At 44.1% G+C, this 135,568-nt stretch overlaps 3 protein-coding genes and 1 long non-coding RNA gene across 4 annotated transcripts; 3 read left to right on the top strand and 1 right to left on the bottom strand.

The window, feature by feature from the left end:
• Positions 1-1,690: 1,690 nt before the first annotated feature.
• Positions 1,691-5,746, top strand: LOC308321582. Its single transcript, XR_013964634.1, has 3 exons — positions 1,691-1,793; positions 1,923-2,015; positions 5,609-5,746. It is a non-coding gene; the product is annotated as an uncharacterized lncRNA (long non-coding RNA).
• Positions 5,747-14,058: 8,312 nt separating this feature from the next.
• Positions 14,059-98,215, top strand: muc2.1 (mucin 2.1; the record flags this gene model as incomplete). Its single annotated transcript, XM_080772087.1, has 61 exons — positions 14,059-14,131; positions 14,758-14,850; positions 29,908-30,157; positions 30,944-30,955; positions 31,370-31,484; positions 32,422-32,509; positions 33,255-33,442; positions 35,029-35,257; positions 36,970-37,095; positions 38,002-38,139; positions 38,788-38,902; positions 39,403-39,553; positions 40,866-40,979; positions 41,660-41,729; positions 42,025-42,162; positions 43,045-43,209; positions 46,814-46,908; positions 47,832-47,958; positions 49,397-49,670; positions 49,803-49,855; positions 50,618-50,721; positions 52,092-52,243; positions 54,153-54,294; positions 55,146-55,256; positions 56,738-56,923; positions 58,087-58,326; positions 60,144-60,300; positions 61,395-61,520; positions 63,647-64,319; positions 64,382-64,590; positions 65,093-65,427; positions 65,481-65,619; positions 65,963-66,157; positions 66,314-66,648; positions 66,702-66,882; positions 66,974-67,153; positions 67,979-68,352; positions 68,406-68,628; positions 69,146-69,238; positions 69,647-70,302; positions 70,356-70,578; positions 71,453-71,560; positions 73,277-73,417; positions 74,666-74,883; positions 77,726-77,900; positions 79,543-79,790; positions 80,410-80,593; positions 82,158-82,368; positions 83,259-83,434; positions 83,904-83,973; positions 84,590-84,690; positions 85,855-85,886; positions 86,626-86,812; positions 89,525-89,629; positions 89,929-89,969; positions 90,966-91,088; positions 91,601-91,702; positions 92,813-92,941; positions 95,107-95,146; positions 96,772-96,895; positions 97,975-98,215. The coding sequence occupies 61 exons, from the start codon at positions 14,059-14,061 to the stop codon at positions 98,210-98,212; spliced, it is 10,401 nt and encodes a 3,466-aa protein (XP_080628213.1). The 3' UTR covers positions 98,213-98,215.
• Positions 98,216-103,970: 5,755 nt separating this feature from the next.
• On the bottom strand, positions 103,971-111,427 carry LOC308321249 (extracellular calcium-sensing receptor-like; the record flags this gene model as incomplete). The annotated part of the gene is made up of 9 exons (XM_080772088.1): positions 103,971-104,884; positions 105,698-105,821; positions 105,910-106,137; positions 106,592-106,873; positions 108,010-108,132; positions 108,549-108,839; positions 110,270-110,356; positions 110,676-110,823; positions 111,312-111,427. 9 exons carry the CDS (start codon positions 111,425-111,427, stop codon positions 103,971-103,973), a joined length of 2,313 nt encoding a protein of 770 aa, XP_080628214.1.
• A 5,292-nt stretch (positions 111,428-116,719) lies between these two features.
• On the top strand, positions 116,720-123,707 carry LOC308321250 (extracellular calcium-sensing receptor-like; the record flags this gene model as incomplete). The annotated part of the gene is made up of 8 exons (XM_080772089.1): positions 116,720-116,835; positions 117,067-117,286; positions 117,779-117,865; positions 119,118-119,408; positions 121,135-121,416; positions 122,154-122,381; positions 122,470-122,593; positions 122,794-123,707. The coding sequence occupies 8 exons, from the start codon at positions 116,720-116,722 to the stop codon at positions 123,705-123,707; spliced, it is 2,262 nt and encodes a 753-aa protein (XP_080628215.1).
• Positions 123,708-135,568: the final 11,861 nt, after the last annotated feature.

A 135,568-nucleotide genomic window follows, 5' to 3' on the forward strand; every position in this document is an offset into this window, starting at 1 on the left:
CCTGGTCAACGTGTGTTCCGCTTGTCAAGCATGCACAGCACAGGATAGAGGGCACTGTGGCCTTAATGCCGTTCGCCCCCTGGTGGAGGAGGTGTGTAACTGTTGCTGATAAAATAGCCTAGCGCCCTAGATTTTGTTTGTTGGATTATACATAGAGGTAAATATGACACGAGGTTGCGGAATCTGTAGGCTATACTTTTTACACCTACAACAGCTAGTTTTATTTTTGAAGTCGCATTGTGGAGGCGGACAGCTCTCTGTTGCTTGATTCAAAAATCAAAATTGTATGCACGCCCGTCTCACTTCACGTTATTTCCAGGTTCAACCTAAAGTGAATACAGATCTGTTATAGTATGGAGTCAGAATAGTGTCATTACTTAAATATCCTGACTCCATATTTTTGCAGAGATGCAGTAAAGCTTATGCAAAAGTGCAGACTGAGGCTGGGGCTTAATTGTGGCTTAAACAAGAACTTGTTTTTAAAAGGGAAGCATATTATGACACAGGGCTTTGTGGGTGTGGAAAGCCAGTCTTATATGCCAGGCCTATATGCGAGGCTACAGTACCACCTGACCTTCATTGGTATAAATAAATTACCATTCTCTACCAAGAAGTTGTTGGACTGTTTGCATTTGCAGGTTACCACGTTAACGAGAGACTTTTCGGAGCTGTCAACCCACGGGTCGAAGCTGCAGAGGAAAAGGTAACACCAGAAACGGTGAAACACTTTAGTTCTAGAGTGTAGTAATTACAGCACAGAAAGACAATCACTATTCTTAAAGATGAAAGCGGTAGGAGTGGAGTCTTTTTCTGTTCTTTCTTTATTTGGCCATAGTGAGGAACACCAATTGATCTCAAGCTGAGCTGCAGTAAGGGCGCAGCTCCTGCACAATACTGGAATGTAAGATCTAGGTGAATACATCACCAGACCAGTGGAGGGCAGTAATGCGCCTCGCGGCGTCCAGACTCCACACACTGCCGGAAACCAACAAGAAGTGTGTGGTGTTGTTGCTGTTAGCTTTCAGAGGTAGTTAGCCTTTAGCTCTGTTGTTGTTGTTTTTTTTTCACCGTGGTGTGAAATAAACGTGTGTATGCTACTATGAGTGAGTGAGTGAGTGAGTGCTACTAAAATAAAACAACGTCTCATAAAGGAGGTAAAAACGTGTCAAATGGAGTCAGTACGGCGGAAGATACATCACCAGACCAGTGGAGGGCAGTAATGCGCCTCGCGGCGTCCAGACTCCACACTGCCGGAAACCAACAAGTAGTGTGTGGTGTTGTTGCTGTTAGCTTTCAGAGGTTGTTAGCCTTTAGCTCTGTTGTTGTTTTTTTTCACCGTGGTGTGAAATAAACGTGTGTATGCTACCATGAGTGAGTGAGTGAGTGCTACTACAATAAAACAACGTCTCATAAAGGAGGTAAAAACGTGTCAAATGGAGTCAGTACGGCGGAAGATAAATGAACAGCTGCCGTCGGTGGGAGAGCAGATGTGTGTTTCGGACAAACATGTGAAGTATGAAGACCTCGGTCTACTCTACACACTGCAGGTTAGTAAACTCTGAACGACAGCTTAGCATGCTAGCTGAACCGAACTACGTTGCTTCAAGTTGTTCATTATTGTTAAATATTGTGTTCAGGTTCATAAGTAAAGCGTTTTCGTCGCCAATTGCAGCAGTGACGTCACTGACGTGTGTGTGTGTGTGTGTGTGTGTGTGTGTGTGTGTGTGTGTGATTAAAACCTGGGAGCTGACCAGTACGACCACAGTCTTATACTGGCACTTCAGCGGTGTTGGGTGAGTGATGACAATCACTTCCCCACCCATATTGTTCCTGCCCGTCCGGGGAATCGAACCGGCAACCTTTCGGTTGCCACATCAAAGTCCTATATTATTAAAGTATTGTATTGTATTCCTTCATTCCAGAGCAGTGTGAGGAGTCCAGTCTGCAGGTGAAAATCAGTTCTCCAGCCACGGCTGTTTCTATTAAACAGGAACCTGAAGACCACCTGGATCTCAGTAAGTTTAAAGCACTCTCTCCTAATGTATTATAGCGATATAAAAAAGGTCTTTCTGAAATAAAGTCTTTAGCAACAGCCTGCCCTTTTCCGGATGTCCGCGCCGTTCACTGAAGTGTTTAAAAGCGCTGTTTTAAAACCCATTTTTCTCTGAATCTAGGCTGCGTCGGCACTGATCGAATATAAAGTAGACGTTCTGGTCTCATTTATGGTATTTTGCTGCATCGCGCTTACAATATTAAAGCTGCTATAAGCAATATCTTTTCAGTATTTCTCAAAATGTTGATATTGATATTCAGATTCAGAGCTCCCTGGAAGAAACAGTTTCTCTGACACATCTAGGGGCCAAATTCTATAGTCAAAGATTTTCCCGGAGGCTTTGTCATTGGTCGATTTGCCTGACTACTTCCTGATTGGTTTGTCATTTTTCTCGACCAATGACAAAGCTTCTAGGAATTTCTTTTGAATGCAGATTGTGGCCCCTAGATGTGTCACAGGGACAGATTGTGGCCCCTAGATGTGTCACAGGGACAGATTGTGGCCCCTAGATGTGTCACAGGGACAGATTGTGGCCCGTAGATGTGTCACAGGGACAGATTTTGGCCCCTAGATGTGTCACAGGGACAGATTGTGGCCCCTAGATGTGTCACAGGGACAGATTGTGGCCCGTAGATGTGTCACAGGGACAGATTGTGGCCCCTAGATGTGTCACAGGGACAGATTGTGGCCCCTAGATGTGTCACAGGGACAGATTGTGGCCCCTAGATGTGTCACAGGGACAGATTGTGGCCCCTAGATGTGTCACAGGGACAGATTGTGGCCCCTAGATGTGTCACAGGGACAGATTGTGGCCCCTAGATGTGTCACAGGGACAGATTGTGGCCCCTAGATGTGTCACAGGGACAGATTGTGGCCCCTAGATGTGTCACAGGGACAGATTGTGGGCCCCTAGATGTGTCACAGGGACAGATTGTGGGCCCCTAGATGTGTCACAGGGACAGATTTTGGGCCCCTAGATGTGTCACAGGGACAGATTGTGGGCCCCTAGATGTGTCACAGGGACAGATTGTGGGCCCCTAGATGTGTCACAGGGACAGATTGGGGCCCCTAGATGTGTCACAGGGACAGATTGTGGCCCCTATATGTGTCACAGGGACAGATTGTGGCCCCTAGATGTGTCACAGGGACAGATTGTGGGCCCCTAGATGTGTCACAGGGACAGATTGTGGCCCCTAGATGTGTCACAGGGACAGATTGTGGGCCCCTAGATGTGTCACAGGGACAGATTGTGGGCCCCTAGATGTGTCACAGGGACAGATTGTGGGCCCCTAGATGTGTCACAGGGACAGATTGTGGGCCCCTAGATGTGTCACAGGGACAGATTGTGGCCCCTAGATGTGTCACAGGGACAGATTGTGGCCCCTAGATGTGTCACAGGGACAGATTGTGGGCCCCTAGATGTGTCACAGGGACAGATTGTGGGCCCCTAGATGTGTCACAGGGACAGATTGTGGGCCCCTAGATGTGTCACAGGGACAGATTGTGGGCCCCTAGATGTGTCACAGGGACAGATTGTGGCCCCTAGATGTGTCACAGGGACAGATTGTGGCCCCTAGATGTGTCACAGGGACAGATTGTGGGCCCCTAGATGTGTCACAGGGACAGATTGTGGGCCCCTAGATGTGTCACAGGGAAAATGGGAAATACCATTTGGAAGGCAATGACACCTTGTAATGTAGGAGCACATAACTGCAAGATACATTAAATGCACATACAAACAATATTTCACACTTTTGAGGGCCGATATGACCCCTCTTATGCTTATGTCCAACTTTTGGTGTATGTAACCCAAATGTTGTCCTAACACAAACATTAAACGCCATTGACAATGAATGGCCAATTTTGAGTGTCTGTGTAAACACAAAACATTGCAAAAACATTGATTAACGCAAGAACAATGGCTTCCATAATAGCTAGCATGCTAATTTGTTAATAGAAATCCTGCCGTTTCTATTAGCTTGGATTCACCATCAATGATGTCACTGGTAGGCAGGTCTATGAACTGTCCACAGCCCTCCTGAGTGAATATAAGATATAATATAATATCATGAGAATGAGTGAGGACCAATTATATGATGATAAGTTGAAAATGGGTTAGATGGGTTAGATAAGTTGAAAATTGACGTTGAAAAACCTCTGAGTTGCTTTAAAAATCAAGGATTATAAAAGAAATCAACACAAGCATTTGATATTCCATCATCAGATTCAACTATTATTATCAACGTAGGGGAAATTTGTACATCAATCATAAGCAGTGATGTGTCTTTCTTACAGGGCTCTGTGGATTAATTTACCTAATTCCTTTGTTGCAGTTGAATTGAATAGGAGGTCCAAGCGGGCATATTTCCTTCTTTCCATTTATTGATCAGCAATCAGTTACAGGTTACAAGCATTCGTTCCATGGTTACAGCATATTGAGGCCTTCGTCCCAGGCAGAGCGCCTAGGTTCCCCTTGTCTCTCTCTGCTGTCCCTCACTCTCCGTTCTAACTGATTTTCTATCCCATCTTATACATTTCTAATCTGTGGGTGTGACCTTGTTCCTGTGTGTGTGCAGTGTGTGTGTGTGTGTGTGTGTCAGTTGACCCTTAAGACTCTGTCAATAAGTTACCACAGGTGATCTTATTTTCAGAGCATTCTTCAGTTTTAAAACCTCATCCTGTCCACTATATGCTAATATGACAGGATGTACTCACAGCTGTTGCCCGCTTTATCTTAAAGTGCCCCTAGGCTATCTTAGTGACTATCCTAAATGACCTCTTCACTCAGGCTTCCCTGCGTGTGACCTATAGGCCGAAGTGTTAGGCTATGTGAACAATTATGACATATGTAGAGAGGCATAAGCTATCAAAATATACATCAGCAGTTTACAGAAAAGGTTAATAGAGAAATAAGTAAACCAAGTCAGAGTCAAAACATCACGCATTAATTGAAATCCATTCACTACAATATGAGTGATACTGCTTCAGTAAAGTATGATTTGTCACTGTCATGCTGGACAGTGTTGGGTGCATTACTTTATATTTGGAATATATTACTTATTGCCTTAATTTTAAAGTAATGTTTTTCGTTACATATTACTGCCTGAGCAAGAGTAATAAATTCATATTGCTTTACATATTACGGTCTGAATGTGTTAACTATAGTCATAACAACCAACATGGCGACCGGAATAAGTCGTTTTTAAAGTATGTCTTCAGATATGCAACTAGACCCCTGACCTTTCCCACTTTCACTCACTCCTCTCTGCCTTCGCCCTCTCACTAACCACTGCTAAAACCTCTTTCTACCACACCAAAATCCAATCCTGTACTTCTAACCAAGGAAGCTCTTCTCCACTTTCTCCTCCCTCCTTAAACCCCCTCCCCCCACTCAACCTGCATCCCTCACTGCTGATGTTTTTGTCAACTACTTCGAGAAGAAGGTTGATGATATCAGCAGCTCCTTTCCTCCCCTCCCACATAAAGTAGCATCTGGCTCAACCAACACTAACCCCAACATACCATGCATGTCCTCCTTCTCTCCTCTTTCCCCAGACGAGGTTCTACAACTAGTGACATCCTCTAGACCTACCACCTGTCCTCTTGACCCTGTCCCGTCTCCAATCTTCCAGACCATCGCACCTGATCTGCTCCCCTTCATCACCTCCATCATCAACACCTCAGTAACCTCAGGCTGCGTCCCATCTGTCCTCAAGTCAGCCAGAGTAACACCACTCCTCAAGAAACCAACTCTTGACCCCTCAGATGTCTGAACTACAGACCGGTATCACTCCTTTCATTTATTTCTAAAACCATGGAACGTGTTGTCTCCAACCAGCTCTCTCTCGATCTCTCACAGCACAACCTGCTGGATCCCAACCAGTCCGGATTTAAGAAGGCCCACTCCACAGAAACTGCCCTGCTGGCAGTCACAGAAGCACTACATGCTGCCCAAGCTGCTTCCCACTCTGCAGTACTGATCCTCCTAGACCTATCGGCAGCATTTGACACAGTGAACCACCAGCTGCTCCTAGACACCCTAGCGGATCTAGGCATCGGTGGAACGGCACTAAAGTGGTTCTCTTCCTACCTCACCGACCGGACCTACCAGGTTTCCTGGAAAGGTCTGTTATCATCCCCCCGAACCCTCCAAACTGGGGTCCCACAGGGATCTGTACTTGGTCCCCTCCTTTTCTCACTGTACACTAAATCCCTTGGCACTATCATCTCTGCTCACAATATATCCTATCACTGCTACGCCGATGACACACAACTGTTTCTATCTTTCCCCCCCTCTGCCACTCAGGTGGAAGAGCGCATCACCGCATGCCTGGCTGACATCTCACAGTGGATGTCCTCCAACCACCTCAAACTGAACCCAGACAAGACTGAGCTTCTCTTCTTCCCAGCTAAGTCCTGCCCTATGCGGGAGCTAACTATCTCCATAGACAACGCCCTGGTAACGTCTGTCCCAACAGCCAGGAATCTTGGTGTTGTCCTGGACAGTCAGCTCTCGTTCAAAACTCACATCACAGCTGTCACTCGATCCTGTAGGTTCACACTCTATAACATACGACGAATTAGACCGTTCCTCACCCAGGAATCAGCCCAGCTCCTAATCCAGACAACAGTCTTGTCAAAACTTGACTATTGGAACTCCCTCCTTACTGGCCTACCAGCATGTGCACTTAAGCCTCTCCAGCTGATCCAAAATGCCGCAGCTCGCTTGGTCTTCAACCAGCCAAAATTCTCACATGTCTCCCCCCTGCTCCGTTCCCTCCACTGGCTCCCGGTCGCTGCCCGCACAGAATACAAAACTCTGATGCTGGCATTCAAAGCAACCAAAGGTATGGCTCCCCCATATCTTGCAAGTATGATCGAACCCTACAAACCCTCCCGCTCACTCAGATCAGCCAACGCAGGGAAGCTGGAAGTACCCTCACTAAAAACGCCGGGACAACACTCCACACATCCCAAACTCTTCTCCCTTCTGGCTCCAAAACTGTGTAATGCACTTCCCATTGCAGTCAGAACTGCAGCATCACTCCCAATCTTCCGCCGTAGTCTGAAAACCCACCTTTTCAGACTCCATCATGGCCCATAGCACTTACCCCACCCCCTTAGATAGCAATTCTGTAGACTTAGATAGCATTTGATACAGACTTATAGCATGTTATGTAGACAGCATAAGTGCATTGTATGTGCTATTGTCATAGCACGTCATAGTACATATGTATAGCTTATATGTATAGTTTCATTATAGATATTCCACTGTTGTAAGTCGCTCTGGATTAAGAGCGTCTGCTAAATGCCTAAATTGTATCTAGACCAACGCATTTGCCACAAAGTGAAACTAAGTGTTTTTTCCCCCTGCATGAGTTCTCATGTGTCTTTTTAGATCACCCTTTTGACTACAGCTTTTGCCACACACTGTACAAGAAAAGGGCTTTTCCCCCGTATGGGTCCTCATGTGTCTTTTAATCTGCTTTTGACTACTAAGGCCTTTGCCACAGACAGCACAGGAAAATGACTTTTCCCCTGTATGAGTCCTCATGTGGCTTTTTGTATCGTCTAGTCGACTGAATCCTTTGCCACAAACTTTACAGGTAAAGGGCTTTTCACCCGTATGAGTCCTCATGTGTCTTTTTAGATTGGACGATGTATTAAAGCCTTTGCCACACACTGTACACGTAAAGGGCCTTTCCCCTGTATGAGTTATCATGTGAGATTTTAAGGTACCAGTCTGACTAAAGCCTTTGCCACACACAGTACAAATGCAGGATTTTTCCCCTGTATGAATCCTCATGTGTGTATTAAGAGCACCCTTTTCACGTAATCCTTTGCCACAAATTGTACAAATAAAAGACTCTCCTGTATGAGCCCTCGTGTGTGTTTTTTTATCACACTTTTGAGCACTGCTGTTTTCACAACTGTGTCTTTTTAGATTATACATCGTAATAAAGCCTTTTGCACACACTGCACATACAAAGGGCCTTTCCCCCTTGTGCATCATTACATGTCTTTTTAGAACATACATTCGAAAAAAGCCTTTTCCACACACTGTACAGGTAAAGGGTTTTTCACCTGTATGATGAAGCTTTGCATGTCTAGTCAGACATCCCTTTTCATTAAATGTTTGGCCACACGCTGTACAACTAAAGGGCTTTTCCCCTGTGTGAGTCCTCTTGTGTGTATTTAAAGCACCCACTTGACAAAAGCCTTGGCCACAGATGTTACAAATAAAAGGCCTCATTCGAGTATTTCCATCTCGCTTTACACTAATGCGGTTTTCACAAATGTGTATTTTTAGATGACACCTTTGAATAAAGCCTTTGCCGCACAGTGTACAGGTGAAGGGTTTTTCCCCTGTATGAATCATTTCATGTCTTTTTAGAACGTACAACCGAATAAAGCCTTTGCCACACACTGTACATGTAAAGGGTTTTTCCCCTGTGTGAAGCATTGCGTGCCTTCTCAGACATCCCTTTTGATTGAACATTTTGCCACAATCTTTACATCTAAAGCTTTTCTTCCGCGTGCGACCGCTAATGGAGGTAGCCTTCAGTGACTTTAAAGCCGACTGACCTCCTTCCTTGGCCTCCTCCCGGCCATCACTGTCTTCATCGTCATATTCAGAAAAGTCTGAAGAGATCGGGAGCTGTTCGTCACTAGTTGGCCGTGATGTTCCACAGACCTCCGAGTCGGCTTGTGTTTTCATGTATCCGGTGGAGGTACCAGCGACTACAGGCTCTGTCTCTCTGTTCTCATCAGCAGGCACACTCTTTACCGCTAGTAATGTCAACGTTGAACCATCAGCATCCTCTGGTTGTTGACGCAGCTCCGTTTTGATCTGTGGAGGATCTGGTTCCTCTTGGTCCAGACTGGGTCTCCTCTCCTGCCGTTTAGCAGGAACCTCCTCTGTACATACAGCGAGGGAGTCTAGGGGAAAGGGGGGAAAATGAAATCAGAGAAAAGCACTGAATGTTTGATTTTTAAATAAAAACATGCCCTCCTTGAGGGGGTCCCGGGGGTCCCCAGCAAAATCAATAGAGCGTCAAAATCAGTTTCACTTTAGCGTTTACGTTGCTGAAAATAGCTGATCCACAATGTGACGCGTTGTGAGCTTGTAGATTTTCTATTTCCAAAGAAACTCTTGAAGACATTTTCACACATTTTGACTGAGTAAATTTAAAACAATAATCACAAATCTTGAATGGTGTTCCCTCTGTGTCACAACATATTATTTGCAGATGGGGGTCCTTCACGTCCGTGATCAAATACATAAGTATTAACTTGACTAGCCATAGAATGTCTGTGATGTAATGGCTGGATTTTCGGTGGTGGGGTGACCACCGAACTACAACATGAGGTCACTGAGCCGCGGTGAAGAGCAAACCACCGCCACTGTCCCAGCCCTTCTCTCTGTTTTGAACTCACCACCGCTCAACGTTATTTTCAGCTCAGAGCGGTGGTCACCTCACCACCGGTGCGGTGGTCATCACCTCACCACCGGTGCGGTGGTCATCACCTCACCACCGGAGCGGTGGTCACCTCACCACCGGAGCGGTGGTCACCTCACCACCGGAGCGGTGGTCACCTCACCACCGGAGCGGTGGTCATCACCTCACCACCGGAGCGGTGGTCACCTCACCACCGGAGCGGTGGTCACCTCACCACCGGAGCGGTGGTCACCTCACCACCGGAGCGGTGGTCACCTCACCACCGGTGCGGTGGTCACCTCACCACCGGTGCGGTGGTCACCTCACCACCGGAGCGGTGGTCACCTCACCACCGGAGCGGTGGTCATCACCTCACCACCGGAGCGGTGGTCATCACCTCACCACCGGTGCGGTGGTCATCACCTCACCACCGGAGCGGTGGTCACCTCACCACCGGAGCGGTGGTCACCTCACCACCGGAGCGGTGGTCACCTCACCACCGGTGCGGTGGTCACCTCACCACCGGAGTGGTGGTCACCTCACCACCGGAGCGGTGGTCACCTCACCACCGGTGCGGTGGTCACCTCACCACCGGAGCGGTGGTCATCACCTCACCACCGGAGCGGTGGTCATCACCTCACCACCGGTGCGGTGGTCATCACCTCACCACCGGAGCGGTGGTCAGCTCACCACCGGTCACCTCACCACCGGAGCGGTGGTCATCACCTCACCACCGGTGCGGTGGTCATCACCTCACCACCGGAGCGGTGGTCAGCTCACCACCGGTCACCTCACCACCGGTGCGGTGGTCTGGTCACCTCACCACCAGTCACCGGTCACCTCACCACCGGTGCAGTGGTCACCTCACCACCGGTGCGGTGGTCACCTCACTACCGGTGCGGTGGTCACCTCACCACCGGTGCGGTGGTCACCTCACCACCGGAGCGGTGGTCATCACCTCACCACCGGTGCGGTGGTCATCACCTCACCACCGGAGCGGTGGTCAGCTCACCACCGGTCACCTCACCACCGGTGCGGTGGTCTGGTCACCTCACCACCAGTCACCGGTCACCTCACCACCGGTGCAGTGGTCACCTCACCACCGGTGCGGTGGTCACCTCACTACCGGTGCGGTGGTCACCTCACCACCGGTGCGGTGGTCACCTCACCACCGGTGCGGTGGTCACCTCACCACCGGTGCGGTGGTCACCTCACCACCGGTGCGGTGGTCACCTCACCACCGGTGCGGTGGTCACCTCACCACCGGTGCGGTGGTCATCACCTCACCACCGGTGCGGTGGTCATCACCTCACCACCGGAGCGGTGGTCATCACCTCACCACCGGAGCGGTGGTCATCACCTCACCACCGGAGCGGTGGTCACCTCACCACCGGAGCGGTGGTCACCTCACCACCGGTGCGGTGGTCACCTCACCACCGGAGCGGTGGTCACCTCACCACCGGTGCGGTGGTCACCTCACCACCGGTGTGGTGGTCACCTCACCACCGGTGCGGTGGTCACCTCACCACCGGAGCGGTGGTCACCTCACCACCGGAGCGGTGGTCACCTCACCACCGGTGCGGTGGTCACCTCACAGTCAAAGATACAGTATATAGGAGATGGAAGATGGTGTACTGCAGTGACACACCATGCGTCACTGACAAGCAAACTTACAAACTACAGACTGGCAGCCAAGTAGCCTAGCATCCTACTACCCTACATGTAGGCGGGAACTGGGAAGATGGCGACCAAATAAGCCAGAATCGTACCGAACGCGTCACTACGCCCTCACCCCATAGATGAGATCTATGGCACACACACACACACACACACACACACACACACACACACACACGCACACACACACACACCTACCTGCAGCAGTGTGTAGTGTCTCCATCTCTCTCTGAAAGAGGCTGCACATGAACTGTGCGGCCGCGCTGAGGCGCTCCAACACAAACACGCTGACCCGAGAAACATCACGGCCGCTCGTGTGTTTCTCCAAAACACACAATATCTGCTCTCCCACCGACGTCATGTGTCCGTTTATCTCCAGCCGCACAGACTCCATTTGTCGCCTTTTATCTTCTTTATTGGACATTTTACCTCCGTTATGAGACATTTTAGCTGTTTTTTTATGAGACATTGGACCTCCTTTGTTGTGAGACCATCTTCGCTCAGGAGAAACCCACCTCGCGTCAACACCAGGAAGAACTACACGACCTTCTACTTCCTGGTCAACGTGTGTTCCGCTTGTCAAGCATGCACAGGCACAGCACAGGATAGAGGGCACTGTGGCCTTAATGCCGTTCGCCCCCTAGTGGAGGAAGTGTGTAACTGTTGCTGATAAAATAGCCTAGCGCCCTAGATTTTGTTTGTTGGATTATAGATAGAGGTAAATATGACACGAGGTTGCGGAATCTGTAGGCTATACTTTTTACACCTACAACAGCTAGTTTTATTTTTGAAGTCGCATTGTGGAGGCGGACAGCTCTCTGTTGCTTGATTCAAAAATCAAAATTGTAATTGCACGCCCGTCTCACTTCACGTTATTTCCAGGTTCAACCTAAAGTGAATACAGAGTGTTATAGTATGGAGTCAGAATAGTGTCATTACTTAAATATCCTGACTCCATATTTTTGCAGAGATGCAGTAAAGCTTATGCAAAAGTGCAGACTGAGGCTGGGGCTTAATTGTGGCTTAAACAAGAACTTGTTTTTAAAAGGGAAGCATATTATGACACAGGGCTTTGTGGGTGTGGAAAGCCAGTGTTATATGCCAGGCCTATATGCGAGGCTACAGTACCACCTGACCTTCATTGGTATAAATAAATTACCATTCTCTACCAAGAAGTTGTTGGACTGTTTGCATTTGCAAGTTACCACGTTAACGAGACACTTTTCGGAGCTGTCAACCCACGGGTCGAAGCTGCAGAGGAAAAGGTGATGTATATTTCTGGATGAAAACTCGGTGCCATGCGTCTCTCACAAAAGGTTCTCAGTCGGACGGAGTCATCTCAATGCTTGTAGGTATCAAGTTTTATTCGATCAAAGTTTACGCTCAGTTTACAAAGACAGGGGAACAACGGCCCCTTTTGGAGTCACACAGCTAGTCCCTTCAAATCGACGTTTGCAGTGTGAACACAAAGACACAGTAGAATTGTTACAGTTATATATGCATGACAAATGACGGCCCTTCTCATCCGAGAAGGTATGACATAAGAGGTGTCCCTACTTATTGACCAATCACAGAAGCCTAGGCGAGTCACACAAATAACTTTGCATGTCATATAACTATATAGGAATGAGACACTTTATTACATGTTACCACATGAGGATAACTCTATAATGCTCTATATTCAAATATCCTTATAGTTCAATCTTAAACAAACTGAATATGAAACTAAATAATGAATAAGACAGAAGGTATTGTTAACAATATAATTGATTGAACACACAGAACACATCTAAGGTAATTCAAAGGGGATGGACTTTTCCTGACAGCTGAGCTGAGGGCTCACCCTCTCTTGTGAGATCAGCTGTCATACCCCAGAAGGGCAGGATGTTGTCCTAATCGTGGACCCTGTTATTTCAGCTATAGTTGCAAAATCCTTGTAACCGTTTTACTCCTATTTATGACTATGTGAACTTTACCAGAATGAAGTTATTTAAGGCCTTAACCTAAGGCTCGACCAGCTGTCAAGATAGGCCCGTTTCCCGGGCACGCCGGTGAGAGCCATCCCAGGGGGTAGCCCCATCTTGACACCTTCAACCTAGGGAGATTTTATGACTAGGTGGTCTTTATTTTTAAGACACCAGCTGCAACCATTTGTAAAATTATTCATCAAAGGTAACACCAGAAACGGTGAAACACTTTAGTTCTAGAGTGTAGTAATTACAGCACAGAAAGACGACCCCTTTTCCGGTTCAGTTCTTTTCCACCGGTTGGTTCCCAATGGGAACCGGTTCAGTTCTTTTTGGTTTTCAGTCCATGAGCCAGAGCTCCAAAATTGGTGGGCAAACTATACCCTATATTAAATTGTTTATAGGATCAATACAAGTAAATTAATACATGATAACCCTTCCACAGTAGTTCCTTTTTCATATTTTTGATTTGTTTGCATATTATCCTACATAATGCCTAATTTGCATATTTAAAAATGTAAAATTTGTAATACAATAAATCATTGTCTTCGTGTAAGTACTCAATTGGGGAAGTTTAATGGTGATAACAATGTAATATAGGTATGGTTTTGCTACACTCAATTCATAATTAATGTTTCAATTTTGGAGCTCTGCTAATGGACTAAAAACCAAAAAGAACTGAACCGGTTCCCACTGGGAACCAACCGGTGGAAAAGGGGCAACAAAGACAATCACTATTCTTAAAGATGAAAGCGGTAGGAGTGAACTGGAGTCTTTTTCTGTTCTTTCTTTATTTGGCCATAGTGAGGAACACCAATTGATCTCAAGCTGAGCTGCAGTAAGGGCGCAGCTCCTGCACAATACTGGAATATAGTAAGATCTATTCTAGGTGAATACATCACCAGACCAGTGGAGGGCAGTAATGCGCCTCGCGGCGTCCAGACTGCCGGAAACCAACAAGAAGTGTGTGGTGTTGTTGCTGTTAGCTTTCAGAGGTTGTTAGCCTTTAGCTCTGTTGTTGTTGTTTTTTTTCACCGTGGTGTGAAATAAACGTGTGTATGCTACTATGAGTGAGTGAGTGAGTGCTACTACAATAAAACAACGTCTCATAAAGGAGGTAAAAACGTATCAAATGGAGTCAGTATGGCGGAAGATAAATGAACAGCTGCCGTCGGTGGGAGAGCAGATGTGTGTTTCGGACAAACATGTGAAGTATGAAGACCTCGGTCTACTCTACACACTGCAGGTTAGTAAACTCTGAACGACAGCTTAGCATGCTAGCTGAACCGAACTACGTTGCTTCAAGTTGTTCATTATTGTTAAATATTGTGTTCAGGTTCATAAGTAAAGCGTTTTCGTCGCCAATTGCAGCAGTGACGTCACTGACGTGTGTGTGTGTGTGTGTGTGTGTGTGTGTGTGTGTGTGTGTGATTAAAACCTGGGAGCTGACCAGTACGACCACAGTCTTATACTGGCACTTCAGCGGTGTTGGGTGAGTGATGACAATCACTTCCCCACCCATATTGTTCCTGCCCGTCCGGGGAATCGAACCGGCAACCTTTCGGTTGCCACATCAAAGTCCTATATTATTAAAGTATTGTATTGTATTCCTTCATTCCAGAGCAGTGTGAGGAGTCCAGTCTGCAGGTGAAAATCAGTTCTCCAGCCACGGCTGTTTCTATTAAACAGGAACCTGAAGACCACCTGGATCTCAGTAAGTTTAAAGCACTCTCTCCTAATGTATTATAGCGATTTAAAAAAGGTCTTTCTGAAATAAAGTCTTTAGCAACAGCCTGCCCTTTTCCGGATGTCCGCGCCGTTCACTGAAGTGTTTAAAAGCGCTGTTTTAAAACCCATTTTTCTCTGAATCTAGGCTGCGTCGGCACTGATCGAATATAAAGTAGACGTTCTGGTCTCATTTATGGTATTTTGCTGCATCGCGCTTACAATATTAAAGCTGCTATAAGCAATATCTTTTCAGTATTTCTCAAAATGTTGATATTGATATTCAGTTTCAGAGCTCCCTGGAAGAAACAGTTTCTCTGACACATCTAGGGGCCAAATTCTATAGTCAAAGATTTTCCCGGAGGCTTTGTCATTGGTCGATTTGCCTGACTACTTCCTGATTGGTTTGTCATTTTTCTCGACCAATGACAAAGCTTCTAGGAATTTCTTTTGAATGCAGATTGTGGCCCCTAGATGTGTCACAGGGACAGATTGTGGCCCCTAGATGTGTCACAGGGACAGATTGTGGCCCCTAGATGTGTCACAGGGACAGATTGTGGCCCCTAGATGTGTCACAGGGACAGATTGTGGCCCCTAGATGTGTCACAGGGACAGATTGTGGCCCCTAGATGTGTCACAGGGACAGATTGTGGCCCCTAGATGTGTCACAGGGACAGATTGTGGCCCCTAGATGTGTCACAGGGACAGATTGTGGCCCCTAGATGTGTCACAGGGACAGATTGTGGGCCCCTAGATGTGTCACAGGGACAGATTGTGGCCCCTAGATGTGTCACAGGGACATATTGTGGGCCCCTAGATGTGTCACAGGGACAGATTGTGGGCCCCTAGATGTGTCACAGGGACAGATTGTGGCCCCTAGATGTGTCACAGGGACAGATTGTGGCCCCTAGATGTGTCACAGGGACATATTGTGGCCCCTAGATGTGTCACAGAGACTACAATTGTTTGGGAGCGTTTTACTCATTGCTGGCTGTCACAAACAACAAAACAAAACATGTCTACTTTAACCCATTCTGACCTGAGATCAGATTCATACGAGGTTTCCACTGGACACACACTAGGTCTGATTATAACCCATTCTGACCTGAGATCAGATTCTAAAAAATGTCAGTCGTTCTTTCGATTTTTCAAAAATAGCGGACCTACAAGCTCGTAGCGCGCCACTCGGTGGCGCGCTATGAGCTTGTAGATCTTCTATTTTTCAATGGCTAAAGCATAACATGATGCTGACACCAAAATGGGTTCCCGGTCAGAATGGGTTAATGCTTCTGAAGAGAGAGAGTTATTAGCGGGACTTAGTAATGGTGGATTTCACTTCCTGATTTTGGAGGATTGTTTTTTTATTCTGAATTCTTCAAAATAAAAGCTCTCTGCATCCGGCTGGCGCTCAAGCGATAGCACCAGGAGGACTTTAGACGCAGCCGATGTTTTAATGCTACTAACCTTCTGAAGAAGACTCACTGATCTAACATTTACAAGTCATTACTTTCAAAATAATGACTATCTCTCATTCAGCTCTTCTCATTATCTTCTATGAGAGCGTTGCAATGTAAACAAACAACGGCTACACTATTTACAGCACAGAGCGCATTCAGCGCACCGTCACATTTAAAATTTGGAAAATGTGGGCAAAGAGTAATCTGTATCATTTTTTCCAGCCACTACTCTTCACTGAGGTTACTACAAGATTCAAACCTTTTAGAGTCTCTTTGTATTTTCTTCCTAGACTTTCTGCACGTCCCTGTTTGTAAAGAGGAGGCTCCACCTGAAGAGCAGAGGAGCTCCACTCTGGCCCAGGAGGAACCACAACCTCCACAGATTAAAGAGGAACAGGAGGAGCTACTTCAAGGACCAGAAGAAGCTGGTAGGTCAACGTTGACATTAATAGCAGTGAAAAGTGAAGATGATGATGTTGAAAACAGAGAGACAGAGCCTGTAGCCGGCACCTCAACGGTACACGTGAAAACACAAGCTGATGTAGAGGACTGTGGAACATCACAACCAACTAGTGGTGAGCAGCTCCTCTCTTCACACTGTTCTGAATCTGACACTGAAGACAGTGATGAGTGGGAGGAGACTAGGGGAGATCAGTCAGCTGTTCATACAGGAGAAAAGCCCTATACTTGTACAGTATGTTTTAAAGGCTGTGGTCAAACAAGTAATCTAAAAAGACACATGATGACTCATACAGGCAAAAAGCCCTTTTCTTGTACAGTTTGTGGTGAAGGCTTCATTCAGTTGGCTAATCTAAATATACACATGATGACTCATACAGGCGAAAAGCCCGTTTCTTGTACAGTTTGTGGTAAAGGCTTCATTCAGATGGATAATCTAAATATACACATGATGACTCATACAGGCGAAAAGCCCGTTTCTTGTACAGTTTGTGGTAAAGGCTTCATTCAGTTGGCTAATCTAAATATACACATGACTCATACGGGCGAAAAGCCCGTTTCTTGTACAGTTTGTGGTAAAGGCTTCATTCAGATGGATAATCTAAATATACACATGATGACTAGACTCATACAGGCGAAAAGCAGTATGTGGCAGCACAAGTCAACAAAAAACACACGAGAACTCACACAGGTGAAAAGCCCCTTTCTTGTACAGTTTGTGGTAAAGGCTTTGCTCTGATGGGTAATCTAAATACACACATGAGGACTCATACGGGCGAAAAGACGGTTTCTTAGCCACTCATTGTGAATAGCCCTTTAAGTCTGCTCAACAGTGCCACAGTAACATAGAGCCTTGGGCCCATAGAGCACCAAAGTCCTGACGTCACTCGCTCATCCCCTGGTTCTATAAAGTCCTGACGTCACTCGCTCATCCCCTGGTTCTATAAAGTCCTGACGTCACTCGCTCATCCCCTGGTTCCAAAGTCCTGACGTCACTCGCTCATCCCCTGGTTCTAAAGTCACTGACGTCACTCGCTCATCCCCTTGTTCCAAGTCACTGACGTCACTCGCTCATCCCCTGGTTCCAAAGTCACTGACGTCACTCGCTCATCCCCTGGTTCTATAAAGTCCTGACGTCACTCGCTCATCCCCTGTTTCTAAAGTCCTGACGTCACTCGCTCATCCCCTGTTTCTAAAGTCCTGACGTCACTCGCTCATCCCCTGTTTCTAAAGTCCTGATGTCACTCGCTCATCCCCTGGTTTTAAAGTCCTGACGTCACTCGCTCATCCCCCTGGTTCTATAAAGTCCTGATGTCACTCGCTCATCCCCTGGTTCTAAAGTCATGACGTCACTCGCTCATCCCCTGGTTCCAAAGTCCTGATGTCACTCGCTCATCCTTTGGTTCTAAAGTCATGACGTCACTCGCTCATCCCCTGGTTCTAAAGTCCTGACGTCACTCTCTCATCCCCTGGTTCTAAAGTCACTGACGTCACTCGCTCATCCCCCTGGTTCTAAAGTCCTGACGTCACTCGCTCATCCCCCTGGTTCTAAAGTCCTGACGTCACTCGCTCATCCCCTGGTTCCAAAGTCCTGACATCACTCACTCATCCCCCTGGTTCTAAAGTCCTGACGTCACTCGCTCATCCCCCTGGTTCTAAAGTCCTGACGTCACTCGCTCATCCCCTTGGTTCACGGAAGTAATTTCCCATGGAGAATAACATGGGCTCATCTTAAAATCGTTTCATATAAGTGTTGTGGTCCAAAAATAAACAAGCTGTCTCTGTGTTGTTGTCAGGGAGGTTGTCTCTGTATCGTTTGTGACAGTCAGTCACTCATAATATGATACAGTCTGTTGAAAATGTAACTAATTCAGCAGCGGTAACAATAGTGTTTTCTCTCAGTTAGTTGATTCTTCATATCCATGTGAGTGAAGCGGTCTGGATGATTTGTTTATTTTTAAAACGCAGCTCTTATATGAGGCGATCTAAGGTGGTCTTTACACGAGGATGGTGTTCATAGAAAACGGCGAAATAAATCGTTTGCTGTGGTCCGTTTAGACGAGAACGGTGTTTTCAGGAGGTGAAAACGCAACAAGGACCACTTCACCACTTTTCACCTATCTTCATATAATAGGTCCTCACTAATAATCATGATAAAATGGCACACTTTTCTTCTACTCAGTCTGTGTCTCAATGCGAACGCAGTGAGCACTTACTATGAGACCTAGCAGATCATGTCTGTCTGTCTGTCTGTCTGTCTGTCTGTCTGTCTGTGTGTCCGTGTGTCTGTCCCGCTATCCAAATATGGAGTGTGGTGCATCAGCAATCACTCAGCTCCATATATGGGCACAAAAGGGGCCAGGTCCACTCGGCTCCATATATGGGCACAAAAGGGGCCAGGTCCACATATACAGTAACAGCGGGACAGACACACAGACAGACAGACATGATCTGCAGGGTCTCAGCTGCGTTCGCTTCCCGCGTTTGTGCGTCTTACTGGTAGGAGGGCTGTGGGCAGTTTAGAAACCGTCTTCCAGTGACATCATCATTAGGCAGATTCTTTTTTTTTTTACAAAAATGTTTAGATTTTCTTTATCGTGAGAACGACGGCTTCCATTTTCGCATTGCAACTTTTCAGGACTAGAAAGCCTGCAGTTTCTATTAGCTTGTATTCCCCATCGATGATGTCACTGGAAGACGGTTTCTGAACTGCCCACAGCCCTCCTATGAGACACAGACCGAGTAGAAAAAGATTGAGCCATTTTTTTCATGATTATTATTGATTATTATTATATGAAGAAAACCCTTTTTGCTGTAACTTTTACAACAGCTAATACAAGCAGAGATTTGTAGCCTATATTGATGTTATTATGTTATCAAGTGTTTATTTTGTTATAGTCTATTAGTCTGTCCCTTATGTTTAAAGTGTGACATTTGGTATATAGTTTTTCATTGGCCTCAAATATTGTCTATATCAGGTGGTGCCCACACTTTTTTGAGTGGTGCAACATACGTGTGTAGTCATGAACACGAGTGGTGCAGTGCACATGCGTGAAATTGGAACGACACGAGTTTGTGACTTATTAATACCAGTAGGGGGCGCCAGAAACAGAGAGAGGGGTATTGCTGTGCCTGCTGCCTGCTAATGAGAGAGAGAGAGAGAGAGAGAGAGAGAGAGGAGTTTTTACTTGAGAGCTACTTTCACAATGACCAGCTCAAGAAGATCTACTCACCCACAAACGTATTATCCCATTGCTGAAAACGGCAGCACTGGCGTTATACATACTATAAGACAATAACACACTTGGAATGGGAAATAGAGATAGAGGAACATGGAATCCGTAGTTATTTGTATAGTGACTTTGTATTTGTATTGCATTTGTATTGTGTGTTTGATCTGAAAGGCTCTTTTAATCAATCAGTCACCTACATATCAGATACAGGTGATGGTATTCCTCAGAGGTCAGACTGGGGTCCTTGACCTGAACATGTTTGAGAACCACTGACATAGAATCATTGTCTCACAAGTTAACGCGTGAGATCTGCTATTTTCAGCATGTGTAAAACAATCATTATGACGGCATCAAGGCACCGCCGAAACTAATCCTCAGTCGACTAAATCAACTGTGGATTTAGTCGACTAAAATCTTATGATATTTAGTCAACTAAAACTAACATTCCGGGTGACTAAAATGTGACTAAAACTAAATGAAAACTATTCAAGGAGACTATGACTGAAACTAAAATAAAACAATTGCTGCCAAAAACAACATTGTTTTAATCCATTTTGGGGGCGGGAACCCCTTTTGGTGTTTTAAACATTATGTTATAATTCAGCTATTGAAAAATAGCAGATCTACAAGCTCGTAGCGCGCCACCGAGTGGCGCTCTATGAGCTTGTAGGTCTGTTTTGTTTTTTTTTAATCGTGAAAATGTGGCGCAAGTCTTTGAATATATATTCTTTCTGAGCAAATGTTTTAAACTCAAATCTTTGCTTCTGAGGGGTCCCTGAGGGGTCCTTCTGAGGGGTCCTTCTGAGGGGTCCCGGGAACAACATATTTTCAGGATGGGGGTTTGGTCGGCCAAATACATATAATTCTTGGGGTCCTTGAGATGAAATATTGAGCACCACTGAGATACAGAAACATGAGGTATTTCAGAAAACAACCTTTTTGAAGACAATTTTTCTTTTAATTTCGACGTCAGGCCTAAATGGGTTAATAGACACCGGAGAGGAAATATTGGGCAACAACTTCATTGTCTCACATGCAGTAGTACTGTACTGTGCTGTACTGTACTGTACTGTGCATATCCATATCCTCCCTGAACCAATCATATCCTCCCTATAAACCAACATGATGCGAGGCACTGCAGCTGTCTTCCCCGCGGCGAACAATAAAGTTGTATTTGACCTGTGGGAGTGGCGGCCTTTATATGCTCTGGTCAAACAACAGAGTGGCTGTTTATCCACGGAGGGGCTTTCATAAAGTGACACAACCAGGATTAACCCATTCTGGACGGTCGGGAACCCCTTCCCGGTGTTATAATGGCATCATGTTATGCTCTATAGCTATTGAAAAATAGCAGATCTACAAGCTCATAGCGCGCCACCGAGTGGCGCGCTACGAGCTTGTAGGTCTGCTATTTTTTTTGTTGAAAAATCGAAGAACGACTGACACATATAGAAACATAGGCTTTTTCAGAAAACTGTCAGGATGTAGAAGACGTTTTTTAGAATCTGATCTCAGGTCAGAATGGGTTAAACATTGCTACACATCAAGACACAATGTCTTCACATGCAGGACATATATACAGTACAGTAAAGTACAGTACAGTACGGTATACGGTATGCGTGTGTCATCTTTGTCTCGCACCATAATTGTGGGGAGATGCATGTGTGCTCAAAACTGATGGAAAATGTTGGTACATTATTTCAGTTTGAGTAAATTATGACTATAGAATTAAATTAAATCGCATTCAAAAGACTACGCAGGCTATGCCTTTGTGCCACCCACCCCCTTAGCGTTGCTTTTGCAAAGGTTTGTGCTGTAGATCTGCTATTTTCTGAACATTTGGATACGTTTTAAAACTTGAAGTGGAAAAGGAAGAAAAAAACACTGTCTTCAAATGCAGTGACCAACTTTTAACCCATTCTGACCTGAGATCAGATTCATACGAGGTTTCCACTGGACACACACTGGGTCTGATTAACCCATTCTGACCTGAGATCAGATTCTAAAAATGTCAGTCGTTCTTCGATTTTTCAAAAAATAGCAGACCTACAAGCTCGTAGCGCGCCACTCGGTGGCGCGCTACGAGCTTGTAGATCTGCTGTTTTTCAATAGCTAAAGCATAACATGATGCCAACACCATAATGGGTTCCCGTTCAGAATGGGTTAATAGGGAAACGGCAACGTATTTTCAGATGGGGGGTCCTTGACATGAAATAGTCTGGAGAACTATACTGGCAGAAAACTGTCAAGATTCAGAAGACGTTTTGTAGAATCCCATGGTCTCCGTTAACCCTGATGTAACACCCGGATATACAAGAGATTTAAATCATTTTGGGTGGGAACCCCTTTTGGTGTTGGCATCATGTTATGCTTTAGCTATTGAAAAAATAGCAGACCTACAAGCTCGTAGCGCGCCACCGAGTGGCGCGCTACGAGCTTGTAGGTCTGCTATTTTTGAAAAAAATCGAAGAACGACTGACACAGAAACGTAGCTTTTTCAGAAGACTGTCAGGATGTAGCTACATTTACTCGAGTGCTGTACAGTGTACACTGTACAGTGCTGTACAGTACTGTACAGTGCTGTACAGTGTACACCAGTGAGACGCCTGAGGGCGACAAGCGACCTCGCCCTAAAGGGCCCTATAGGGCGAGGTCGCGCGCACGCAGTGACAGCAGACTGTTGGGCGAGCGCTGGCGTTTGGCATGGGGGGGGTCAGATCAACATATGGAATGAATTATGTGCTGGCCATATATGGAGCGTGTCTTGAGTGTACAGGGTTTGATGGAACATATGGAATGTCAGAACAGGCCAGCTCCATATATGGATTTGAGGTTGGATTTAAGTTTGAGGTTTTGAAGTCATCTCTTTATCGCACTCTCTTCTGGGCCTGGACCTTTACTTCCTGCCGGGTACCGTGTGTGGAACGTTTCCCAGGTGTTCCTCTGCCTACCCTCTTTCCTCTTTCGCTGTGTCTCGTGGTGTTATTTGTGTCCTTGCTATAAAGGGTGTGGTCTATCCTGTTCCACTTTCTCCTTTTGTTGATCGTAGCTATGAAGTGTTTTTTTTCGGGGAATCAGGGGTGTTGTTGTTGGTGCTGTTTTGTCACTTAAAAATAAAGTTTCATAACTAGATCAGTATCACAACTCTATGCCAAGAGTTATGATACTGATCTAGTTATGTAAAATAAAGGAAAAACACAATATTGTGGATTGGCAAGTTTAGAACAATAGCATGATTGTTATAGATACAAAGGAAAGGGGGGGGGGGGGGCACGTCCATCAGGCTTTGGGTTTCAAAGGCTGACATTTTTTAGAATCTGATCTCAGGTCAGAATGGGTTCAACCTTACTTGCACTGCTAGGACTTTGCAGAGAAAACTATGTAAAAAAAAAAAAGTTGTATGCACATTTATAATAATTATATTAAAAAAGAAAATGGGTTCATAATTTACATCTCTGGGATATCTCTAACAATAATAAACAAAACACCTTCTAGACATTCTAATGATCACAATAATATATATATATATATATAGATAGATAGATAGATTTCTTTATTTTTGTGTCATGCACCAAAGGCGCCCAGCCCACATGGGCTTACAGGACACACCATATCATTGCATTCAATATTGCATTGTGTACAATAAACAGATATGTTTTGTTGATATTACATTTTTTTTTTTTTACACAAACAAAACATTCTGCCTTATTTCCCACGCCCTGCATAAAAAGTCTGCCAAAGCAAAAGTATCTTTCCTAAAACAAAATTCCAGTTTTTCATATAGTCCTCCAACCAGAAAAAGTCAGCACAGATGGTTGTCATTTTACAAAATAATACATGTCTTAATTCTTCATATAATGGGCAGTAAAACAAAAGATTAATTTCATTTTCAATTTCTTTTAAATCACACACTAGACAGACTCTGTCCTCCTCAGGAGTACCAATATATATATATATAGGCCTATAATTACATTGTTCCCCTTCCACCAGTGTGAGTTCCATCAGAGGAGGATGCTGTTAATCATTTACTGTTAACCCATTCTGACCTGAGATCAGATTCATACGAGGTTTCCACTGGACACACACTGGTCTATGATTAACCCATTCTGACCTGAGATCAGATTCTAAAAATGTCAGTCGTTCTTCGATTTTTCAAAAAAAATAGCAGACCTACAAGCTCGTAGCGCGCCACTCGGTGGCGCGCTATGAGCTTGTAGATCTGCTATTTTTCAATAGCTAAAGCATAGCATGATGCTGAACACCAAGATGGGTCCCCGTTCAGAATGGGTTAATCGTTCACAGCTGGTGAATGCATGAAGACGACGATGATGTCACAGAGCTGTCACTCAGCTGTCGTGTTGGCACGCACACACACAGTCATACACACACACGCACGCACGTGTGCACACACACATTTATGGTGTTTGATACATCATGTTCTGTCTCTGAGCACACACACACACACACACACACACACAGGCCTTATTAATGACGCTTTATTTGCGACTGTTGACCTTTCTACGTACGCAGCGATCAAGTTCATCTCCAGTTCATCTTTGTGTCGTCGTGTGCATTTTTAGACCAGTGTTGCTCAACCTGTGGGTCGGGACCCCCAGCTGGGGGCCCCACATGACTTTTTATTTTATTTATTTATTTATTGGGGGACAATTTAACCCTGTAAGACCCAGCGTTGCTTTTCGGTAACATCTTTATTTTAATTAATTACTTAATTATTATAATTAACTAAATGTCATCATTGATGTTCATTGCAATGCCATTGGTCATGATATTTGCATATAAATACCCCCCCCCCCCCCCCCAGAGGCTGAAATTCACACAAAATAAGAATTTCTGGACTCTGTGCAATTTTGAACTATTTTTAACCTATGACCTTTGAGTTCCCAGTTCAAATATGATTACTTTTGGGTCAGATTAAGATTATTGTTGGGTGGTCCCCAGTTCAAATACGATTATTGTTGGGTGGTCCCCAGTTCAAATATGATTATTGTTGGGTGGTCCCCAGTTAAAATTCATGGCCTGAAAATATTAGGAGCCACTGCAATAAAGGACCACTTCACCACTTTTCCACCTAATACTTTTCCTCACTAATAATCATGATAAAATGGCACAATTTTGTTTCTACTCAGTCTGTGTCTCATAGGAGGGCTGTGGGCAGTTCAGAAACCAGTCTGTGTCTCATAGGAGGGCTGTGGGCAGTTCAGAAACCAGTCTGTGTCTCATAGGAGGGCTGTGGGCCGTTCAGAAACCAGTCTGTGTCTCATAGGAGGGCTGTGGGCGGTTCAGAAACCAGTCTGTGTCTCATAGGAGGGCTGTGGGCAGTTCAGAAACCAGTCTGTGTCTCATAGGAGGGCTGTGGGCAGTTCAGAAACCAGTCTGTGTCTCATATGAGGGCTGTGGGCAGTTCAGAAACCAGTCTGTGTCTCATAGGAGGGCTGTGGGCAGTTCAGAAACCAGTCTGTGTCTCACAGGAGGGCTGTGGGCAGTTCAGAAACCAGCCTGTGTCTCATAGGAGGGCTGTGGGCCGTTCAGAAACCAGTCTGTGTCTCATAGGAGGGCTGTGGGCAGTTCAGAAACCAGCCTGTGTCTCATAGGAGGGCTGTGGGCAGTTCAGAAACCAGTCTGTGTCTCATAGGAGGGCTGTGGGCAGTTCAGAAACCAGTCTGTGTCTCATAGGAGGGCTGTGGGCAGTTCAGAAACCAGTCTGTGTCTCATAGGAGGGCTGTGGGCAGTTCAGAAACCAGTCTGTGTCTCAAAGGAGGGCTGTGGGCAGTTCAGAAACCAGTCTGTGTCTCATAGGAGGGCTGTGGGCAGTTCAGAAACCAGTCTGTGTCTCATAGGAGGGCTGTGGGCAGTTCAGAAACCAGTCTGTGTCTCATAGGAGGGCTGTGGGCGGTTCAGAAACCAGTCCACCATGTGCCATCATACATGGGGAATCCAAGCTAATAAAAAAAACCCTCAGTATTTCTAGTAAAACAAATGTAAGCCATCGTTCTCACGATAATAAAAAATCGAAATATTTCTCTAAAGAAATCTTGCTTAAAAAAATATTACAGACCACTAGTGGGGCCCCGGACCGCATGTTGGGAATCACGGATGCAACCCATGTTTGCACACACACACACACACACACACACACACACACACACCCACACACACGCACACACACACACACACGCACCCACACACACACACACACACACACACACACACACCCACACACACGCACACACGCACCCACACACACACACACACACACACACACACACACCCACACACACGCACACACACACGCACACGCACACGCACGCACGCACGCACCCACCCACGCACACACACACACACACACACACACACACACACACACACACGTGTCAATTAAGATAAGACATGAGTGCAGCGTCAGAGGCGGGGGGGGCGGGGCGCGGGGGGCGGGGCATCCCAGCGAGGTGGTCCAGTATAAGAGGCAGTGATTGGCCGTGGGGCTGCCAGTCGACTGACGGGCCAACAGACAGACAGACATGGAGTGGATCTGCTGGGTCCTAGTGGCCGCCTCTCTCACCTGGAGCACTGACGTCGTACGAGCCAGACAAGGTAGGGTCCAGTGATACTCACATCGCATGTTTACACTTTTAAAAGGGCTATTTTTGACTTTTAGCGGTCCTGGGGCAGTTATTTTTTTACTTTTAACGGTTCTGGGGCAGTTATTTTTTACTTTTAACGGTCCTGGGGCAGTTATTTTTTACTTTTAACGGTCCTGGGGCAGTTATTTTTTACTTTTAACGGTCCTGGGGCAGTTATTTTTTACTTTTAACGGTTCTGGGGCAGTTATTTTTTACTTTGAATGGTTCTGGGGCAGTTATTTTTTATTTTTAATGGTTCTGGGGCAGTTTTTATTTTTTACTTTTAACGGTTCTTGGGCAGTTATTTTTTTACTTTTAACGGTTCTTGGGCAGTTATTTTTTACTTTTAACGGTTCTTGGGCAGTTATTTTTTACTTTTAACGGTTCTGGGGCAGTTATTTTTTACTTTTAACGGTCCTGGGGCAGTTATTTTTTACTTTTAACGGTCCTGGGGCAGTTATTTTTTACTTTTAATGGTTCTGGGGCAGTTTTTTACTTTTAACGGTTCTTGGGTAGTTATTTTTTACTTTTAACGGTTCTGGGGCAGTTATTTTTTACTTTTAATGGTTCTGGGGCAGTTTTTATTTTTTACTTTTAACGGTTCTTGGGCAGTTATTTTTTACTTTTAACGGTTCTGGGGCAGTTATTTTTTACTTTTAATGGTTCTGGGGCAGTTATTTTTTACTTTTAATGGTTCTGGGGCAGTTTTTCTTTTTTACTTTTAACGGTTCTTGGGCAGTTATTTTTTACTTTTAACGGTTCTGGGGCAGTTATTTTTTACTTTTAATGGTTCTGGGGCAGTTATTTTTTACTTTTAATGGTTCTGGGGCAGTTTTTCTTTTTTACTTTAAACCAGGGGTGTCCAAAGTGTGGCCCGCGGGCCAAATGCGGCCCTGGGATAAATGTCATGCGGCCCGCAGCTTCATACCTCAATTGTATTATGAACGGCCCCGCCCAACAGTACAGTCTTTTTTATTTTTTATCCTGTGATATTGTAACCCATTTTTCACCCGTGTGTCAATTATTCAGTGGTGGAAAATAACGAAGTACAATTACTTCGTTACTGTACTTAAGTACACATTTTGAGAATTTGTACTTTTATTTACTATTTTTATTTTTCTGTATTTTTACTTTTACTTCGTTACATTTACAAGTAAAAAATCGCACTTTTAATCCGCTACATTAAAATTGGACACCTTTCGTTACTCGCTACACATTTCCACGCGAAATATGCGCAATCTCCGCATTTTCCACATAAAGTTTATAAAGTCATCGCCTCACTCATTCGTTCACATTCACACAGAAGCATGGTGGTGCGGTGCGTTGAAAAAGCTGGACAAGAAGCGCCCGTCTCTCTCTCTCTCTCTCTCTCTCTCTCTCTCTCTGGTGCGGTGAATAAATAACAGCGAGCCGTGCGTGTGTGTGTGTGTGTGCGTGTGTGTGTGTGTGTGTGTGTGTGTGTGTGTGTGTCTGACGTGCGCTGCATCTGCTGGTTATTGCAGTTCTGTTTTCGTCACATTATGTGACGAAAACAGAACTGCAATAACCAGCAGATGCAGCGCATGTGTATGGGACTCACATACACATCTTAACGTCAGGAGCGTTACACGACTCACCCATCCAGGTGATTGCAATAATAATCACTGTAGGCCTAGTCTTTACCGTGCATTGCATGTAAACGTCTGTCGAACGGGATGGTCGTTAAAGTTGATATCGGTTTCAACTTTATCCCCCAGTAATCCACATCTGTGCATAGGCATATAGCCTACTGTAGGCTTTTTTTACTCTATTTAGAAGACATTTTCAAGCTCTTGCTACTGAAATGATCGATTATTTTGATGGAGAAATCATTTACATGCATCTCAATGGGAGACAGTTTGCCCTGCAACGTGGAGTGGGTGGGGCTTAATTAGTGAAGGGCTAATTATAATGCGTGAATTCACGCAATTATAATGTCTGTTTTGCAAATTGCAATGGCTCTCCCCAATCTCCCCTAAATTACTGTGGACCCCAAACTGAAATATATTTTTGTGTGAGCTTGCTTGCACCCTGAGTTGTTTGTAATGTTTGTAATGATAATGAGTGGCCAGTTTAGTTTCTAGTGTTTATTCCAACACAAACATTAAATGCCATTGATAATGAATGAATGGCCTTTTTCTAGTGTTTATTCCAACACAAACATTAAATGCCATTGATAATGAATGGCCAGTTTCGAGACGAGTGTTGAAATAAAGCCACTTTTGGACTTCATTTCTTTGTAGGCATTTTGAAAAGCATGTTGTACTTTTTACTTGTACGTTTTACTTGTACTTTGTAATTTTTACTTTTATACTTAAGTACATTTTTACACCGGGTACTTTTTGTACTTAAGTACATTTAATTTGAGGTACTTTTATACTTTTACTTAAGTAACTTTCTTAATGGGTACTTTGTACTTTTACTTAAGTAATTTTCAAGTAGAGAATCAGTACTTCTACTTAAGTAAAATATTTTTGTACTTTTTCCACCACTGCAATTATTTAATGTGATCCTGGGCTCTACACACCCTCCACCAACCTAGTCCCTATATATGGGGGACATGGGGAGAGCAACGGACTTGAACTCATGCTTCCTTCATGCCTGAGTGTCCAAGTTGCTCCTTTACACCTGACAGGGGGGAGTTTCACTGGTTGGACGTAGTGCGTGGAAGGAACCAGTTCCTTTCCCCTCCATCAGGCGCCCCGGCTGGCTAGGGGGAGGCGTTTTTTAACCTGGGCATTTCCCAGAATATAATTTTCAAGTGTTCCTTGTTCCTTCTTCCTTGTATTATTATTTTTACGTTGCTCCTCTGGTTACATTTGGTAATGTGACATATGGCTGAAAAAAGGCTGAGAGACACCTTTTGTTCATAGCACACACCCGATAAAAGACCATTGATTTGAAATATTGATGATGAGTTCAATAGAATCATTTAAATGCGATGCACATGTATATGTGACTTTGTTATAGACTAGTCTGACGTTACATTATGTGACTTTGTTATAGACTAGTCCGACGTTACATTATGTGACTTTGTTATAGACTAGTCCGACGTTACATTATGTGACTTTGTTATAGACTAGTCCGACGCTACATTATGTGACTTTGTTATAGACTAGTCCGACGCTACATTATGTGACTTTGTTATAGACTAGTCCGACGCTACATTATGTGACTTTGTTATAGACTAGTCTGACGCTACATTATGTGACTTTGTCCCCAACGTTGTGTCAAACAGCTCCTGACCACGTGAGCCGCATCTGCAGCGCGTGGGGCCGGCAGCACTACAAGACCTTCGACGGCTCCGTCTTCCGGTTCCCGGGCCAGTGTGAATACAACCTGGTGTCCGACTGCCACGCCGACGCCTATAACCAGCGCTTCTCGCTGCACGTCAGGAGGGGGCGCTCCCGAGTCCTCTACCTGCTGGGGGCCGTCGGCGACCTCACCTTCCGCATGTCCAACGACACCGTGAGCGTCGACGGAAAGCCGTGAGTTTGTTTGGAAGAAGCCGTTTCCGGTTCGAGGCTATTCGTATAGTTATAGATGACAACGTGGTACTGCTGTATACTACCCCATACTCCACCCATTCTGACCTGAGATCAGATTCATATACGAGGTTTCCACTGGACACACACTGGGTCTGATTAACCCATTCTGACCTGAGATCAGATTCTAAAAAATGTCAGTCGTTCTTCGATTTTTCAAAAAAATTGCAGATCTACAAGTTGTAGATCTGCTATTTTTCAATAGCTAAAGCATAACATGATGATAACACCCCGGTCAGAATGGGTTAAAGGAGAATTCCATGCTAGAAGGCTTTCTTACCTTTATTTGTACCTGTTACGTCCCCGACCAAAGAGGTCCAGGTGTTATTTTGTGCAAAAGTCCAATTATTGGCTATTTCCCCTACTATAAGCCTTCAATGGGGGTTGTTTTTTTTTGTGCTAATTCGCTTATTTTCATCGAAATAAGTAGTAAAGTGTTGCCGCTTGGGATACTATTTACATTATGAAGAGAGGATATATATACAACAAATATAGATTTTTGAGCGATGGAACTAAGTGAATTAGCATAACACCCCATAGCCCCATTACATTTATTCCAATTCAATGCGATTCATTGAGGGCTTATGGTAGGGGAAATAGCCAATAAGGAGCTTTTGCACAAAATAACACCTGGACCTCTTTGGTGGCGACGTAACAACTACAAAGAAAGGTAAGAAAGCCTTTTAGTGTGGAATTCTCCTTTAATATGACATTTTGTGTCTCCTACAGCATTGACTTGCCGTACTATGACGTTTTGTGTCTCCTACAGCATTGACTTGCCGTACTATTATAACTGTTGTGTGTCTCCTACAGCATTGACTTGCCGTACTATGACGTTTTGTGTCTCCTACAGCATTGACTTGCCGTACTATGACGTTTTGTGTCTCCTACAGCATTGACTTGCCGTACTATGACGTTTTGTGTCTCCTACAGCATTGACTTGCCGTACTATGACGTTTTGTGTCTCCTACAGCATTGACTTGCCGTACTATGACGTTTTGTGTCTCCTACAGCATTGACTTGCCGTGCTATGACATTTTGTGTCTCCTACAGCATTGACTTGACGTACTATTATAACTGTGTTTTGTGGTGTTTTGTGTCTCCTACAGCATTGACTTGCCGTACTAGTATAACTGTGTTTTGTGTCTCCTACAGCGTCGACCTGCCGTACTACGAGGGAGGAGTCCAACTGGAGAGAAGTGCAGTTTACACCAAACTTCAGGCCAGAGCTGGAATCACCATCATGTGGAACGGAGACGATGCTGTCATGGTACTTAAACTTAAACCCATTCTGACCTGAGATCAGATTCTAAAAAATGTTCTTCTACATCCTGACAGTTTTCCATTCTGACCTGAGATCAGATTCTAAAAATGTCTTCTACATCCTGACAGTTCTGATTCTGACCTGAGATCAGATTCTAAAAATGTCTTCTACATCCTGACAGTTCTCATTCTGACCTGAGATCAGATTCTAAAAAATGTTCTTCTACATCCTGACAGTTTTCCATTCTGACCTGAGATCAGATTCTAAAAAATGTCTTCTACATCCTGACAGTTTTCCATTCTGACCTGAGATCAGATTCTAAAAATGTTCTTCTACATCCTGACAGTTTTCCATTCTGACCTGAGATCAGATTCTAAAAATGTTCTTCTACATCCTGACAGTTTTCATTCTGACCTGAGATCAGATTCTAAAAATGTTCTTCTACATCCTGACAGTTTTCATTCTGACCTGAGATCAGATTCTAAAAATGTTCTTCTACATCCTGACAGTTTTCATTCTGACCTGAGATCAGATTCTAAAAAATGTTCTTCTACATCCTGACAGTTTTCCATTCTGACCTGAGATCAGATTCTAAAAAATGTCTTCTACATCCTGACAGTTTACCATTCTGACCTGAGATCAGATTCTATAAAAATGTCTTCTACATCCTGACAGTTTTCATTCTGACCTGAGATCAGATTCTAAAAAATGTTCTTCTACATCCTGACAGTTTTCCATTCTGACCTGAGATCAGATTCTATAAAAATGTCTTCCATGTCAGTCGCTCTTCGATTTTTCAAAGATAGTAGACCTACAAGCTCGTAGCGCGCCACTCGGTGGCGCGCTACGAGCTTGTAGATCTGCTATTTTTCAATAGCTAAAGCATGACATAATGAACACGTTATTATAACGTATATGTAACGTGTCTGTACTGTACTTGTAGGTGGAACTGGATCCAGAGTTTGCTAACCGTACCTGTGGTCTGTGTGGAGACTTCAACGGCGTGGTCGACAATGAGTTCATTCACAAAGGTGTGTGTGTGTGTGTGTGTGTGTGTGTGTGTGTGTGTGTGTGTGTGTGTGTGCGTGTGTGCGTGTGTGTGTGTGTGTGTGTGCGTGTGTGTGTGTGTGTGTGTGTGCGTGTGCGTGTGCGTGTGTGTGTGTGTGCGTGTGCGTGCGTGCGTGCGTGCGTGCGTTAGGTGTTAGGTAGAGGATACAGCAGAGATATGTACCGTAAACACATAATACACATTGAGGTTAGATTTATGTAAATCTTGCAGACATATAGATATATTATTCATATTCCTACTGTAGACATATAGATATATTATTCATATTCCTACTGTAGACCTATATCTATATATGTTTTTGTTATTTTATTTGTTTATTTGGATTTGGATTTTATTTCTCTTCCTGGGGCTCCACACATAAAATGCATTACAATTACCTCATATTAAATACATTTTACACAAGACTGTAAGAAAAACAAAATACAACTAAATATAAAACAAGTGATTAATAACTATAACATCGCCATCCATGAATACAATTTCAGTTTGAGTGTAGCCTATACCGTTCAGTATGAAAGGCTTTAAACGGTGTTCAATGACCATCATCAAGTAAAGTGACATGAGATATTTCTTTAACTTAATTTTTTTTAAATCTGATTTACTTGTCCTATAGATATATTATTCATGTTCCTGCTGCAGATATGTAGATATATTATTCATATTCCTACTGCAGACATATAGATATATAATTCATATTCCTGCTGCAGACCGTAGGCTCCCTCCAGTAGAGTTCGGTAACAGGCAGAGGGTGCATCGCGCTGACGATGAGTGTGAAGACCCTTCTGAGGAGGAAGACGAGACGGAGGCCCTCCGTCTCGTCTCGTCGGAGACCCTCCGTCTCGAGGGTCTCCACGTGGAGACCCTCCACGTGGCCGCGGACCCCTGCCAGGAGTTTGTGAGTATCCGTGTTTGTTGTTGTTGTTGTTGTTGTTGTTGTTGTTGTTGTTTTTGGGCAGCGGATTTTGAATTATAGTTTTAGTCATTATAATAATTAAGTCTCTTGAATAGTTTTCATTTGTAGTAATTTTTAGTAAATTTTAGTCACATTTTACTAGTCACCCGGAATGTTTTAGTGTTTTACCCTAGTTTTCAGTCGACTAAATGTCATGAGATTTTAGTCGACTGAATCTACAGTTGGTTTTAGTCGAACAAAATGTGTTTTGGCGGTCTCTTGATGCCGTCGTAATGGCATTTTTTCACTTGTTGAAAATAGCCGATCTACAAGCGAGTGTAAAATGACTCATACTGGATCTCTTGTCCACTAGTCCCTTCCTGACATTTTAGTCTAGTTTTCATTTGTTGACGAAATTGTCAATACATTTAGTCTTAGTTTTAGTCATCGTAGCTTAGTTTTTATTTAGTTTCCACTTAGTTTTTTAGTCGACGAAAACAACACTGGTGACTATCCGCTTCAACCACACACTCTGAGGTTTAATATGTAGTATACAGTATTCAATCGGTGTTGTTTTGTGTTGACAGCAAATTGACAGCTATTTTAGTTTTAGTCATAGTCTCTTGTTTTAGTCACATTTACTTTAGTCACCTGGAATGTTTTAGTGTTAGTCTAGTTTTAGTCGACTAAGGTGTGTTTTGGCGGGCCTTGATGCCGTCGTAATGACTGATTTTACACTTGCTGAAAATAGATAGATCTACAAGCTCACAACGCTTTGTAAAATGACTCATACTGGATGTCTTGTCCACTAGTCCCTTCCTGACATTTTAGTTTTTTTTTAATTTTTTTTGACGAAATTGTCAATACATTTAGTCTTAGTTTTAGTCATCATAGCTTAGTTTTTATTTAGTTTCCATTTAGTTTTCGTCAGTGGAAAAGGGTAGTCGACGAAAAAACTTCGACTTAGTTTTAGTCGACGAAAACATTTCCACGTAGTTTTAGTCGATGAAAACAACACTGGTGAGTATCCGCTTCAACCACACACTCTGAGGTTTAATATGTAGTATACAGTATTCAATCAGTGTTGTTTTTGACAGCACATTTCTATTTTAGTTTTAGTCTTAGGTCTGTATTTTGCGTGTCTTAAAGGTAGAGTCAGTGATTTCACTTAATTCAAATATCACTTATTTTTTTGTTTTGTTGTGATAATCCTCTCTACTATAGAGTGTGCTGACCATATAAGGAGTTCCTCCCTGTCCCCCAGTTAACCCCTGGGGGTCAAAAAACCTTAGGTTTCGTTTTTGTTCTCTATCCTGATTGGATGAAAGCTTGTGTCCCAAGGCAAAAACTAAACCTAAGGGTTTTTGACTGAAATCACTGACACCCCCTTTAAGTACCAGCTCTTATTCCCTAACTTGAGTAAACTAAAGACCTGGAGGCGTGATCAATGCTCTTTGGCCACTCAGAATAGCCAAAGATCATTGATCACGCATTGATACACGCCTACTCTCTCTCTCTCTCTCTCTCTCTCTCTCTCTCTCTCTGTCTCTCTCTCTCTCTCTCCCTCTCTCTCTCTCTCTCTCTCTCAGCGAGGTGTGTGTGAGCGGCTGCTGTCCTCTGAGTCGTGGAGGCCTTGCAGATCGGTGCTGAGCGCCGAGCCCTACGTCCACGCGTGCGTGCAGGACATGTGTGCGTGCGCGGAGAGCAACAGCGCCGCCCGGAGGCAGGGCTGTGTGTGTGACACGCTGGGGGAGTACTCCCGCCAGTGCTCCCACGCGGGCGGACAGCCGGGCAACTGGAGGACCGACGGCTTCTGTGGTGAGTTGCGGAGTGTTGTTTTCGTCGACTGAAACTAAGACTAAATGGACAATTTCGTCAAGAAATAAAAACTAGACTAAAATGTTAGGAAGGGACTAGTGGACAAGAGAATCCAGTAAAAGTAATTTCTATTTGCTGAAAATAGCAGATCTACAAGCTCACAACGCGTCGCGCTGCGACACGTTGTGAGCTTGTAGATCGGCTATTTTCAGCAAGTGTGAAAACAGTCCTTACGACGGCATCAATGCCCCACCAAAACAGTCGACATTTAGTCGACTAACACTATCACATTCCAGGTGACTAAAATGTGACTAAAACTACAGTAACAACACTGGTGAGTTGAGGCCCGTTCATAGTCTGGATCTTCTGTGGTGAGGTGACCACCGGAGCTGAAAAAACGTTGAGGGGTGGTGAGTAAAAACAGAGAGAAGGGCTGGAGCGGTGGTTTGCTCTTCACCGCGGCTCGGTGAATTTCACCCGTGTTTATAGTGTGATGAAAATATCCCATACAACCACAATGCACACTTTTTCTTCACTGGACCATTCTCACATGTCTTAGGAATGGTGGACCAAAGGAGAAGTTCCCAACTTAATTTATCTTTCTTTAGGAATATTTCTTAAATACTATGCATGTTTTTCACCGATTTTGACATGATAGAGCCCCCCCTCCATGAAATCACCTTTTAGTTTTTTTTTGTTGTGAAAAGTCATGATGAAATATTGAAGAAGTGAGGAGTTGCCATGCCATTGCTATTGGGGCCGGGACTTTAACGCGTTAATCGAGATTAATCATATCTTAATTAACTACAGAAAAATGTATCGCGATTAACTACAGATAAATTAATCGCACCTTTTTGTTTCCCCCATAATAAAGTTGTTTTTATTTGTTTTCTCATGCCCAGCCATGTAAAGCACATTTGAGTATTCATATACACACTGAAGACACTTTATACAGGCACTTGCTGCCTATATATATCACCTGCCTATACATCACTGTTGGGATAAAAGGCATGTTTCTATGGAGTTGTGTGCACTGGAAATAATAAAAAGTCCCCCCATTCTGTGTTGCCTATAGAACTGGAGGTCTGAAAAAAACAGTAACATTACGAAGTACTATTTTTGTGATGTCACTGAGATGTACTTCATAATGTTACAGATTTTTTTCAGACCTCCAGTTCTAGGCAACACAGAATGGGGGAGGACTTTCTTATTATATCCACACAACAACTCTAAGGTATATTAATGACAGTAAAATGTTGAAAATGAGTGGAATCCAGTAGTCACTAATTCACTGGGATACCAAAAACATCTGAAAAAAAAGGTTTCTCACTGTTCTCGGGTTGAATATTGATATGCGATTAAAATGCAATTAATCGAGATTAATTAACTACAAAGCCTCTGATTAATTATATATTTTATTGTATCGAGTCCCAGCTCTAATCGCTATACTTCAGTATATTTTGATGAGAAATATTTCCTTATGGAATATTTTACATAATACACCCGAATTATACTAAATGTGTGTGTGTGTGTGTGTGTGTGTGTGTGTGTGTGTGTGTGTGTGTGTGTGTGTGTGTGTGTGTGTGTCTGTGTCTGTGTCTGTGTCTGTGTGTGTGTGTGTGTGTGTGTGTGTGTGTGTGTGTGTGTGTGTGTGTGTGTGTGTGTGTGTGTGTGTGTGTGTGCGTGCGTGCGTGCGTGTGTGCGTTTCACAGCGAGACAGTGTCCGTTCAACATGCTGTACCAGGAGAGCGGCTCGCCGTGCATGGACACGTGCACGCACTCAGACACCAGTTCACTGTGTGAGGAGCACAAGATGGATGGGTGCTTCTGTCCTGCAGGTTAGCACGCACGCACGCACACACACACACACGCACACACACACACACACACACACACATTTAACATCTTTATTTGTATTCACATTTTACAAGAACATTCTTGAACACAAACAATAGTGAATGCGCACACTTGAGAAAACTCTACAACAAGTGCTTCAGGATACAGATCACGGGTACAGAAAAGCATCTCCTTCTCCATATATGGTCGACTGCCAATTATTGCAGACACTGAACAGAATTCTGCCGATGCCTGATCAGCTCTCGGCTTATTTGGGCATGCCTGCAATCTGCAGGCCCCTCACCACTGATTTATGGACATTACCGAGGCTTCCAAATATGAACACAAGTATAGTTTACATCTGTAGCCAAGCTGTATAATAGCATCCTTAAGACGCTGGTACTTATAAGCACCTCGGTAGCCTCTTCCAGACTGTACGGTCAAAATGTACATGATGCCACTTCCAAAATGGTCTTTTTGACTTTATATGATGTTTTTGCATAGTATTGCATATTTGATTAATTTAGTACAAAGGCCTTATTCTATGCGAGCAGACCGTGTATCCTATATTGTACTTTCATGTACTTTTTTGAATAGTATTCAATCAATCAATTTCGCACGCACGCACACACACACACACGCACGCACGCACACACACACACACACACACACGCACGCACGCACGCACGCACACACACACACACACACACACACACAATGAGGGAAGAAACGTGCGCACATGGCAACACCACACAGGAAACTGCAGGGTTTTATAATGTATTATGTAATAAATAATGTTTATGAATATGAATCCATAACAGGGACAGTGTTGGACGACATCTCTCACTCCGGCTGTATCCTCCAGTCTGAATGTCAGTGTAATGTTTATGAATATGAATCCATAACAGGGACAGTGTTGGACGACATCTCTCACTCCGGCTGTATCCTCCAGTCTGAATGTCAGTGTAATGTTTATGAATATGAATCCATAACAGGGACAGTGTTGGACGACATCTCTAACTCCGGCTGTATCCCCCAGTCTGAATGTCAGTGTAATGTTTATGTTTATGAATCCATAACAGGGACAGTGATGGACGACATATCTCACTCCGGCTGTATCCTCCAGTCTGAATGTCAGTGTAATGTTTATGAATATGAATCCATAACAGGGACAGTGATGGATGACATCTCTAACTCCGGCTGTATCCCCCAGTCTGAATGTCAGTGTAATGTTTATGAATATGAATCCATAACAGGGACAGTGATGGATGACATCTCTAACTCCGGCTGTATCCCCCAGTCTGAATGTCAGTGTAATGTTTATGAATATGAATCCATAACAGGGACAGTGATGGATGACATCTCTAACTCCGGCTGTATCCCCCAGTCTGAATGTCAGTGTAATGTTTATGAATATGAATCCATAACAGGGACAGTGATGGATGACATCTCTAACTCCGGCTGTATCCCCCAGTCTGAATGTCAGTGTAATGTTTATGAATATGAATCCATAACAGGGACAGTGATGGACGACATATCTCACTCCGGCTGTATCCCCCAGTCTGAATGTCAGTGTTAATATTTATGAATATGAATCCATAACAGGGACAGTGATGGATGACATCTCTAACTCCGGCTGTATCCTCCAGTCTGAATGTCAGTGTTAATGTTTTATGTTTATTAATCTATAACAGGGACAGTGATGGATGACATCTCTAACTCCGGCTGTATCCTCCAGTCTGAATGTCAGTGCAAACACGACAAAATCTACAACCCCGGCCAGGTCTTCCAGACGGACAGAGAGCGATGGTATGGTCAACGTTACACAATAACACACATTGTGTGTAATTATTATAAATGCGTGTTGTGAGTGACTAGTCTGTTTAAACCCATTAATACCGGGAAAGCTGTGTCATTATATACTTTGGATTTTCAGAAAATAGCAGATATCTATTTTAACAATTGTAAAGTTGGTCACGTGGCCAAAAGATGTGCACCCCAGCCTTAGGAATCTGGAGGCCCGTTCAAGATCAAATATGAGGCCCCCATATATATATATATAAGTATAGAATACTTAGTCTGTTGATACAGCTGTACTGATACAAATAGTTTTGACTGTTCAATATTACTCTCAACAATTACGCAGCAACAACAATATATATATATATAAACATATGGTTCATATTTCAGTACATGATCTGAGGACAGAGATAGTAATATATATATATAAATATATGGTTCATATTTCAGTACATGCTCTGAGGGCAGATACAGTAATATAATATAATAACATAATGTTCATATTCCAGTACCTGCTCTCAGGGCAGCTGGTCCTGTAAGAGCCTCCCCAGTCCTTCCACCTGCTCCATCGAGGAAGGCTCGCATTTCACCTCCTTCGATGGGAAGACCTTCACCTTCCACGGAGACTGTTACTACACCATGGTCAGGGTGGACCCTAAGGTACAAATATCTACCATTCACTGGCCAGGATGGACCCTAAGGTACAAATATCTACCATTCACTGGTCAGGATGGACCCTAAGGTACAAATATATACCATTCACTGGTCAGGGTGGACCCTAAGGTACAAATATCTACCATTCACTGGTCAGGGTGGACCCTAAGGTACAAATATCTACCATTCGCTGGTCATTCTGCCGACACCACCAGGGACGTGCAAAGAGTGTCAGAGAGGCAGGGAGGGCACTTTTGGACAAAGAAAATAGCGAAAAACAGCAGATCTACAAGCTCTCAACGCGTCGCTCTGCGACGCGTTGAGAGCTTGTTGATCAGCTGTTTTGCTGTTTCTCTGCAAGACATTATACTCCATAAGCCATATCTCCAAAACCGGTGGGTCAAACTGAACAACCAATATGTAAATTAGAAGCTATATGATTCCCTGCTTTCATATCATGACATGAAAAAAAGGAAAATTCAACAAAAAGTGTGCAGTGAGCAGTGAGCAGTGAGCAGTGGGCAGTGAGCAGTGAGCAGTGAGCAGTGAGCAGTGAGCAGTGTGCAGTGAGCAGTGGGCAGTGAGCAGTGTGCAGTGTGCAGTGAGCAGTGAGCAGTGAGCAGTGTGCAGTGAGCAGTGTGCAGTGAGCAGTGAGCAGTGAGCAGTGGGCAGTGGGCAGTGGGCAGTGAGCAGTGAGCAGTGTGCAGTGAGCAGTGGGCAGTGTGCAGTGAGCAGTGAGCAGTGGGCAGTGTGCAGTGTGCAGTGAGCAGTGAGCAGTGTGCAGTGAGCAGTGTGCAGTGGGCAGTGTGCAGTGAGCAGTGAGCAGTGTGCAGTGGGCAGTGTGCAGTGAGCAGTGGGCAGTGGGCAGTGGGCAGTGAGCAGTGGGCAGTGGGCAGTGAGCAGTGGGCAGTGGGCAGTGGGCAGTGAGCAGCGTGCAGTGAGCAGCAGTGAGCAGTGGGCAGTGAGCAGTGAGCAGTGTATTCAGTGTATTCAGCTCGTCCTTCATCGTGTAAAAAATTATCCCACGATTTTGTAACCCAGTTTTCTTTTCACCCAGTGCCAATTATATAATGTAATCCTGGGCGCTACACTTCCTCTGCCAACCTCGGGGGGCAGCGGACTGACCTCATGCCTCCTTCTATGCATGAGGAGTCCAAGCTGCTTCTTTTCACCTGACAAGAGGGGAATTTCCCCGGCCGGACGTAGCGCGTGGAAGGGACACGTTATTCCCGACCAGTTCCTTTCCCCTCCATCAGGCGCCCCGGCTGGCCAGGGGGAGGCAGTTTCACTTCATCGTGTTCTGTGTGTGTGTTTTCAGGACTCCACCAGTCCCAGGTTCACCGTTCTGGTCCAGTTGGTTCCGTGTGTGAACTCAGAGTTTGACACGTGCCTGAAGACCGTCAGCATCCTGCTGAACAACGACAGGAACAACGTAAGCATCTTTCATCTTTCATCTGTAATAATTCACTATGATCACCAGACAGTAGCAGTCTTTGTATCTGTAATAATTCACTATGATCACCAGACAGTAGCAGTCTTTGTATCTGTAATAATTCACTATGATCACCAGACAGTAGCAGTCTTTGTATCTGTAATAATTCACTATATGATCACCAGACAGTAGCAGTCTTTCATCTGTAATAATTCACTATGATCACCAGACAGTAGCAGTCTTTGTATCTGTAATAATTCACTATGATCACCAGACAGTAGCAGTCTTTGTATCTGTAATAATTCACTATATGATCACCAGACAGTAGCAGTCTTTGTATCTGTAATAATTCACTATGATCACCAGACAGTAGCAGTCTTTGTATCTGTAATAATTCACTATGATCACCAGACAGTAGCAGGATATGTGACTCTCTTTTGTAATAGTTCGGGAGAGGAGAAAAACTATATTTTTTTATCCAAAATGAGTTAATAGCAGACTCTTCACATACCTGAGCATGTCTGAATTAAATGTCAGGGCTGAAATTGACTTGTAAATTAAGAAATAAATGCTTAAACATGTAGGGACCATTCTGCATTTCAAGGGACAGTTGGCTAACTCTCTCTGTAATATGTCAGTATATAATAACACAAGACAGTTCTATTTTGTCTTGATTGCAGGTGTTGACGTTTAAAGCTGACGGCAGTGTGAAACACAACGCGCAGAGCATCAAACTGCCCTACCATACAGGTGGGATATATCATCATGGATTCATTCTGTCGCGCACTGCAGCAGTGGTTCCCTATGGAGACACGAAGGAGGACTCTACGTGTCTCCATAGGGAACCACTGCTGGTCATCAAAGTATTGGCTTAGGCAATGCAACAAAAATAAAATAAATAAATAAAATGAAATCCATAAATTCAAGTATCCATGGGGCTCATATTTGTATTCATATTTCTTATTTCATAATTACTATTTTAATTCATAATTCATAATTCATTCATAATAACTGTTTTAATTCATAAGCGTATCTTTGTGTGTAGGTGACATCACTGTCTTCCAGGCCTCCTCCTTCCACATCTTGCTCCAGACCAGTTTTGGGTTGCAGATGCAGGTGCAGCTTGTCCCCGTACTGCAGCTCTATCTGACCCTGGATCAGTCTCACAAGACCAAGACCACTGGTGAGAATTCACTTTATCTCTCGGTGCGTGCGTGTTATGTGTGCGTGCGTGTGTGTGTGTGTGTGCGTGCGTGCGTGCCATCAGTCTAAAGGCTCATACATAGTCTGGATTTTCGGTGGTGGGGTGACCACCGAACATGACGTCACTGAGCCGCGGTGAAGAGCAAACCACCGCCACCGCTCCAGCCCGCGCGAGTTCAACGGCTGCGCGTTCATGTGTTTATTAAGGGCCACTCACCATTGCAATCCATCCCAGAATGCACTCTGTTCCTACCCGGAAGGAGGAGTGAAATCGCCTCCTGCACTTTTGAGCAACTTAATGCAAGTGGACGGAAGGAGAACTCGGGTGTCTTCTCTATTCATATTTAACCCATTCTGAACGGGAACCCATTTTGGTGTTAGCATCATGTTATGCTTTAGCTATTGAAAAATAGCAGATCTACAAGCTCATAGCGCGCCACCGAGTGGCGCGCTACGAGCTTGTAGGTCTGCTATTTTTGAAAAATCGAAGAACGACTTACATTTGTAGAATCTGATCTCAGGTCAGAATGGGTTAATCAGACCAGTGTGTGTCCAGTGGAAACCTCGTATGAATCTGATCTCAGGTCAGAATGGGTTAATCAGACCAGTGTGTGTCCAGTGGAAACCTCGTATGAATCGGATCTCAGGTCAGAATGGGATATACTCTAAGGTCCCGCCAGAGATGCAACTCTAGTTTCAGGGTTAACTGGTGTGTGAACTACAACACGGCGCTGGGTGATGACATCACAGTGGTTGTGTAACTTGCAGGCTTTGTGGTTTCAGGTCTCTGTGGGAACTACAACGCGGCTGCTGGGTGATGACATCACAGTGGTTGTGTAACTTGTAGGCTGTGTGGTTTCAGGTCTGTGTGGGAACTACAACGCGGCGCTGGGTGATGACATGAAGAGCCCCCAGGGTCTGGTGGAGGGCACCGCCTCCTCCTTCGCCAACTCCTGGAAGAGCAGCCCGACCTGTCCAGACCGACCCGACAGGCTGGACGACCCGTGTGCCATCAGCACGGACAACGGTACAGAACACGTTGTGACAACCTGGCGTATTTCCCCGCATCGAGACTGGGCTCACTTATTTCCTGGACTACAATTCCCATAATGCTTTGGTGCACTGCTCCTCCTTGTGGATAGGAGGAGGGCTACTTAACATGTAGTCCAGGAAGTGAGTGAGCCCGGTGTCCATGACATCAGAGACACTGCATGGGGCTCACTGCTGAAATCTAAAATATCTAAAACCACATATTACACACACAAAGACCCCCAGGAAAGTGTTCTGAATCTTATTTACGTCATTAACATATATTATTTTGCTAAATGGAGTGTTAAAGTTTCCCTTTAACAGTCGGTGGTGAGCACACACGGTCACGCACACAAACATGTCGACTTCCATGTTGAGACAGAGTTTGGCTCTGGTCCCAGCCAGGCGTTATTTGTCTATATTGGGCCCTACTGGCAACTATACTGGCGATAGACAGGAGGCGATAGTCGAAACGTGAGGCGGAGGAACGCCGTTCGAAAAACATGAAACTATGTTATCTTTTGGAACGACATCCTTCCGGCGATATAGCCAATCAAATGTAAAATTATGTCGATCGCGATGCGGTGAAAATTCACAAATCAGAACCGGACATTTATGTATAGACGGCACTATAATTGTATTGTATGTAGTCATAGCACGTCATAGTATACATATCTATAGCATAGTATAGTATATATGTATAGTTTCATTATATAGATATTCCACTGTTACTTTCTTATAGCTTACGCATGTTTCGTGATAAATGCTTTTCATGTGATGTATTCCCATGCTTTTTTGTTCTTGCTTAATGTAAGTCGCTCTGGATTAAGAGCGTCTGCTAAATGCCTAAATTGTAAATTGTAAATTGACATTGGATGTTTAGTTCAGAACCATGCGGACAGCGCTCATAGTTTCAGAGATAATAACAGCCTAAAGAAGATCCTACTTTTAACCCATTCTGACCGGGCACCCCTTTTGGTGTCCGCATCATGTTATGCTTTACCTATTGAAAAATAGCAGATCTACAAGCTCATATCGCGCCACCGAGTGGCGCGATACGAGCTTGTAGGTCTGCTATTTTTGAAAAATTCGAAGAACGACTGACATTTTTAGAATCTGATCTCAGGTCAGAATGGGTTAATCAGACCAGTGTGTGTCCCGTGGAAACCTCGTATGAAACTGATCTCAGGTCAGAATGGGTTAATGGGACGCGCGCACGGCTCCTGGTACTGCAGGGCGCGACAAAGGCGTAACCGTTTGATGTTGATATGAAGCGGTAAAATATGCCATATGTCAAATATCATCCATTTACAATTTAGGAAATCAATGGTAAATGGGTGCATTTATATAGCGCCTTTATCCAAGGCGCTTTACATAGATTGTTGCATTACATTCACCCATTCAACACACCTTTACATAGATTGTTGCATTTCATTCACCCATTCACACACCTTTACATAGATTGTTGCATTACATTCACCCATTCACACACCTTTACATAGATTGTGCATTACATTCACCCATTCACACACCTTTACATAGATTGTTGCATTACATTCACCCATTCACACACCTTTACATAGATTGTTGCATTTCATTCACCCATTCACACACCTTTACATAGATTGTTGCATTACATTCACCCATTCACACACCTTTACATAGATTGTGGCATTCCATTCACCCATTCACACACCTTTACATAGATTGTTGCATTACATTCACCCATTCACACACCTTTACATAGATTGTTGCATTACATTCACCCATTCACACACCTTTACATAGATGGTGCATTACACATTCACCCATTCACACACCTTTACATAGATTGTTGCATTCCATTCACCCATTCACACACCTTTACATAGATTGTTGCATTTCATTCACCCATTCACACACCTTTACATAGATTGTTGCATTACATTCACCCATTCACACACCTTTACATAGATTGTGGCATTCCATTCACCCATTCACACACCTTTACATAGATTGTGCATTACATTCACCCATTCACACACCTTTACATAGATTGTGGCATTCCATTCACCCATTCACACACCTTTACATAGATTGTGCATTACATTCACCCATTCACACACCTTTACATAGATTGTTGCATTCCATTCACCCATTCACACACCTTTACATAGATTGTTGCATTCCATTCACACATTCACACACCTTTACATAGATGGTGCATTACATTCACCCATTCACACACCTTTACATAGATTGTTGCATTCCATTCACCCATTCACACACCTTTACATAGATTGTGCATTACATTCACCCATTCACACACCTTTACATAGATTGTTGCATTCCATTCACCCATTCACACACCTTTACATAGATTGTTGCATTCCATTCACACATTCACACACCTTTACATAGATGGTGCATTTCATTCACCCATTCACACACCTTTACATAGATTGTTGCATTCCATTCACCCATTCACACACCTTTACATAGATTGTTGCATTTCATTCACCCATTCACACACCTTTACATAGATTGTTGCATTACATTCACCCATTCACACACCTTTACATAGATTGTTGCATTACATTCACCCATTCACACACCTTTACATAGATTGTTGCATTACATTCACCCATTCACACACCTTTACATAGATTGTTGCATTACATTCACCCATTCACACACCTTTACATAGATTGTTGCATTACATTCACCCATTCACACACCTTTACATAGATTGTGCATTACATTCACCCATTCACACACCTTTACATAGACTGTGCATTACATTCACCCATTCACACACCTTTACATAGACTGTGCATTACATTCACCCATTCACACACCTTTACATAGATTGTTGCATTACATTCACCCATTCACACACCTTTACATAGATTGTGCATTAGGCTACATTCACACACACATTCACACACCTTTACATAGATTGTTGCATTACATTCACCCATTCACACACCTTTACATAGATTGTTGCATTACATTCACCCATTCACACACCTTTACATAGAGTGTGCATTACATTCACCCATTCACACACCTTTACATAGACTGTGCATTACATTCACCCATTCACACACCTTTACATAGATTGTTGCATTACATTCACCCATTCACACACCTTTACATAGAGTGTGCATTACATTCACCCATTCACACACCTTTACATAGACTGTGCATTACATTCACCCATTCACACACCTTTACATAGACTGTGCATTACATTCACCCATTCACACACCTTTACATAGATTGTTGCATTACATTCACCCATTCACACACCTTTACATAGATTGTTGCATTACATTCACCCATTCATAGACCGATTGCGGCGGAAGCCATGCAAGCACATCGGGAGCAATTTGGGGTTCAGTGTCTTTGCCCAAGGACACTTTGACATGTAGACAGGAGGTACACACGTAAACAATTTAATGAAACAATGTGGTCGCAACGCAGCATCACAGGAACTCAAAACAAAAAGGCTAAAATACGTCTGTCTGTCTGTCTGTCTGTCTGTCTGTCTGTCTGTCTGTCTGTCTGTCTGTCTGTCTGTCTGTCTGTGTGTCTGTCTGTCTGTCTGTTCGCCCCCTCAGAGAAGTATGCTCATCACTGGTGCTCCTTGCTCAGAAAGCCCAACAGCACGCTGTCTCAGTGCCACGCCACAGTGGACCCCGACTCCTACTACAAGGTACCGTTCAGGGTCAGGGTTAGGGTCAGGGCCACAGTGGACCCTGACTCCTACTACAAGGTACCGTTCAGCTCAGGGTTAGGGTCAGGGCCACAGTGGACCCTGACTCCTACTACAAGGTACCGTTCAGCTCAGGGTTAGGGTCAGGGCCACAGTGGACCCTGACTCCTACTACAAGGTACCGTTCAGCTCAGGGTTAGGGTTAGGGTCAGGGTGGACCCCGACTCCTACTACAAGGTACCGTTCAGCTCAGGGTTAGGGTTAGGGTCAGGGTGGACCCTGACTCCTACCACAAGGTACCGTTCAGCTCAGGGTTAGGGTTAGGGTCAGGGTGGACCCTGACTCCTACTACAAGGTACCGTTCAGCTCAGGGTCAGGGTCAGGGTCAGGGTTAGGGTTAGGGTCAGGGTTAGGGTTAGGGTCAGGGCCACCACGGTGGACCCTGACTCCTACTACAAGGTACCGTTCAGCTCGCTGTCGCACTGTGGTTTTCTATTTTAGTTTTAGTCATATTGGCTGTATTTTGCGTGTCTTAAGTACCAGGTCTTATTCCCTAACTTAAGTACCAGGTCTTATTCCCTAACTTGAGTAAACTAAAGACCTGGAGGCGTGATCAATGCCATTTGGCAATTCTGACAGCCAATCTAGCGCATTGTTGCTGCTTTACACACAATTGCACTTTTCAGCTCCCCTTCTCACCGACAATAAAACACTAATGTTTTTCTTTTTAGACACCATTTATTTCATTCCGATTAGCAGTTTCAATTTTATGTGAAACTAAAAAAATATATATATATACGTTTTTCTTTTTTCTTTTTTTTGAGGGGCCCCTGGTGCCCAAGGGCCCCTGGGCACGTGCCCAAAGTGCCCATATGGTAGATCCGGCCCTGCGCATCCTGTAAAGTCTGTTGTGTTCTGTCCAGCGCTGCGTCTACGCCTCCTGTAACTGTGAGAGGAGCGAGTCCTGCCTGTGCGCCGTGTTCTCCTCCTACGTCCGAGCCTGTGCGTCTAAAGGAGTGTTCCTGACCGGGTGGAGAGACCAAGTGTGCGGTAAGGATCTGAAGCTACAGTAAGGATACACTAAGGATCTGAAGCTACAGTAAGGATACACTAAGGATCTGAAGCTATTAGCTATTAGCCAGGCTAAACCAGGGGGGGCAGTGAAGCCAATAGTGTCTGAAGCCAGTAGGAAATCCTTGACTTCCTGAAAATTCATATAATGGCCCAAAAAAACCCCCCATAGCTCCATAGAGGCCCATGTATTTGGGCCCAACTTCACCTAGACTGTATTACCTTAATAAACATGGCCATGAATACTTTCTGCTTCCAGTCACTAGTTTAAAGTCTCATTTCTCATGTCATAATATTCTTTTTGGAAAACTATGGTCCCATTTATAAATAAAATGACCATAAAGTCGAGTATGTTCTGAGGGGCGTGGCTACCGTTGCAGTCTATGATCACAGGGCATTTTTTTTAAGCAAAAGGCCGATGCACACCTCGGAAGTCTATAGTGACAGGTGGGCGTAGGGCAATAAAGCACATACTTAAAAAGGTTATCTTTGAAAGACAAAGAAGGGTCCCGAACACTGCCAGAAACTTGCCAAAAATGTTGCTCTTTATTGGTCAACGTTTCGGTCTATTCGACCTCCATCAGGACAGACAACTGTCCTGAAATAGACCCTTCTTTGTTCTTCAAAGACAACCTTTTATGATCGCAGGACGGACATGGCTCAAAGTACTCTGAATACTCTCGTCCGTCTCTGCCCGAGAGGGACCAGATGGGAGCAGCAGGAGGAGGAGGAGGAGGAACTCACTGCTGCCCCCAGCTGGCGGAGTGAGGTTATAGGTGCCAACCCCCCCTAAACACGGGACCTTTAACCCTTTCTGACCTGAGATCAGACTCTAAAGATGTCTGTTTGAAAATGACAGTTTTCTGAAAAAGCTATGTTTACTATATGTCAGTCGTAATGAAATGCATTTTCTCCCATAGGATTTTCTTTAAGTATTCATTTAAAGACGGTGTTCATTGTCATGATTTGGTCACGATCCGAGTTGGCTTTGTCCGCGGCGTAACCGTCTTTAAATAAATACTTAAAGAAAATCCTAGTGGAGAAAATGCACTGCATTTCATTTCCTGGGCCACTCGTCGTTCTGAAAGGGGGAGGGACTGCGACGCTCTATAGCCACAATCCACAATGTTTAGCACATAAACATTGTGGATTGTACACACAGATAATACAGATATACATACAGATAAGATTTTCTGAAAAAGCTATGTTTCTATAAGTCAGTCGTTCTTCGATTTTTTCCAAAAATAGCAGACCTACAAGCTCGTAGCGCGCCACTCGGTGGCGCGCTACGAGCTTGTAGATCTGCTATTTTTCAATAGCTTAAAGCACAACATAATGCTATAACACAAAAATGGGTTCCCCGCTCAAAATGGGTTAACCCTTTCATTGTGCATCCCCATCCATTCCAAAACAACAGACAAGTACACGCGGACCTGCGCCGCGTCCCAGACCTTCTCCTACCAGCTGCGACGCTGCGAGCAGAGCTGCCGCTCTCTGGCCGCCTCCTCCTCGGAGCAGCAGAGCAGCCGCCGCTGCTCCGACGGCTTCCTCCCGGTGGACGGCTGCTCCTGCGCCGAGGGCCAGTTCCTGGACGACCGGGGCGCGTGCGTCCCCGAGGCCAGGTGTCCCTGCTTCCACCACGACGTCCGCGTCAAGCCCGGGAAATCCATCAGCGTCAAGGAGGAGCACTGGTGAGTTATTTTATCTACTAGCCCTTACCCGTTGTGAGATATTATATACTTACTTGACACAGCGGCTCAGATTTCCTTCAACTCAACGTCATTGTTTTCTCACGTTTCTGCCAACCATATCTCTGTCTCCAGCGTGTGCACCAACGGAAAGCTGCACTGCCGCTCGTGGAGATCTCGTTCCTCAAGTGAGTCTCCATATTATAGCAGATCTACAAGCCCATATCATAGCAGATCTACAAGTCCATATCATAGCAGATCTACAAGTCCATATCATAGCAGATCTACAAGCTCACATAGCTATATAGCGCGTCCCGGCGCATATTCATAATATAGTTTACACATCGAATGACTTCAGATGACAGGAACTGTAACCTGTGTGTGTGTGTGTGTGTGTGTGTGTGTGTGTGTGTGTGTGTGTGTTTAGGTTTAGGTTTATTTAGGTTTATTTATTTAGCATATAGTACAAAAAATAGACAATAACATATCAAAGAACAAAAATATAATGCAAGGAAAGGAAGAAGCCAGAAGGCTTATATGGAATCCTTTCCTGAAGGAAGAGAGGTCATTGGTTTAAAAAGTTAAAAGTTCATAAAGAACAGTACATAAATCTACAAGTTGTCAAAGGGGGGGGCAGCTGTGCAGTTAAGAAAAAATAAAAACACAGACTGCACAGAAAACAGAAATAAATAAATAAATGTGTGTGTGTGTGTGTGTGTGTGTGTGTGTGTGTGTGTGTGTGTGTGTGTGTGTGTGTGTGTGTGTGTGTGTGTGTGTGTGTGTGTGTGTGTGTGTGTGTGTGTGTGTGTGTGTGTGTGTGTGTGTGTGTGTGTGTGTGTGTGTGTGTGTGTGTGTGTGTGTGTGTGTGTGTGTGCGTGTGTGTCTGTGTGTGTGTGTGTGTGTGTGTGTGTGTGTGTGTGTGTGTGTGTGTGTGTGCGTGTGCGTCCCAGCCTGTCCCTCTCCCAAGGTCTTCTTCAACTGCTCCACGGCGCTCGGTGGAGATGTGGGTCCACAGTGTTCTCCTAGCTGCACCAACCTGGACACCGACCAGTGTGTGAGTGTCACAGTCTATTCATGGTCCAGACCAGTGTGTGAGTGTCAGGGTCTATTCATGGTCCGGACCAGTGTGTGAGTGTCACAGTCTATTCATGGTCCAGACCAGTGTGTGAGTGTCACGGTCTATTCATGGTCCAGACCAGTGTGTGAGTGTCACAGTCTATTCATGGTCCGGACCAGTGTGTGAGTGTCAAGGTTCTATTCATGGTCCAGACCAGTGTGTGAGTGTCAGGGTCTATTCATGGTCCGGACCAGTGTGTGAGTGTCAAGGTTCTATTCATGGTCCAGACCAGTGTGTGAGTGTCAGGGTCTATTCATGGTCCGGACCAGTGTGTGAGTGTCAAGGTTCTATTCATGGTCCAGACCAGTGTGTGAGTGTCAGGGTCTATTCATGGTCCGGACCAGTGTGTGAGTGTCAAGGTTCTATTCATGGTCCAGACCAGTGTGTGAGTGTCAGGGTCTATTCATGGTCCGGACCAGTGTGTGAGTGTCACAGTCTATTCAAGGTGGTGGTCAGTAAAAACACTCGGGACGCCCAGAGAGATCAGGGGCTGAGATCCCATAAGAGGAGCACTTTTTGAACAAAAATAGCGAAAAAATTGCAGATCTACGTATAAGGTTAAAGGACAACCTTAGTTTTTTTCAACCAAGGTTCATGTTTTAGGTTGTTATTAGAGAAACTAAAAGGTGAGAGTTCATTTTCTTTCATTTGCTGCTTTCTTTAGTTTTGGGGATTTTAGCTGTTTTTGACAGGGGGGGGGCGGGGGCATTCGAGCATGGGGCTAAATATGTACTGTTTTACTAAATAATATGGCGATTTATTTATTTATTAACCCATTCTGGGCGGGAACCCCTATTGGTATCTTACCCCCTCAGGCCGGGCACCCATATTTGGGTTCTGTACAGTATGTACAGTATTCAAAAATGTAAAATTTTAAACCCCAATAAATTACATCTGGCCACAAAAGATCACAGGATCTACTGAATGTGACAAACTGACATATTGAGCCTATACACACAGTATAAGCCTTCCCCCCAATAGGCTACCTTTAAATTCAGTAGATCCTGTGATCTTCTGTGGCCAGATGTAATTTCCTGGGGGTTTATTAAGACTATTGTAAATAATACAAAAATAAATCACCATAAAATATTTAGCCCCATGCTCGAATGCCCCCTGTCAAAAAGAGCTAAAATCCCTAAAACGAAAGAAAGCAGCAAATGAAAAACACTCATCTTTTACTTTCTCTAATAACAACCTAAAACATGAACCTTTGTTGAAAAAACTAAAGTTGTCCTTTAAGTAACGTAACTTAACGTATGGAGTGTTCAGGTGACATAACGGTGTTCCTGTCCGTGTGTCTCTGCCAGTTCTCTGCAGAGTGCGAGTCGGGCTGCCAGTGTCCCCGTGGTCTAGTGGAGGACGGCCGAGGACACTGTGTCCCCCCGGGACTGTGTCCCTGTCAGCACCAGGGACTCAGCTACGCCCTGGGGAAGAAGATCCGGTACCAGTGCAACACATGGTATGGGCTCGCTTTAAGATCCGGTACCAGTCAGTACAACACATGGTATGGGCTGGCTTTAACATCCGGTACCAGCTGTACAACACATGGTATGGGCTCACTTTAACATCCGGTACCAGTACAACACATGGTATGGGCTGGCTTTAACATCCGGTACCAGTACAACACATGGTATGGGCTGGCTTTAACATCCGGTACCAGTCAGTACAACACATGTTATGGGCTGGCTTTAACATCCGGTACCAGTACAACACATGGTATGGGCTGGCTTTAACATCCGGTACCAGTACAACACATGGTATGGGCTGGCTTTAACATCCGGTACCAGTCAGTGCAACACATGGTATGGGCTGGCTTTAACATCCGGTACCAGTACAACACATGGTATGGGCTGGCTTTAACATCCGGTACCAGTCAGTGCAACACATGGTATGGGCTGGCTTTAACATCCGGTACCAGCTGTACAACACATGGTATGGGCTGGCTTTAAGATCCGGTACCAGCTGTGCAACACATGGTATGGGCTGGCTTTAACATCCGGTACCAGCTGTGCAACACATGGTATGGGCTGGCTTTAACATCCGGTACCAGTACAACACATGGTATGGGCTGGCTTTAACATCCGGTACCAGTACAACACATGGTATGGGCTGGCTTTAACATCCGGTACCAGTACAACACATGGTATGGGCTGGCTTTAACATCCGGTACCAGTACAACACATGGTATGGGCTGGCTTTAACATCCGGTACCAGTCAGTACAACACATGGTATGGGCTGGCTTTAACATCCGGTACCAGTCAGTACAACACATGGTATGGGCTGGCTTTAACATCCGGTACCAGTGCAACACATGGTATGGGCTGGCTTTAACATCCGGTACCAGTACAACACATGGTATGGGCTGGCTTTAACATCCGGTACCAGTACAACACATGGTATGGGCTGGCTTTAACATCCGGTACCAGTACAACACATGGTATGGGCTGGCTTTAACATCCGGTACCAGTCAGTACAACACATGGTATGGGCTGGCTTTAACATCCGGTACCAGTCAGTACAACACATGGTATGGGCTGGCTTTAACATCCGGTACCAGTCAGTACAACACATGGTATGGGCTGGCTTTAACATCCGGTACCAGTCAGTACAACACATGGTATGGGCTGGCTTTAACATCCGGTACCAGTACAACACATGGTATGGGCTGGCTTTAACATCCGGTACCAGTCAGTACAACACATGGTATGGGCTGGCTTTAACATCCGGTACCAGTGCAACACATGGTATGGGCTCGCTTTTTTGAAGCTGGGCTGTCCAATGCATTTCTGCCTATACTTCCGGTCCAGGACTTGTACCAGTCGCGAGTCCCCACTCTCAATAGAAGTCTATGTAGGAGAGCCGCCATTGTCTATATCTAAGGCTCTGCGTGTAGGTTCTAATGGGACACACTTATAAAAACAACACCTACGTAGGTACACGTAGGCTAGGGATTTCACTTCTAGTGATTTCTACTAGTTGACTAGTTGCCTATAGTTTACTAGTAGACTAGTTGCTTAAAGTCCTAATGTACAGTAGGCTGCTTCTAATGGGACACAATTATACACACAAGACTTATTGGTACATGTAGGCTGCTTCTAAGGGGATACAGTAATGCCATACCTGGTGCAGTATGCTTGTTTTAATGAAATCTCAACGGGAAAAATGTATTGGTAGGACGATGGAACCATAAAATGCCCGCCACTGCTAAAGCGTTCCCATGATTGTGAAGTAGTTATTAGTTACTAAATGTTTCACTGTGTGTGACTGTGTGTGTGTGTGTGTGTGTGTGTGTGTGTGTGTGACTGTGTGTGTGTGTGTGTGTGTGTGCGTGTGTGTGCATGTGTGTGTGTGTGCATGCTCCTTGCAGCGTGTGCCGAGGCAGAGGGAAGTGGGAGTGCACGCAGAACAAGTGCCCAGCAACGTGCACTATCTATGGAACAGGACATCACAGCACCTTCGACCAGCAGACCTACGACTTCCAGGGGAAATGTAGCTATGTCGCTGTCCAGGTACATTGAAATGTAGCTATGTTGCTGTCCTGGTACATTGAAATGTAGCCATGTTGTGTCCTGGTACATTATAATGTAGCTATGTTGTGTCCAGGTACATTTAAATGTAGCCATGTTGCTGTCCAGGTACATTTAAATGTAGCTATGTCGCTGTCCAGGTACATTATAATGTAGCTATGTTGTGTCCAGGTACATTATAATGTAGCCATGTTGTTGTCCAGGTACATTATAATGTAGCTATGTTGTGTCCAGATACATTATAATGTAGCCATGTTGTGTCCAGATACATTGAAATGTAGCTATGTTGTGTCCAGATACATTGAAATGTAGCCATGTTGCTGTCCTGGTACATTTAAATGTAGCCATGTTGCTGTCCTGGTACATTTAAATGTAGCCATGTTGCTGTCCTGGTACATTTAAATGTAGCCATGTTGCTGTCCAGATACATTTAAATGTAGCCATGTTGCTGTCCAGATACATTTAAATGTAGCCATGTTGTTGTCCAGTTGCATTGTATTTTTTTTTAATACTGTTTTTATTAGGCTTTTTTTGTATGACAATTTCAGATTAGACAATGATAATAAGTAATTCAGTTAAATAAAAAATGAAAAAAATAACAGGCAATGTAAATGTTCCACATACAGTATAATAAAAAAGACATAAGTGTGAAAAAACAAAAAACTGTTAAACAATGACAAGTGTGAACAGACAAACAAAACAGGACAGACACTCTTGCTCTCAAACTTCCAACATGTTGTAAATTAAGTAAGTTAGTTGCATTGTACTTTACCTGTATTTTTGTAACATTATCTGTACGTCTTAATGATCTGCTTCTCACGGAAAAACAACAGAACACGTGTGGCAACAGGACGTCCAAGGACAGCTTCCGGGTCGTCACAGAAAACATGCCGTGCGGAACCACCGGTACCACCTGCTCCAAGGCTGTCCGGGTCCAACTGGGGGTAAGGGTTCTATAGGGTCAGGGTTATATCCCTTATGAAAACATGCTATGTGGGACCGCCTGCTCCAAGGCTGTCCGGATGGGGGTAAGGGGTTAGGCCCTAAACCCCTAACCCCTAACCCCATCCACACATTTATTTACATCACATTTCATCCATACATCTCACAAATCGGTACACACTATCTCCATAGTCCTGTCATCATCGTGTGATTCCCGTGATTTCCGTGAAATGATGCACACGCATTCCCACTAGGCCGCGGAAGAAATGCAACTTAAAAATAAATAAATAAATCTGCCTCATGGTGGCGCTATAACAGGCCAATTCATGTTCTTACCTATAACTGCACCGATCTGTGTACAACTTTGTAGTGCACTCCCGGCCTAGAGGCCAAGGGAAAAACCTTTTTCCTGCATTTTTCAGAGATCCGCACACCGTTTTAAGAGCTCCCGATTTTAGCCATACACATTTCTTTACTTTATGTGTTTATTTGGACAGGACAATGCATATGAACCCATTCTGAACGGGCACCCACCCATTTTGGTGTTAGCATCATGTCATGCTTTAGCTATTGAAAAATAGCAGATCTACAAGCTCATAGCGCGCCACCGAGTGGCGCGCTACGAGCTTGTAGGTCTGCTATTTTTGAAAAATCGAAGAACGACTGACATTTTTAGAATCTGATCTCAGGTCAGAATGGGTTAATCAGACCAGTGTGTTGTCCAGTGGAAACCTCGTATATGAATCTGATCTCAGGTCAGAATGGGATCATCAGACCAGTGTGTTGTCCAGTGGAAACCTCGTATGAATCTGATCTCAGGTCAGAATGGGTTAAATGGAAGTCACATGGACGTAAATACACCGGATGTAGCACAGTGGCTCATTTTCATCTGCAGTCCTCACAGGAAACACAGAACGTTTCTGTAGATTACTCGTACACATTCCATCCATACTGTACATCTCCATACAGTCCTTTGATCAACGCGGATCTGTCTGCTTTCCTATATTATTCCATCCCATTTGAACAAAACGCCTCACATCTTGGATACAGCATGTGATCTCCGTGCAGTTTTGCACGCACCATTCCCACTACAGGCAGAGGAAAACATGCCACTTAAACCTTTTCAAATCAGCCTCATGGTGGCGCTATAACAGGCCAATTCATGTTTTCGCCTACAGTATAACTGCACCGATCTGTGTACAAGTTTGTACACTTTTGCCAAGGAAAGATCTTTGCCCTGCATATCTCTCTCTCTCTCTCTCTCTCTCTCTCTCTCTCTCTCTCTCTCTCTCTCTCTCTCTCTCTATCTCTCTATCTCTATATCTCTCTCTCTCTCTCTGCTTCCTGTCACACTGTCACTGTACTATCCAAATAAAGAAAACCTTTTTTTAATAAATAAAGTTTGTTTGCTCCAGAGAAAAGTGGTGAGTGAAGCTGTCTTAAGGTGGTGATCATTGTGTGTGTGTGTGTGTGTTCCCTCCAGAGGACCGAGGTGAAGCTGTCCAAGGGGACCTACGAGGTGCTGGACCTGGGTCAGGACCACGGCGCTCGCATCAAGCTCAACGTGCGGACCGTCGGACTCTACCTGGTGGTGGACACGGCCGTCGGCCTCTCCGTCATGTGGGACCGCAAGACCACCGTCCACATCGTCCTGCAGCCCAGGCACAGCGTGAGTTACAAAGTTTACATGAGGCCCCTAGGGGGCAGGAGCCTATCTCCTGTTTCTGTAGCCATGAGGCCCATAGGGGCAGGAGCCTATCTCCTGTTTCTGTAGCCATGAGGCCCATAGGGGCAGGAGCCTGTCTCCTGTTTCTGTAGCCATGAGGCCCATAGGGGCAGGAGCCTATCTCCTGTTTCTGTAGCCATGAGGCCCATAGGGGCAGGAGCCTGTCTCCTGTTTCTGTAGCCATGAGGCCCATAGGGGCAGGAGCCCATCTCCTGTTTCTGTAGCCATGAGGCCCATAGGGGCAGGAGCCTATCTCCTGTTTCTGTAGCCATGAGGCCCATAGGGGCAGGAGCCCATCTCCTGTTTCTGTAGCCATGAGGCCCATAGGGGCAGGAGCCTATCTCCTGTTTCTGTAGCCATGAGGCCCATAGGGGCAGGAGCCTATCTCCTGTTTCTGTAGCCATGAGGCCCATAGGGGGCAGGAGCCCATCTCCTGTTTCTGTAGCCATGAGGCCCATAGGGGCAGGAGCCCATCTCCTGTTTCTGTAGCCATGAGGCCCATAGGGGCAGGAGCCTATCTCCTGTTTCTGTAGCCATGAGGCCCATAGGGGCAGGAGCCTGTCTCCTGTTTCTGTAGCCATGAGGCCCATAGGGGCAGGAGCCCATCTCCTGTTTCTGTAGCCATGAGGCCCATAGGGGCAGGAGCCTGTCTCCTGTTTCTGTAGCCATGAGGCCCATAGGGGCAGGAGCCTATCTCCTGTTTCTGTAGCCATGAGGCCCATAGGGGCAGGAGCCCATCTCCTGTTTCTGTAGCCATGAGGCCCATAGGGGCAGGAGCCTGTCTCCTGTTTCTGTAGCCATGAGGCCCATAGGGGGCAGGAGCCTATCTCCTGTTTCTGTAGCCATGAGGCCCATAGGGGCAGGAGCCCATCTCCTGTTTCTGTAGCCATGAGGCCCATAGGGGCAGGAGCCTATCTCCTGTTTCTGTAGCCATGAGGCCCATAGGGGCAGGAGCCTATCTTCTGTTTATATTCATATGTACTGTATGTGTTGTAAAGAGCCTGGTCTGGTCAGTGTGGAGACTAATATATTCACATGTATGTGTTGTAAAGAGCCAGGTCTGGTCTGTGTGGAGACTAATATATCCACATGTATGTGTTCCAAAGGGCCAGGTCTGTGGTCTGTGCGGCGACCTGGACGAGGACGGTCAGAATGACTTCACCACGCGCGGTCAGATGGTGGTCAGCAGCGCTCTGGAGTTCGCCAACAGCTGGAAGGTGTCCAGCTCCTGTCCCGACGCCGCCCTGTGTACGGACGCCTGCGCCGCCAAGCCCGCCCGCAGCGCCTGGTCTAAAGCCCAGTGCAGCATCATCAAAGGGAGGACCTTCAAAGACTGTCACAACAAGGTAGAGAAATAAATCACACCCGTGTGAACCTCTCTCTCTCTCTCTCTCTCAATTCAATTCAAAGGGCTTTATTGGCATGAGAAAACGTACGTTTACATTGCCAAAGCAGAAAGAACAATACAACAGAATACAGAATCTTCAATAGATCAACTTTCTATGTACCAAGATGACTCGATGCAGGTATAGTGCAGGAATATGCACAATGATTAGTCTTTAGGGTGGTTGTGTTCCATTGAGTTTGAGTTTGAATCTTTATTTCGGTCATTTCGGTCAGGTTTAAGGAATTTACATAGCTTAGTCTACATTACCTAGTCAACGCAGTCAAGGAATTTACATAGCTTAGTCTACATTACCTAGTCAACGCAGTGACCATTAGCAGGCAACAGAGCAGCACTATCCCTCTCTCTGTTTCTGGCGCCCCCTACTGGTACTAATAAGTCATATACTGGTGCTCAGGTACAAGGGCGTTGCTGGTTGTAGGAGTGGTTGCACCACTCAGAAAATGGAGAAAAAAAGATTTAGTTTTATTTAGCTATAATCTTTTATATTACATTTCATGTTACAATGTCTACAATTATACATATCAATCGCACTTGTTTATGTTATTGTATGTATTTATTGATATACTCCCAGTGTTACAAACTAATATAAATTAAAATACAGTAAACAAAAACATTATCACACAAACCCTGTGGGCTCCCCCAGAGTCAGTGTCCAAGTGTCCTTGAGCAAGACTCTGAACCCCTAATTGCTCCCCGATGTGCTGGTTGGTGCCTTGCATGGCTTCCACCGCCATCGGCGTGTGAAATTTGTCAATGTGTGTGTGGATGGGTGAATGTAATGCACAATCTATGTTAAAGGTGTGTGAATTAAGCAATATTACACGAGAGGGTGTGGGTTAACGTGATTATTGCCACGACAGGGATGCGGTGAGGAACGAGACGAAGTCGAGTCCCGCAAGCATCACTGAAGTGGCAATACTCACGTTAAACCACACCCTCAAGTGTAATATTGCAATTAGACAACAGTTACCCTTAAAACTATTTTTAGTCACTACGACCACAAATGTCCCAAGAAACTAGCTAGCCTAGCCACCGAGTTTGCTAGCGCTCTGGGAAAACGGAGCAGCTGAATTATTTGTTTTGATTAGGTGGTGAATGGTGCTGGTTTGAACTCAACCAATCAGAATGCTTCCTCGAAACGACCTGTGGTATAATGTGTGTGTGAATGTGTGAATGTAATGCACAATCTATGTAAAGCGCCTTGGATAAAGGCGCTATATAAATGCACCATTTACCACTGGGCGGCTGTGGCTCAGGAGGTAGAGCAGGTCGTCCAATGATCCATGGGTCGGCGGTTCGAATCCCGGCTCCTCCTCCTGTCTACAGGGTACATGTCAAAGTGTCCTTGGGCAAAGACACTGAACCCCAAATTGCTCCCAATGTGCTGGTTGGTACCTTGCATGGCTTCCGCCGCAATCGGTGTATGAATGTGTGTGTGAATGGGTGAATGTAATGCACAATCTATGTAAAAAGGCGCCATATATGAATGCACCCATTCACCACGCATCGCCAGGTATGGGGTAGAGTGCCTGGATGGGAACCGCAAGGTTGCCAGTTCAAACCCGGGCTCCCCCAGAGTTACTGTCGAAGTGTCCTTGAGCAAGACACTGAACCCCTAATTGCTCCCGATGTGCTAGTTGGTGCCTTGCATGGTTTCCGCTGCCATCGGTGTATGAATGGGTGAATGTAATGCACAATCTATGTAAAAAGGCGCCATATATGAATGCACCCATTCACCGCGCATCGCCACGACAGGTGGATCCCATCCCGTTCTACGAGAGCTGCGTGAGCGACTCGTGTGCGTGCGACAGCGGCGGCGACTGCGAGTGCTTCTGCACGTCCGTGGCGGCCTACGCCCAGGCCTGCACCAGGGCGGGCACCTGTGTGGCGTGGAGGACGCCGTTAGTCTGTCGTAAGTATAACACCTGTGTGGCGTGAAGGACGTCTGTCGTAAGTAACACACCTGTGTGGCGTGGCGGACGCCGTTGGTCTGTCGTAAGTAACCTTAAAGACGGAGTGATTTTTTTCCCACCCTAAAACATGATCATCAGGTCTTATTGTTATATAATAAGGAGGTATATTTTTTTTCAAAAAAAGTGTACAGTATTAGTGTTAAAATGTTGTTTTTATATGTGGGCACGCCCACCAGTTCATTAAGTATGCCTGGTTTGCCTGGTGGGTGGTGATGGGTGGTGATCCACCTGAACTGAAGCCACACCCACAGCTGTAGTTGTGGGGAGGGGGGGAGGGGCTGATAGTGTGATGTCACTATCACTGTTTATTTAAAAGGCCCGTTTGACTGTCAAGGGTTCAGCCTCCAGGAAGAAACCCTAAATACAAAGTTAATACACCGTTGCACATTAAAAACGACTCCAGGGTGTCTAATGAAGTACTGTCACCTCACATAGACACATGAAAAATACAAAGATTGTGGCACTCCATCTTTAATTAGACCTGACCTGTGTGGCATGGCGGACCCCGTTAGTCTGTCCTAACTAACCTTAACCCATTCAGACCTGAGACCAGATTCCTATAAAACGTCTTCTAAATCATGACAGTTTTCTGAAAAGCCCATGTAATAATAATAATAATTCATTTTATTTATAACTCACTTTATATTTGAAACAAATCTCAAAGTGCTAAAAAATTAAAATAAGAATAAAACAGTTAAAAACAGCACACAGGGCAGCTTAAGAGTCCGACTGGGCAAATGCCTTACTAAAGAGGAAGGTCTTTAGTCCCTTTTTAAAAAACGTCCACGGACTGTGGCGCTCTCAGGTGGTCGGGGAGGGCGTTCCACAGCCGAGGGGCAGCTGAGCAGAAGGCCCGGTCCCCCCATGGTGCAGAGTTTGGTTCTTGGGTGTTTGAGTGTGTTAGATGTACCGGAGCGGAGGGAGCGGGTGGAGGCTGGGGGTTCAAGGAGTTCCTTTATGCATGTCAGTGCACGGTGCTCAACCTTTTTCATGTCTCTCTCTCTCTCTCTCTCTCTCTCTCTCTCTCTCTCAGCGATCTACTGTGACTACTACAACTCTCCACATGAGTGCGTCTGGCACTACCATCCCTGTCCTTGTTACAAGACCTGCAGGAACCCTCTGGGGATTTGCACCAACACCTCTCTACCAGTACCGGAGGGTAAGAACCCCTTCTGGTCCTCCATCCATCCATCCATCCATCCATCACCAGAGCCTTGGATATCTAGACAGAGTTACGCAAACTGCGTTCACTTCATGGGGCTTCAATCCAATGTCGACAAGTCCTGGACATTATTCAATGTGTTTTTAGAGAAGATAAGCCCTTATTCAATGTGTTTTATAGAAGATAAGCCCTTATTCAATGTGTTTTATAGAAGATAAGCCCTTATTCAATGTGTTTTATAGAAGATAAGCCCTTATTAATGTGTTTTATAGAAGATAAGCCCTTATTAATGTGTTTTATAGAAGATAAGCCCTTATTCAATGTGTTTTAGAGAAGATAAGCCCTTATTCAATGTGTTTTAGAGAAGATAAGCCCTTATTAATGTGTTTTATAGAAGATAAGCCCTTATTCAATGTGTTTTTAGAGAAGATAAGCCCTTATTCAATGTGTTTTTAGAGAAGATAAGCCCTTATTCAATGTGTTTTATAGAAGATAAGCCCTTATTAATGTGTTTTATAGAAGATAAGCCCTTATTAATGTGTTTTATAGAAGATAAGCCCTTATTCAATGTGTTTTTATAGAAGATAAGCCCTTATTCCATGTGTTTTATAGAAGATAAGCCCTTATTCAATGTGTTTTTATAGAAGATAAGCCCTTATTCCATGTGTTTTAGAGAAGATAAGCCCTTATTCAATGTGTTTTTAGAGAAGGTAAGCCATTATTCAATGTGTTTTTAGAGAAGATAAGCCCTTATTCCATGTGTTTTAGAGAAGATAAGCCCTTATTCAATGTGTTTTTAGAGAAGATAAGCCCTTATTCCATGTGTTTTAGAGAAGATAAGCCCTTATTCAATGTGTTTTTAGAGAAGATAAGCCCTTATTCCATGTGTTTTAGAGAAGATAAGCCCTTATTCAATGTGTTTTAGAGAAGATAAGCCCTTATTAATGTGTTTTATAGAAGATAAGCCCTTATTCCATGTGTTTTTATAGAAGATAAGCCCTTATTCAATGTGTTTTATAGAAGATAAGCCCTTATTCAATGTGTTTTATAGAAGATAAGCCCTTATTCAATGTGTTTTATAGAAGATAAGCCCTTATTCAATGTGTTTTATAGAAGATAAGCCCTTATTAATGTGTTTTATAGAAGATAAGCCCTTATTAATGTGTTTTATAGAAGATAAGCCCTTATTAATGTGTTTTATAGAAGATAAGCCCTTATTCCATGTGTTTTATAGAAGATAAGCCCTTATTAATGTGTTTTATAGAAGATAAGCCCTTATTCAATGTGTTTTATAGAAGATAAGCCCTTATTAATGTGTTTTATAGAAGATAAGCCCTTATTAATGTGTTTTATAGAAGATAAGCCCTTATTAATGTGTTTTATAGAAGATAAGCCCTTATTCCATGTGTTTTATAGAAGATAAGCCCTTATTAATGTGTTTTTATAGAAGATAAGCCCTTATTCAATGTGTTTTATAGAAGATAAGCCCTTATTCAATGTGTTTTATAGAAGATAAGCCCTTATTCAATGTGTTTTATAGAAGATAAGCCCTTATTCAATGTGTTTTATAGAAGATAAGCCCTTATTAATGTGTTTTATAGAAGATAAGCCCTTATTCAATGTGTTTTTATAGAAGATAAGCCCTTATTCAATGTGTTTTATAGAAGATAAGCCCTTATTAATGTGTTTTATAGAAGATAAGCCCTTATTCAATGTGTTTTTATAGAAGATAAGCCCTTATTCAATGTGTTTTATAGAAGATAAGCCCTTATTAATGTGTTTTATAGAAGATAAGCCCTTATTAATGTGTTTTATAGAAGATAAGCCCTTATTCAATGTGTTTTATAGAAGATAAGCCCTTATTAATGTGTTTTATAGAAGATAAGCCCTTATTCCATGTGTTTTAGAGAAGATAAGCCCTTATTCAATGTGTTTTATAGAAGATAAGCCCTTATTAATGTGTTTTATAGAAGATAAGCCCTTATTCAATGTGTTTTATAGAAGATAAGCCCTTATTAATGTGTTTTATAGAAGATAAGCCCTTATTCAATGTGTTTTATAGAAGATAAGCCCTTATTAATGTGTTTTATAGAAGCTAAGCCCTTATTCCATGTGTTCTCTAGGCTGCTACCCAGAGTGTCCAGAATCTCTGCCCTTGTTCGACGAGTCGAAGGGGAAGTGCGTGGATTCGTGTGACGGATGCTTCTACAACGGCGTCCAGTATGACGACTATGAGGTCATCTACAACGTGACCGACAACCTGGGGATGTGTTACTATGCCATCTGCATCAACGCCACCGTGACCTTCACCAACCAGTCCTGTGGCACAACTCCACCCACTACAACCACACCACCCACTACAACCACACCACCCATAGGCAGTACTACACCCACATCTACAACCACACCACCCATAGGCAGTTCTACGCCCGGATCTCCAACGACGCCAACTACAGTAACGACGACAACAGGGAGCTCGACCACTACATCTCCAACCGGACCTCCCACCACCACGCCGTGCACAGAGACGTGCGAGTGGTCGGAGTGGTTCGACGTCGACAGCCCCTACGACAGAAGGGACGGAAATGACGACGAAACCTACGAGAACATCAGGAGGAACGGAAAGTCGATCTGCGCAAAGCCCAACGAAACCATCCACGACGTGGAATGCAGAGCGTCGGACTTTCCCTACATGACCCTGGAGGACTTTAAGGCCTACAGCAACCAGAAGGTGGAGTGTGAGGTCGGCCGCGGTCTGATGTGTCTGAGAGAAGAGCAGACGGACGGACAGGTCAGGTGTTACAACTACGTGATCAGAGTGGAATGCTGTGTTCTGTGTTCCGGCACTACGACTGTAGCGCCAAGCACAACCACCAGGTTCACGACCACACCAACTACCGCGGGCAGTTCTACACCCAAGTTCACGACCACACCAACTACCGTAGGCAGTTCTACACCCAAGTTCACGACCACACCAACTACCGTGGGCAGTTCTACACCCAAGTTCACGACCACACCAACTACCGCAGGCAGTTCTACGCCCAAGTTCACGACCACACCAACTACCGTAGGTAGTTCTACACCTGAATATTCAACTACAACTACACCATCAACAACTACAACGACCACAGGTTCTACTACGCCCAAGTCTACAACTACAACTACCATAGGTAGTTCTACACCTGAAACTACAACAACAGGTAGTACAACACCCAAGTACACAACTACACCAACTACCATAGGGAGTTCTACACCTGAATCTTCAACTACAACTAAACCTACACCATCTACAACTACAACAACCACAGGTACTACTACACCCAAGTCTACAACTACAACTACACCAACTACCATAGGGAGTTCTACACCTGAAGCTTCTACTACACCAACACCATCAACAACTACAACAACCACAGGTTCTACTACGCCCAAGTCTACAACTACCATAGGTAGTTCTACACCTGAAACTACAGCTGCTACAACAACAGGTAGTACAACACCCAAGTACACAACTACACCAACTACCATAGGGAGTTCTACGCCCGGATCTACAACGACGCCAACTACAGTAACGACGACAACGGAGAGCTGGACCACCGCATCTCCAACCGGACCTCCCACCGCCACGCCGTGCACAGAGACGTGCGAGTGGTCGGAGTGGTTCGACGTCGACAGCCCCTACGACAGGAGGGACGGCAATGACGACGAAACCTACGAGAACATCAGGAGGAACGGAAAGTCGATCTGCGCAAAGCCCAACGAAACCATCCACGACGTGGAATGCAGAGCGTCGGACTTTCCCTACATGACCCTGGAGGACTTTAAGGCCTACAGCAACCAGAAGGTGGAGTGTGAGGTCGGCCGCGGTCTGATGTGTCTGAGAGAAGAGCAGACGGACGGACAGGTCAGGTGTTACAACTACGTGATCAGAGTGGAATGCTGTGTTCTGTGTTCCAGCACTACGACTGTAGCGCCAAGCACAACCACCAGGTTCACGACCAAACCAACTACCGTAGGCAGTTCTACACCCAAGTTCACGACCACACCAACTACCGTAGGCAGTTCTACACCCAAGTTCACGACCACACCAACTACCGTAGGCAGTTCTACACCCAAGTTCACGACCACACCAACTACCATAGGGAGTTCTACACCTGAATCTTCAACTACAACTACACCATCAACAACTACAATGACCACAGGTTCTACTACGCCCAAGTCCACAACTACCATAGGTAGTTCTACACCTGAAACTACAACAACAGGTAGTACAACTCCCAAGTACACAACTACACCAACTACCATAGGGAGTTCTACACCTGAATCTTCAACTACACCATCAACAACTACAACGACCACAGGTACTACTACACCCAAGTCTACAACTACAACTACCTTAGGTAGTTCTACACCTGAAACTACAGCTTCTACAACAACAGGTAGTACAACACCCAAGTACACAACTACACCAACTACCATAGGGAGTTCTACACCTGAATATTCAACTAAACCTACACCAACAACAACTACAACGACCACAGGTACTACTACGCCCAAGTCTACAACTACAACTACCATAAGTAGTTCTACACCTGAAACTACAACTACACCAACTACAAGCACAACAACAACAGGTAGCACGACTGAGTCTACTACACCAGAAACGGGTCATACTCCACCTACATCTACAACTACACCAACTACCGTAGGCAGTACTACACCCGTATCTGCAGCTATACAAACTACCATAGGTAGTTCTACACCTGCATCTACAACGACGCCAACTACAGTAACCACGACAACAGGGAGCTGGACCACCACATCTCCAACCGGACCTCCCACCACCACGCCGTGCACAGAGACGTGCGAGTGGTCGGAGTGGTTCGACGTCGACAGCCCCTACGACAGGAGGGACGGAAATGACGACGAAACCTACGAGAACATCAGGAGGAACGGAAAGTCGATCTGCGCAAAGCCCAACGAAACCATCCACGACGTGGAATGCAGAGCGTCGGACTTTCCCTACATGACCCTGGAGGACTTTAAGGCCTACAGCAACCAGAAGGTGGAGTGTGAGGTCGGCCGCGGTCTGATGTGTCTGAGAGAAGAGCAGACGGACGGACAGGTCAGGTGTTACAACTACGTGATCAGAGTGGAATGCTGTGTTCTGTGTTCCAGCACTACGACTGTAGCGCCAAGCACAACCACCAGGTTCACGACCACACCAACTACCGTAGGCAGTTCTACACCCAAGTTCACGACCACACCAACTACCGTAGGCAGTTCTACGCCCAAGTTCACAACCACACCAACTACCGTAGGCAGTTCTACACCCAAGTTCACGACCACACCAACTACCGTAGGCAGTTCTACACCTGAATCTTCAACTACACCATCAACAACTACAACGACCACAGGTTCTACTACGCCCAAGTCTACAACTACCATAGGTAGTTCTACACCTGAAACTACAGCTGCTACAACAACAGGTAGTACAACACCCAAGTTCACGACTACACCAACTACCGTAGGCAGTTCTACACCTGAATCTTCAACTACAACTACACCAACAACAACTACAACACCAACGACAACAGGTTCTACTACGCCCAAGTCTACAACTACCGTAGGTAGTTCTACACCTGAAACTACAGCTTCTACAACAACAGGTAGTACAACACCCAAGTACACAACTACACCAACTACCATAGGGAGTTCTACACCTGAATCTTCAACTACAACTACACCAACAACAACTACAACTACCACAGGTACTACTACGCACAAGTCTACAACTACCATAGGTAGTTCTACACCTGGAACTACAACAACAGGTAGTACAACTCCCAAGTACACAACTACACCAACTACCATAGGGAGTTCTACACCTGAATCTTCAACTACAACTAAACCTACACCAACTACAACTACAACAACCACAGGTACTACTACACCCAAGTCTACAACTACAACTTCACCAACTACCATAGGTAGTTCTACACCTGAAACTACAGTTGCTACAACAACAGGTAGTACAACACCCAAGTACACAACTACACCAACTACCATAGGGAGTTCTACACCTGAAACTACAGCTACAACTCCACCAACAACAACTACAACGACCACAGGTAGTACAACTCCCAAGTATACAACTACACCAACTACACCAACTACACCAGGGAGTTCTACACCTGAAACTACAGCTGCTACAACAACAGGTAGTACAACACCCAAGTACACAACTACACCAACTACCATAGGTAGTTCTACACCTGGAACTACAGCTGCTACAACAACAGGTAGTACAACTCCCAAGTACACAACTACACCAACTACCATAGGTAGTTCTACACCTGAAACTACAACAACAGGTAGTACAACTCCCAAGTACACAACTACACCAACTACCGTAGGTAGTACTACACCTACGTCTACAACCACACCACCCATAGGCAGTTCTACGCCCGGATCTCCAACGACGCCAACTACAGTAACGACGACAACGGAGAGCTGGACCACTACATCTCCAACCGGACCTCCCACCACCACGCCGTGCACAGAGACGTGCGAGTGGTCGGAGTGGTTCGACGTCGACAGCCCCTACGACAGGAGGGACGGAAATGACGACGAAACCTACGAGAACATCAGGAGGAACGGAAAGTCGATCTGCGCAAAGCCCAACGAAACCATCCACGACGTGGAATGCAGAGCGTCGGACTTTCCCTACATGACCCTGGAGGACTTTAAGGCCTACAGCAACCAGAAGGTGGAGTGTGAGGTCGGCCGCGGTCTGATGTGTCTGAGAGAAGAGCAGACGGACGGACAGGTCAGGTGTTACAACTACGTGATCAGAGTGGAATGTTGTGTTCTGTGTTCCAGCACTACGACTGTAGCGCCAAGCACAACCACCAGGTTCACGACCACACCAACTACCGTAGGCAGTTCTACACCCAAGTTCACGACCACACCAACTACCGTAGGCAGTTCTACACCCAAGTTCACGACCACACCAACTACCGTAGGCAGTTCTACACCCAAGTTCACGACCACACCAACTACCGTAGGCAGTTCTACACCCAAGTTCACGACTACACCAACTACCGTAGGCAGTTCTACACCTGAATCTTCAACTACAACTAAACCTACACCAACAACAACTACAACGACAACAGGTTCTACTACGCCCAAGTCTACAACTGCAACTACCGTAGGTAGTTCTACACCTGAAACTACAGCTGCTACAACAACAGGTAGTACAACACCCAAGTACACAACTACACCAACTACCATAGGGAGTTCTACACCTGAATCTTCAACTACACCATCTACAACGACCACAGGTACTACTACACCCAAGTCTACAACTACAACTACCTTAGGTAGTTCTACACCTGAAACTACAACAGGTAGTACAACACCCAAGTACACAACTACACCAACTACCATAGGTAGTTCTACACCTGAAACTTCAACTACAACTAAACCTACACCAACAACAACTACAACGACAACAGGTACTACTACGCCCAAGTCCACAACTACCATAGGGAGTTCTACACCTCAAACTACAACAACAGGTAGTACAACTCCCAAGTACACAACTACACCAACTACCATAGGGAGTTCTACACCTGAATCTTCAACTACACCATCAACAACTACAACGACCACAGGTACTACTACACCCAAGTCTACAACTACAACTACCTTAGGTAGTTCTACACCTGAAACTACAACAACAGGTAGTACAACTCCCAAGTACACAACTACACCAACTACCATAGGGAGTTCTACACCTGAATCTTCAACTACAACTAAACCTACACCACCAACAACTACAACGACAACAGGTACTACTACGCCCAAGTCCACAACTACCATAGGGAGTTCTACACCTGAAACTACAACAACAGGTAGTACAACTCCCAAGTACACAACTACACCAACTACCATAGGGAGTTCTACACCTGAATCTTCAACTACACCATCAACAACTACAACGACCACAGGTTCTACTACGCCCAAGTCTACAACTACAACTACCATAGGTAGTTCTACACCTGAAACTACAGCTTCTACAACAATAGGTAGTACAACTCCCAAGTACACAACTACACCAGGGAGTTCTACACCTGAATCTTCAACTACAACTACACCATCAACAACTACAACGACCACAGGTACTACTACGCCCAAGTCTACAACTACAACTACCTTAGGTAGTTCTACACCTGAAACTACAACAACAGGTAGTACAACTCCCAAGTACACAACTACACCAACTACCATAGGTAGTTCTACACCTGAAACTACAACAACAGGTAGTACAACTCCCAAGTACACAACTACACCAACTACCATAGGTAGTACTACACCTACGTCTACAACCACACCACCCATAGGCAGTTCTACGCCCGGATCTCCAACTACGCCAACTACAGTAACAACGACAACAGGGAGCTCGACCACTACATCTCCAACCGGACCTCCCACCACCACACCGTGCACAGAGACGTGCGAGTGGTCGGAGTGGTTCGACGTCGACAGCCCCTACGACAGGAGGGACGGAAATGACGACGAAACCTACGAGAACATCAGGAGGAACGGAAAGTCGATCTGCGCAAAGCCCAACGAAACCATCCACGACGTGGAATGCAGAGCGTCGGACTTTCCCTACATGACCCTGGAGGACTTTAAGGCCTACAGCAACCAGAAGGTGGAGTGTGAGGTCGGCCGCGGTCTGATGTGTCTGAGAGAAGAGCAGACGGACGGACAGGTCAGGTGTTACAACTACGTGATCAGAGTGGAATGTTGTGTTCTGTGTTCCAGCACTACGACTGTAGCGCCAAGCACAACCACCAGGTTCACGACCACACCAACTACCGTAGGCAGTTCTACACCCAAGTTCACGACTACACCAACTACCGTAGGCAGTTCTACACCCACGTTTACGACCACACCAACTACCGTAGGCAGTTCTACACCCAAGTTCACGACCACACCAACTACCGTAGGCAGTTCTACACCCAAGTTCACGACAACACCAACTACCGTAGGCAGTTCTACACCTGAATCTTCAACTACAACTAAACCTACACCAACAACAACTACAACGCCAACAGGTTCTACTACGCCCAAGTCTACAACTGCAACTACCGTAGGTAGTTCTACACCTGAAACTACAGCTTCTACAACAACAGGTAGTACAACTCCCAAGTACACAACTACACCAACTACCATAGGTAGTTCTACACCTGAAACTACAGCTGCTACAACAACAGGTAGTACAACACCCAAGTACACAACTACACCAACTACCATAGGGAGTTCTACACCTGAATCTTCAACTACAACTAAACCTACACCAACAACAACTACAACGACCACAGGTTCTACTACACCCAAGTCTACAACTACAACTGCCATAGGTAGTTCTACACCTGAAACTACAACTGCTACAACAACAGGTAGTACAACTCCCAAGTACACAACTACACCAACTACCATAGGGAGTTCTACACCTGAAACTACAACTACACCATCAACAACTACAACGACCACAGGTTCTACTACGCCCAAGTCTACAACTACAACAGGTAGTTCTACACCTGAAACTACAGCTTCTACAACAACAACAGGTAGTACAACACCCAAGTACACAACTACACCAACTACCATAGGTAGTTCTACACCTGAAACTACAACTACACCAACACCATCAACAACTACAACGACCACAGGTTCTACTACGCCCAAGTCTACAACTACCATAGGTAGTTCTACACCTGGAACTACAACAACAGGTAGTACAACACCCAAGTACACAACTACACCAACTACCATAGGGAGTTCTACACCTGAAACTACAGCTTCTACAACAACAGGTAGTACAACACCCAAGTACACAACTACACCAACTACCATAGGGAGTTCTACACCTGAATATTCAACTAAACCTACACCAACTACAACTACAACAACCACAGGTACTACTACACCCAAGTCTACAACTACAACTACACCAACTACCATAGGTAGTTCTACACCTGAAACTACAACTACACCAACACCATCAACAACTACAACGACCACAGGTTCTACTACGCCCAAGTCAACAACTACCATAGGTAGTTCTACACCTGAAACTACAGCTGCTACAACAACAGGTAGTACAACACCCAAGTACACAACTACACCAACTACCATAGGGAGTTCTACACCTGAAACTACAGCTGCTACAACAACAGGTAGTACAACACCCAAGTACACAACTACACCAACTACCATAGGTAGTTCTACACCTGAAACTACAGCTGCTACAACAACAGGTAGTACAACACCCAAGTACACAACTACACCAACTACCATAGGGAGTTCTACACCTGAAGCTTCAACTACAACTATACCAACAACAACTACAACGACCACAGGTACTACTACACCCAAGTCTACAACTACAACTACACCAACTACCATAGGTAGTTCTACACCTGAAACTACAGCTTCTACAACAACAGGTAGTACAACTCCCAAGTACACAACTACACCAACTACCATAGGGAGTTCTACACCTGAATATTCAACTAAACCTACACCAACTACAACTACAACGACCACAGGTTCTACTACGCACAAGTCTACAACTACAACTACCTTAGGTAGTTCTACACCTGAAACTACAGCTTCTACAACAACAGGTAGTACAACTCCCAAGTACACAACTACACCAACTACCATAGGGAGTTCTACACCTGAAACTACAGCTTCTACAACAACAGGTAGTACAACTCCCAAGTACACAACTACACCAACTACCATAGGTAGTTCTACACCTGAAACTACAACTACACCATCAACAACTACAACGACCACAGGTTCTACTACGCCCAAGTCTACAACTACAACAGGTAGTTCTACACCTGAAACTACAGCTTCTACAACAACAACAGGTAGTACAACACCCAAGTACACAACTACACCAACTACCATAGGGAGTTCTACACCTGAAACTACAACTACACCAACACCATCAACAACTACAACGACCACAGGTTCTACTACGCCCAAGTCTACAACTACCATAGGTAGTTCTACACCTGGAACTACAACAACAGGTAGTACAACTCCCAAGTACACAACTACCATAGGTAGTTCTACACCTGGAACTACAACAACAGGTAGTACAACTCCCAAGTACACAACTACACCAACTACCATAGGGAGTTCTACACCTGAATCTTCAACTACAACTAAACCTACACCAACAACAACTACAACGACCACAGGTTCTACTACGCCCAAGTCTACAACTACAACTACCTTAGGTAGTTCTACACCTGAAACTACAGCTTCTACAACAACAGGTAGTACAACTCCCAAGTACACAACTACACCAGGGAGTTCTACACCTGAAGCTTCAACTACAACTACACCATCAACAACTACAACGACCACAGGTTCTACTACGCCCAAGTCTACAACTATAACTACACCAACTACCATAGGTAGTTCTACACCTGAAACTACAGCTTCTACAACAACAGGTAGTACAACACCCAAGTACACAACTACACCAACTACCATAGGGAGTTCTACACCTGAAGCTTCAACTACAACTACACCAACAACAACTACAACGACCACAGGTACTACTACACCCAAGTCTACAACTACCATAGGTAGTTCTACACCTGGAACTGCAACAACAGGTAGTACAACTCCCAAGTACACAACTACACCAACTACCATAGGGAGTTCTACACCTGCATCAACTACTGCACCAACCGTGACGCCACCACCATCAACCACATCCGGTCCAACCAGCCCGACCGCAGGAACACCTGGAACTACCCCCTGCGTGTGCGTCGTGGACGGCGTTCATTACCCACCTGGTAAGAATGGAGTCCTGTCGTATTATCAAGTATATCAGTTGTTTGTGCTGTACTGTACTGTACTGTACTGTACTGTACTGTACTGTACTGTACTGTACTGTACTGTACTGTACTGTACTGTACTGTACTGTACTGTACTGTACTGTACTGTACTGTACTGTACTGTACATGTCTGTACAACAGTGACACTGGGTGGTCCACTAACGCTATCTCCGTGCTTGGATAGACAGACACAGGGACACGGGGGGCCGACCCATAGGACACACATTATTATAGGAGTGGTTGCACCCACTCAAAAATGTGTACTTTTCCATCAACTACATTCTCCATTTAGGGCACATTTTGTTGTGCTAGACCGGGTGTTTGACTGTCCTCTGTTGCTGTATTTACATTTCTGTCCGATAAACTATACAGTCAATCAGTCAAAGAAGCCTTGAATTCATGCAGATGTCTTGTTTTGTCGTATTCCTAAAGCAATAATTTGATGACCGACTCCTCAAATTATTGACTGAGGAACGCGAGAAAAACAAAAAAAATACCCTTGAATTCAAGGCTCCATGGGGGGGGGGGGGGTGGGGTGGGGGGGGGGGGTGTAACTAACTTACTACAGCCTAATACATAACGTCTACACAGCCTCAAATGGTTTCGTTAACAACAGGGCCACCAAATTAACCAAAGGAAACCAATGACACCCCTCATGTTTTTCACCCACATCCCGAAAAACCAAGGAAGAACTCTTCATCATTTTTACATAATTATGCTTTTCCCTCTCTGGCTTTTTTTAAGTGGTGCAACCACTTCTACAACCAGCTCGCAATGTCCGTGTACCTGTTTGTGTACGTCAATGAGCACGAGTATGTTACTTATTAATACCAGTAGGGGGCGCCAGAAACAGAGAGAGGGGTAGTGCTGTGTCTCTAATGAAATGGTAAATGGTGCATTTATATAGCGCCTTTATCCAAGGCGCTTTACATAGATTGTGCATTACATTCACCCATTCACACACCGATGGCAGCGGAAACCATGCAAGGCACCAACTAGCACATCGGGAGCAATTAGGGGTTCAGTGTCTTGCTCAAGGACACTTCGACAGTAACTCTGGGGGAGCCCGGGTTCGAACTGGCAACCTTGCGGTTCCCATCCAGGCACTCTACCCCTGAGCCACCGCCGCCCCTTCTGAGAGAGAGAGAGAGAGAGAGGGGAGTTGCACCACTTGGTTCACACAGGTGTGATTTCTTTATTTTTTAGGAGCGACAATATTGGACAACGTTGACCTGGGCGTGGGCCTGTGTCTGAGCATCACGTGCTCTGGCATCTGTGAGTTGTACAACGTGACCGTGGACTGCAGCACCACCACGGCCCCAACAACAGGGGGCGTTGTTCTCCCCACGACGACCACAAGACCGCCAACGCCTTCCGCTACGCCCCCCGGCGTCACGCCCGACTGCCCTGAATGGGATAAGATGGTGAGTACAAAATAAATGTACTCAAACCTAAAAAGTAAAATAAATGTACTCAAAACTCATTACACACTGGCGAATTAGCGACGCGGTGCGAATAAGCGATCTGAAAATGCGAAATATTGCATGTTGCAGTTCGCCTGCGAATCTCTGCAAAATATACGACACCAGAGCGAACAAATAAAGAGCGAAAACGGTCGCATTTTCGCACATTCGCCACTGATGTGGAAGCTTGCATGGACTTCAATTGTTTTTTTTTTTAAATGCGAATTATTCGCACGAATATATCGCGTCACCAATTGGCCAGTGTGTAATGACCTTTAAAGTACAACATTATCAGCATCAAAAAAGGAAAAGTACTCGTATTGCAGAATGTCCCATTTCACAAGTTCAAAACGTGTGCAAAACCTTTAGAGAATAGCTGAATGTGGTTAATAGGCCAAAATGTGGTTAATGTTTGTGTGTTTTTGTAATACCAGTAAGACGCGCAAACGCAGGAAGCGAACGCAGCTCGTACATATTTGGGTTTTTTAAAGATTTATTTTTAAGTTAAGTTTTTAACTTAGCCATAACCATATAAGGAGTTCCCAAAGCAGCTATACGTCCAAATATGGAGTGTGTTGCATCAATCACAAACAAATCACTCAGCTCCATATATGGGCACAAAGGGGGGACACACAGACACACAGACACACAGACAGACAGACATGATCTGCTAGGTCTCATAGTAAGTGCTCACTGCATTCGCAAATATTCAATCTGCAAAGTAACTATAGTAACTGGAGTTTTCAAATACATAGTAGTGGAGTAAAAGTATTTATTATTTGACTCTGATATGTAGTGGAGTAGAAGTAAAAGTATTGGAAGTTGGAAACAGTCAAATAAAGTACAAATACCTCAAAAGTACTTACTTTACTTTCCACCGCTGCTGATATTAATTACGATGTCATCATCTGTGTCACGCGGCGGGTTTTGTCCACATGTGGTCAAATATAATGTCCATGTATTTGCCAGAGAATCACTGTGTTTACTAATTTATATCCACAATAATACATCTTGCACTATCCACAAGTTCCACACATATTTAATGTATTTGCTAAATAGTTACTGTATCGAATTTCAAATGGGGCGAGATGGAAAAGGGGCGACCGTTACTGTCTCTTCCCCTCGCGTCTCTTACTTTCCTCCTTTTCCTTCGTCAGACCAACGAGACTAACTTCCTCTGTTTCCTTCGTCAGACCAACGAGACTAACTTCCTCTGTTTCCTTCGTCAGACAAACGAGACTAACTTCCTCTGTTTCCTTCGTCAGACAAACAAGACTAACTTCCTCTGTTTCCTTCGTCAGACAAACGAGACTAACTTCCTCTGTTTCCTTCGTCAGACAAACGAGACTAACTTCCTCTGTTTCCTTCGTCAGACCAACGAGACTAACTTCCTCTGTTTCCTTCGTCAGACAAACGAGACTAACTTCCTCTGTTTCCTTCGTCAGACAAACGAGACTAACTTCCTCTGTTTCCTTCGTCAGACAAACGAGACTAACTTCCTCTGTTTCCTTCGTCAGACAAACGAGACTAACTTCCTCTGTTTCCTTCGTCAGACAAACGAGACTAACTTCCTCTGTTTCCTTCGTCAGACCAACGAGACTAACTTCCTCTGTTTCCTTCGTCAGACAAACGAGACTAACTTCCTCTGTTTCCTTCGTCAGACAAACGAGACTAACTTCCTCTGTTTCCTTCGTCAGACAAACGAGACTAACTTCCTCTGTTTCCTTCGTCAGACCAACGAGACTAACTTCCTCTGTTTCCTTCGTCAGACAAACGAGACTAACTTCCTCTGTTTCCTTCGTCAGACAAACGAGACTAACTTCCTCTGTTTCCTTCGTCAGACAAACGAGACTAACTTCCTCTGTTTCCTTTGTCAGACAAACGAGACTAACTTCCTCTGTTTCCTTCGTCAGACAAACGAGACTAACTTCCTCTGTTTCCTTCGTCAGACAAACGAGACTAACTTCCTCTGTTTCCTTTGTCAGACAAACGAGACTAACTTCCTCTGTTTCCTTCGTCAGACAAACGAGACTAACTTCCTCTGTTTCCTTCGTCAGACAAACGAGACTAACTTCCTCTGTTTCCTTTGTCAGACAAACGAGACTAACTTCCTCTGTTTCCTTCGTCAGACAAACGAGACTAACTTCCTCTGTTTCCTTCGTCAGACAAACGAGACTAACTTCCTCTGTTTCCTTTGTCAGACAAACGAGACTAACTTCCTCTGTTTCCTTCGTCAGACAAACGAGACTAACTTCCTCTGTTTCCTTCGTCAGACAAACGAGACTAACTTCCTCTGTTTCCTTCGTCAGACAAACGAGACTAACTTCCTCTGTTTCCTTTGTCAGACAAACGAGACTAACTTCCTCTGTTTCCTTCGTCAGACAAACGAGACTAACTTCCTCTGTTTCCTTTGTCAGACAAACGAGACTAACTTCCTCTGTTTCCTTCGTCAGACAAACGAGACTAACTTCCTCTGTTTCCTTCGTCAGACAAACGAGACTAACTTCCTCTGTTTCCTTCGTCAGACAAACGAGACTACCTTTCCTCTGTTTCCTTCGTCAGACAAACGAGACTAACTTCCTCTGTTTCCTTCGTCAGACAAACGAGACTAACTTCCTCTGTTTCCTTCGTCAGACAAACGAGACTAACTTCCTCTGTTTCCTTCGTCAGACCAACGAGACCTTCCTGCTGTGTAACTTTCCTCTGTTTCCCTCGTCAGACCAACGAGACCTTCCTGCTGTGTAACTTTCCTCTGTTTCCTTCGTCAGACAAACGAGACTAACTTCCTCTGTTTCCTTCGTAGACCAACGAGACCTTCCTGCTGTGTAACTGCACCATGGCCAGATGCATCGAGAACAACACGGTCGAAATCATTCCGTACGAGTGTCCGCCGCTGGAGGAAATCACCTGCGCCAACGGACTGGCGCCCGTCCTCGTATACGACGAACACTACTGCTGTCAGCACTACGCCTGCGACTGTGAGTTGACTCTAGACAACACATATCTGACCAGATTTGACTGAGGGACTGCCATTGGATTCTTTTTGTTTTGTGTCATGTCATGTGAAAGCAGGGAATCGTAGCTTCAAATTGACATGTCGGTTGTTCAGTTTGACCCACCGGCTTTGGAGATATGGCTTATAGAGTAATGTCTTGCAGAGAAACAGCGAGTTGAGAACACAGGCTTGAAAAAGGTTCACTTCTGTGGTCTCTAACATTACACCTATAGCTACATGTTTACTAGTACTAGTAATTAGTAGTATTAGTAAGACAAATGTCTTTTTCATTATTAACTAGAAATAAATGCATTTGAAATTAAATGTAAAGGTTACTTTTCAGGATTCCAATTCAAAATAGCAAAAAAGTATGAAGTATTTCAATTCAAGCAAAAAATTGCTTATCTACAAGCTCAAAACGTGTCGCATTGCGAAATTGGCCCAATTAAGTTCTTTCCTGTGTGTGCATTTAGCCCATTGGTAATAATAATAATAACTTTAATAATTATTATAACTCTATAACATTATAACTCTCTAACATTAGGATGCTGTTATCATACGTGGATGTATAGAGCGTCGCAGTCCCGCCCCCTACCAGGGCCCAGGAAAAGATTCTCCGTTAATTTTCCTCATAGACATTTCAAAAAGTATTTATTTAAAGACGTTTATACGCCGCGGACAAAGCCAACTCTTGTCGTGAACAAATCATGACAACGAACACAATTTCTTCGGGCCGAAACAAATAATTAGAAAGAAGAAAAAAACGGCAAGGTTATACAACACTTTCTTTGTTGTTTTTCTTCTTTGTAATTATTCGTTTGGTCCAAAATATTGTGTTTGTTGTCATGAGTTGTCGCGACTCCAGTTGGCTTCGTCCGCGGCGTAACCGTCATCTTTGAAATGTCTACGGGGAAAAATGCTTTTCCTGGGCCTGCCGTCGTCATGAAACGGGGCGGGACTGCGACGCTCTATTTAGCCCATTGATAAAGCTTCAGTCTCTACAGTATAACATTAGGATGCTGTCCAGCATCTTGCAATGGGTCTGGTCCACAAGATTCGATACACCACTAAGATACCCTGCATGTACCTGTCTAAATACTTCCTTAATGTAAACGAAGTCCACACCCACAACACCAGAGGGAGTGCAACAAACCATGTGCAACCCAGATTCGGCACAAACAAGGGACTAAATTATTTTCGCTCCTATGCCACCAAAATGTGGAACGCCCTACCAACAGTCATTAAGACATGCAGTGAATCCCTTGACTCCTTCAAAACCGCTCTCAAAGGGCACCTACGGACGGCTGCAATTCGAAACTGGCCTCTGTAAAATCTGATTACAAACTGTTAATAAATATTTCAATCAATCAATCAATGAATCTGTTATCATACAGTACGTGGATGTGTATACAGTAGCCCATTGATAAAGCTTCATTCTCTACAGTATAACATTAGGATGCTGTTATCATACGTGGATGTATATACAGTAGCCCATTGATAAAGCTTCAGTCTCTAAACATTAGGATGCTGTTATCATACAGTACGTGGATGTGTATACAGTAGCCCATTGCTAAAGCTTCAGTCTCTATAACAGAGGGTCACCACTAAACCCGTCCTGTCTGCAGGTCAGTGCGAGGGCTGGGGCGACCCTCACTACATCACGTTCGACGGCCTCTTCTACAGCTACCAGGGGAACTGCACCTACGTCCTGATGGAGGAGATCGCCCCGCGCCACCACCTGAAGATCTACATCGACAACATCATGTGCGACCCTCGGGCGCCCGTGTCCTGCCCTCGCTCCGTCACCGTGGCCCGCGGCTCCGAGATCGTCACGCTCAAGAACCACAACCTCATGGGCGTCGTGGAGTTAGAGGTATAAGAACCACGACCTCATCATGGGTGCCGTGGAGTTAGAGGTATTCGGGTGTGTGGGGCAGTGTGTGGGGCAGCGTGTGGGGCAGTGTGTGGGGCAGCGTGTGGGGCAGCGTGTGGGGCAGCGTGTGGGGCAGCGTGTGGGGCAGCGTGTGGGGCAGTGTGTGGGGCAGCGTGTGGGGCAGCGTGTGGGGCAGCGTGTGGGGCAGCGTGTGGGGCAGCGTGTGGGGCAGTGTGTGGGGCAGTGTGTGGGGCAGTGTGCGGGGCAGTGTGTGGGGCAGTGTGTGGGGCAGCGCACTTGAAGGCAGACTTTCCAGATGTAGTGGACGAGGCATGTATGTATGCTCTCAAGCATCAAATGTTCTTGAGAGCGTGTATGATAAGAAGTGGTTTTCCATTTTAAAAGAGAATTTAAATTAGAGCTTTATGAATAGAAAACCAGTGTTGGTCTCTCCTTGTCACAAGGGAGATGTGCACACAATGTTCTCTTCTGCCTCGGACAAGCCAAGGACAAGTCATCGCCACGTACGGCACATATATGATATATCCCTGTACGGACATGTTGACGACCTCTTCTTCTTCTTTGTTCTTTGCTCCTCTTCATCATAATCCCCCACCAGGCTCTGAAGGACGAGGCGCCGCTGAAGCTGCCGTACTCCCACGGAGGCCTCAAGGTGCTGTCCTCGGGCGTCAACCTGCTGCTGGAGATCCCAGCGCTGGGCGTGGTCGTCACCTTCGGAGTGAGCGGCTTCAGCGTCAACCTGCCCTTCAAGCACTTCGGCAAGAACACCCAGGGCCAATGTGGTGAGTAATTATCCCATTTTGGGGGCGGGAACACCCTTTTTTGGTGTTGGCATTATGTTATGTTTTAGTTATTGAAAAACAGCAGATCTACAAGCTCGTAGTGCGCCACCGAGTGGCGCGCTACGAGCTTGTAGGTCTGATATTTTAGAAAAAATCGAAGAACGGCTGACATAGAGACAACTGTCAGGATGTAGAAGAACATTTTTAGAATCTGATCTCAGGTCAGAACGGGATATACAACACCCAGGGGCCACTGTGGTGAGTATTTAAACATATGATGTCTGTATTTGATGACAAAGTGAAAGTCATACGATTAGTCACAGATGTTACTGCAGTGATATTTGTTCTCTGTTTGACTCATCTCTTGGAGCGGTGAGCCGCAGTGTGTCATACATGTGGCATGAAATGACTTCTCTTAGTTCTACGCAGTCCCTCCTCCATAACAGTTTTTAATTATTATTTGTTGATGAAATTGACAACATATTTAATCATATAGTTTCAGTATTTCATTGATTGATTGATGGAATATTTTATTAGACAATAAGACAAAAATGCAAACAGCACAAGAATGTACAGTCAGGCATTTTGGTCCAAAAGGGATTTCCGAAGAAAGACCTTGCGGTCTTAATTGTTTCCATTCTGGTCCCATCATGCACTCACACACACACAGTCATGAACAAGAATCTAAAACAGTAATTAATTAGTCACCTGTCAGCGAAAAGAAAGGCGTGCGATGGACGTTTTGTCATAGTTCTTAGTCAACAAAATGAACACTGTCACCCACACACTTCTTACACATCACGCGTAACCACTGACACCCTGGATATCCATATTTAACCCATTCTGGGCGGGAACCCCTTTTGGTGTAAGCATTATGTTATGCTTTAAGCTATTGAAAAACAGCAGATCTACAAGCCACCGAGTGGCGCGCTACGAGCTTGTGTAGGTCTGCTATTTTTTTTTGAACAATCGTGAAAAGTGACATGAAAGTGTCTTTGCGAACGACTGACATAGAAAAACATGGCTTTTTTCAAGACAACTGTCAGGATTTAGAAGACATTTTGTTTTGCAGAATCGTTCCCGGGTCAAAATGGGTATGAGAGCCTCGGATCTCTCAAGGAATTGATCCCGTAGCTGGACCTGACTGACGCGCCATTCTGACGCTGTGTTGTTTACTCCTGTGTGTCAGCCCCAAATAACGTACACACACAGGCAGCTTCTCCATTGGCTTTTACGTATTTATTTCACCATGTAAAGTGTTGTGCACAGCATCAGATCTGCGTGATATATAAACATAAACCATAATTAGACAGATTTACAGACAATGGATACTTTAGACTGAAACAAACAAACATTTCGCTCCAAACATTTCACAGTGTTGAGACTAACCTGCGGTCACAGCCGTTTGCCCTTCCGGGTCAATCCTTCCCTCACCCTGCCTGTGCACTTGACGCTTATGTAGCAGCAGCGCCACCCCAAGGTTACATAGATGTGTTCAGCATTAGTGGTCATTTTGGCCCTTACAATGGGTTAATTTTCCCCCACCTCCTCTACCACTGCTCAGGAACGTGCAACAACAACCAGGCTGACGACTGCATGCTGCCCAGCGGTCAGCTTGTCCACAGCTGCGCCGTGATGGCCGACTACTGGCCGGCCGCACACATCTACCAGCCCGACTGCCCCGTGCCCGCCGTCACGCCCACGGACACACCCCCCGCCCCGCCCACTCTCACACCCTGCACGCCGCACTCCACGTGTGACCTGCTGACCGGCGGGTAAGGCTACTGTACTGTACAGTCTGTACGGTACGGTACGGTGCTGTGCTGTGCTGTAATGTGATGTGCTGTGCATCTCCATATTTATGTTTCCCCCCCCAGTGTATTTGAGGCCTGTATTGTATGCATAGACTGTAAAAAATATGGACGAAGCGTTCCGCGGGTCTAACATGAACATAAAATGAAGCCTGTCAGTCCTTGTATTGTAAGTCGCCATCTTTCTAGATCCGTTTGGGCCCGGCTGGCCCATTGGCTGGCCCAGACAACGAGGCGGGACTTCCCCCCCTTCTTCTCCGTTGGTTTTTATTTTGACTCGAGTGGGAGGGGAATCCCGATCATAGACTGTAACGGTAGCCACGCCCCTCAGAACATACGCAACTTTATGGTCATTTTTTTAATAAATGGGACCATAATTTTCCAAAAAGAATATCATGAAATGAGACTTTAAACTAGTGACTGGAAGCAGAAAGTATTCATGACCATGTTTATTAAGGTAATACAGTCTAGGTGAAGTTGGGCCCAAATACATGGACTTCTATGGGGCTATGGGGTTTTTCTGGGTCCAATGACAGCGCCACAACAGGCCATTATATGAACTTTCAGGAAATCACGATTTCCTCAGTGGCTTCACAAAATATCTGTCTGACTGTCCCCCTGATTGTATGTCACATGATCCCTCACAGTGTATTCGAGGCCTGTATTGTACAGTATGTCATATCCCCCACAGTGTATCTGAGGCCTGTATTGTATGTCATATCCCCCACAGTGTATCTGAGGCCTGTATTGTATGTCATATCCCCCACAGTGTATCTGAGGCCTGTATTGTACAGTATGTCATATCCCCCACAGTGTATTTGAGGCCTGTACTGTATGTCATATCCCCCCCACAGTGTATTCGAGGCCTGCCACCACCTGGTCTCTCCCGAGCCGTTCTACCGGGGCTGTGCGTACGACAGCTGCCACGTGCAGAACCCCGAGGTGGAGTGCACCAGCCTGCAGGCCTACGCCGACGCCTGCGTCCAGGCCGGGGTGTGTCTGCACTGGAGGAACCACACCACGCTGTGTGGTAAGAGAGACACTTCACTGTGTTTATATATGAGGAACCACACCACGCTGTGTGGTAAGAGAGACACTTCACTGTGTTTATATATGAGGAACCACACCACGCTGTGTGGTAAGAAAGACCCTTCACTGTGTTTATATGAACCACACCACGCTGTGTGGTAAGAAAGACACTTCACTGTGTTTATATGGTGAAAAGGTTATGGTGGAAACCCATTTTGGTGTTAGCATCATGTTATGCTTTAGCTATTGAAAAATAGCAGATCTACAAGCTCGTAGCGCACCACCGAGTGGCGCGCTACGAGCTTGTAGGTCTGCTATTTTTGAAAAATCGAAGAAGAACGACTGACATTTTTTAGAATCTGATCTCAGGTCAGAATGGGTTAAGTTGAAAGGGTGTATTTATGGTTGGTGGAAAGGTCTTATTTGTATAAGTTCTAACTTCTTGCATAACTCCTGTCCTTCCTCAACAGCCAGTAGCTGTCCAGCAGACAAGGTTTACCAGCCCTGTGGCCCTGCAGAGCCTCCCACCTGTGAAGACAAGTAGGTTCCAACGTCCAACCAAATGGTCTTTTAAGATACAAGAGGTTCGGTTCGGGGGCCGCTGCGCTAGAGGGACAACACGTACAGTATACTGCATACAGTTACAGTTATGTATTAGCACTAGTGTAACAGTATGCAGTAAGTTTGTCTATCTCTATTCTATTCCCTGGAGTACTGTGCAGTGTGTGTGTGTGTGTGTGTGTGCGTGTGCGTGTGCGTGTGCGTGTGCGTATATGTATAGTTTATATGTATAGTTTAATTATATATATATATATATTCCACTGTTACTTTCTTAGCTTACGCATGTTTCATGATAAATGTTTTTATGTGATGTATTCCCATGCTTTTGTTCTTGCTTAATGTAAGTCGCTCTGGATTAAGAGCGTCTGCTAAATGCCTAAATTGTAAATTGTAAATTGTGCGTGTGTGTGCGCGTGTGTGTGTGTGTGTGCGTGTGTGTGTGTGTGTGTGTGTGTGTGTGTGTGTGTGTGTGTGTGCGTGTGTGCGTGTGCAATGTGCATGCGTGCGTGCATGTGTGCGTGAGAGAGAGACCATATTGCTTAATCTTACAGACAGTGCATTAATATAATGATGTAACTTGTTTGTTTCATTCCAGTCCAAATGAATCCGTGTTGAACGTTACGACCGAAGGCTGCTTCTGTCCCGATGGCACGAAACTCTTCAACAAGGAGTCTGGGATATGCGTCGAGAAATGTGGTACGTGTTTATTTTGATACGTCTGTAAGGGCCGATTCATGCTCCTATTTTAACGCTGTTTCGGCGCTGTAGTGCCGAAATGATTTCGGCTCGTCAGAAATTTTCAGTAGCACCGAAGAGCCGACTTTAGGACGGTACCGCCCCCCGAACCTCAAATGACGTCACATCGTAGGCTCTACAGAGCCAAATGACGTCACATTGTAGGCTCTACAGAGCCAAATGACGTCACATTGTAGGCTCTACAGAGCCAAATGACGTCACATTGTAGGCTCTACAGAGCCAAATGACGTCACATTGTAGGCTCTACAGAGCCAAATGACGTCACATTGTAGGCTCTACAGAGCCAAATGACGTCACATTGTAGGCTCTACAGCGCCGAACCGACTTTTATTCGGCTCTAAAATAGGAGTATGAATCGGCCCTTAGATGAACGTGGACGAGAGCGTCTGCTGTAAATTGTCATGTGTACACTATTGTGATAGTTTATATTATTAATACATCCATTGTCTATTGATGTATTTTCAGTGTACTGCACTGTACATTTTTTACCTAATAGAATACATAACCAGACCAGTGTTATTGTATGTTTGTGTCAGTCTTAACATGATGTGTGTGTGTGTGTGTGTGTGTGTGTGTGTTCATAAAGGATGTATTGACATGTGTGTGTGACATGTTTGTGTAACATGTGTGTGTGACATGTGTGTGTAACATATGTGTGACATGTTTGTGTGACATGTGTGTGTGACATGTGTGTGTAACATGTGTGTGTAACATGTTTGTGTGACATGTGTGTTTGACATGTGTGTGTGTGACATGTGTGTGTAACATGTGTGTGTGACATGTGTGTGTGACATGTGTGTGTGAGATGTGTGTGTAACATGTGTGTGTGACATGTGTGTGTGACATGTTTGTGTGACATGTGTGTGTGACATGTGTGTGTAACATGTGTGTGTAACATGTGTGTGTGACATGTTTGTGTGACATGTGTGTGTGACATGTGTGTGTAACATGTGTGTGTGTGTGACATGTGTGTGTGTGACATGTGTGTGTAACATGTTTGTGTAACATGTGTGTGTAACATGTGTGTGTGACATGTTTGTGTAACATGTGTGTGTGACATGTTTGTGTAACATGTGTGTGTGTGACATGTGTGTGTTCATACAGGATGTATTGACGCTGAGGGAAACGCACGTGAGGTGAGCAGTGGTTCCTATATAAACCTTTTAGCTCAAGATCTTTGCCAGGGACCCAAAAAAAACTAGGGAAAATACTATAGCAGATCTACAAGCTCACAACGCACCATGCATTTTGATCTTGTAGATCGGCTATTTCAACTACTTCTTTACTAATTCAAATTCATGGACATTCTTGCAATTTGCTTTGATTGAAAAAAACTAGCAGATAGCTATCGAAAAATAGCAGATCATGTCATGCTTTAGCTATTGAAAAATAGCAGATCTACAAGCTCATAGCGCGCCACCGAGTGGCGCGCTACGAGCTTGTATAGGTCTGCTATTTTCGAAAAATCGAAGAACGACTGACATATAGAAACATAGGCTTTTTCAGAAAACTGTCAGGATGTAGAAGACATTTTTAGAATCTGATCTCAGGTCAGAATGGGTTAAGCTTGACAAAAACAAAAACTAAGGGTACTTTTTCTGTTAGTTTTAGTTAGTTTTGTAAACACAATACTGTTTCAGTTAGTTATAATTTTATTTTCCTTTCCTATAGAAAAATAGCAGATCTACAAGCTCATAGCACGCCACCGAGTGGCGCGCTACGAGCTTCTATAGGTCTGCTATTTTCGAAAAATCGAAGAACGACTGATGCACAGAAACATAGGCTTTTTCAGAAAACTGTCAGGATGTAGAAGAACATGTTTAGAAATCTGATCTCAGGTCAGAAACTGTACTGACCTTGGCTCTGTGCTCCCAGTTCGACGAGCGGTTTGAGCTGAACTGCCAGCAGTGTGTGTGTGACGGGCCCACCAAGGCGGTCCACTGTCTGCCCAAGGCGTGTCCGCCGCCGCCGCCCGCCGCCCTCATCAACTGCACTGCACCGGGCTTCGTCCTGGTCAACCAGAGCAGCCCGGCAGAACCCTGCTGTGCTGCCTACGTCTGCCGTAAGACGAACCATTATGCTGTTATCATGAGTGTGCATGTTTTTTTACGTGGTTTTTGTACTTTAGTTTAGACAGTTTTTGGTTTAGACCAGTCATTAGTCCTATACAACTACAACCTATCTCAAAGCCTCACCCTAAACCTAACCTCCCACGGGAGGCAGCACACCTAAACCTAACCTTAACCCATGTCTAACCAATGACTAGTCTAACCCTAACCTCCCACAGGGCAGCACACCTAAACCTATAACCTTAACCCATGTCTAACCAATGACTAGTCTAACCCTAACCTCCCACGGGAGGCAGCACACCTAAACCTATAACCTTAACCCATGTCTAACCAATGACTAGTCTAACCCTAACCTCCCACGGGGCAGCACACCTAAACCTAACCTTAACCCATGTCTAACCAATGACTTGTCTAAACTAACTATGCACCCCCTGTTGTAGCTCTATATATAGGAGGAAAGCAATCTGTAATTGGTTCTGTCTGTCTGTCTGTCTGTCTGTCTGTGAGTTTTTCTTTTTTCTTTTTAAGTGAAGTTAATGGGGACTTAGATTAGGGAAAGTGAAGAGAAGTTGACAATGGAAGTCTGAATCTGAAGCTTTATTCGTCACATCTCAGGTGAAAAGAAAAGTGGGTGAAATGTGTGGTTGTGCCCAAGTTCTATCGTTCTATCCAAGTTCTATCGTTCTATCGTTCTATCCAAGTTCTATCGTTCTATCCAAGTTCTATCGTTCTATCCAAGTTCTATCGTTCTATCGTTCTATCCAAGTTCTATCGTTCTATCCAAGTTCTATCGTTCTATCTAAGTTCTATCGTTCTATCCAAGTTCTATCGTTGTTTTGATTGATTGATTGATTGATTGATTGATAATTGTATTAGACAATTAGATGCAAACAGTACAGGGTACAGTCAAGCACAGCACTGGTCCAAAAGGACGGTACCGAAGAAAGACCTTAGCGGTCTTGTTTCCATTCGGGTCCCATGCATTCATTCACAATGACAACAGTGACAACAAACAATACGTTTCTCAAACACGCTAAATCTATATGTACAGGTTGGAATATAAATACATTAATAAAACATAAAAAGGGGGGGGGGGGGTAGCCAATCACCTTCTCTCCCTTTGACCTGATGACAGTGACAGGTGAGTTTTCAGACCCTTTTTAAAGGAGACCAGTGATCTGCTTGTTTTGAGGGAAGGGGGGCAGGGCATTCCACACTTGAGTGGCAGTGCTGTGAAATGTGAATTTACCCATATTTGTTCTGAAAATGGGTGCAGGCACCAGATCATTATTTATACACTCCCTCTTGTATTATGGCTGTGGGGGTTGCTCACCTTTTTTGAGGTAGTCGGTCCAGTAAATGGGCACTGTGGGCATGGACGGCAGAGCTGCATTTACAATCTGGAATGCTATGTAGTCCCATTTTCAGTTGTTTGACTCTGTCCTCAACACTGAGCCAACCTACAGTATGTACAGTATGTCTTGTCCTCCTCTGTGGACAGACTGTGACAGCAGTATGTATGTCTCTTCCTCCTCTGTGGACAGACTGTGACAGCAGTATGTATGTCTTGTCTTCCTCTGTGGACAGACTGTGACAGCAGTATGTAACTCTCTTCCTCCTCTGTGGACAGACTGTGACAGCAGTATGTAACTCTCTTCCTCCTCTGTGGACAGACTGTGACAGCAGTATGTATGTCTCTTCCTCCTCTGTGGACAGACTGTGACAGCAGTATGTAACTCTCTTCCTCCTCTGTGGACAGACTGTGACAGCAGTATGTATGTCTCTTCCTCCTCTGTGGACAGACTGTGACAGCAGTATGTATGTCTCCTCCTCCTCTGTGGACAGACTGTGACAGCAGTATGTATGTCTCTTCCTCCTCTGTGGACAGACTGTGACAGCAGTATGTATGTCTCTTCCTCCTCTGTGGACAGACTGTGACAGCAGTATGTATGTCTCTTCCTCCTCTGTGGACAGACTGTGACAGCAGTATGTATGTCTCTTCCTCCTCTGTGGACAGACTGTGACAGCAGTAGGTGTGTCTCTTCCTCCTCTGTGGACAGACTGTGACAGCAGTATGTATGTCTCTTCCTCCTCTGTGGACAGACTGTGACAGCAGTATGTATGTCTTGTCTTCCTCTGTGGACAGACTGTGACAGCAGTATGTATGTCTCTTCCTCCTCTGTGGACAGACTGTGACAGCAGTATGTATGTCTCTTCCTCCTCTGTGGACAGACTGTGACAGCAGTATGTATGTCTCTTCCTCCTCTGTGGACAGACTGTGACAGCAGTATGTGTGTCTCTTCCTCCTCTGTGGACAGACTGTGACAGCAGTATGTATGTCTCTTCCTCCTCTGTGGACAGACTGTGACAGCAGTATGTGTGTCTCTTCCTCCTCTGTGGACAGACTGTGACAGCAGTATGTATGTCTCTTCCTCCTCTGTGGACAGACTGTGACAGCAGTATGTATGTCTCTTCCTCCTCTGTGGACAGACTGTGACAGCAGTATGTATGTCTCTTCCTCCTCTGTGGACAGACTGTGACAGCAGTATGTAACTCTCTTCCTCCTCTGTGGACAGACTGTGACAGCAGTATGTAACTCTCTTCCTCCTCTGTGGACAGACTGTGACAGCAGTATGTATGTCTCTTCCTCCTCTGTGGACAGACTGTGACAGCAGTATGTAACTCTCTTCCTCCTCTGTGGACAGACTGTGACAGCAGTCGGTGTCCAGCGGTCAGGACCAGCTGTCCGGTGGGACACGTCCCAGAGCTCAGCGTCCCCGAAGGAAAGTGCTGCCCAGAGCACTCCTGCAGTAAGTTCTCATTGGATGTCTAGAGAAAATGACGATTGATTCTGATTGGATGTCTAGAGAAAATGACCATTGATTCTGATTGGATGTCTAGAGAAAATGACCATTGATTCTGATTGGATGTCTAGAGAAAATGACCATTGATTCTGATTGGATGTCTAGAAAGATGAGATCACATTAACATATCACATCATAATCATTAATGATAAACCTTTTGCAATTATATTATAATTGTCATGTATTTTTTTGCAAATTATCGTATGATTAACATCCATGGATTTGTGTTTAAATTCTGTCCTCAGAGCCCAAACGTGTTTGTGTCCACAAGAACATGGAGTATGAGGTGAGTAATAATTTATAAACCTGTTCACAAGAACACAGAGTATGAGGTGAGTAATAATTTATAAACCTGTTCACAAGAACACAGAGTATGAGGTGAGTAATAATTTATAAACCTGTTCACAAGAACACAGAGTATGAGGTGAGTAATAATTTATAAACCTGTTCATAAGAACACAGAGTATGAGGTGAGTAATAATTTATAAACCTGTTCACAAGAACACGGAGTATGAGGTGAGTAATAATTTATAAACCTGTTCATAAGAACACAGAGTATGAGGTGAGTAATAATTTATAAACCTGTTCACAAGAACACGGAGTATGAGGTGAGTAATAATTTATAAACAAACCTGTCCACAAGAACATGGAGTATGAGGTGAGTAATAATTTATAAACCTGTTCATAAGAACAGGAGGTGAGTAATGAACCTGCCTGGTTGATTCATCGTGAGTCGTCACATACAGTGAAGTCCAGCGACTCCAGCCAGAAAAACAATATGTTTATGTGTTGTATTTGAGTGTATATATGTTGCATTTTATGTTGAGAAGCACAATGGAAATGGACTTTATTTGTGTATTATCCTCAAAATTACATTAACCAAATACACTTTGTTGTTAATTATTGCAAGAATATCATAAAACACCATTATCTTTGGCCCCAATAATTGCAACATGTCATTTTCATAATGGTTCCTTCTCCTCTAGCCCTGGGCTTCAGTACCATATGGTTCAGTACCATATGGTTCAGTGGTTCAGTACCATGTGGTTCAGTGGTTCAGTACCATGTGGTTCAGTACCATATGGTTCAGTGGTTCAGTACAATATGGTTCAGTGGTTCAGTACCATATGGTTCAGTGGTTCAGTACCATATGGTTCAGTGGTTCAGTACCATATGGTTCAGTGGTTCAGTACAATATGGTTCAGTGGTTCAGTACCATATGGTTCAGTGGTTCAGTACCATGTGGTTCCATCCAAAGTGTTTTCTTCTCCCCCTCCTCCAGCCCGGGGCTTCGGTACCGGTGGTGGATTGCCAGGACTGCGTCTGTTCCAGAGAACTGGACCCTCACAACAACCTGTTCAAGATCCTGTGTGAACCACAGCACTGTGAGATGAACTGTGACCCGGTCAGACACCTTCCTATTATAACACCACGCACGCACGCACACACGCACACACGCACGCACGCACACACACACACACACACACACACACACACACGCTCAAACACCAGTAAGACGCCTTAAGGCGACGGGCGACCAAAGGGCTGACACACTGTACCGTAATAATGTCAAAAAGACTTAAACGCAGTACATGTTTTTTAAATACATAAACGCAGTGTAAGTACATGTTTTCGTTTAAATACTTAACCCATTCTGGGCGGGAACCCATATTGGTATCTTACCCCCTCAGGCACTCAGGAACCCATATTTGGGTTCTGTACAGTATTCAAAAATGTAATTTTTTTGATGCTGCTATATAAATATTTGAAGTTTTTTCAGAAACCTTAGGTCAGGATTTAGAGGCGTTTTTACAATCGGCCTCAGGCCTAAATGGGTTAAACACAGTGTTGTGTGTATTATACATACTGTACATACTGTACATGTGCATGAGGTTTGGTGTCATTATTTGTTTTCAGGGATACGAGTATGTGGACGATCTGGACGCCTGCTGCGGACACTGTGTCCAGACCCGCTGTCTCCTCAACGTCAACGGGACCAGGGAGACGGTCCTGCTGGAGGTAGAACCTCACTATCACTGTTAGAGGGAGGTAGAACCTTCACTGTCACACTGTTAGAGGGAGGTAGAACCTCACTATCACACTGTTAGAGGGAGGTAGAACCTCACTATCACTGTTAGAGGGAGGTAGAACCTTCACTATCAAACTGTTAGAGGGAGGTAGAACCTCACTATCACTGTTAGAGGGAGGTAGAACCTTCACTATCACACTGTTAGAGGGAGGTAGAACCTCACTATCACACTGTTAGAGGGAGGTAGAACCTCACACTGTTAGAGGGAGGTAGAACCTCACACTGTTAGAGGGAGGTAGAACCTCACTATCACTGTTAGAGGGAGGTAGAACCTCACACTGTTAGAGGGAGGTAGAACCTCACACTGATAGAGGGAGGTAGAACCTCACTATCACACTGTTAGAGGGAGGTAGAACCTCACTATCACACTGTTAGAGGGAGGTAGAACCTCACTATCACACTGTTAGAGGGAGGTAGAACCTCACTATCACACTGTTAGAGGGAGGTAGAACCTCACACTGTTAGAGGGAGGTAGAACCTTCACTGTCACACTGTTAGAGGGAGGTAGAACCTCACACTGTTAGAGGGAGGTAGAACCTCACTATCACACTGTTAGAGGGAGGTAGAACCTCACTTATCACACTGTTAGAAGGAGGTAGAACCTCACACTGTTAGAGGGAGGTAGAACCTCACTATCACACTGTTAGAGGGAGGTAGAACCTCACACTGTTAGAGGGAGGTAGAACCTCACACTGTTAGAGGGAGGTAGAACCTCACTGTCACACTGTTAGAGGGAGGTAGAACCTCACACTGTTAGAGGGAGGTAGAACCTCACACTGTTAGAGGGAGGTAGAACCTCACACTGTTAGAGGGAGGTAGAACCTTAACTATCACACTGTTAGAGGGAGGTAGAACCTCACTATCACACTGTTAGAGGGAGGTAGAACCTCACTGTCACACTGTTAGAGGGAGGTAGAACCTCACTATCACACTGTTAGAGGGAGGTAGAACCTCACACAGAATACAATACGTTAACCGTTACAATACGTTAACAGAATACAATACTTTTATTTATTCATGCGTGACCTCTCACCCCGCAGCCCGGACACAGCTGGTCTCCACCGGGGAACCGGTGTGAACGCTACAACTGCGTTAAGAACGGAGCCTCCTTCATGACCAGCAGATCCAGCACCTTCTGCCCGCCCTTACAGAGGAGCAACTGTGAGCCTGTACGTATGACTGGCTGGCTGATTGATTGATTGATTGAATACTTTATCAGTAAAACATGTAAACAGCACAGAGGTACGGTACGGTACAACATTAACCCATTCAGGCCTGACGTCGAAATAAAAAGAAATAAAAATCTTCTAAATCATGACAATTTTCTGAAAGATTTGAGGCACATTTTCATGATTTTTCAAAAAAATAGCAGACCTACAAGCTCGTAGCGCGCCACTCGGTGGCGCGCTATGAGCTTGTAGGTCTGCTATTTTTCAATAGCTAAATTATAACATAATGTTTAAAACACCAAAAGGGTTCCCACCCAAAATGGGTTAAGGATATGTTCAAGTATGGTGTATACTATTTACACAGAGCCTACACTAGGGGGTGCTAGAGGTCTTTTTTTTTTTTTAAATGTCTTGCATTCAAGACATTTTAATGTGTTAAATGCACTGAATTACACTGGATCAAATGCAAACCATTGGATTCCAAATGTACTGTACATGCTGCTGTAGATCGGCGGGGGTTCAGGGGGTGGAGTGGCCGGATGGTAACCGCAAGGTTCTGTTGTCGATTAAATAATCTTTCCAAAGATGAAGGAATGATTAAAGTTCTTCAGGGTGAAGTGTTGAGAATGTATTGATAAGATTCCGCAGAGAAACAACATACAGAGAGTGAGGAACAGGCCTCCTCCGTGCCTGTTCCATCAGCCCCTCCGGACGCAAGCCTCCTCAACCCCATCCTCAGACAGTCCTTATAGTCTTGTAATGTGATGTCCATATACGGATCTGTGCTAAACACAAATAAGTATACCTTTAGCTGACGGCGTGGAGGAGTCAAGTCAGCTGTTATAGATTGACAGCTGCATGAATTAGACTGAGCACATAATGGTGAGCAAAGAGACTTTTTTGTCAAATATGTCTTTATTGAACAGATACATTTTTACAAACATTATGATATGAAATACTTTTTTTATGAAACAAAATAAAATAAATAGAAATAAAGACAAAAAAGATAAAGAAATCCCTTAACCCTCCCACCCATACTGCTCAGTGACATTGCATACTGTATAATAAGATGATAGAAAGCTCATGGAAAACATCTGAAAAGAAAATGGCGTACAGTCAACCATATCAACGGTATCCTGTCTATTAATCGTTTCTACTCAGGTAATGGACAAGGGGCAGCCAAACCTTATCAAACTGTCTCTCCCTGTTTCTCAGGAAATACCTTCTTCTCTCAAGATGAAGTGTACTAGTCATTTCATTTAACCAGTGCTTAAATGCAGGAGCCTCCTCCTTCTTCCAGTGTGTCCAGAATTAGTTTTTTCGCTGTAATCAGACCATAATATAGGAGAAGAGTTGTTTCTGTGCTCTCGTCAACATATAGGCATGGAGTCTGACAAACCCAGGATTATTAGTACAGGATCGGGGTCAATATGAATACTCAAAATATCAGAGAGCGTCTCAAATATCTTAATCCAATATCTTTGTATCCGAGGGCAAAGGGCGAAGCTATGAAGAAGATTTGCATCTATTGTCTTACATTTGTCACAATGCGAAGAAATATCTGGGTATATGTCATGTAATTTTAATTTGGAATAATGGAGTCTATGCATGACTCGAAACTGGATAAACCAGAGTTAGTGTCGAAGTAGCCTCGGTACCAGGCTTTCATTTTTGTTCGTGCAAAAAATGTAAAGCCTGGAGGAACGCATTGGCCGCTCTGGTCTAGAAGTGGGAGTCAACCCTTCCGGGTGGGCGTCGCTCCAAATTATGTGACGTAGCGCTGCACTAGGGGGGAGAGGAGGGGCCGGGGGTGACGGAAAAATCGATGAGATTTGCGTGCGCAAATCTCAGCCGCGACCCGCCCCTCTAGACCAGAAACCTAACACGTTAGCTCAGGCTATAGTGTCGAAGTGTCCTTGAGCAAGACTCTGAACCCCTGGTTGCTCCTGATGTGATGACGCACAGGTCAGTGAAGTTAAAACCCAAACTGCTCCTGGAACATGACGGGTGACATCAGATTAAAAACATAAAATAAAAATAAAAACGGGAGATCCGGGCACTCAACGTGTAAAAAGAGGGAACAGCCTTTATTATGCCGACATGTTTCCAGTTTGCTTTTGTCATTTTTTTCTTGTATGTGATTTTTGCCTTTTGTATTCATATAGGATACATTACAGACAGCTGCGGATGGATGCTGCACCACATGTGAGTATGACTGTGTACAGTATAAGGATATGCAAATGTGGACACATGCCAGGTTCATTATTTTGTTGACCTGGTATCTCTTACGTTTTGCCGGCAGCATTAACCCATTCTGACCTGAGATCAGATTCATACGAGGTTTCCACTGGACAACACACTGGTCTGATGAACCCATTCTGACCTGAGATCAGATTCTAAAAATGTCAGTCGTTCTTTCGATTTTTCAAAAATAGCAGACCTACAAGCTCATAGCGCGCCACTCGGTGGCGCGCTACGAGCTTGTAGATCTGCTATTTTTCAATAGCTAAAGCATAACATGATGCTGAACACCAAAATGGGTTCCCGTTCAGAATGGGTTAATCAATCTATCTATGGCGCATTGCCACGGGTTTATCGCGCGCAACCCCTTATTTTGAAAAGGGCAACACATGTATTCTCATTCTGTTTGAACTGTTGCCATCAGGCAGACGGTACAGAGTGATCAAGTCCAAGACCAACAGATTCAGTAACAGCTTCTATCCCACAGCGGTAGTTGCACTTGACTCAATGCTGCTAAAAAATGATCTGTTGCTGCGACACTTTTAGTTTTTTTTTAATCTGCTATCTTAAAGTACAATAAGGGTTTGTTGTGCGATAACAGATGGAATGACATGTTTGTGCATTACTAGTGCTGCTGGGGTTGTGCAATAACAAGAAGTCATGTGTGTTTTGTTTTAGCTTGTATACAGTATGTTGTTTTGTGATATAATGCACTGATTGGTTGGCACTTTTAATTTCGTTGTACACGTTGCAATGACAAATAAAGATCCATCTATCTATAATAAATATTGGTTAAGCAAGCTAGGCAGCATGACCTCTGACCTGTTTAATTTGAATATGATGTAAATAATAAAGGTGCAACGATATAGTAACTGCATCGAAAAATCAAATTTTAATTTCAAGAATCAAAGTATATCGACATGAAAACATGAAAACAGCGACATTGACTTTGTATCATTTTGCAATGCAAGTAATCGGGGTATCGAATCGTTTTGCAATGCAATGCAATCGTTTGTATCAATACTATGTTTTTGTGTCATAGCACGTCATAGTACATTATGTATAGCATAGTATAGCATACAGTTTATATGTGTAGTTTCATTGTATAGATATTCCACTGTTACGTTCTTAGCTTACGCATGCTTCATGATAAATGCTTTTTATGTGATGTATTCCCATGCTTTTTTTGTTCTCGCTTAACGTAAATCGCTCTGGATTAAGAGTGTCTGCTAAATGCCTAAATTGTAAATTGAATGCATGTCCCGTCAGGTGTGGAGAGGGAGAATTAAGGCCTGTAAGATAGGCAGACCTGTTGAACCCATTCTGAACGGGAACCCATTTTTGTGTTAGCATCATGTTATGCTTTAGCTATTGAAAAATAGCAGACCTACAAGCTCATAGCGCGCCACCGAGTGGCGCGCTACGAGCTTGTAGGTCTGCTATTTTTGAAAAATCGAAGAACGACTGTGACATTTTTTGAATCTGATCTCGGGTCAGAATGGGTTCATCAGACCAGTGTGTGTCCAGTGGAAACCTCGTATGAATCTGATCTCAGGTCAGAATGGGTTAATGAATGAATGTCCCGTCAGGTGTGGAGAGGGAGAAGGCCTGTAAGATGGGCAGCGTGAAGACAAGGATCACTCATGGAGGATGCACGGCTGTGGAGGAGGTGGACATGCCTTACTGCCAGGGAGCCTGCAGCACCTACACCAAGTAACTACTTTATCATATGTTATCATCACTGCAACACCTACACCAAGTAACTACTTTATCATATGTTATTACAGCAACACCTACACCAAGTAACTACTTTATCACATGTTATCATCACTGCAACACCTACACCAAGTAACTACTTTATCATATGTTATTACAGCAACACCTACACCAAGTAACTACTTTATCACATGTTATCACAACACCTACACCAAGTAACTACTTTATCACATGTTACAACACCTACACCAAGTAACTACTTTATCATATGTTATCATCACTGCAACACCTACACCAAGTAACTACTTTATCATATGTTATTACAGCAACACCTACACCAAGTAACTACTTTATCACATGTTATCATCACTGCAACACCTACACCAAGTAACTACTTTATCACATGTTATTACAGCAACACCTACACCAAGTAACTACTTTATCACATGTTACAACACCTACACCAAGTAACTACTTTATCATATGTTATTACAGCAACACCTACACCAAGTAACTACTTTATCACATGTTATCATCACTGCAACACCTACACCAAGTAACTACTTTATCACATGTTATTACAGCAACACCTACACCAAGTAACTACTTTATCACATGTTATCACAACACCTACACCAAGTAACTACTTTATCACATGTTATCATCACTGCAACACCTACACCAAGTAACTACTTTATCACATGTTACAACACCTACACCAAGTAACTACTTTATCACATGTTATCATCACTGCAACACCTACACCAAGTAACTACTTTATCACATGTTACAACACCTACACCAAGTAACTACTTTATCACATGTTATCACAACACCTACACCAAGTAACTACTTTATCACATGTTATCACAACACCTACACCAAGTAACTACTTTATCACATGTTATCATCACATGGCTTGGTTGAATGCTTCATTCTGATTGGTCAATCGCTGAATTCAGCAGTGAGTTATATGTCTTGATAACGAATCCTCTCCTCTCCTCTCCTCTCCTCTCCTCTCCTCTCCTCTCCTCTCCTCTCCTCTCCTCCCCTCCCCTCTCCTCTCCTCCTCTCAGATTCTCGGAGGTGTCTGCAGAGCTGCAGCACCAGTGTTCGTGCTGCCAGGGCTCCAGCTCCAGCAACAGGACCGTCCTGCTGCGCTGCAGCACCGGGGAGCTGCAGCCCTTCAGCTACCTCCACGTGGAGGAGTGTCGCTGCAGCCTCACCGAATGCCGCGGGATGGAGGCCGCCAATGCCGCCGCGGCGCACGGACGCACCCCTGGCAGGAAGAGGCGGAGTTTCGGCCTGGTCTGAGACCACCCCCCCCACCCACCCACCCAGTCACCATGACTGACTGATTGTCCCTAATACGGAGAAATTATATTTATCATTTAATAAAGATGCAACTATAACTCTGCTCCTTCATTGTTTACTTTATATTCATCTTTTTTTCTTTTTTTTTTTCCAAAATGAGTTCATAGCACAGGCAGACTCTTCACATACTAGAGCATGTCTGAAATAAGTGTCAGAGCTGAAATCGACGTGTAAATATGAAATAAATGCTTTGTAGCTACTGTAGGTGTAGAAAGTCGGGTATAGGGAAGTAGGGAAGACCAGTGTACTTAGGAGTGGACGGGGTTTAGTAGCCTACAGTACTGTACATAGTATTTACCGTAGATACAGTAGGCCTACATTCCCTCATCGCTCCTTAAGGCTCATACATATAGTCTGAATTTTCGGTGGTATATAAATATCGGATCAGGAGAAATCGGTATCGGCAGATAATCAAAATCAAATGATCGGAATCGGAAGTGAAAAAACATGACCGGGACATCCCTATACCTCAAATCATAAACACAGCATCCAATCGCTGTGAAACATTGCACTCACATTTATACTATGTTGAGGAATAATCAATGCTGAGGAAGAATATTCTTTTTCCAAACATCAAATGTTCCTGACCTGATGGAGACCTGTGCTCCGAGGAGCATTTTTGAAAATGTTGATTTAAAAGACTAGTAACTTTTGTCTGCTTACCTACAAGGTGTGAATCAACAGTCGGGGTCCGCTTCTGTCCTCAAATGATTGCTGTAAAACAAGAAACTCAAATCATTAGCATTAGCAGTAATCATTACATTTATTCTATGTTTTACACACACACACACACACGTCAATTTGATTATTATTACTATATCAGAATCAGAATATCAGAATCAGAATCAGAATATCTTTATTGTCATTGTACGAGACAACGAAATTGATTTGCAATCCAGCTCAGTGTATTTTTTAAAACAAAATACATAATACTATAAAATACAAACATTTAACGCATATTGCACAGTAAGTCCTTTTAGTTCATAAAGTGTCGAGTGTCAGAGTTCAAGTGTCAGTGTTTAGAGCTATGACTGCTCTGGGGTAGAAACTGTCCTTCAGTCTGTTCGTCCTTGCCTTGATGACCCTATAGCGCCTCCCTGAGGGCATGAGCTGCAGCAGGTGGTGACCTGGGTGGGATGGGTCCTTGAGGATACTGTTGGCTCTCCTGCTACAATGTCTCTTGTAGAGGTCCTCTCCAGAGATGGAAGGGACATGCCATGTGACCAGGGGCCTGTTTCACGAAATTTGGATTAGAGAGTAACACATATCCTGGTTTAATATATCCTGTATCAGCGATTAACCGGTTTCATGAAAGCTGGTTAATCTTGCCAGATTAATTTAACCAGTTAACCTTGATATGTTGAGGCTTGATTCGGTTTCATGAAAGTGATGCTACATAAGTTACCATGGAATCTAATGCTTTGGACTTAGCCTGCTCCGGACCAGGCTAACAGCCAGGTTTAACCTAATCCTGATGTCTTTACTGTTCATTATAAGCAGTCAAACTGATCACAAACCAATGATGTTTCCCCAGACTTATTCAATTAGTATGGGTTTATGTTGCCTTATTTGTATCGGTCTGCATTAAAGGACTAATTTAAATCAAACCAAAATATATAGGTTGCACAACATCATGACAGCTTGTGAGCTTGTAGATCAGCTGCTTTTGGTGAATGTTCCCCATGAATAGGTTTGCTGTCGTTTAAGGTTAAGAAGAATTATTATATTATATTATTTATTTATTTTTAAAGTGAAAACCACTAAATATTACCATTACTCATCGTTTTACAACATATTACCATTGTAACGTTTCACCTATTGAACCCATGACCCACAGTTCACCAGTCTGGCCCCTGTCTGGAAAACAACCCCCTTCCCCAAAGGTAGCTCCCTCAGAGGAGGGAGTTATGGCCAAATATCACAATGCGACAATATCATTATGCTTACAATATTAGGAATTCTGTTTTAAGTTAACTGTGAGTGGATGACCCAATAAAAATAAAGCATTGATTACACTTGTTTACAAGAGGGTCCACCTTGTTCAATTCATCAAAACATTTAGAGACGTACAAATAGACACTTCAGTGAATAGACAGACGATAAAGTACAAAAAAATATGAAAGTGGAATATACCTAATACTCCAGCTGCCATGATGATATAGGCTACTGACGACAAGTTGCTCATAAGCAGGGGTGCCCCTGGTCTCTGGAATAGCCCGCCTGCCTAGTGCCTACCCATCTTCAACCGCTTATCCTTAGTCGGGTCGCGGGGCAACAGCTCCACCAGAGTGTTCCAGACTTCCCTCTCCAGAGCAACATTAGTGACTTCCTCCTGGGGGATCCCGAGACGTTCCAATGCCAGTGAGTCGATGTCAGGGGCGTATCCACACCTGGTCCTATACTTGGGCCTAGGCCCAGGTATTTCCGAACTCTGCCCAGCAAAAAATAAAATAATTACTTTTCTTTTTTAAATGTATGATGACAGTATAATTGCATTACATTGCATTGCATGATTGCAATGCAATGCAAGGCAATATTGAAGCAATGTTATGGTGTGTCCTGTAAGTCCATGTGGGCTGGGCGCCTTTGGTGCATGACACAAAAATAAAGAAATCTATCTATCTATCAGCATGACATAATGTGAATGCAATCACTGCATTCAATTTAGCAAAATATGGTAGTATTATTATTCATCTTTTCCTATTTGGATCTGTAGCCACTGGCACTGCCTGGTTTGTCCATCTGTACCTGCATGCATAGATTGATTGCTCATGTCTGCCTGAGGCCTGTCACCATGTGCTTGTTTCTAGAATGTGGCAGATTTGTTTGTCTTCACACCAGAAACATGGGTCTTTGTTTATGATTAAATATAAACAAGAAGCCTCTCTGAGAGTAGCCTAAATGTTAGCCTCACAATGCCAAACGTCTATTGCAAAGTTTTTGTAAAGAAAGGAAGTCAGCAGTGCCTAGAGGAGCTAGCCTACTGTAGGCTACAACAGTCCCTAGAGGAGCTAGCCTACTGTAGGCTACAACAGTCCCTAGAGGAGCTAGCCTACTGTAGGCCTACAACTGTTGTATCCTGAGGACTTCAGCTTTACTGGGCAACTCCACAACAGCATCTGCCCTTGATTATGGATTACTACGTGTTTGAAGACATCAAAGGTCAGAATTGAATTGTAGTTTTTGCTGAATGGATTTTCATTGATTGTGCCCATGTTGTCTGCTGCTATGCTATGGGGTGATAACCATGTTGTCTGCTGCTATGCTATGGGGTGATAACCATGTTGTCTGCTGCTATGCTATGGGGTGATAACCTAGCCGCAATTTGCAACTCTAGATTGTTTTACAATTGGTTGAATCTAGAGTTGCAATAACCTCCATCGACTTCCTATTCATGGTTTTGGTTTTGCATTGGTTTGTGATCTCCTGGTCTTAAATTACGTTAAACTCACCAACATTGCAGCTGTAGTCCAAGCTTGAATTATCCTCTTTCAATCTGGTGTCGCTTGTTTATCATAAAAGTCCCCCGTAAAGATGTTATGAGCTACTTTCTGTCCAAAATATTCCAAGAGTGACAATATCGAGCCGCCATTTTGATTTTTGCACCGTGCCATAAAACAAGATGTGAGGGGGAGTGCTTGTTTAATAGCGTCCCTCCCTCCCTAGGCGTCGGCCTCTTCTTTGGGTGTCTTACCTGCGCAGGTAAGATTCTATTAAACAAGCGCTCCCCCTCACATCTTGTTTTATGGCACGTTGCAAAAATCAAAATGGCGGCTCGATATTGTCACTCTTGGAATATTTTGGACAGAAAGTAGCTCATAACATCTTTACGGGGGACTTTTATGATAAACAAGCGACACCAGATTGAAAGAGGATAATTCAAGCTTGGACTACAGCTGCAATGTTGGTGAGTTTAACGTAATTTAAGACCAGGAGATCACAAACCAATGCAAAACCAAAACCATGCATAGGAAGTCGATGGAGGTTATTGCAACTCTAGATTCAACCAATTGTAAAAAAAATCTAGAGTTGCAAATTGCGGCTAGTGATAACCATGTTGTCTGCTGCTGTGCTATGGGGTGCTGTCTTGCTAATTTGTAAATTGGAAGTGAGTTGAAAGAAACTATAGCTGTGGTTACACTCTGCAGTCTTCAATACTCAACACTACTACTTCAATACCATAGTAGGCTGTCTGGGAGAGTGTGCTTGTTGTTGTTTATATGGTTGTTGAGCAGTGCTCCCATGTCCAGCTTTGAGGGTTTGTGTAAACACACATGATTGTGTGAACACAAACATCGAATATCCATTGAAAATGGATGGCCAGCTTTGAATTTTTGTGTAAACACAGACATTGTGTAAACACAGACATTGTGTAAACACAAACATTGTGTAAACAGACATTGTGTAAACACAGACATCGTGTAAACACAGACATTGTGTCAACACAGACATTGAAAGAAGGTGTGATTTTTTGTTTACATTTGGGAATGTGATGTGATGAAGTGTCTCGTAGCAGCCTGACATTTCACCTGTCAATCTCTAAGACACATGACTTAATATTTTTTAGGAAATTGAAGGCTATTAATTAATTATTTCCAACAGTGTGCCCAGGCAGATTTACACAGGCCACGGTAATAATTAATTCCTGCATACGCCACTGATCGATGTGTTTCCTCCAACTGGTCCTTGGTCTGCCCCGGGGGTCTCCTCCCAGTGGGATGTGTCATCTTGTCCCTAACACAAACATGAAATGCCATTAACCCTCACAAAAAACATACAGTAATCCTGGTCTCTAAACTGCCTCCCCCTGGCCAGCCGGGGCGCCTGATGGAGCGGAAAGGAACTGGTTGGAATAACGTGTTCCTTCCACGCGCTACGTCCAACCAGGGAAAACTCCCCCCTGTCAGGTGTAAAGGAGCAACTTGGACACTCAGGCATGAAGTAATAATGAGTTCAAGTCCGTTGCTCTCCCCTTGTCCCCCATATATGGGGACTAGGGTGGCGGAGGGTGTGTAGAGCCCAGGATCACAATAGATGATTGACACAGGGGTGAAAAATGGGTTACAAAATCGTGGGATAAAAAATATATTTAAAAAAAAGAGGAAGGTGTGAGACATAAGACTGAACAATGTCAAATAATGTACAGCTGTTATCAAAGCAAACCAGGGCTTCCATAACACCTCAACGGTGCCACGCACCATTGATGAAATAATGTGTTCAAAAGTAGCCCAGACCAAGTATTAACTGCATACATTAATATACTTTTAAGATGGTCGACATTACTCGTTTTAGTGGTCTCGTAAAATATTCTAATATTTTGAGATAGGATTTTTAGATTTTCATGGGCTGTACGCCATAATCATCTAGATTAAAAGAGAAAAAATGAAATATTTCACTTTATGCACAATTGAGAATATATGAAAGTTTCACTTTTTGAATTATATTACGGAAGAAAATTAACTTTTACACAATATTCTATATCATTGAGATTGAGCTGATATATATATATATAATATATAATTATATATCAAATATCATTTGACAGGCAATTTGTTTCACATTACAAAATATATTATTTTCCAGTTCGTTATTTTAAAGTAAAATGTAAATGTGAATCTACTACTTAATCTACAATCAACTTCTACAACAATCCGATATATCCATATACATGTAAAATACACACAAATAATTTGTGATTCTACGTCTTGGTGGCACCTCGACCCATGATGGACTTCTTGGTGTTTCTCTCAGGTTTCAAAAGGATTATATAACACTTTGGTCCAAACAGCGCCAGCAAAATGCCAAAACTAGATGCTAGAATAGCAAACACCTCCACGACATCTGCATATTTGCCTGGAGAGCTGATATATGCTGGGATGAAGGCTATCCACACGGCACAGAAGATCAACATGCTGAACGTGATTAACTTTGCTTCGTTGAAGTTGTCTGGAAGATTCCTAGCCATGAATGCTAGGACGAAACTGAGGAGTGCCAGTAAACCAATATAACCTAGTAACACTCCAAAACCAACTATTGATCCCACATCACACTCATAGACTATCTTATCACTGAGGTACTGTGTGTTTTTATGAGGAGCGGGTGAGGCAGATACAAGCCAGACTATGCAGATTATTGCCTGGATGGCAGTAAGAATCAGAACTGTTCCTCTCTGCTGCATAGCACCAAAGAACTTCATGATGTCTCCACCTCCAGGCTTGGAGGCCTTGAACACGGCCAGCACCACCATAGTCTTTACCAGGATGCAGGAGACACACAGCACAAAGCTGATCCCGAACACGGCATGCCTCATCTGACAAGTCCAGAGACTGGGACGGCCAATGAACAGGAGTGTGCACAAGAAACATAGTTTGAGTGACAGCAAAAGTTGGAAGCTGAGTTCTGAGTTGTTGGCGCGGACCATGGGCGTCTCTTTATGATAAACAAAGATCCCCAGGACAACGGCACAGACAAATGTTCCCAGCAGTGAGATGGTTGTTAAGGCGATCCCCAGGGCCTCGTGGTAGGACAGGAACTCAATGCTCTTTGGGACACAGCGGTCACGCTGGGGACTGGACCAGAAGTCCTCTGGACAACTGGTGCACTCTGTGGAGTCTGACAAAAGAGGACAAGATTAAAGGGACAGACAAGTACAGTAGGGGAGAGCCGGGTCAGTTGGTGCGGTAGGACGGTTTCCCCTCAGACTGGATACCATGCAACGCCTTTTCGTCGCATATTTCCGGTGACGTCATTCGATTCCACATCGCCCGAAAGCCTCGCAGACAAAAAAAATCCATTTCCGCCTAAAATTGACCGAGCTACAGACCCTTTTGTGTTTTTGCACGCTTTAAGTAGCGGAGACTGGGGGAGAGAAAGGGTCGGTTGAAGTGCATTTTACTAATTCCCTCCCTGCACAGAGATTAATTCATTTCAAGTAACCAAACTTTTTTGTGAACAAGATACACTTGTCCTCTCCCATTACCCCGAGTGTTTTTTAATTTTGGTGAAACGAGTCGGACGCAATCGGCAAGCAAAGTGATCTCGCTCTTACTTCCGCATCTTTCGTCCTTGATCTTGCTTTTGACAGGACGAAAGGTTTGAGCACTTTGCTTGCCGATTGCGTCCGACTCGTTTCACCAAAATTAAAAAACACTCGGGGTAATGGGAGAGGACAAGTGTATCTTGTTCACAAAAAAGTTTGGTTACTTGAAATTAATTAATCTCTGTGCAGGGAGGGAATTAGTAAAATGCGCATCAACCGACCCTGCTCTCCCCCAGCAGTTTCTCATAACCTACTGTACATAGCTGCATAATGTAAACCTACTAGTCGAGACTCGAGGGGCCGCCGATGGGAAGTTGCACCTATAGGTAGCACCTTGCCATTAACTTATAATGGTAAGATGGCCGCGGTCTGCATATGGTCCATACCTGTCTCATTGCTGAACTCTCCCTCAGAACAAGCGATGCAGTCGTAGCAGCAGACCGGTTCTCCTTTCCTTCGGGCCACACGGGTTCCAGGAGAACATCTCTCACTGCACACCGACCGAGGAGGCTGCAGAGGAACGTTAAAATCATCAGTTTAAGTATACATTTCATTCACATCATGAGCTCAATTAAAAAGTTTAGAAAGCTGAAATTACTTTTGCGGATTCAAAGTTCCAGAGAATTCTGCCTTCATCGAGGGTGAGTTCTATATCTCCGGAGGCTGTAATCTTGACCACGCCTACGTTGTGAATCTTTGTGCTTCCATCAGGGAGCCACGCCCAGTTCAATACATCAAAGATTGGTAAAGCATCACCGTTCTCATCAAATGATACAGGATCACCACCAGATGTGGTGAAGTTGACCTTTTCCAGGTAATAGAGAAGCTAGAAATGGTGATGGTATTGGGTAGAATCGTGAAGAGTAAGAAAAAAGGAAGGAATAGGCCATCGGAATTACGAACCGTTGGGAGGTTCCAATTCCAAAACACACTTGCTCCAGGTCAAATCTGGTGACCTCGGGACAGGTATTTCTAAACATAACCTCAGCCAAACTATGCCTAATCCTACACGTAATAATGACCTTAACGTCTGTAAAACACAACAAGAATACAAGAACTACTGGGGGTGAGTTTGTACACACGCTCCCGCAGTGTGTCAATTCCTTGTTGGCCCCTACATAGACCAGCTGCAGAAGAACATGTAATCCTATAATTACATGTTCAATTTGTTTTTCCTTCGAGTTATTCAATGTCATATTTACAATGTCCTTGTTATTCTACATTTGGATCCAACTAGAAGCATGGTTGTATACTGTAGGTTAACTGAATTAATATCCCACCTGCCATGGCTGTAGTGTCTGCAGAGTGGCACAGCTGTGCCCAGGGAAAGGCCCTCTTCCTGGGACACACTGCAGCATGTCATGGAGGCCGTGGGCCAGAGCATACACAGCCTTGTACACATTGTACTCTGCCCTGAGGTCAGACACGTCCAACAGGGTGGTGTCTGCCGTTCCCAGGTCCTCTTGTCCAGTACACACCCTTCCACCACCACCAGCGTCCACCCACTCTGGTGGAAGGGGTGCAAATTTACACCGGAACGTGTGCTCCCAAAACTGCCTCACCTGAAAGAAACGCAATGACTACATAAGCATAAATATCATTGATTGATTGAATACTTTCTTAGAAGGCTTAAAATGCTACACTAAATAACTGATGTGGTGATTGAAGGTGTTCTTGGGTTTTGTGATGTGTTCACGACATGGCATGATACTAATTCTCTTATTTCCATCGCTCAAAATTATAATTTATTTGTATATATCCTCTCTTCATAATGTAAATAATATCCCAAGTGGCACACTTTACTACTTCTTTCAATGGAAATAAGCGAATTAGCACACCATTCAATTCCCATTCAATGCAATGCAATTCATTGAGGGCTTATGGTAGGGAAAATAGCCAATAAGGAGTTTTTGCACAAAAAAACACCTGGACCTCTTTGGTGGGGACGTAACAACTACAAAGAAAGGTAAGAAAGCATTCTAGCATTGAATTCTCGTCAAACTTTCCTTATGCTTTAAGTAGCATGTGACACTAGGGGGTTTTCATGATTCTGAATCCATTCCATGATAAAAAAAACACTCCTTGGGCTAAAAACAGCCATAGCCACTTGCCCAAATGTGCCCAAAATGTGCTGACAGCTGACCTGTGCTGATCTCATCACATTTGTCATGACGGCTATGGCCATTTTTAGGCCAAGGAGTGTTTTTTGTGCACAATTAATGCATGGAAGAAGCAGCAGGAAGCTGCTATAGCTTCAAGGCATATTGAGCTGGCCAGCAGTGGAGGACCTGGTTGGGCAGTTTGTGACATATCTAGGCAGGCAGTCACGTAGGTAGGAGATGTAAACACCAAATATGTCAACAGAAAGTCTACTTTAATCAGGCGAGAACAGTGTTTCACCGCAATGTTGTTCTTGTTCTTTAGTTATAAGGGCAGTTGAATATAGCTTGTTTTTGTTTTTTGCCAGCCAAGTCTATGGACTTAATGTTCGTTTAGAGCCTTTTGAGGGGTGCTAGATTGAAAATGATAACTATTTTTCAATGGCAGTGAATGAGTTCACAGTTTGCAATTATACAATGGTGCAAAAAGTATACCCCAACAAGCCCTAAGGGCTTGTGTCTGTTGTGGTCCTGTCTATTCAATTCAGACATTTAAAGGCGTACACAAATATACAAGACAATTAAACATACATACATACTATGTTATCCTCCTGGTCATTGTCAGGGTGTATTTTTAACAAGAAGTCCTCGAGACCTGGTATCCCTCCACGACGGATGGCAAAACCCAGGGTGCCTCTGAGGTACGGCAGGTAGCGAGCAGACTGGAGATGAGAATCTCCCCACCAAGCTGACGTGGCAGGTAAGATCCATAGCAGACCTGTCACATTCTGCTTAACCACCTGTTCATTGTGTTGAAATGAATGAAAGGGATGTTTAATTACGAGGGATGTTTAATTATGAATCCCCTAAATTAACATCACCAGTATAAGAGAAGCATCATTTAACATTTTCAAGTCTTCTTTGCTTGTAGACCTGAAACCCGGCCATTTGTAGTTGTTTTAGATTTTTGGAGAGAGGTGTGCACTTTAATGCTTGATTATTCTTTTTAGCTTTATCTTTATCTTTTATTTTTTATTATTTTCATTATTTTGTGTCATAGTTGATACTGAGTGATACTGATTGATGGGAATTGCACTTTTTCATAGTAAACGTGACCTTCGGTTGCAATAACACAAACCTCATCCAAGACATAATACATGTAGCTCGCGTACGCAAACGCAACGACCACACGAGCTGTGGACGTCTTCATCACAGAGACAATCCTCCGGAGTTCATCCGGGTCATCATTGGTGACGGGCAGAGCCTCCGAATAAGCCACACAAGCCAGCCCAGACCGGTTCTGACCAGACTGGTCCTGCAGGCCAGACTGGAATAAGCGGGCGGCGTCGCGACCACCGTCATCATCACTGAACAACAGTCCCACCCAGGTCCACTGGAACCGCCTCATGGTCTGGAGCATGGCTCGCACCTGAGTGAGTGATTAATTGAGTGAAATGTTAATTAACAGTTTGTAGAATTACAGTACATTTTAAGCACAAACTCAATACAGAGACTGTCAACTGTGAGTGGACGACCCAATTAAGCATTACACTTGTTTACAACAGGGTCCACATTGTTCAATTCATCAAAACATTTAGAGACATACAAATAGACACTTCTATGTAGTCAAAGAACAGAACAGGAATTCATCATGTAGGAAGCAAAAAGGGAAAGGATACATATACAGTGAGGGGAAAATGGGGGGGGCAGTGGGGGATTTAGATTTTACAGAGGCCAGTTTCGAATTGCAGCCATCCGTAGGTGCCCTTTGAGAGCGGTTTTGAAGGAGTCAAGGGATTCACATGTCTTAATGACTGTTGGTAGGGCGTTCCATATTTTGGTGGCATAGGAGCGAAAATAATTTAGTCCCTTGTTTGTGCGAAGTGGACGAACAATGGATAGAAGTACGTTGGTTATGATGGGAAACTGGCGGGCCCGTTTGCCAATTGATTTCAGCATGTTACAAATGTTACAAATATGACCTGCTTAATGACAGCGGTGCCGTGTCATTAGTCAGAAGGTTCATTGTTTATCGAAATGACTATCCCTATCTCTAACCCTAACCGCAAGCACGGGAGCAAACCTAAACCTGACCTCAAGCACGGGAGCAGTGCATGTTCGGACTAACGGGACTTCGGATCTATGGGTATAGTTCCCTTAATGACAGGTAGCCTATTGCAATATGTGACCAAATTTGACTGAGAGACTGCCATTGGATGTTTTTGAAGTTTCTCATGTCATATGAAAGCAGGGAATCATAGCTTCAAATTGACATATTGGTTGTTCAGTTTGACCCACCAGTTGTGGAGATATGGCTTATAGAGTAATGTCTGGCAGAGAAACAGAGTTGAGAAAACAGGCTTGAAAAGGTTCACGTCTGTGGTCTCTAACATTACACCTAAAGCTACATGTTTAAGCATTTATTTCATATTTACATGTCGATTTCGGCTCTTACACTTATTTCAGACATGCTCTAGTATGTGAAGAGTCTGCCTGTGCTTTTAACTCATTTTTTCCCTCTGGTGAAGAGCTGGAATTTGCGCGATGGCAGTCTCTCAGTCAAATCTGGTCACATAGTATTAAATAATTAAATTAAATAAAAGTAATAAATAATAACATAAAAATGTTGGGCCTATTTTTTCAGGATTTCAATTAAAAAAAGAGCAAAAAAATAGCTAAAATAGAAGATCTACAAGCTCAAAACGTATCCCAGTGTGACGCGTGTTGAGCTGGTAGATCGGATGTTTTTGCTACTTTGAGTGAGTGTGGAAATAATAGTCATATGAATATTCCAGGGTGTGGAATATGAATATTAGATACCAAGTTATTACCAACACATCTATTGTTATAGAAGTTCACCTGGAAGACAAAACTTGTCATTGTTCTGAAGAAAGACGGGAACCGAGTCCGGTCGCTCAGACAGGAACAACCGGCATAGTAACTTATCTGGGAAAACAAAACCAACACAAAGCACAACACGTCTCCACCAGCTATAGGATCTTACAACTCCATTCACCTCGGTTCAAAGCACACACGTCTCCACCAGCTATAGGATCTTACAAATCCATTCACCTCGGTTCAAAGCAGGATTTGCTAACCTCCCAACCGATTCAAGTAGGAAACTTACCATCGGCACTCTGTATAAACCTAATATTCTAGAGATGGCAATAGCATTTTTTGAGCCAGCAGGACCCACAATTCCAAGCACTGGAGGAGAGCCAACACAGCTCTGATCCAGTGTGAACTGCTCCTCTCTCCCACTGACCAGCGACAACGCTGCAGAGACAGTGAACCCACAGGTGTCATAGATGCTGTATCCCAGAGTCAGGTTGGGGAGCAGGCTGGGGTCTCTGTTGATTTCGTTGACGACAAAGGCCATCGTCTGGGCCATTCTGAACCCCGCGGTGAAGAAACTATAACACAGAGAATCACACGGTCACCTTGAATGTCGTGGCTGTCGGGGCAGACAGAAATCTTCTATCTCCATAGGAGGAAGTCACTATAACCCATTTTGACCTGAGATCAGATTCTAAAACTGTCTTCTACATCCTGACAGTTTTCTATAAAAGCTATGTTTCTATGTCAGTCGTTCTTCGATTTTTCAAAAATAGCAGACCTACAAACTCTGTGGCGTGCTATGAGCTTGTAGATCTGCTATTTTTCAATAGTTAAAGCATAACATAATGCTAACACCAAAAGGGGTTCCCGCCCAAAATGGATTAATGTTGCTCTGGAGAGGGAAGTCTGGAGCACTCTGGTGGAGCTGTTGCCTCCCGCGACCCCGACTACGGATAAGCGGTTGAAGATATATGGATGGATGGAAAAATCTTTACACAAATCAACTAATATAATAGACACAGCAAAACAATAAGGTGGTGCTTGCTATCCGTGATATACCCACCCATAGCAGGGGTGACCCTGCGTGGACTGTGACTGTGTGAAGGTCAGCTCGGGGGGCCCACGCCTGCCGTGGAATGGAAACAGACCACCCAGAAGCACGTCCCCGGCCTGGTGCATTCTGTCCAGACCAAACGGTGCCTGCAACGCACAGGAGGAGGAGGAGGAGGAGGAGGAGGAAGACAATGGAGAGAAGGAAGAGAACAACAACATCATCATCAAGTATGAAAACAGTTGTATGTCTGGAGAAGCCCTCATGACTGTCCTCCTCGGTGTAACAACACCCACCCCCACCTTCTCTCAATCCATTGTCCAGTTGTTAGGTTTTATACACAGTGCAGTGCCGTCCCCTGTGCCAGATGACGACATTACGTCATCTTTCACAACACCGATCTGGGCCTTTAGGCACACACTGAGGCAGAGCTTAACATACGTACGTAGGTAGGTATCAGTGGTGGAAAGTAACAAAGTATAGATTAGGCATACCATATTCTGAATTACCAAAAAAAGGACACATGCGCGCGTGCATGTGCACTTGTCAAAAGAGTTTGGCTCCTAAATTTGATCAAATATGCTCTATATTAGTTATGTATTTTTTTAAAGCAGTGGCTCTCAAAGGTGTGATCCAGGGACCCTCATGGTTCCTTGAGGGGGTTCCAAATGGACCCATTATAGGTCTGTAACTCTGAGAGTGTAACACATGGACCCAAATGGACCCTTACAGGTCTGTAACTCTGAGAGTGTAACACATGGACCCAAATGGACCCTTACAGGTCTGTAACTCTGAGAGTGTAACATATGGACCCAAATGGACCCTTACAGGTCTGTAACTCTGAGAGTGTAACATATGGACCCAAATGGACCCTTACAGGTCTGTAACTCTGAGAGTGTACGAATGGAACCAAATCATGGACCCTTACAGGTCTGTAACTCTGAGAGTGTACTAGTACAAATGGAACCAAATGGACCCTTTTATAACTTTTAACTCTGATACTGTACAAATGGAATCAAATGGGACTCTTATGGGTCCATTTGGTTTTACTCTCAGAGTTATGGGGGTCCTTGAAATTAAAAAGTTTAAGAACCTGTATGCAATGGCTTATCTCTTGTAAAAAGAGAGACCAGCCTATTCTCCAAACCATTATCTTATGCTTTGCTACTGTAGGTTGTACAAAATAATATTGGGTCAATTTAATTTGCAGGACTCACCGCAAGCGCACAGCTGCCTTGTCTGTGTTGTTGACATGACATGGGCTTGCAGGACAGAACTTTTATTTGTGACCGTAAAAACTGTTCAGCTCTGAAGTGGTTCACCAGAGCAGTGGTCAGTCCTCCCCACTTCTCAGGTGGCCACTCCATTACCACTGAAGTGTGAGGGAAAACAAGAGCAAAGCCCAAGGCATCTTCAACTCACCAGTTGTGTCCCAAATGACACCTTGGCAAAAAAGCTTAAGTTCACACTGAGCTTCTTCTACAGAATGAAGTCCTGCTTTTCTAAATGCTTCTCTCAAAAAGCTGGTTACAGGCCTTTTCATGTCGCAGCTTGATTATGGAGATACTCTCTATACCGCTTTGCTAGTTCCTCAACTCTGAGCAAACTTGACCCCCTGTTTCATGTTTCAATTCCCCCTAAAGGACTCATCACTGTGTACTCTGTACGCCTAGTGGGTTGGTATTCCTTAACGTCTCGCAGGTTGTTACATTGGTATACTCTCATTTATATAAAGCCATTCTTGGTATAAACCTCCCACGTTACATTGGTTCTACATTTGAACTTGTCCAAAACCCTCTCAACCTCAGATCAAATGCTTGGTTACGCTATACGTCGTGCCCCCAACTAAATCTGAGGCTGGGAAAAAAAGCATTGCTTATTTCAGACCCTGGTCTTGGAAATGACCTCACAGTCCAGACTCAAACTGTCTGCTGTGATTCCCCTAGTGAGCTTTAAATGGATTGCCATCATGGGCACACTTCCCATACACTGCTCCTGCTTTGACGTATAGCAACTGTCTGCTTGCTTTTTAGTCGACTAGCAAATTCCGTTGCTTAGTTTTTTAGTCCTTATTGGTCACGTTCCTGTTCTCCCTTTAAACGATTTTTTGTTTAACTTAATTAATTATTTAATTCATGCTTTGTAATGACATTGACATGACTCACACGCTGATGCCATAGTGTATAGAAGAAGTACTTGTCTTGCTTTGTATTGTGTTTATATTCTATAACTTAGCCAATGAGTTCTCACAGATGTGTACCCAGATAGTGTAGGCTATTCTAGCCATCCTTCTTCGTTTGTGCCAACTGCCAACACACTATACCCACACAAACACTCTATACCCACACAAACACTCTATACCCACACAAACACTCTATACCCACACAAACACACTATACCCACACAAACACTCTATACCCACACAAACACTCTATACCCACACAAACACTCTATACCCACACAAACACTCTATACCCACACAAACACTCTATACCCACACAAACACACTATACCCACACAAACACTCTATACCCACACAAACACTCTATACCCACACAAACACACTATACCCACACAAACACTCTATACCCGCATCAGGATTAAAGGCATTAAACGTACGCTATTGACAGTCTCGTCAAATAAACAATAAACGATCAGATCAGCTAACTTGCCAAGGCATTGAACCATGTGCTTTTTAATTGGTGTTATTGCAATGTTTCAAGGCCTCTAAGGCCTGGGTTAATTAAATAACATCATTGTTTGTGTGTGTGTGTGTGTGTGTGTGTGTGTGTGTGTGTGTGTGTGTGTGTGTGTGTGTGTGTGTGCCTGCGTGCCTGCGTACCTGTGTGCGTGCCTGCATGCATGACTTCACTCAACTAAGGGACTGTCATTTGGGACACAACTGGTGAGTTGAAGATGCCTTGGGCTTTGCTCTTGTTTTCCCTCACACTTCAGTGGTAATGGAGTGGCCACCTGAGAAGTGGGGAGGACTGACCACTGCTCTGGTTAACCACTTCAGAGCTCAACAGTTTTTACGGTGCCCACTGTCTGCAAGGAACTGTGTGTCTGTCACAAATAAAAGTTCTGTCCTGCAAGCCCATATGTCATGTCAACAACACAGACAAGGCAGCTGTGCTGCGAATTAAATTGACCCAATATTATTTTGTACAACCTACAGTAGCAAAGCATAAGATAATGGTTTGGAGAATAGGCTGGTCTCTCTTTTTACAAGAGATAAGCCATTGCATAGGCCTACAGGTTCTTAAACTTTTTAATTTCAAGGACCCCCATAACTCTGAGAGTAAAACCAGATGGACCCATAAGAGTCCCATTTGATTCCATTTGTACAGTATCAGAGTTAAAAGTTATAAAAGGGTCCATTTGGTTCCATTTGTACTAGTACACTCTCAGAGTTACAGACCTGTAAGGGTCCATGATTTGGTTCCATTCGTACACTCTCAGAGTTACAGACCTGTAAGGGTCCATTTGGGTCCATATGTTACACTCTCAGAGTTACAGACCTGTAAGGGTCCATTTGGGTCCATATGTTACACTCTCAGAGTTACAGACCTGTAAGGGTCCATTTGGGTACATATGTTACACTCTCAGAGTTACAGACCTGTAAGGGTCCATTTGGGTCCATGTGTTACACTCTCAGAGTTACAGACCTGTAAGGGTCCATTTGGGTACATATGTTACACTCTCAGAGTTACAGACCTGTAAGGGTCCATTTGGGTCCATGTGTTACACTCTCAGAGTTACAGACCTATAATGGGTCCATTTGGAACCCCCTCAAGGAACCATGAGGGTCCCTGGATCACACCTTTGAGAGCCAATGCTTTAAATAAATACATAACTAATATAGACCATATTTGATCAAATTTAGGAGCCAAACTTTTTTGACAAGTGCACATGCACGCGCGCATGTGTCCTCTTTTTGGTAATTACTTGCGCAAGCAGAGCGCGCAAGTAATCATTTCGCTTGGTCTCTTCGAAGTGAAGCCAAGTTTTCTTCAACCGTAAGTCTGTGCCTGGTTTGTTGGGACTAGTTACAAGTTACAAGTTACAATATTACGTCATATACACACCATGTACTCTGGTCCCAGTTCTCAACGATGACGTAATGTTGTAACTGGTCCCAGCAAACCAGGCACAGACTTACGGTTGAAAAAAACTTGGCTTCACTTTTTGGAACCAAGTAACCACAGTATACTGCTAATCAAATTACAACTACATACTCTGTATGTAGTTGTAATGTGATTTGTAATTTGTAAATCTGTGCCTGGTCTGCTGGGACCAGACTACATAGATGACCATATCTCTTACGTCATCACTGAGAGCTAGTCATACATATACACACCATGTACTCTGGTCCCAGTTCTCAACGATGACGTAATGTTGTAACTGGTCCCAGCAAACCAGGCACAGACTTACGGTTGAAAAAAACTTGGCTTCACTTTTTGGAACCAAGTAACCACAGTATACTGCTAATCAAATTACAACTACATACTCTGTATGTAGTTGTAATGTGATTTGTAATTTGTAAATCTGTGCCTGGTCTGCTGGGACCAGACTACACAGATGACCATATCTCTTACGTCATCACTGAGAGCTAGTCATACATATACACACCATGTACTCTGGTCCCAGTTCTCAACGATGACGTAATGTTGTAACTGGTCCCAGCAAACCAGGCACAGACTTACGGTTGAAAAAAACTTGGCTTCACTTTTTGGAACCAAGTAACCACAGTATACTGCTAATCAAATTACAACTACATACTCTTGTAATGTGATTTTTAATTTGTAAATCTACTTTTTTTTTCATCACATATCTATGATTCATTTTTCTGTAAAAAAGTAGTTAAGTAGCAAATAGTTACACGTAATGATTATACATTTCAAACGTTCCTTCACAGAGATACTGAGATGTGATAGTTTCCAGCGGTCGAAAGTACTTGCGCGCTCTGCTTGCGCACTAGTAGGCCATTTATGGCCTACTAGTGTGCAACAAGCAAGTATGCACTCGGCAGAGTGCAGTTCTAGTTCAGAATATGGTATGCCTAATCTATACTTTGTTACTTTCCACCACTGATACTACGTACGTATGTTAAGCTCTGCCTCAGTGTGTGCCTAAAGGCCCAGATCGGTGTTGTGAAAGATGACGTAATGTCGTCATCTGGCACAGGGGACGGCACTGCACTGTGTATAAAACCTAACAACTGGACAATGGATTGAGAGAAGGTGGGGGTGGGTGTTGTTACACCGAGGAGGACAGTCATGAGGGCTTCTCCAGACATACGACTGTTTTCATACTTGATGATGATGTTGTTGTTCTCTTCCTTCTCTCCATTGTCTTCCTCCTCCTCCTCCTCCTCCTCCTCCTCCTGTGCGTTGCAGGCACCGTTTGGTCTGGACAGAATGCACCAGGCCGGGGACGTGCTTCTGGGTGGTCTGTTTCCATTCCACACCAGCATTGGGCTCCCCGAGCTGACCTTCACACAGTCACAGTCCACGCAGGGTCACCCCTGCTATGGGTGGGTATATCACTGATAGCAAGCACCAGAACAGCCACCTTATTGTTTTGCTGCTGTGTCTATTATTATTAGTTGATTTGTGTAAAGATTTTTGAACATCCATCCATCCAGACTTGCTCCAGACTTCCCTCTCCAGAGCAACATTATAGTGACTTTTCCTCCTATGGAGATAACAAGATGTCTGACGGCAACGACATTCACAGGATGACCGTGTGATTCTCTGTGTTATAGTTTCTTCACCGCAGGGTTCAGAATGGCCCAGACGATGGCCTTTGTCGTCAACGAAATCAACAGAGACCCCAGCCTGCTCCCCAACCTGACTCTGGGATACAGCGTCTATGACACCTGTGGGTTCACTGCAGTCCCTGCTGCGTTGTCTCTGATCAGTGGGAGAGAGGAGCAGTTCACACTGGATCAGAGCTGTGTTGGCTCTCCTCCAGTGCCTGGAATTGTGGGTCCTGCTGGCTCAAAAAATGCTATTGCCATCTCTAGAATATTAGGTTTATACAGAGTGCCGATGGTAAGTTTCCTATACTTGAATCGGTTGGGAGGTTAGCAAATCCTGCTTTGAACCGAGGTGAATGGAGTTGTAAGATCCTATAGCTGGTGGAGACGTGTGTGCTTTGAACCGAGGTGAATGGAGTTGTAAGATCCTATAGCTGGTGGAGACGTGGTGTGCTTTGAACCGAGGTGAATGGAGTTGTAAGATCCTATAGCTGGTGGAGACGTGTGTGCTTTGAACCGAGGTGAATGGAGTTGTAAGATCCTATAGCTGGTGGAGACGTGTTGGAGTTGTAAGATCCTATAGCTGGTGGAGACGTGTGTGCTTTGAACCGAGGTGAATGGAGTTGTAAGATCCTATAGCTGGTGGAGACGTGTTGGAGTTGTAAGATCCTATAGCTGGTGGAGACGTGTGTGCTTTGCGTTGGTTTTGTTTTCCCAGATAAGTTACTATGCTGGTTGTTCCTGTCTGAGCGACCGGACTCGGTTCCCGTCTTTCTTCAGAACAATGACAAGTTTTGTCTTCCAGGTGAACTTTCTATAACAATAGATGTGTTGGTATCTAATATTCATATTCCACACCCTGGAATATTCATATGACTATTATGTCCACACTCACTCAAAGTAGCAAAAACATCCGATCTACCAGCTCAACACGCGTCACACTGCGATACGTTTTGAGCTTGTAGATCTTCTATTTTAGCAAAAAAAAAAATTGAAAATCCTGAAAAAATAGGCCCAACATTTGTATGTTATTATTTATTACTTTTATTTAATTTAAATATTTAATACTATGTGACCAGGTTTGACTGAGAGACTGCCATCGCGCAAATTCCAGCTCTTCACCAGAGGAAAAAATTAGTTAATAGCACAGGCAGACTCTTCACATACTAGAGCATGTCTGAAATAAGTGTCAGAGCTGAAATCGACATGCAAATATGAAATAAATGCTTAAACATGTAGCTTTAGGTGTAATGTTAGAGACCACAGAAGACATGTAAATATGAAATAAATGCTTAAACATGTAGCTATAGGTGTAATGTTAGAGACCACAGAAGTGAACCTTTTCAAGCCTGTTTTCTCAACTCGCTGTTTCTCTGCAAGACATTATACTCTATAAGCCATATCTCCAAATCCGGTGGGTCAAACTGAACAACCAATATGTAAATTTGAAGCTATGATTCCCTGCTTTCATATGACATGAGAAACTTCAAAAACATCCAATGGCAGTCTCTCAGTCAAATGTGGTCACGTATTGCAATAGGCTACCTGTCATTAAGGGAACTATACCCATAGATCCGTTAGTCCGAACATGCACTGCTCCCGTGCTTGCGGTTAGGTTTAGGTTAGGGTTAGAGATAGGGATAGTCATTTCGGAACAATGGACCTTCTGACTAATGGGTCCGCGTCAATATGCCGACGGTCCATTGGTCCGATCGACAACCTACCTCAAACCCTCACCCTAACCCTAACCTCCCCCGGGGCAGACACCTAAACCTAACCACCCACCCTCTCCCTCACCCTAACCTCCCCCGGGGAAGCACAACTAAACCTAACCACCCACCCTCTCCCGACCCCCAGCGCACCTCGGACCATTGCTCCTTCGGAGCAATGGTCCGTCGGATCATAGGGTGCTTCCCCTGACTAATGACACGGCACCGCTGTCATTAAGCAGGTCATATTTGTAACATTTGTAACATGCTGAAATCAATTGGCAAACGGACCGCCAGTTGCCCATCATAACCAACGTATACTTATCTATCCATTGTTGGTCCACTCAGGTGCGAGCCATGCTCCAGACCATGAGGCGGTTCCAGTGGACCTGGGTGGGACTGTTGTTCAGTGATGATGACGGTGGTCGCGACGCCGCCCGCTTATTCCAGTCTGGCCTGCAGGACCAGTCTGGTCAGAACCGGTCTGGGCTGGCTTGTGTGGCTTATTCGGAGGCTCTGCCCGTCACCAATGATGACCCGGATGAACTCCGGAGGATTGTCTCTGTGATGAAGACGTCCACAGCTCGTGTGGTCGTTGCGTTTGCGTACGCGAGCTACATGTATTATGTCTTGGATGAGGTTTGTGTTATTGCAACCGAAGGTCACGTTTACTATGAAAAAGTGCAATTCCCATCAATCAGTATCACTCAGTATCAACTATGACACAAAATAATGAAAATAATAAAAGATAAAGATAAAGCTAAAAAGAATAATCAAGCATTAAAGTGCACACCTCTCTCCAAAAATCTAAAACAACTACAAATGGCCGGGTTTCAGGTCTACAAGCAAAGAAGCCTTGAAAATGTTAAATGATGCTTCTCTTATACTGGTGATGTTAATTTAGGGGTTCATAATTAAACATCCCTCGTAATTAAACTTAAACACCCCTTTCATTCATTTCAACACAATGAACAGGTGGTTAAGCAGAATGTGACAGGTCTGCTATGGATCTTACCTGCCACGTCAGCTTGGTGGGGAGATTCTCATCTCCAGTCTGCTCGCTACCTGCCGTACCTCAGAGGCACCCTGGGTTTTGCCATCCGTCGTGGAGGGATACCAGGTCTCGAGGACTTCTTGTTAAAAATACACCCTGACAATGACCAGGAGGATAACATAGTATGTATGTATGTATGTTTAATTGTCTTGTATATTTGTGTACGCCTTTAAATGTCTGAATTGAATAGACAGGACCACAACAGACACAAGCCCTTAGGGCTTGTTGGGGTATACTTTTTGCACCATTGTATAATTGCAAACTGTAAACTCATTCACTGCCATTGAAAAATAGTTATCATTTTCAATCTAGCACCCCTAAAAAGGCTCTAAACGAACATTAAGTCCATAGACTTGGCTGGCATTTTTTTTTTTTTGTAAAAATAAATAAATAAAGCTATATTCAACTGCCCTTATAACTAAAGAACAAGAACAACATTGCGGTGAAACACTGTTCTCGCCTGATTAAAGTAGACTTTCTGTTGACATATTTGGTGTTTACATCTCCTACCTACGTGACTGCCTGCCTAGATACGGTATGTCACAAACTGCCCAACCAGGTCCTCCACTGCTGGCCAGCTCAATATGCCTTGAAGCTATAGCAGCTTCCTGCTGCTTCTTCCAAGCATTAATTGTGCACAAAAAACACTCCTTGGCCTAAAAATGGCCATAGCCGTCATGACAAATGTGATGAGATCAGCACAGGTCAGCTGTCAGCACATTTTGGGCACATTTGGGCAAGTGGCTATGGCTGTTTTTAGCCCAAGGAGTGTTTTTTTTTATCATGGAATGGATTCAGAATCATGAAAACCCCCTAGTGTCACATGCTACTTAAAGCATAAGGAAAGTTTGACGAGAATTCAATGCTAGAATGCTTTCTTATCTTTCTTACCTTTCTTTGTAGTTGTTACGTCCCCACCAAAGAGGTCCAGGTGTTTTTTTGTGCAAAAACTCCTTATTGGCTATTTTCCCTACCATAAGCCCTCAATGAATTGCATTGCATTGAATGGGAATTGAATGGGGCTATGGGGTGTTGTGCTAATTCGCTTATTTCCATTGATAGAAGTAGTAAAGTGTGCCGCTTGGGATATTATTTACATTATGAAGAGAGGATATATACAAATAAATTATAATTTTGAGCGATGGAAATAAGCGAATTAGTATCATGCCATGTCGTGAACACATCACAAAACCCAAGAACACCTTCAATCACCACATCAGTTATTTAGTGTAGCATTTTAAGCCTTCTAAGAAAGTAATCAATCAATCAATCAATCATATTTATGCTTATGAAGTCATTGTGTTCTTTCAGGTGAGGCAGTTTTGGGAGCACACGTTCCGGTGTAAATTTGCACCCCTTCCACCAGAGTGGGTGGACGCTGGTGGTGGTGGAAGGGTGTGTACTGGACAAGAGGACCTGGGAACGGCAGAAACCACCCTGTTGGACGTGTCTGACCTCAGGGCAGAGTACAATGTGTACAAGGCTGTGTATGCTCTGGCCCACGCCCTCCATGACATGCTGCAGTGTGCCCCAGGAAGAGGGCCTTTCCCTGGGCACAGCTGTGCCACTCTGCAGACAATACAGCCATGGCAGGTGGGATATTAATTCAGTTAACCTACAGTATACAACCATGCTTCTAGTTGGATCCAAATGTAGAATAACAAGGACATTGTAAATATGACATTGAATAACTCGAAGAAAAAAAGAAGACAAATTGAACATGTAATTATAGGATTACATGTTCTTCTGCAGCTGGTCTATGTAGGGGCCAACAAGGAATTGACACACTGCGGGAGCGTGTGTACAAACTCACCCCCAGTAGTTCTTGTATTCTTGTTGTGTTTTACAGATGTTAAGGTCATTATTACGTGTAGGATTAGGCATAGTTTGGCTGAGGTTATGTTTAGAAATACCTGTCCCGAGGTCACCAGATTTGACCTGGAGCAAGTGTGTTTTGGAATTGGAACCCCCCCAACGGTTCGTAATTCCGATGGCGCATTAGTAGTTTTCTTCTTTTTCTCTAAAGGTCATTACACACTGGCGAATTAGCGACGCGATGCGAATAAGCGATCTGAAAATGCGAAATATTGCATGTTGCAGTTCGCCTGCGAATCTCTGCAAAATACGACACCAGAGCGAACAAATAAAGAGCGAAAACGGTCGCATTTTCGCACATTTTCACATTCGCCACTGATGTGGAAGCTTGCATGGACTTCAATTGTTTTTTTAAAAATGCGAATTATTCGCACGAATATATCGCGTCGCCAATTCGCCAGTGTGTAATGACCTTTACTCTTCACGATTCTACCCAATACCATCACCATTTCTAGCTTCTCTATTACCTGGAAAAGGTCAACTTCACCACATCTGGTGGTGATCCTGTATCATTTGATGAGAACGGTGATGCTTTACCAATCTTTGATGTATTGAACTGGGCGTGGCTCCCTGATGGAAGCACAAAGATTCACAACGTAGGCGTGGTCAAGAAGACAGCCTCCGGAGATGAAGAACTCACCCTCGATGAAGGCAGAATTTTCTGGAACTTTGAATCCGCAAAAGTAATTTCAGCTTTCTAAACGTTTTAATTGAGCTCATGATGTGAATGAGATGTATACTTAAACTGATGGTTTTAACGTTCCTCTGCAGCCTCCTCGGTCGGTGTGCAGTGAGAGATGTTCTCCTGGAACCCGTGTGGCCAGAAGGAAAGGAGAACCGGTCTGCTGCTACGACTGCATCGCTTGTTCTGAGGGAGAGTTCAGCAATGAGACAGGTATGGACCATATGCAGACCGCGGCCATCTTACCATATAAGTTAATGGCAAGGTGCTACCTATAGGTGCAACTTCCCATTGGCGGCCCCTCGAGTCTCCTCTAGTAGGTTTACATTATGCGGCTATGTACAGTAGGTTATGAGAAACTGCTGTACTGTACTGTACTTGTCTGTCCCTTTGATCTTGTCCTCTTTTGTCAGACTCCACAGAGTGCACCAGTTGTCCAGAGGACTTCTGGTCCAGTCCCCAGAGTGACCGCTGTGTCCCAAAGAGCATTGTGTTCCTGTCCTACCACGAGGCCCTGGGGATCGCCTTAACAACCATCTCACTGCTGGGAACATTTGTCTGCGCCGTTGTCCTGGGGATCTTTGTTTATCATAAAGAGACGCCCATGGTCCGCGTCAACAACTCAGAACTCAGCTTCCAACTTTTGCTGTCACTCAAACTATGTTTCTTGTGCACACTCCTGTTCATTGGCCGTCCCAGTCTCTGGACTTGTCAGATGAGGCATGCCGTGTTCGGGATCAGCTTTGTGCTGTGTGTCTCCTGCATCCTGGTAAAGACTATGGTGGTGCTGGCCGTGTTCAAGGCCTCCAAGCCTGGGGGTGGAGACATCATGAAGTTCTTTGGTGCTATGCAGCAGAGAGGAACAGTTCTGATTCTTACTGCCATCCAGGCAATAATCTGCATAGCTTGGCTTGTGTCTGCCTCACCCGCTCCTCATAAAAACACACAGTACCTCAGTGATAAGATAGTCTATGAGTGTGATGTGGGATCAATAGTTGGTTTTGGAGTGTTACTAGGTTATATTGGTTTACTGGCACTCCTCAGTTTCGTCCTAGCATTCATGGTAAGGAATCTTCCAGACAACTTCAACGAAGCCAAGTTAATCACGTTCAGCATGTTGATCTTCTGTGCCGTGTGGATAGCCTTCATCCCAGCATATATCAGCTCTCCAGGAAAATATGCAGATGTCGTGGAGGTATTTGCTATTCTAGCATCTAGTTTGGGCATTTTGCTGGCGCTGTTTGGACCAAAGTGTTATATAATCCTTTTGAAACCTGAGAGAAACACCAAGAAGTCAATCATGGGTCGAGGTGCCACCAAGACGTAGAATCACAAATTATTTGTGTGTATTTTACATGTATATGGATATATCGGATTGCCGATTGTAGAAATTGATTGTAGATTAAGTAGTAGGTTCACATTTACATTTTACTTTAAAATAACGAACTGGAAAATAATATATTTTGTAATGTGAAACAAATTGCCTGTCAAATGATATGATAATGATATGATATTTGCTATATAATATATATATCAGCTCCATCTCAATGATATAGAATATTGTGTAAAAGTTAATTTTCTTCCGTAATATAATTAAAAAAGTGAAACTTTAATATATTCTCAATTGTGCATGAAGTGAAATATTTCATTTTTTCTCTTTTAATCTAGATTCTAGATGATTATGGCGTACATAATATCTCAAAATATTAGAATATTTTACGAGACCACTAAAACGAGTAATGTCGACCATCTTAAAAGTATATTAATGTATGCAGTTAATACTTGGTCTGGGCTACTTTTGAACACATTATTTCATCAATGGTGCGTGGCACCGTTGAGGTGTTATGGAAGCCCTGGTTTGCTTTGATAACAGCCATACATTATTTTACATTGTTCAGTCTTATGTCTCACACCTTCCTCTTTTTTTTAAATATATTTTTTATCCCACGATTTTGTAACCCATTTTTCACCCCTGTGTCAATCATCTGATGTGATCCTGGGCTCTACACACCCTCCACCAACCTAGTCCCCATATATGTGGGACAAGGGGAGAGCAACGGACTTGAACTCATGCTCCCTTCATGCCTGAGTGTCCAAGTTGCTCCTTTACACCTGACAGGGGGGAGTTTCCCTGGTTGGACGTAGCGCGTGGAAGGAACACGTTATTCCAACCAGTTCCTTTCCCCTCCATCAGGCGCCCCGGCTGGCCAGGGGGAGGCAGTTTAGAGACCAGGATTAGGCTACTGTATGTTTTTTGTGAGGGTACCTACCCTAGGGGACACGGGGAGAACATGCAAACTAAAAAAAATAATAATAATACTCAATTGTTTTACCCAAGTAAAAGTACCAATGCTGCATTTCCGCACTGTGAAAACATGAACATGCGCGTTTTCGCATTGCCGCAGTGGGACATGCAAATGTGTGTTTTCGCATTTCCGTAGTTGGAAAACATGCAAATGCGTGCGTTTTTGCATTTCCAGAATGGAAAAACACGCATTTGCGCATTTTGGCATGTCCAGCAATGCGCGTTGTTAGCATTGGTCATAATTCTATAGTGTTCTATAGTGTTATAGTGTTTCTATAGTGTTATAGTGTCTCTATAGTGTTTAGTGTTATATTGTTTATATAATGGTCCATTTGGTTTCATTTTACACTCTCAAGGGTTAAAAAAGGGGTCTATTTGGTTACCAACTCTCCATCTCCATCATGTTGATGCATGGGGACCACCTACAGTAGAAACCCCTAAGACCACTGGTTGAAAACCAGTGGTGTAACGGATATGTATTTGCTATAGTATAATTCCTATGCTGCATAGTATTACGCTGTACCATGGCTCCCCCTAGCGACCGTTTATGCTACGTGCACGTGCACGCTCCAGCCAGGGTTGCCAAGTCTGCTTATTTCCCGCGACATTTGGCATCTTTGTTTTTTCCAGAGATCCTTTTATTTTCTTTATGGGCTAATTATTACTATAATAAATTACTAAAACATTAATTATCATAGACATACATAGTATGTATAATAATAAATTCATCAAATCATTTTTTATTAGGATTATTTGGGGATGTTATTGGGTTTGTTTTGGCTTGTTTTTGGAGGTGGGTTGGCTTATTTCTCTCACGAGAGTTGGCAACACTGGCTCCAGTGCTAATGCGCATGTACACAAAAACTATGTGTGTTCGCCGGCTCCGTCCATTCCAAGTGAACAGACGTTAATTGTAGCTAAACTTGAACAAACTTGAACCAGTTGGTTCGTTTTGAGGGACTGTCTGTCCTTTTCAACCTGAAGACACACGTACAGAGGACAACCCAGAGCTTTGAGCAACCAGGGCTTCATTCACTCAAACGTCGTATTTTCTCTCACACTGCTCCAGTCACAACAACAACAACAGTTGTGCTAGTAGCTAAGTCACTCGTTGCTGTTTCTCTGATAAAGTAAGTTATACTATTTTTGTTTTGTTTATAGTAGCCTAAAACTAACGTAAGATCTGTTGAAATGCACACTGTCACGTTACAGTGGTCGCTCATTGTGTGGATTAGTCGTTTTGTATCAGTTATTGTGTCAGACATTATAGTTTGACCGTTTCTTTTGTAACGCAGATCAATGTAATGTTTACATAGGCGTCTGAAAAGCCAGCGCAGAACACTGACTACATGTCCATGTCTTTGGGCAGCTGTGGCCGAACGGTTTGCGGAGCGCGGTCTTGATATCGGAAAGGTCGCTATAGTTCGTATCCCCGGACCGGCACGTTAAAATTACCACCGCTGAAGTGCCCTTGAACAAGGCATTGAACCCCTACCATGAAATGTTCTATGAGCAGGGCCTGGCTGTAAACAAGTTCTTGAGCTTAGTCCAGTTACCCTGCAGGGTAAACATTGTAGGCCTACCTTTCCTTTGGGCATCTTTGTAATGTTAGTGAACAAAGCAGGTAAAAGAGTAACGCTTGGGATTTGTTTTAAACATTTGGGATTTGTTTTAAACATTTGGGATTTGTTTTAAACATTTGGGATTTGTTCATGAACATTTCTTTGGGGGGTGGGTTGCTTATACACATGTGGTATGTGTTTACAAACATTTTGGGCTTGTTTATAAACATGTGATTAGCTTACAAATATTTTGGGTTTGTTTATAAACATTTATGATTTGTTTACATATATTTGTGATTTGTTTACCACCATTTGGGATTTGTTTATTATTATGGGTTTGTTTACCTGCAATGTGAAATGCCACCGAATTCTTAAATATATTCCTTTGTCTATATGGGCACACTTTTGAAAGCTGCATGCTTTTATTGTGAAGGCAAACGTTTCTGAATGTTCTCAGAGCCTGCATCTCTCCGCATGATGAAAATAGCTGATCTACAAGCTCACAACGTGTCGCGTACGCGACACGTTGTGAGCTTGTAGATCAGCTATTTTCAGCACGGAACACATTGTACGACGAAGAATAAATCAGGCATCACTGCGCTTCACTCACTGTGGAAGAGAGATGTCTTTTGTTGGCCGTTCGTGGCGATATTGTGGACACGATAATAACCAACTAAGCTATTGGAAGCTATTTTTCGTGGCATATTATGTTTAATCAAACAACACGTTTCCTCAGTGTTTGTGTTGGGAGTTGGGACAGTGTCTGCTGTCTGTCTGCGTGCTGTGTGCATGCAGCATGAGTGCATGATCATCATGCAGTAGCTAGATGCGCGCTCCAGTGACGGCTGAGAAAGATTAGTTAATTTGTGTCGGATAAGGACTTATTGGTGGGTTTTTCGCTAGATATTAAAGGCCTATTCGTAGTCTGGATTTACGGTGGTGAGCTGACCACCGGAGCTGAAATAACGTTGAGCGGTGGTGAGTAAAAACAGAGAGAAGGGCTGGAGCGGTGGCGGTGGTTTGCTCTTCACCGCGGCTCAGTGACGTCATGTTGTAGTTCGGTGGTCACCTCAGTGACGTCATGTTGTAGTTTGGTGGTCACCTCACCACCGAAAATCCAGACTATGTATGAGCCTTAAGTCATGTTTAGGGTGTATTTTTTAGCGTCGGGGATTTAGCCTGGAAGGCTCTATGGAAACACTCACTCTTGAACGAAGTTGAACCTGCGAAAGTGACGTTCACACACGCCAGAAATGAATGCGTTCACGATGACGTTCATCAAGTAGAAATGCAGTACGTTCCGTTAACGTTCACCCTGAATATGAACGAGTTCGTGAAGCATGGTTCTTTGAACGCGTTGGGGTACAACACTGCCTACAGTGGGTGGGTTAGGGTTAATGATGGGCCTACAGTGACTAGCCCAGCTGGTCCAGTGGTGCTGCAGAATACTCTCATATTTGGAATTTATAACAATGTCTCTTCAGTTTAACCACTTAAACCCTTTATACTTGGACCACCAAACCTAAAATATGGACTACCACACCTAAAATAGCTGATCTACAAGCCCACCATACGTCTCAACTTGATGCGTTGTTTGAGCTTGTAGATCTGCTATTTTTGGTGAATGTTTTCACTTTAGCTCCAGTGGACACGTTGTTTAAACATCGAATTGTACCCAAGCAGCCGTACTATTCATTCATAAACTCCTTTATGAACATGTATTCACGTGTGTGTGTGTGTGTGTGTGTGTGTAGCATCTATGTCCCGATGGCCATGATGGAGACAGCATGTCAGGACGCTGTGATCATTCAGGTTGCTGAATGATAACTAAACATTCTTCTCTGTTGGTGATTTCCACAGAGCACCACAGGAGGAGATCTCACGCCATCAGGAGAGCGATGGCCTCCAGAAGTCATTCAGCACGGTCAGAGGAACAGCGGGACATGGACCACCAGGGACATGGACTGTCTGACGCGACGCTGCAACCCGTAGTAAAGTTGTACAGGATGGGTAGGTACCGTTTTATTTACAGCTAGTTAAACATGTGCTCCTCTCTGACTGTCCTGTACTGTACCGTGGATTCAAAAAGTGCTGAAATCTTTGCCACTGAGCCTGGCAACGTGGCGTCAGCATTAACACTTGTAGTGCCGGAAGTGCATCAAAATAGGAGCTCTGGGGTGCCGGAGTTGTCTGATCGCTTTTACTCTGAAAGCCATGAACCAGAAACACTTTCCTAAAAAAGTTGACTTGACAAATTGACCTAAACATCCCGATAATTTTAATTTATACGATATATGATCCAAAAAGCTTTCATATTTTGCGGGAGAGACGGATGAGGAGCAGAAACGCAGCGCCAGCATATCGATCCGTTCATCACCACGGAGAGCGCCCTGGATTAGGATATACGAGTCATTCTTTCCGCCGCGCTAACATGGGAGTCAATGACAAGCTAATAATTGCACAGAGCGTTAGCGTACAGCAAGCGAAAAGCGAAATGATATTCTTATCTCGCCCCGTATCATTGAGGATGCGCTATGACGTACAGACACGTTCAAGGCTACGATCGTTTCTAATCCTTATGACGGTCTCATACGTGATATGTAAACATTGTGTTAAGGGGCGCATGGCGTGTGATCTGGTAGCTGTTGTGGAAATAAAAAAAGCTTCAGAACTCTTTCATCTCTCAAGCCAATGGGTTCCCAGAACTAGCGCGCCGCCTTCAGCACACCCCTGCTTGTAGATCTGCTATTTTCGACACGTGGCCCATACATTCCGCTGTAACACACGCGTGCCAGTTTCAGGTTACTTACTGTGACTGCGTGACTGTCATAAAATGAACAGAGACGAGATGACAAACGTGTTTATACAACTAAGATTTGTAAAACATAATGGGGGTAGTGCCTGCTATGCCACTGAACAAATTGGTATCATCAGCTACCTTACATGTTTTCACACACTTCTTCATCACTGTTGGTAGGTCATCGCAAAGGGAACTGCCCATAGATCCGAACATGCACTGCTCCCGTGCTTGAGGTTAGGTTTAGGTTAGGGTTAGAGATAGGGATAGTAATTTCGGAACAATGAACTTTCTGACTAATGACACGGCACCATTGCAAATGAGTTTGTTTGGATGAGGGCTAGGTGTACAGAAATGGACAACGAAACATTTAGATTTGTTTTTTTGTTCATGCAAGGAAGGTGTCCACTGTCCAAACATATACGGTTCAAGAAAAAGGAAAACGGTAAACGTACATGCCTAATTCAAGCACACGTCTAAAGCAGTACCTTTTGATGAGGGAACTGTAGAGCTGAATACACACCTAGCTACCATAGGACGTAGCATTCAAGATGTTTGGTGCCAACCATGTGGCTGTAGAAAAAGGTAATGAGTAGAATTGCATTTGATAACCAGAAAATAGTAAATGTAATCACTTAAAAAAAACCAATCATTGAACATGTGAGTTTAAAACGTATTGTAAGGACCCTGCTAAAGACCTGGCCGTATCTTGCTCCTACAAAGGGAGCTAGCTCTGTTGGCGGGGCTTGTTTTAAAACGCGTTGTCCATTTGAAAAAAGACCTGGACCGGCGAGACAACACAGATGGCGTCTACAAAAAGGGACAGAGCAAACTAGGGGTGTAACCAGGGCTCAAAATTAACTTATTTTTCTTGGTGGCACCAGTGCTCCCAAATTAAAAAGTTAGGAGCACTAGCAAAAAAATAGGAGCACATACCAAAAAGGTAAGGAGCACAGACAATATAACGCAATACATTTTATTAATGAAACAGTATAATGTAGCACTGAGCACTGCAGAGTTCATCACATGCCGGGTTGTCCCCACAGGTCTCATCAAATGTCCACCAAATGACAAATTTAACCAACCAATCACGTGAATTCAGTTCTTCGTGAGATGATGTATAACGATAAAGAGCGCCTCACTTCACATAGGTGTGATTTTTAAGTCGTGCATTGTCCTGGGGCCAGCAGTAACGCGTCTGCAATCACGCCAATGATGTTGGCACATGACTTATCATTGGCATAACTTATAAGTCATGTTTATGTCAATGCCATTCTTTTTCTGTAAACTAAGAAAAGGTTTAAATTTAGTGAAGGCTAGCTCTTCTTTAGCTATGGTGTATGCAGTATTGAATTAAAATGTCAGCTCTGCCTCTTGGGCTGAGAGAGCAGCAGCATTCTGTCGACCTATAGCCTCACTAATCCTACTTTTTGGGGTAACACATTTGTCTCGACATCTGTTGTGTTTCGTGCTGCCTCCGTGTTTTGTTAAGCTCTCATGTTTGAAATGTTTTGTCTCAGTTGCAAATGCAGTTTTACCTGCCATCTCCGGGCATTTTTTGCAATGAACACAGTGCATTGCCCATTTGCCCCGTCCTCAAACCGAAGCCACTCAAATTCCTTTAGCCATTCTTTCCTAAAGCAATATGCTCTCTTCGGTTTCTTAGCTACAGGTGGTCTGTTGGCATTCTCGTCGGCATCGCTGTTATCAACGACAATGTCAACAGCGTCAGCGACTACACTATTGACTTCATTTAGAACAGCAGGCGGTGGCTTCCTAAAAGAAATCAACAATAGTTCGCTTCATCTTTGCGTAACGTAACTCGCACACTAGCTTAGCTTCTTATTTTTCCATTCTGTGCTTCTCCGGACAAGGGAAAGGAAGAGGGTGCGCGGGCTTTAAGGCTACTTTAACCAATCTAAAATTATTATGCGTGTTGGGCAGATGAAAGCTCACGTTTGATAGGACAAAATGGTTGACTGTCATCTCATGCACTGACTGGCAACAAATGGGAAGAGAGAGAGAGAGAGAGATGGGGAAATAACCTGGTTTTTGGAGAAAAAAAAGGCGCACCAGATTGTTTTCTCCCCGTGGCACTGGTGCTCCTAATTATATTTATTGGTCGCATTGATCAAATTTCGGGAGGATATGCGACCAAAATGGTCGCTATTTCGAGCCCTGGGTGTAACGATACATTTCAACAGTGATACACGGTTGACGATACATGGACGATATTGGTTCATTATGGTGATCCGATACGATTAAATTATTTGAAATCGATACAGTAACTATTTAAAATACTTTGACATTATTTTAAACTAAGTAATTAATCCCCTTTTATCTTCTGAAAATTGCTAAATACCGTGCACAAAAATATTGTATTGTTACAATCGATTATTTGCATAGCAAAACGATACGATGCATAATCAATGTTGCTGTTTTCGTTACTATATCGTTACCACCCTAGAGCAGACTGTACCTCCTTTAATGTGTGTGTCTCATCTGTTTGGCACTCTAGCACCCTTTATTCTGAAAATCTCCCCAGCATTAAAAGTGTTAAGAAGGCCACCTCTGTTGTTGGCCTCAGAGGTGCAGCACCTTCAGCCGAATGCTCACATTCCCCCCCGAGGATGCATATGGAGCGATACAGACTATTTTATGTCAACTGCCATCCGACTATAATGCAAATGCATAACAACAGTCTCCCCTAATGCATACTGTCCTATGTTTGCCCTGGTCTTGTGTGGTTTTGTCCACCTGTGTCTGTTTCTTTTGTTTCTGTTTGTCCAGTAGCTTCAGTTGTATTTATGTGTCACATTATGCTGCTGTATCTCATCTACTAGCAACCGAGACGCTGATCACAGAGAGTGACAGAAAACACAATGTGTTTCTCTCTGCTGATGTTACCTCCCCTCTCCTCCTTCCAGATTTCGAGGAGGTTTCCCCTGAACAGCAGGAGAGGAGCCCATGTCTGGTTCAAGTGAAACTAGAACATCCACAGATTAAAGAGGAACAGCAGGAGAGGAGCCGCAGTCTTGTCCAGGTGAAACTAGAAGCTCCACTGATTAAAGAGGAACAGGAGCTGCTAATTCAAAGTCCAAAGGAGGGTGATGGGTCAATGTTCACATTAGTAGTTGTAAAAAATGAAGATGATGACAACAGAATGACGCCTCTGGCCAGCACCTCAACTGAACACATGGTTGTGTGTAAAGAGGAAGTTTCTCCTGAACAGGAGAGGAGCTCCAGTCTGCTCCAGGAGGAACCAGAGCCTCCACACGTTAAAGAGGAACAGGGGGAACTACTTCAAAGACCAGAGGAACCTGTTGGGTCAATGTTGACATTACTAGCAGTGAAAAGTGAAGTTGATGAAGACATCTCTTCACACTGCCCTGAAGTTGAAGTTAAACTTGAATCTGACACTGAACTCACTGAATCCAATGATGATTGGGGGAAGACAAGTGGACGTGGCCACACTGGAGAAAAACCTTTCCACTGTCACCATTGTGACAAGAGTTTCAGTCGGTCAGGTGATCTGAAGAAGCACAATCTTATCCACAAAGGAGAAAAACCTTTTAGTTGTAAAAAATGTGACAAGAGTTTCACTTTTTCATGTCGTCTGAAGCAACACGAGCATATCCACACTGGAGAAAAACCTTTTCAGTGTAAATATTGTGACAAGAGTTTCACTAGGTCAGGTTGTCTGAAGAAGCACAATCTTATCCACAAAGGAGAAAAACCTTTTAGTTGTAAAAAATGTGACAAGAGTTTCACTTTTTCATGTCGTCTGAAGCAACACGAGCATATCCACACTGGAGAAATACCTTTTCAGTGTAAATATTGTGACAAGAGTTTCACTAGGTCAGGTTGTCTGAAGAAGCACAATCTTATCCACAAAGGAGAAAAACCTTTTAGTTGTAAAAAATGTGACAAGAGTTTCACTTTTTCATGTCGTCTGAAGCAACACGAGCATAGCCACACTGGAGAAAAACCTTTACAGTGTAAATATTGTGACAAGAGTTTCACTAGGTCAGGTGAGCTGAAGACACACCAACATGTCCACACTGGAGTAAAACCTTTTCAGTGTAAACATTGTAACAAGAGTTTCAGTCGGTCAGGTCATCTGAAGAGACACGAGCGTATCCACACTAAAGAAAAACCTTTTCAGTGTAAATATTGTGACAAGAGTTTCAGACAGTCAGGTGATCTGAAGAAGCACTGTAATCTTATCCACACTGGAGAAAAACCTTTTCAGTGTAAATATTGTGACAAGAGTTTCAGTCGGTCAGGTGATCTGAAGAAGCACTGTAATCTTATCCACACTGGAGAAAAACCTTTTCAGTGTAAATATTGTGACAAGAGTTTCAACTTTCAAAGTAATCTGAAGACACACCAGCGTATCCACACTGGAGAAAAACCTTTTCAGTGTAAATATTGTGACAAGAGTTTCAACCTTCAAAGTAATCTGAAGACACACCAGCGTATCCACACTGGAGAAAAACCTTTTCAGTGTAAATATTGTGACAAGAGTTTCAGTCAGTCAGGTTGTCTGAAGAAACACCAGCGTATCCACACTGGAGAAAAACCTTTTCAGTGTAAATATTGTGACAAGAGTTTCAGTCTTCAAAGTAATCTGAAGACACACCAGCGTATCCACACTGGAGAAAAACCTTTTCAGTGTAAATATTGTGACAAGAGTTTCACTTTGTCAGGTTGTCTGAAGCAACACGAGCGTATCCACACTGGAGAAAAACCTTTTCAGTGTAAATATTGTGACAAGAGTTTCAACCTTCAAAGTAATCGGAAGATGTGTCAGCGTATCCACACTGGAGAAAATCCTTTTCAGTGTAAACATTGTAACAAGAGTTTCATGGAGTCAGGTAATCTGAAGAGACACGAGCGTATCCACACTAAAGAAAAACCTTTTCGGTGTAAATATTGTGACAAGAGTTTCAGTCAGTCATGTCATCTGAAGAGACACGAGCGTATCCACACTGGAGAAAAACCTTTTCAGTGTAAATATTGTGACAAGAGTTTCAATCTTCAAAGTAATCTGAAGACACACCAGCGTATCCACACTGGAGAAAAACCTTTTCAGTGTAAATATTGTGACAAGAGTTTCACTTTGTCAGGTCATCTGAAGCAACACGAGCATATCCACACTGGAGAAAAACCTTTTCAGTGTAAACATTGTGACAAGAGTTTCACTCAGTCAAAGAATCTCAAGACACACCAGCATGTCCACACTAGGGATTGAGCTTGATAACCGATGCCCGACAAAATCTGATAACAAGCTTATTGAGTACCCGTTATCAATAAGCTTTGGGCTTATCAAGCCTGTTATGGAGCATAGCGGCCCATGACATCATGTTTACAATTTTAGGCATTTAGCATTTATCCAGAGGGATTTACATTAAGCAACATTAAACAATCAAGACAGGAGGTGATCAATACATAAATTGAATCATCCACGCCTGGCACAAACACTCTGAAAATAACGAATTAACTGATCTATTTTCTGGTTTATGGACCTCAGTGTTTTGTACTATACAATTGTATGTATAAATACAGAACAAAGAATGTTTGTTTTTGCCGTCAGTGGTTGAAGTGTCTGAGCAATTATGTTTTAGTTTTCTTTTATGCCAGTGTTCATATTTAGTTGGCTAAGACTAGATAGTTTAAGTTGCCTAGGCAGGCCTAAAGTTCAATGGATTGTTTAAAGAGTAAGACTAAGTTGCTAAAATACTTTTAGTCTTACTAGAATTATGTTTATTCTAATTGGGGAACAAAGAACCTTTTTTGCATGGTTGGGAATATAGAACCTGGGGAACATGGGTACGCTCCCACACCAGCGTGTCCACACTGGAGAATATAGAACCTGGGGAACATGGGTACGCTCCCACACCAGCGTGTCCACACTGGAGAAAAGCTCTTTTATTTTAAATGATATATATTTTTTAGGGTGTCATGTGGTCTACCTGCAGAGCCTTTGTGATCTACTGGTAGATCTACCTTTTGGACACCCCTGATCTAGATGTTCTGGCCATAGTTGGACTTGCACTACATTGACTTGTTTTTGCTGCCACTGAAATAATGTGACCAGGGTTGAGTATTTCTATATTTGTTTGAATGGTTTATTTCGATCTTATGCCATTGGAACATTACAAGAAGAATCCTGTATTAAACTCATTTGACATGATGGAAAAGGTATAGGCGGAAGCTGCATTATTATTGCATTATTGATAGTTTGGTTGGTTTCATTTTAAGGTCCAGATGGTTACCAACTCATCATATGTATTTATCTGGGGACCACCTGGAACCCCCTCAAGGACCACTGGTTTACAGCAAAGCAACATCGGTGTCGCCCATAGAAACGTGAGTTAGAATAAAAATAACAAATACAAATTATGATACAGCCTAAACTTTTACCCCGGTCTTTGATCACTGTTGGAAATGACATTTGTAAAGGTTTGTAAAGTGTTCAATGTTTACAACAGAGAGCATAACGCTACATTTTAACAGCGGGC

Source organism: Protomyctophum bolini (assembly GCF_963924005.1).
Source record: "Protomyctophum bolini genome assembly, chromosome: 9".
Taxonomy (NCBI): domain Eukaryota; kingdom Metazoa; phylum Chordata; class Actinopteri; order Myctophiformes; family Myctophidae; genus Protomyctophum; species Protomyctophum bolini.